The 112175-nt window shown below is 38.3% G+C and overlaps 2 protein-coding genes and 2 long non-coding RNA genes across 12 annotated transcripts in view; 3 read left to right on the forward strand and 1 right to left on the reverse strand.

Moving 5' to 3' along the window:
• WDR89 (WD repeat domain 89) overlaps positions 1 to 5359 on the forward strand; it is a 16035-nt gene extending 10676 nt beyond the window's left edge. For 3 of the 5 annotated variants that reach the window (XM_062577268.1, XM_062577266.1, XM_062577269.1), the window contains 2 exons: positions 3257 to 3354; positions 3711 to 5359. In XM_062577268.1, the coding sequence (XP_062433252.1) occupies positions 3751 to 4911 (1161 nt within the window). In that variant the 5' untranslated portion in view covers positions 3257 to 3354; positions 3711 to 3750 and the 3' untranslated portion in view covers positions 4912 to 5359. Of the gene's footprint in view, positions 1 to 2191; positions 2267 to 2925; positions 3355 to 3710 lie in introns of those variants that run through there. The other 2 variants (XM_062577267.1, XM_062577270.1) reach the window with 2 other exon arrangements.
• A 10005-nt stretch (positions 5360 to 15364) lies between these two features.
• Positions 15365 to 25312, forward strand: LOC134141217 (uncharacterized). The gene is made up of 3 exons (XR_009958562.1): positions 15365 to 15433; positions 24156 to 24331; positions 25045 to 25312. It is a non-coding gene; the product is annotated as an uncharacterized LOC134141217 (long non-coding RNA).
• A 1738-nt stretch (positions 25313 to 27050) lies between these two features.
• On the reverse strand, positions 27051 to 29896 carry LOC134141216 (uncharacterized). Of its 2 annotated transcripts, XR_009958561.1 has the most exons (3): positions 29809 to 29896; positions 28757 to 29077; positions 27051 to 27445 (listed from the first exon to the last, which is right to left on the reverse strand). It is a non-coding gene; the product is annotated as an uncharacterized LOC134141216 (long non-coding RNA). The 2 variants fall into 2 exon arrangements; XR_009958560.1 differs by lacking the exon at positions 29809 to 29896 and having other exon boundaries at positions 28757 to 29238.
• Positions 29897 to 30403: 507 nt separating this feature from the next.
• PPP2R5E (protein phosphatase 2 regulatory subunit B'epsilon) lies at positions 30404 to 103276 on the forward strand. Of its 4 annotated transcripts, none has more exons than XM_062577264.1 (14): positions 30404 to 30603; positions 33433 to 33596; positions 73304 to 73500; positions 85482 to 85583; positions 87628 to 87720; positions 92597 to 92727; positions 92811 to 92870; positions 93493 to 93601; positions 94623 to 94676; positions 94774 to 94824; positions 95580 to 95699; positions 96831 to 96958; positions 99153 to 99254; positions 101912 to 103276. In XM_062577264.1, the coding sequence occupies exons 2-14, from the start codon at positions 33440 to 33442 to the stop codon at positions 102009 to 102011; spliced, it is 1404 nt and encodes a 467-aa protein (XP_062433248.1). In that variant the 5' UTR covers positions 30404 to 30603; positions 33433 to 33439; the 3' UTR covers positions 102012 to 103276. The 4 variants fall into 4 exon arrangements, with proteins under 4 accessions (XP_062433248.1, XP_062433246.1, XP_062433247.1 ...); XM_062577262.1 differs by having other exon boundaries at positions 30525 to 30603; positions 33436 to 33596; XM_062577263.1 differs by having other exon boundaries at positions 30526 to 30603; positions 99153 to 99239.
• Positions 103277 to 112175: the final 8899 nt, after the last annotated feature.

Consider the following 112175-nt stretch of genomic DNA (forward strand, 5'->3'; position numbering starts at 1 on the left):
TTCAGGTTTAATTTATAAAAGATAGGTTTTATCTTGTTCAGTGGGTGCAAATGTAGATGGCAGACACATTTTTGCTAGCACGTTAACATCATCTGAATTTTTGTCTGTGTTGGACTCTACTCATGGGTTCAGGCCCTGCACCACTGTGAGCTGAAATAAATGAAGAACCTAAATTTGTGAATCAAAGCACCCTAACTAGAGTTGTTTAACTCTCCTAACTAACTCATGTCCTGAGCAAAGGAGATATCTTGGAGAAAGCATTGGCCAAAAACTCTATCTGTGGAATTTCTTCTGAGACTGGAACAGTTCAAGAGCAAGCTGTTCTCCCCCCACTCCCCAAAGTTTCTATCGAAGTGGCCTGAACAGTTTTCATCGTTGATCATTGAAATGGGCTGCAGCGATGCATGGAAATTGCCTCCGGTTTCAAAGATACTGTCAGCCAGAGGATTTTTGGGGGACCTTCACAAAATCGATAGCTGCGGTGGCTACGTTAAGGAGCGCTAAACTGGGAAGCGCTTCACTTCTGCGGCGCAGAGCACCATGTGCTTTGTAAGTGGCAGCAATCCAGGGCTTAGTTATCTTCCATTGTGTTTGGGAGATCATTGCTTCCTATTTGTCTCATAAATTTAACACAGATCCTATTCCTGCCATTTAAACTTTCCCATCAAAATACAACAGTGACTTCCCCTCCTGAAAAGGAAGGGCTGGCAGCTACACCCTGAAGTCTGAGCATGGATTGTTTATATAACCTTCGATCAGAGATTCATCATAGTTTGAAGACTTTTGCACTAGGGCAAACATTGTACTGAGGTTTTAGCAAGCCCTGGCTGCCATCAGTGCTGTGTTAAGGCTGCTTCGTCGTTGCAGTGGAAGTAGAGTTGAAGTCTGTACCCTTCAGCTTCCTGGTGATATAAATTACACGTCTAGCTGGAAAACATGAACAGCTCTTTCTGGTATTTCAAATAGCTGTAACTACGTCATTTGGGGGTAAAAGCTGAGGAACTATCTTGGGCTAATGTTATTTTCCAGAAAATATTATTAAATCTGAAGGAAGCATGTTTTTGCAGGCTCTGGCTTTTTGCAGCTTCTACATATTTGTAGAGTTCCCTTCCTTTCTCCTACCCCCAAAACAGTAAAAACTGTGACATGAAAGGTGAGTGTTGTAGAAAGTGCTTGTTGAATAAATTCTCTGACAAAGTTGGTAATATTTAAATAAACTGCAGCTTGCTTTCCAAATGGATGACACTTGTCAGGAATGTGTCTGCTTAGGTTTACGTGGCCTTTTGAGTACAAAAATGTCTGATTATTCTGAGCTTCAAATTCAGGTCACTCTGGAAAACCATCTTCCTCTTAAAGAAATTTACAGAGAGAACCCGATTTTTTGGTACTCATAGCAGTGCAGGTTAGCTGAGCTATAAAGCTGCTTTCTTCACGTCCAAGTATATGTTTGGAAATACCGTTTTAATGAAAGTTGCTGTTGTAATTCTTTGGCAGACTCGATTAAGCAAAAGCTGCCCCTTTTAGTACACAAATACTTTGTCACACAGCTACGCTGTGATTTTTTTCAAAAATGAAGTTTGGCAAGGCCAGGTAACGCTGAGCCTTGCTCTTGGTTGCGGCCTCCAGAGCAGTGTTCGAGAACAGTGCTCTTCAGCGTAACGGTCCTCCCAACAGCTTGGTCCCTTTGAGGACGTATCCAGAAAAGCACGTTAAGGAGCAAGCCCTGCAGGTAGGGTTAGGGTTGCACGCAAGCTCATGCCAGAAAGCATGTTGACTGCTCCTCAGAGGGGAAAGGAGTTTCCACAGGATGTCTGCATTTCGTGGCAAAAATTACTTGTAGATGTGCTCGGAAAGGTTGCTTTGATGTAGAAGATTAACCTGGGGACCTCATTGCCAGGATATTACTGAGGCAAATAGCTTAGCGAGATTATTTGAGACTTGGGAATTAAGCTTTTATGGGTATGTCGTCTTAAGCTGTTTTTAAAGATGTGCTCTTGTTTGTGACACGGTGTGCTGAGCACTTGCGCGTACCAGCCGGGAACAAAACCCAGATGCTGCAGGCAAACAAAAAGAGCAGAACGCAGCTTTGCCCTGGCAGCTTTTCCTTTTTGCTGATCCCTCGCGCTGACTTTTCACGTAACTAGCCTAAAATAAGTAACGCGCGGTACCTTCCTCGTTTCACCCCCAAAAGTCCAGCCTGAAGAATTTCAGAAAAAAATTATGGTGGGACAGCTGGAAAGATATGAAAATACTTCTTTATTGAACTGTGAGTCTGGCTCATTTTTCTTCAGTTTCTAGTCTAATCTCAGAAATAGTTGTTTTGTGCATGTGATTACTACTGCTGGGTGCTGGCCTAGTTCTTAAAAAAATAAATGGACTTTTGAGTATTCCTTTACCTTTGCGTGCAATAGCTGAAATATCCATACAAATGAGAAGTAACTGGAGAGAACTGACCCCCCCCACAAGAACCTACTATGATTTTTTCAAATATTTGAATTTTTCTTTTCCACACAGAAAAGTGGTCTAGTCTAAGCTAAAATTTTCACAGAAAGCATGCATGTGTTTGCCTATGTTCATTTTCCATACTGCAATTACATCTCTGACTCTTTTAGTCCTCTTTTTCTTTTAATGATCAAAGGCCATGAACTGACTAAAATTACTTATTGATTATGACAATAAATCATCTAATTTAAATGCTTAGATACTTTTTCTGACTGTAAATTGATGTAAACCTTTACTGTGATTGTAGAATTGAGTTCTGCTTTGTGCTACAGAAAAGAATATTTCTGTTTTTCAAGGCACACTATTCTGGAGAATGTTCTTTGTGTATGAGGATTGAGAAAATACTTTTTGTTCTGTTTTGCTTTGTAGTACTTGTATTTTAGACCTCTGCATGTCACTGAAATATTAGGGGTTTCTAGGAGAGTTCAGTAATGCCAGAGAAGAGTTGCTTCAAAAAATGAGATTTTTATCGCTTGCACTACGAGCCAGCTTTATGTAGATGTTTAGGAGCCTGAAGAAACAGTTAGGTTCTTAGGAGAATTGATGATAATAACGAAGATGCTTAATTCCAGTGAATTCTATCCATGTAATATAGCTGGTTTAGCTGCCCCATGGTACATTGATGGGTGTTTATGTGCGTCGCTGGGCACCTAAATACTTGGAAAACTTACTTAATCTGACTGTTTTAGGCTGTAGTTATGTACATAATTTTTTGTCTTGTTCTCTCCCTATCCTTCTTGCCTGCCCCCAGCAGAAAAGTTGATTTAAGAAGTCTCCTGCAGTTCTACTGATGCAACTATTTGTGGGCTGCGCTTTCCAGCAGCCTTTTGGATTATTCCTCAGCAGGCAGTGGTGAGAACTTCATTGTCTTTTCACTTGCGGAAAACTGTCTTTCCTACTTTATAAAAACAATAAAGCAAATTTAGCTAAATGACTTTCACAGGATTCAAAAACAGACTACTTAATCTTTTAAGGGGATTATATGATGTAGTGCTTGCAATCTCAGGGTACTGAACTCCTTAGCTCAGGAAGCACCTTTCCATTCCGTTTCTGTAAATGAAGTTGTAGTAGACAGAGCACTGGGCTAATTGAATTTTGACTTCATGTGCTAGCTCTCTGCAAGATGCTTTTTCATTTGTGTATTTGTAAAGCTAGCATTATTTCAGAATGATTTAATTAAAATGCATCTTGGATTTTCCTTGTTACAGATTTCTGACAGCTTAAGGTACAACATTCATTGTGACCGCAATGGAGAAGATTGAGGAGCAGTTTGGCAGTCTGCGCATTGCAAAACGTTCTATGCTAAGCGAAGAGCCTGCTTACTTGTTGGATGTAGATGTTTCAAAATCCACTCAATCTGAAAGCAGTCGCTTTGTGGCTGTTTCGTGTTCCAATAAGTCGATTAGGCTGTATAACAGAGAAACATTAAACTTCCTGCGGGAGTACAGTAGCTGTCCTGGGATACTTAATGGAGTCAGATTTGCACACACGTGTGACAGTACGGTGTTTTCAGCGTGCAGTGATGGTACAGTAAAATGTTGGGATATTCGTTTAGCAACACAGAAAGCTGTGCAGATATTCAGTGGCTATCCTTCAAATGTTTTCATCAGCTTTGATATTAATTGCAGTGATCTCATAATTTGTGCTGGAACAGAGAAAGTAGAAAAGGACACATTTCTGGTGTTTTGGGATGCAAGAGGCGATACGAGCTGTGCCAGCACAAGTAAAGAACCCTTGGGAGTCTATTCTGAAAGTCACAATGATGATATCACTAAAATTTGTTTCCATCCTATCAAACCCAGTTTGGTAGTTTCTGGGTCAACTGATGGGTTGGTTAATGTGTTTGACATCAACAAGGACAACGAGGATGATGCTTTGATATCAACTTGCAATTCAGATTCGTCGGTAAGTTTTATCGGATGGTCTGGGAAAGATTATAAACAGGTCTATTGCTTGACACATGATGAGGGGTTTTGTTGGTGGGACCTTGCTCATTTAGATACTGAAGAATCAATAACACTATTGCATATCCTGGATGTCCGAGAAGCAGTCTGCACTGAAAACAGCAGCTTAAATTACCTGGTAGGTGGCCTGTACCATGAAAAAGCGGACAAACTACTACTTATTGGAGGAACGTCAACGGGAAACATTCACCTCATAAACTGTGGCCTTGACGGACTGAGCCTTGTAGGGACCCTTCGCGGAGGACATGCTGCTGCCGTTCGCTCTTTCTGCTGGGACATGACGGATGAGTCGCTGTTGACTGGTGGAGAGGATGCACAACTGTTGCTGTGGAAACCGGGAGCTGCGGAAAAGTCCGTGGCAAAGAAAGCATCTCTGAAAATTGCTTCTTCTGTTCAGAAGAGAGTGAGAGTTCACAGCACCTCCCTCAAAAGCAAGAAAAAGTAAAATTCTGAGAATGAACAGCTCTGCTATGTAGGGCTTTTCTGTTTGTGTAATTTTCCAGGCAGGATCTGACTGTTGCTTTATTTGGAGGTGTTCTAGGGAAAGAACTATAATACTTAAAAATTCTACCTAGGAATGTACTTTAGTCATCAGATGAATACTTAATATATATAATAGATTTGATGACATTAATCTGGAAAGAGGAAATATTTGCTCTTGAACAATAGACCTTAAATCATTTTATATAAAAATGTTTTTATGGTTGTTTGATGTCTCGGCCAATGTTTTTAATGTGTAATATAGGCCTGTGGCTTGCATAGTTTGTTACTTTGCCACTGAAATTCCCTGGCACGTTTTAAAAGCTCTTGTGTTTCCAGCTGTATTTCTCTTGCTTTACAGAGAGCTTAATGAAATTGCTCAATATATTAAAAGATTTTCTGTCATTCCTTAACATCTGTGGGAATTACTTCTTGATGAAACAGAGAATAAGTACTGTTTTGCACTGTCATCTCATTGCTTATAACAAGCAGCAGTTCCTAGGAAAGAGATGAATGTATTCAACTAAGCAGGAATACATGATTCTAAGCAGGTGATCTCTGAAGCATGAGAAGTGTTAAACTGGCGTTATTTGGGGCATATTTCCTGCGTGAAAATAAACGAGAATCTTCTTTCCTGGTGAGGGTGTCTCAGTGGGTGCACCTGGAAGATTGTGGGTGCCCTTCAGTGGGTTAAAGAAACTGATGTGCGTGATTACGCCAGTGGTTATCATCTCTACTGTGTTTGACATAAGCGAGTATCACACGCTCAGTAGGGAGGATAAAAATGAACACCTCTTACTGAGAACTTAGTTAAGGAATAACAGACTGATAAAAGGAGGTTTTAAACAAAACCTTTTAGAGGTTTGTATCTGTCCTTTAGGAAGTGTCTCTCTCTGCAGAAGATCATGTGTGCTTAGATTACGCCCTAGGACTGCTGTGTTTTAGTATTCCATCCAATAGCTATTAAGTGGTGCAAAAATTGCACTATACTTCTGAAAAACTGTTCAGTTTTTAGGCTTGTTCTGCTCCGTTGGCAGGCTGCAACCTCTGTGCGTCTGGCTCTGCACAGACCATTACCCTCTGCCTTCTGAGTACCGTTGCTGTCAAACGCTGCTTGGTAGCCGCACTGTGTTGAACATATGTGGACTACAATTGAAAATAGCAGCAGAGTATTTAAGGATTGCTCTGTTCTCGAACAGTTGGCAAAGGAATTAAGAGTTTGATTTCACGTGAGGGTGGATAGGTGATTCTTTCAAAGCAGTTATGAACGTCAAGTTTGTAGAGGAATACGCTGGAATTTAAAACCCGTTTCCTAAGCGGAGAAGGTACTTACCTCTAACGTGTGGTTACAGCTATGCTAGGGATGGCCTGATCATCCCTGGAAATGAATCCTAGTCAAGCAGAGACCACGTGATGTATTTTACAACGTGTTAATGTCCTTCAGCACACGGCTGAAGCAAGTCCGTACTTGCTTTGGGCCCGTCTGTTGACAATAATTAAGACGTGATTCAGTTGCTTTTGTTACTGCTGGTTATTTACAGGTGCAACTTCAATTTAAAAATCGCATTTCTCTAAACCTGTTTTACCTGTGTTAAGTTTAAGTTACACCCAACATCTTTATAACTGAAAAACCACCCTCCTCCATACCCCCTCCACCGAGGTCTGTTGCTTTTCAAGTTACTTTGCGGTATTCTGCGATAACAAGGGCAGTGAGTGTCACAGTTATGATGTGCCTGCACCGAATGCTCTTTCACGTATTTCTTCTCTCGAGTTGCTGGTTATTGCCCATTTCCGTGGCGTTCTTGGTTTCCTGGCTGCGGGCCTCAGCCCCGGGTGCGTTCCCCGTGGTTCTCGCTGGCCTCATTTCCTTCAGGACCAGCGGCTAGAGACCTTTTGCATCTCAGATGTGGTGTATAACTTTTTTTAAAAATTTTATTTTATTTTTAGGTATTTACCCAATTTTTTTTCTGGGTTCCTGGGCACACTCAGCGAAGTAAGGTCATTGGGCCTTGGGAAGAGTTTGTTTCCTGAAGACTGTGTGTGTGATCGATGGAAACGCACAGTCTGCCGGAGGGAGCTGCTGGTTTTCAGTCGCCTCCGCTATCTTCCAGGGACAGATTCTGGATGTGTTTCACCAGCCGTCCGTGAATTCGAGCATCAGAGATGCGCTTTCTGGTTCTGAAGTGTTTGGAGTGTGCAACCTGTATCTTAATAATTTGCTTCAGGATTAGATTACTACGTATGCACATTCAGTATGTTTGCAGTCAGGCTTTTCCACAAAAAGTCGTTTTTTCTCTTTCTTATAGGTACCTTAGACAGCAACAGGAGGGAAAAAAAGATACGTACGTATATTAAACTGCAAAAACAGCCGTTGACAGGAGACTCGGGCTTGTGTTGCCCCTGAGAATATTTGATTCTTCTTTTTCTTTTGTGTTGACTTAATTTGAGGTTAATATCCACTAAAAAATGCAGATGGAAACCACATGTTGATGAGTAATTCATACTGTTTGCTTTTGTAAACTGAAAACACTGTTTCATAGACCACCGAGCACAGCAGAATATGTGTGTAATCATATAAGTAATAATAGGCTTGAAATCAGGCAGGTAAAGGTGTTTGACTATATTAATCTGTTTTGTTAGTTTTGATGTCTGTAAGTTGGCTTCAGTACTGTTAAGAAACATATTTGAACTGTTGGAGAACTTATTTAATTGAAATTATGTGCAAACATCAGGTGTTTGGAAATTTCCATTATACTAATTGTTTAACCCCAGGGGGAAGCTTTAATTTCAGAAACGGTATCATAGTTTTTCCAGTAAATGAAAATTAAAAATCCAGAGAGGTTACCTGAGTGCAGAAACGGTGCCCATCTTTATTCAGAGGTCATGGTAAACCCAGGGTACAAGGCTGTTAAGAGCTGCAGGAGAATATGAGGTAGTGAACATCCGAACCCAAGTTTCTTTGCATCAGGCACATTCTTAGGTTTCCTCTTTTCTCTGTGAGCAAAATCTAACACTTGCACATGTGCTGTTACTGCATTTGAGGCATGTTCCCATGGAAAATAAATTGCCACCTTTTCTTGAATTACTATCTCATTTTGTTTTTCTTTTGGACAAGAGGCTTAGATATCAGGATGAGATCTGATAGGCAGCAGGGAATTTCAGCAATAATTTCAGTAGGGTTTAGAATTTTGCCCACACTGTGGTGGGGGGGAAAAACTGACAAATGTAAAGTAAGTTGTGAATTTATTTATAGGCTGAATTTATTCAGCAAATTGCCAGTCGAGTGCTTTCGTGGCCCGATTGTATGCGGCGTATTTCCTATGTTTTTAGATGGAGATCGCTGCATATTTATATTTAAAATTTTAATTAAGAAAGATGGTAGAACGTTTTGAGGGCACAAAACGCAGGTTTGCCTGCTCAAGTGGCTTCATCTCGCGTTTCGCTGTAAGGCGCCGGCTCCGTCAGGATGGAGCCCCGCTGCGGAGCCGTGGGTCCGGCGGGGATGCAGTTAACTGCAGTATCGGTCACTGCGCGAGGCTTTTGTGCTCATGGTCGGGGGGGGGGGGGGAAGACTTTACCTTAAAAAATTCCTCTGTCTTCGTCAGTGTTGATTTGTAATGATTTCCCCTTCCGTAACTTGACTTCTTGGTCTCTTTTGGGCAGCAGTGAGTTGTGTTTAGACGTTTGCCTTTGGGGAGGGGGACAGAAGAGCCGTCCGCGGCCTTGATGGAAGTAAGATGGGGCCTTAACTGAATTATCCAAGGTGTAAAGACCCTCCAAGCGTGACAGCCAGTTCCTGTTTGTCTGCGGGATGAGCAATCTAGCAGTGACGCGTGTGGGAGAGGCAGACACTGTCTGCTCGCGAGCGTGCGATGTGGCTTCTTAACTTGGGCTTGCAGTGGGGAGAGCTGCTGCTCAGGCCAGCGCCGCCTCTGCGCCGCGGGACCCGAAGACCCGGGGATTTCACGTGCAGCGGGAAAAGAGAAGGCAAAGGCGGGTTGTGCAGGAGAACAGCTACAGGTAGAAATTCAGTCTCAGCCTCTAAGTGCCTCTTGCAGGATTCCTCCGTGCTTCGTGTCCTGGTTCCTAACCAAAATTATCGATGGGTAATTCAACCAAATTGTGAGGATCTTTGGTAACTTCTTGTTTTCCTTTTCCATGCCAGTTTATCATTTGCGGAGGTATGTTGGGTTGCAGGGAGCGGAGTGGGGTTCGTTTCCACTGCTGCCCACCAGCTGATCGGTCTCTGCTTGCCATCATGACACTCTGTCCTACTCTTACTTTAATCACATGCCTTTCTTCAGGTCTTTTGTGTTTTCACACCTTCAGATCCTTTGAATTCTGGACTTTGAAAACCGTCCCCACCTTTCTGGAAACTGAATTACAGAAAATATCATTCTGCATTTTGATTTTACGTACTCTCACTGCAATCTTGGCACCAATATCTTTATGGAAATACATTGCACTTCAATACCAATTTCAGTCTTGTCCTGTCATGTTCTGAATAAAAATTGGATGCTGCTAAAATCCCATAAAGGTACTTCTTGGACAGGCTTGTTGTCACAGGAGCTCAGAGCTGGCAATGAGAAATGCTAGGGGAATTCGGTGATAATTTAAGATGATCACTTGGGGAGGTCTAAGAAAAGTAAAAAAAAAAAAAAAAAAGTCCAGGGCCCTCAAAATACACAAAAATATTTCAGTCGATCACCAAAGGACAGTTGTATCCCAAATAGCAGACTTGGTAGTATCAATACAGAAAAGTATACTAGGCTAAAAAAAACTTAAGCACAGATGTAGAACCACAGTTCATTTTTCTGGATGTTTTTAATATAGAAATTTTTCATTACTGTCAATGTTGAGTATCTCTGAATATAATGTATGCTGATGCTCACTACTTCAGATCAAGACTAAAAAAAACCCTGAATACACACCTAAGAGGTAGAATAACTGGAAGTGCCTGTAACGGAACTTCTACTGGAACTTCTAGAGATTAATGGGCGGCTGTACCTGCAAATCACTACACTGGCTCTGAATTTTTCTTTGATTCCAGTATTAAGGGTGGATGCACAGGAGTCAGTCAATGAAGTTTCTGTGGCACTATCTTAAATTGTTAATATTCCTGCCACAAGTTGTTCCTTGTCAGTGGATGTAAAATTTGCCTGCAGAGTTCAGCGTTTCATGTATCTTCTCATAGAGAAAATGAGTTTCTTACTGCACATGCTTATGTTTCCGCTTACTGTGACAGTGTTGGGAAGCAAGGGAGGGAGAGGTTTGGGCTCTGGACTATAAATTCCAGTTCTCCTGACGTGGTGTCAGCGGCTGCCCGGCTGCATGGGCCTCCGAAGGATGCCGTGCATCTTTCTTTGAAGCTGGTAACGATTTAAGAGACTTGCTTGGCTGCGTCTCAGCGTCACCAAGCCCCGCCGGAGCGCCGGCGAGGATGCCGGCCGGTCTGTCGGCTCATCATGGGGACTTGGGAGAAACTGAGGCTGACAGGCTTTGAGGGCTGCAGCTCTTATCATTTACACATAGAGATCTTAAATGTTGCTGTAAAACTAGTTTGCTCAGACACCTAGGGACTACATAGCACATCATTTTCTAACAGTAATTTGGGATCCATTTAAAGCAGGAAACCTCTAGACTTCAATATAATCTTGGTGACCTTGGTGACTACTTATTTCAGGACTGACAGATGAGTGACAGGGAGAAATAAAGTGGGATGCGCCTTGCTATGAAGTACAATATTTTTTCCAAAAGTTTCTGTCTGTGCAGCTATAGATTTGCATTTTTTTAAAGTATACTTAGTATACTTGAATGCATAAATCTGAAAATTGTGTTACCAAAGGAGCACTTGTGAGATCTTTTTGACAAAACCTTGTGGTTATGCCAGCACCTCAGAGATAATACTGGTAGGGACAATAAGATATTGGATCAACAAGAACGGCATCTGTGCCTGATGGAAAAAATATCAAAATCTCACTGAGGCCAATACTACGCAACCTAATGTTTTATTGTAAATAAGCAAGAATTTTATAAAACAGTCTTGATCTGCTACATGGTGCGTAACATTGCATGGGGTCAGAAATCAAAGCAGGAAGGAGAGTGTTACCAATATAAAGATCTTGGTTAGTCTTCTATATGTATATAGCATTAGGCTGACGACAAGATTAAATGACTGTTGGAGTTAATTCTTACAGCTGAGCTGAATTTATTGACTCTTAACTATTGCAAGTAATAAAAAGTATTAAGGCAATAAAGGAATGTAATAGGAGCGTGCGGGCATTCTGCCACATGCCAAGGAATGAACGGTGACATTTTGTTAAAAACGTCTTCAGTAAAACAAGCCCAAACTCTTATTTGTTTTTACTAGTGTTATTATTTTAACATTTCTGTTGTGGTTTATTGCCAGGATGCCTAGACAGTGAGTGAACTGTAACTCTTGGTTGTTAGGAACTAGCTATGTGCAATGCGTGACTGCTTCTGCTCCCTCCTTCGTTCACCTGCCGCCTCGGACACTGGTGTTTCTCCATATCTACCTTACTTTTGTTCCAGATGTTCTAAGCTTGAACGTTTATTGTATCTCATTTAAATGTTTGCTCCTATCTATCCTCTGAACTATTAGAATATCCCAAGGTTACCTTCAGATGAGACATAACGAGTATTTGTGGTTTCTTACATGCTTGTGTGATATACTACATTCATTTGCCGATTGCTAGATTTATTAACGTGGTAAGGATGGCACATGGCAAACTACCTACTTATGCATCAATATGGCCATTTTAACTGTCTTATCACGTACTCCTCAAATCTACGAAAAAGAATCCTGAAACTCCAGTAAAGTTTGCAGTTTCTGTGTGTGTGTATGTGTTTAATGAGTTTGGTTTCTGAAACAGTATCAAAATGCTCCATAATATTTTTGTAAAGGAAAATCTAGTGTTTTCCAGATGGCTCCATAAATTAATTTAGTAGATTCAGAAATAAGTAAAGGTATTTCAAGAGCTCCAGATGTGATTTTGCACATATTGCTACGGTGAGCTAGCAGAGGAAATGAACTTCCTTTTGTTTGTGAAATATAAAAATCCTCAAGTTCTTAACATTTTTTCCACACTGCTCTGAGAGTTAAGCTACTGGGCGTGTTATTGTCGATCACAGGCATCCATACATAGCGTGTTTGTGAACCCTGCTATGAAATCTTCAAGCGGTGAGGCCACAGCTCCCTTCAGTCAGCCAAACTCTTGTAATAGACCATTCTGGTGGGTCAAAATCCAAGACAGAGGAAAATAAAGCACGTTCACATAGCTGACCTATAACAGAGAACATGGAGAACCATTACTGGTGTGTTTGGGTCATCTTCCCGTTCTTTCTCCTGTTTTTTAAAAACTAGTTTAACTTAACAATGCAATCCAGGGTCATTTTGCTACAAAAGAGAGTGTTACCAAGGTCTGGTCTGTCTTACGGACCTCGTATTTTCGTTCCCTGCCTCATTCTTCTTGATATCAAAGCCAAAGTACTGCTGTGTTTTAGGCAGAGGTGGTGAACTTCACAGTTACCGGGATGATTTCCAATTGACCAGCTTGCTAGTACAAGAACTTAGATAGCCCCCCCTCAAAAACACACACACACACACACACACACACACACGCTGTTCAACCCCACCCCCAGTTACAGAAATATGTTTTTTTTTAATCAACTAGCTGCAGGAATGCTATTAAGTGCCCTAAAAGCACTGTTTTGCTTGCGGATACCGAGTGGTCTTTATGTAGCATATTGAAAAAGGAACTGAAAGTGCAGAATGTGGCATCTTTGTACCTCGTTATGGGGCTGCGTGTGCTAAGGGATTTCATGTTTATGCACACCTTTTGGGGAGATCTGAAAAGCGCTTTGTATAATACAGTACATGAAGGAGCTTGCAATGTGCTCATATGTTTGAATGTGATCAGCTTTCAGAAGCAATTTAATACAGTTGATATTAAAATAACCATGTAAGTGGAATATTCTAAATATATGGCTGGAATAATAAACTATTGCTAATCTGTTGGAAGAAAACAGTGCTCTGTCATTCAAAGATTATTCTTCCCAGATTTTACACAGGATCTGAGCTTTTTTCTGTCTATCTACAGTATAACTAAAACAAACCACCTCATTTTTAAAGGTGTCTGTTACACGTTTATTCTCAAGGAGCTAAATTAAAACTTCTAACCTTTGGAACTCAAAAAGAACGTAAGTTGCTAAAAATGCAGCTTTTATTATGTTCCATATGCGTTCTGTTCAGTTAAGATGGCTTCATTACTGTTTCATGAGCAGAATGCTCTTAAGAAACAATATATACATTAGATTAGCTTTTAGTGAATGATATGACTTAATATCTTTACATTACATAAGAAATTCTTTACTGAGTGCAATTAACTGAGCTCTAACCTGTATCCCATATGTGCTCATTTTTATTAATTATGGCTGAAGGCACTAGTACCAGCAAGGCTTCGTGGTACAGGTCTAAGTGCTGTACGTAGCACAGCTGTATATAGTGCTGTACAGATGAACAGTGAATTGTCCTTTGTAATACACCTTATCATCTAAGTGTGTCAGAAAGTGGATGTTGTGTTTTTCATTTTACAGATGGAGAAACAAGGAAAAAAGCTCCCCAGTTGCACATAAGAAATCTGTGTCAGGACTGAATTGAAGCTGAAAATTCCTTTTTTTGTTGTTGTTGTTTTTGTTTGTTTGTTTGTTTTTTCCCCTCCAGTATGTTCACTGCAAGGTTACTGCTTCTTTTTCCTCTTCTGGAGTTGAGGAGAATATTGCTTGTGCGGGAACTGCAAAATTAGACTGCCTGGGCGGTGTCCTCCTTACAGGAGTAAGCAATTCGGTGATCCTGTTGAAAATGGGTAGCAAAGTGCATTTCCTTAAGGCAAAGTATGGACAGTTGGTTATAGCTCAATCTGATTACAATTAATACTGGCTTTCTAAAGTTTTGAAAATTCACCTTGCGTGTGCAGTTGTACCAGTCACTGTAATGTGCTTGCAGCACTTTCTGTTTTGAGAGTCCTACCCAGTAAGTGAGCATGTAATACTATTCGCAGAGAGTTTGTTTTGGTTTGTTCGTTCAGTGCCTTGAAGCGCCTGTCGAGGACTGGAACGCCAGAGGACAGAGATGCAGTCCCTGCCACAGGGAGCACACAGCCTAAGTGCCAGCGGGAATAAAGCGCACATCAACAGAAAGGGAAGGCTATATTGCAAAGCAAGGGCTTCTGCAGAGACGGCAAAGGCAGCCTGAGCTCACAGCACCCTCTCTTCCTAAAGCAGCAACGGCCGGAGAGATTGCACAACTCCAAAATGTGCTGGAGACATAGCAGTGCCTCTGCCAGGTTTGGCTTGGTGGGCTGGAACTACCAGAAGACCCTCTGCTTGTAGGTCAAGGAGCTTTGCTGATGCTGCAGCACCTTACTGCTGACCACTGATGGATGGTGATAACCACAAACCCTTGAAGGACGCAGGGAGAACGCATTTGGAGAGAAGGCAGGAAAAGTCAAGGTATTTGCAAGCAGCATGTTTTGGGGGAGAACAGCATAGCACTGCTAGTGCCAAAGGCAATTGGGTCAAGGAAGAGGAGGAAAGGGAGCTGTTTGGGAATGGGCTAAGATGTTGCCCAAGATATTTTATGATGGCGCACTGCAAAGTGATCTCTGTGTTTACATTTCAATAGATCCATTTAGCAAATATAGTGGTAGGGTTCCTGCCAGTTCTGTTCAACCAACTTTGTTTTTCTTTTTAATGAGAGCTAGTACGAGGCAAGCACAGACAAGCAATTGCTTGTGTAAGTCTGACAGGCAGTCGTTCTTAGGTAAGGGGGGAAATGGGGTCACTCAGGTATCTCCCTGCATAGGCATTTTTGGCAAGTTCTCCCCTCAGACCTCTTCATGCTCTGCAGCTATAGGCAAGTATCACACGACTGGAGTACAAATAATCCCACTACAACATCAAGGGGCTCTGTCCTGCTTGCTCTCCCACTGCCCCAACAACAGTACCCTTACACCCCGTCACAAATGTAACTAACATCATGTTTCAAATATCTTGCTCAGTTTAATGACTTACAGTTTGGCAACCTTAAAGTGGGATCTACTTGATTTAATCTCAGCCTTGTGGTTCATGAGACAATGTTCTGTCCATGTAACTGCTCCTGGATTACAAAAAGCCTAATTGCAGACTGTGGCTCAACAGTGTGTGATTTAATTTGAGTACAAGATGTAGAAACCTATTTAGAGAGAGTCTGAGTGGTGGAAAAATCCAGGCAGTGGCTGTAGGCAGCCCCAAGATAAGGGGGTAGTAGTTGAATGGAGGCTCTTTACCATGGCTGAAGCTGAAGTATGATTGTTGGGTTTTTATTTGTTTTCTTTGGTGTTTAAATAGCCAGAGGGGAGAGCATTAACAGCAAGTCTGAGGAACAGATACAGAGGAGCTGCCAAGAAGCGAGACACAGTGATGCACAGGTACTGTAATGACTCAACCAGTGATCTGGCTGCTGTATTCCTGAGTGTATTTTGTAAACAGGAATATCCCTTAGTACTACATACACTTGGGATCACAACATGAGATGTGTGACAGAGCTAAGGTTGTGCTTGGTCGTCTTTGTAGGTTATGTAAGAAGTAGAGATGATGAAACAAGTTCGTTTCATTTTGTTAAAGCTTGACAAATTCATGGAGTCTTCCTGCCAGGTCTGTGATTAATGGCAGTTTAATAGTGTTGTATTTAGTGCACTAAAGCCACTGATGACCCTTTAAAACCATTCTTCTTAGAAACCACAGGCTGGTCTTAAATGGCTTGTTCACAACCTCTATTAGGAGAAGGTTGAAGACTTTTTTCAGTACATTTAGGCATTCCCCAAGCCATGGAAAACACTTGGAAACACATGCAGCAAACCCTAATACCTTCTAAAAGCTCTCAACTCAGAAGCCATTGCCTCTGTCTCCCTTGTATTACTGGATAACGCATGGGAGGAAACCCTCCTTTAAAGGATAGACCTCAGCCCTCAAGATGCTTCACCTCAGGGTGGAGCGAGGGGAGCTGCTGCCCTTTCAGAAAGCTGTAAAAATGCTCTGGTGTAAGGCTGCTTCTGAATGCTTTGGAGTATTTGCTTGGGGTGTTTGGTGAGTATCAGATGAAGGAAGGTTGTCAGCGTAATTCCAAGGGCTTTGCTCACCATCATCAGTGCCAGTTTTGCATGGGTGTCCTTGCATGAGGCAGCTGTGCTGGTTGGTGAATCACCTGCAAGACAAGGTGGTGGTGGTGCCGTACCACTTGCACCAGGAACTGTGCTCGGGGAAATGGATCTCTTCAGTCCTGTGGTGTTGTAAATACCAAGTCTTTCCAGAACTCAAATGAGGTTCGTCAAGCAGGCAAGTGAGGCAAGAGTGCTGTTGATTCAAAAAATAACAGAAAATTATTGCGAAAATTATACTGTTGCTTAGAAGGCACTTGGGGTGTTTTGAGAGGGTGACACCAGTTGCTGAGAGTAACTGTAAAAAATTTTTTTTTGTCCAGGACTGTCAGTTTCCCAGTTTCTTCTTTAGTTTCCTTAGCCTGATGCAGTTTTAGCCTTAGCTCCATGAGATAGCTCATTCATGCATTTCAACATTGTCAAAATATTTGGAGTAAAAAAAAAAAAAAAATTTCAGTGTCCTCCCTTATATTTGTTTTAGCATTATTCATTCTTATTGAGGTTCTTGCGTTTATTGCCTCCTTCATTAGGAAGCAAATATCTGGTGCTAATATCATGGCATGCCTGCAAGTAGTAAATCTTTAGCTGGCTTGAGATGTGCACATAGCAACGTAGTCTGTATTAGTAACGTAGAAATATACACAACAAACTGAACTCTACAAGTAGTTGTCATGTTTCTAAGTTATGGTACTTCAGCTCCAGTATAATATATACAATATGCAATCTGTGTATCACTGAAATCTACTCATAGATAAAACAACTTCCAGCATTAAACATAGAAAACTCAGACTTCAGCAATTTTTAAAAATTTCTGTTAGAACAGAGACTAGCGTGACTATATTAGAGTTGTGGTAAAATTAATCAGCAATGAAAAATATATGATGCTCCCATGGGGAACTGGCTTCTTTGGCGTATCAGTGTTTTCAGGCACTGGTGACCCTCTGAGTGAGAAAAGGAAAGAGGCATGATAAGCCAGATTCTCAGACAGGCATGTGCAATTAAACGCATATTTGAATATGCCTTATTTATGCTTGTAAGGAGCTGTTTGTATTTCTCTCCTGAAGGATTCGAGCCTACTGTGACCTTTTTAACCGTTCCACAGGTTTCTGCCCTCTTAACGGGCTTGATTAGTTCGACCTTGCTTTGATCTTTTCTAATGGTAATGTAGCTCCTGACTATAAACCAGGTAGAACAGATTTGAGCCTGCTGTGGGGCAAGGCATGTGCACTAGTTAGAAGATAACGGGAGAAGTATCAAAGGTATCAGCTGGATGCTGAATACACATATCATGCAGGGTCTGTGTATGAGTATGGAGCAAGAAGGTGAGAAGCTGAGTGTGTTTACTAAAGGCTTTTGACAGCATGTATTTGAAGCTGTGACTGTGATTCACATCTTCATGCAAAGCTTCTCGCCCACTTAAAAGTCTTATGGTTGTAAAAATGGCCTATTGATTATTAATGTAATAAAAATCAATAGAAATGAAATATGCCCTAATGACTTGGCTTCATTATTTACACTTGAATCCTACTTCCTTGGTGGAGATAGCATATTTTGATGTCCCATGTGATCATTCATACCATTCGTGTTTTTATTCATGGACGCTTGTGCTGAAATCCTAATTTTATGTATAGGTGGAAAAAGTATTCTGGTTTTGTAGTACTTATGGTTGTACAGCTTCCCAGATGAAAAGGGAAGTTTACATTCATAAATGTGTGTCTTTGTGGTAGCCAAAATGATTCAGATATACTTTTGTTGAGTTAGAAAAAATCTGGGAAAAAGTCAGACGCGGCTGTCGTATAAAATTGCAAAATGAAGGCAAGAAGTAGATACAACTCTGTGGTTCACAGTTTGTTTAAAAATGAATGCAAGATTGTCAGTACAAACAGTCCTAAAATCTTTCATCTGGATTAAAGAACTACAAGAATTGGAATATTGCAATTAGCAGATTTATTAATCATTAGCAGAGCTCAATGAGTGCAAGTAGCCCTTCCTTTTCAGTACCTATCTTTCTGTGGCTCAGAAACATGATAAGATTAAGCAAATGGGCACTTTGCTATAAGTAATGGAAAATGTTGATAGAAAAAATAATCCAACCTGTCTGTAATATTAATTGATTTTTCAGAGTACAACCTTTTCTAATAAGCATCATCTCAGTAAACTCTTTGGCTGTGTACCCCAGCCAAGGACAGATTGTCTCATTAGTGGGAAAATGCATAAAACCACCTGGGGAGTTTCTTTACAAGGAAACATTGGAAAATAGGCTGACCGAGTCCCAACTGTTATTCAAACTAGTTAGAAGTTTTGACTAACAGTGTATTCTGTTTAACCACAGAAAGGCTGCTCCAATGGAGGCTCCCATGACTGGGAGTTATGTCAGAAATGTCACTGCTGTGGCTAGAACTCTGTAGAGACCTTTAAAATCTCTGCTGCCACAGTCCTTGTCTAGCTAGGTTGCTCTGAAATGACTGAATACTGAGCTGAAGCGCAAGACGGCTATGGATAAAAGTGATGCAGTGCAACAGACATGGTATAAAATATCTTAGATGCAGTGAAATCAGGCTTAACCATGATTAATTTCTTAATAAAACAATGAATTGTAAAGGAAACTGGAAGTGTAAATAACTCTGAGCTGGCAGTAAAAGAGTCTTGATGGCTATTGGAGCGTAGCCAGTCTACTGGATCCTTAATGGAACTATGCATTCTGGAATCAGTGGAGCTTTCTATGTTGGTGTGACGAAGGAAAATATCCCATCAGCCTGTTGCTTACTGGATTTTCATGAATCAAAGAGGTTCTGGCTGATGAAGGTGCACAAAGATAGCTAATGCAAGATTAGCTTGAACTCAGACATATTAGGAAGTGGTATCTTTAGAGAAGGACCACTAGGAATTTTGTAATTCTTCAGAATTATCTCCTAAATGGCTTAATTTTTAGGGTCTCTGAATGCAACAAGGAAGATACGTAGCCCATGGAACATCATCTGTGCAAAAGAGTAAATACACAGGTTATCAATGAATGCAAGGTGCTCTTTCCAGTGTTTTTCGATTTGGTGCTTACTACTCTAAAATGCAATGGAAAGTGGGCACAAGTTGCTGACAGCAAGCCTGTTGATTAGTGGAGAAAAGTTTTAATCCAGAGGAGATGAAGCCCATTCCCAAACTGGCTTTCCCTTGGGACAAAACAGCCTCAAGATTGTTTTTAAGACTTTACAGAGACTACTTGCCCAGACTTGCAGTGAAAGCAACTCCTGTTACCCATTTTCTTGGGGGGACAGGGGAGAAAAAAGAGATGGGAAGGGGCCCCTGAACACACACGCACGCACGCACATACACACACAGAGGCAGGGTTACCTCTCAGACCTGCATTGCGGCTAATTCACCCAGACAGCGAAGTGCCCTTGATTCCAGAGGCAGCAGGGTAAGCACAGACAGCTTCGGTGTTGTGATGCTGCAGGAAAACCAGGCTAAGCTCATGCCTGTGGGGTATGTCTCCTGAATGTTAGCCACGGCAGAGAAAAAGTACATCGCCTCCTGCAGATCCTGGCAGTATCCTGAGCAGGGTCTGGCTCTGAGTCGTAAGATGAATCCCAGTCATTCTAAGAATACTGTACATCTCCAATAAATCCTTATTCTCTGGGAAAAATTAAACATGTAAATATTCTAACAAGGACCTTTTGGCTTGATAATCAAGGACCTATATGTGGAGGTGTTACCAGTCCCCCTGCAGCTTTGGATGGATCGGAAAAGTAAGGTATGCCCCATGGTACATCTATTCCAAAAAGTCAGAGGACCCGAGCTACGATGAGTCATCACATAGGACATGGTCTCACTGATCTGTGGCTAGACCAGTGCTGCAACCTGCAAAAAGTATACCAGATTTGGATTCCAGAGTATGTCTGTTCCATGTGAAACGTGAACAATCTTATTCAGCAGTTTGTAAAAGTAGCAGCCATCTGTTGGGGTTTAGAGAAGGTTGAGAAGCACAGGGTGTTTACTTGTATTCAGATGTCCAGTGAATGTGCCTTCTATAAGCAGACTTGCTACAATACTACTAAAACAACTGGGACATTAAACTCAAGAGAAAAGCTCATTATATGTAGTGATTGTATACACTGAACTTGAGCAAGATATATTCATATGTACACATACACACAATCACTTAAGTAAAGGGTCATCAGAAAATAGGTCAGACAGAAATTTGGAATAAATAGGGTACTAACTTTGAGACTAAGTTGACTGTTTTCCTAGGTCCCTTATGGAAGTCACTCCTCAAAGAAATAATCAAGGAAAGGTAAGAAAAGGAAAGGTCTAATTTAAAAACAACTCTATGTGGTTAAATTATGACCTGGGGATAATTTGGATAAACTCCTAAAAGGGAAAAAAATTGAGGGGTCTCATTCTCTCAAATGAGAGTTTGTCATTACTGGCAAATCTGAAATATTGTTGGATACACAGCATATCGAGGACCTCTTAAGATAAGATAGAGGCATTCCTGTGTCACTGGGAAGTGAACACCAAGACCATGTAAGGCCCTTGAGAGGGACCCAGCTTCAGATGTCTTCAGTTTTACAAAGATGTCACCCACAATGTGAGTTAACTTCATCCTACTGTGCATGTTGAGCACCAAAGGGAAAAAATTGCCATGAGAGTTCAAAGGATGCAAACTGACTGCCACAAATGCTAGGACAAAGAATCCAAGAAATTTCCAAAGATGCAGATGGAGATGCTGGCAAACAGCATTAGCACCAGCTAAGGTTGTTTTTGCCAACAAAGGCAAAAGTATAGTAAATCAAGTAAAATTTAAGCATGTAGGAGTACTGGATGTCCTACTTTTTTTCTGCAAATCTGCTACCTTTCTTTTTCCTTTGAGAAGGTAATAAAGTATTATTGCAAACAGTTGAAAATTCTTTGAGAGCAGAATGCCTACTTATATTTCTGTCTAATGGGCTGAATAACAGGTAACATTTCAGATGGCAAATACTTTTGTAACTAAACTAAAAAAAAAATCTGCGTATACAGCATTCTGGTTGAAATATCCTGTAGATAGTCATCAGTAGAGCTGACAGTAATTAGATTATTTTTTTTTAAGAAACTGTTTCAATGGAATGACAGGCAGTAGTACCATATGAAAGCCTAGACGTGCACGTTTGTTGTAATTGTGTCAGTTCATTATAGAGTAGCAGACTGTGGGTAAAAAGAGGCAAGAGGTTGCTTATATGTATGTATTAAAAGAGTGTGTGCTATCTGCGATGACATCAAGAAGTATAAGGAACCTATATTCACTGGCTTGTGTTAGAACGGTAGTGTGTAACTTCATACAACATCCCAAAGAAACATAGCTGGATCATACTGGGAGAAGGACTGCCATGGACTCCAATGGATGTGGAATTATATTTGATGGGATTAGAACAGTTTGAATGTCAAGGAATGAAACTAAGCTATATGGATCAAAAAAGTGTACTTTGGAAATAAGTTCAGTAACTCAGAATGTTTTATGTAGATGAGAAAATTTATTTTTGTATTTTCCAGGATGTGGCTTATGTAACAGTTTAAGGACCAAAAGGAAGTTACAGTGAGTTTTAGAGAGGGGAACCTAAGACAGTAATATGAATTTGACCTAGATATCAGTGAAATCAGTGAAAAGAAAAACAGCATTTTAAGACAGGACTCAGACATTGAACAGTGTTGACCTTGGAGTATCTCACACTCAGACTATGAATGATAAACTTTCAAGAACTAAGTTCTACAAAGATTAGAGGACTAAAAATTATTTATGAATGAACCCCACTATGAAAAGTCAAGAATTTTAAGGCATAAGAATTAGTCTAAAGTAAGCTTGTAAGGAAGCCTGTTTGAGGGGCTTTCTCCTTCGCTATCTGTGTATTGCAATCTCCCTAAATTAGAATTTCATCATCCAATGTATTTTTGGTGGGATTTAAAATACATGCATCTGCTTACATGTAAGAACTCACCTAGAGAGAAAAACACATACCAGAACTAAATATGACTCAGAATTGTACAATTATGTTAAATACTTTATTTATTCAAGATGAGCAAACAGGCTATGTGATTTTTTTTTAATCTGTATTTGAGCTGATGTGGCTCAAGTGGGAGTCACTACTTCTTTGAATGTACTAAATATAGCTTAGAATGAATTTTCTAGAGGTGTCTGGTACCTCTTAGTTACAGCAAATCATATTTTCAACTCCTCCTTGCATTCTCTTAAGAAGGAAAAAATCTCTTTCATTTTTTTTGGTCTTCTCTCATTCAAGTCTGGCATTGACTCCTGCTATAAATCCTTCTGGAACCTGCCTGACATTGGGTAATGCTGGAAATTCTGTAAGTATGGGGACTAGATAGTATATAAAAGTAGCAACTCAATGACAATACCCTAAATCTTATCACACCCCAGATTTTGTGTTGGCTCAAATTCTTCTATAGTTATTGTAGTATCTCAGCTGTCTAGGCTTCTATGTAGAATAGATTTTTAAAGTCGATAGTGGCGCATTTTTATTCAGTGGCAAATGAAGTTTTAAACTTATGCATTGTATATGTAATGTTTTCCACAATTACGGTAGCTTGTTAAATAGCAAGGGCAATTTTATTCTCCTTGGTGTCCTTGGGCATATGGGCATCTTTTTTTTTGAACCTGTTTATACTTTCTGCCTCTGTAACAGGATGTGAAAGCGTGTAATATTTAATCTTGCCAGATAACACAAGAACGAATCATACAAAACAGTTTTGAAAAATAAATCACTCATTCACCGTCTCTATTCCAGCCAATATACTGACAGACCTCTATTAAATGGAGCCCCAAGTTTATTCTTCCAAGCTCAGGACTCCCAGTGTATTAATTCTCTCTCTATGTGGGAATTGTACCTAACCATCTTCTTTCTTGGCCTTCTCTATATTCCTTTTCTTAAATACAGTGTATACCAAATTGTACAGACTTAAATTATACATGCTGGACTTGTACAGTAGTATAATGATATTTTCCAGTTTATTCTGTATTTCTTTCTGAACATTCTAGTCTGTTTTTGTCAGCCATCAAGTATTGGGAGATGTGAATGCTCTTCCTTCTCAGTGTTTCTAAAAAATGAGTTCTATCAATATGCTCATTTAAAGTGAGATGTTTAGTGTCTTCAGCTAAGTTTTTAGACTTCTAGCACTTGCTCAGAACACCATTTTTGTTCTGGTTATCTATTTTTGTGTGGTCTGCTTAATCAGAGTATTGTTTTAGGCAGTTCTTCGTTATTTTCTAAATTAATCACTGTCTTCTTTTTTTGGTGGGATACACAGTGTTTCTTATTTCAGCTTCAGTACTTGTCTCCTCTGAAGACACACCCTTTCTTAGCTGTCATTAACATGGCATCTATAATTCCTGCTTGGTGCCATAAAAACCTAGAAGCCTCCCTATTCGTGTTGGTTTTTTAGTGGTGAAATTATCCTATTTCCTTTACCCTGACAGTGAATCATAGAATCAGGGAAGATTTCAGAAAAATGCTCTTATACCTCCCCCCCCCCCCCAATTTCTCCTATTTCAGCAGGATCCATACAGATTCCTCTCCAGTGTTTCCCTAAGGTTTTCCCCAGGGAATGAGCAGCAGCTTTGACTGGCTTTCATCCACACTGCTGATGGCCAGTTCCCGCTTAGAGGGAATGTACCTCGGAGGGGACTAGTCCGAGCACTGTGAAAGAGTCGAGGAATAGGCTAACACAACGTGGACGTTCACTAGTCCTCTCTCGCCCTTTTAATATAGCTATTCCCTGAGACTAGCACCATCCTTTTTTCAGATGTAGGAGTATCTTCACACCATCCTCATTGCTGTAATAAACTGGTGATCTCTATGTCCAACAGAAAGGCTTCTGCCCAGCCTTAGCATGATGTTTCCTCTCAGCTGAGATCACTGCTCTAAGGAAAACAGCCTCATTATAAATGGTATTTCTAACGAACAAAGGCATTTGCTCACTAGTTTTTTCTTTTTCCTTTCTCCAGGCTGATGCCCTGCTGAAATAATGCCTTCGTTTCCTTCAATCTGATCTCATCGCCAGTCTAACGTGTTGTTGCCAGTTGTTCCACATCTTGCTTTTCTACTCAAAGAAACCGCATTTTGTGGCCTCGACCACCAAGAATCCCTTAGGCTGCCCTCACCGCATGCAGCCCTCGGTGAAGTAAGCTCACTCTCTTGCTAGACTTCTCTCTCTTTTGCAGTTTAGTTGTAGCGTTCTCTACCGTCTCTGCTGTGATTTTTGTCTATTTTTCTCAAGGCTTTAGGCTGCAGAACACACCCCTCACTCTCAAAGTCTTTGTTTTGCTTAGTGTGAGGGCACTCGGGCTAATGCAGCAGACTCCCATGAGGATTTATGTTTATACCTGTGATTAACACACAGCTGCTTCTTGCCGACTAGTTTTGTTCCAGGTTTCTCTGAGTGTTCAAAAGCTCTGCGGAAGCACCGTAGACACCTGTACGGCCCCATCCTCGGACTGGCTTCACGTTGCACGTTTGGGAACCCATTAGCACTTGCATTTTAAATTTAGTTAACTGCTGTAAGGCTCCACCAAAGTTAAGTATTCCCTGTAACACCTAGCTGAGCTACAGAATATATAGGATCCCTTTAACTTGCTATCATTTGATAACTTTATATTGAAAGTATCCACTAGGTTAAAGCTGGGCTTTGAGATAAAAGAAGATAAAATAAACTGAATAAATAAAACAAGAATATATACTTGTTCTCTTTCACAAGAAAGCTCTTCTTACCTTAGTCTACTCTGTCCTCAGGGTCTCTGTACTTTGGGAAAAACCTCATGTGTATCAGCTGGTGCTATCATAGGTTATTACTGGCACACACATCTAAAATATTTACATGATGATAATACCCTACAGGCAGGCTTCACCTCCAAGCAAAGAGAATCAAAAAGACAGGAAAAGGTGAAAACCAAGAAAGATGTACCAAGCTTGGGAAGGAAACTGGTACGTATGTGGGAAGTACAACTGGATATCTTCGTGACCCACTGATATTTTATCCATTTTATTTGTTTGTTTTGGAGCATGATGAAGGAAGCATCTCACTTGAAGAGAATGATTTTATCTGAGATCATAACAATATATACATCTGTTTATAATGCATTAAATGCAAAAATACCTGAAATGAGGAGACTTTATTAAAAAAGCAAAAAAAAAAAAAAAGAAAGAAAGATTAAAGATGTCATGTTATTGTGGATTCAGGCACACCACAACAGTACAGCGGACAAGGTAATGCGTAGCACGACACTCTTTTACCACGTGTACTTTCGACCACCCTGCAGAACCTCATGACAAGAGAGAAAGGAAGCCCTGGAACCAGTAGGTTGGAGGCAGTTGGGTAACGGCAGCTGGAGAGGGGAGACAGCCTGCGGAAAACACAGCAAGACCTGAAGATGGCAGAGGTAACAGGCTGTTAAGAAAAGTTAACAAAAATTGGAAAACTATGCTAAAACGAGCTCCAGGGGCCAGATGGCAAGTTAAGAAGCTGGGGGAGGGGAAAGATTCAACAAAAGAAGAACAAAAAAGTGAACAGGGGAATAAGCAAAAGCAGCATTGTGTTAGGAGGAGGCAGCTAGCCAGCTGCAGAGGCGAGCAAGCTCTTAGTTTTCTTACGGTGTTGACTATAGAAACAGACTTGAAATGACGCAGTGTCTATAAACAGAGGGGAGGAATTAGTTCCCGTTCTGGTAGTTTTGTCTATGACCCTAAAAGCCTTGCAGCGCGCATGTGTCAGGAATTCAGTTCCTGAGGGTACTGATGGTGCTACTGCACAGCCGAGACTACTATGAGCAGTAGTAAAAAGTCCATATAATAAGCACTCGCTTACTACTGCAAAAATTTGGTACTGCAATTATAAGTGTTACTCATAAGTTTGATGCACCATTGCTCAAAACAAATGCAGAACATAAGAATCAAAAGTCACTTGCAGTGTAAACAAACTAAATAATTGTTTCTTCATCAGATACGAATCTGATTCAACAGATTTGTGTAAACAAAAAATTGCAGATTGTGCTGTTTCAATCAAACTGATGGAGCTGGACAGTTACTTTGATGCACTATTCCACTGTGTTCATTTTTGTTAAAAGATGTATCAGAAAAGCCTTGTTCACATGCTGATTTGCTTCTTCAAACAGCACTGCTGCTTCCTCCATAACATTTTTTCTTTCTGGTCTTTTCCCTGCTGGTCTGAGTAATTAGTTCTCTGGGGATATCAAGTCTTTTCTTGCTTACTAGCATTGGAATTGGGAATATCTGAACTAATCCCATGGTACCAACGATAATGCTTCTTTTGACATACAGGAGATCCTTTATGAAGCATTATATGACCCTCACTGTGGACAAACATATGTCAGATGTAGTATGTGAGGCATTTACAAGCTCCAGCTAAATCAATTTATGTTTATCACTCAGTAGAGGAGGACTTCCATAGTGCATCTATTTAGCAATCCTGTCTGATCAAAGTTTCTATGTAAAGAGTAGAATGAATGTCAATGTGGAAGCGAGCTCTATGCTTATGCCTGGGTGGCCATAACAGATGATCTATGATTTTGCAAGACTTCAGTCATAAAAATAATAACAGCAAAGCAGAATAAATCTGAGACTCACCAGGACAAAGAGTGTATTTTGGAGGACTTCTAACTGTTATTCTCGCTTTGTGGGTGCCAAAACAGGAAGTGAGTACCTAGCAAACATCTGGCCACGAAAATTCTTTTTTAAGCTATTTTTAAAAAATCCTTTCGAAGAATAGTAAGGCAGTGCAATTCTGAAAAGAATATTCTTGTCTTTTGTCAATGATCATCACATGAACATTGAACAGAAATACTAAAATGTGTTTAGTCCCACTTGGACTCATGACAGCACAGGAATAATAATCAAAACTTTTATTATCATCATTTCTAGACCTTCAGGAAGGGTTGCAAGTGTTGCATGCATGCACATTTATAGATAAGCCTACACACTTATTCATAAGATGTTGGTAACATGAATGTTGCCTGATGATAGCTACTCATATTAGTTTGCAAGAATAAAAGTTTATCTTCATTACATATTTTTATTTCTTCTCCATCACTGCTTGGGATTCATATAATCAAAATTTGGTAAAACAATAGTAAGTTTTACAAAATATAGATCAAACAGAGAGAAGGGCAAGTAGCTGTGTCCCTCTGAAATATTAGCAGTTTTACATTCAGATCTTCTGATTCAGTCTTTAATCTCCATATAGATGGAAGTGAAGTGACCAAAGTGCAAAAGAGAAAGCAACCTGGAAAAAAGGGAAAGCAATTGTGGAAAGACTGCTGGCCAAATGATAAAGTAAGATTTTTGCTTATTCACTGAAAAACCCTGTATTTTTCTTAAGTTGTGAATTACCATACAAACATCACCAGATATAAAACACATCATAAAAATGCTTCACACAGTCAAGACAGGGAAAAACATACTACATACAGCATTTTTCTTATAAGAAATACATAAGAAATACACTGAATGCATTATTTATTAATTTGATGGCATATATTGGAGAACAATTCTATGGCTATTTTACAAAAGCATAACGAAAAGTGAAAAAAAAGTGTGTATGCAGGATATACTGAATTTAGCCTGATTTTTCTCTCTTCTACCATGACAGTCATTTTAATGATAAATACCCAGATCACATGCTTCAGTTTTAAAGTGCTTTTTCAATGATGGATCTCATTTCACAGATGGGAAGACTGAAGCACAACCATTAAAAATAATACGCTTAACCTAAAAAGCCAGTCTGGCCATCACACTATGCTAGAACTTCCTTTTTATAGAGTACACTATTCTTGAGCTGCTCAATTCACTCTTCAGTCCAGATCAAAAGAAACACACAGGACAAATAATAAGACTGACTATTAGAGTAAGACATTGACAAACATAACTAAGCAGAATACATAACAAAATATATGGATCAGCAAGTTCAGTCTCCCATTGATAAAGGGCAAAAGGAAGTTACAGAGTTCTTGCCAAATTTTGTGTTTTATTATTATAAAAATAAACCACAAAACAAACAAACTAATCTACATTCTTTGGTGCATACCCTTGCTTGTACAGATGCATTTAGATTATTATAGTTGAACTTCTTTAAGAAGATTTAAATACATACAAATGTTTACTAATCTCTTAATTTAAGTTGCAAAATCATTCTGTAACTTTGGCATAGTTCAATCTCAGTTTTATTTTTTAAATTACAATTTTTCCAAGAAACGCAGCTGGTTTACACAGGATGACAAATGTAAGCTTTCTGACTTAAAGAATAATCTTGTGGAAGTTTATTTTAAAAGATGTTTTCAGTACTTGATTGTCCATCTTTCCAGTAATAACAATGAAGCCATTAGAGCTGTTTACTAAACAATTTCCCAAGTAGTACTGTCTACTTGAGAGGGAAATGACTGGCTTGGTAGATCCACAGAAACAGATGCTGGTGTAAAACAGATCAGCAATATTGTGAGAAGATCCCATTATCTCGAAAGTATTTAAAAGTGGCAAGTGTAAACAGGAATAGTTTGTGACAGGCGTGATGCAACAGATGCAGTTGCTGAGGCCTTACCTGTAGCACCGCGTCCAGTCTTGAGTGCTGCACTTCCAAGGAAAACGTGAACCATTTGCAGAACATGGAGAGGGAGAAATAAGCATGCAAGTGCAGCAAGTGCAACACAGAAGGACAGACTGAAAAGCAGCAGAATTGCTTAGCCTATTGACAGTAAAGTTTAGGGAAAATATGCACGAAGTGTACTGAAAGACGTGAGGTAAAACTGTTCTTCATGACCACTGCAGCTGTACTTCAGTAGTTGGGAGCTTTTATTTTAGTGAGCGATTCCCAGGTTCTTTTGATGGTCAAAACACGGGTTGGCCCAGAGAACCTACCTGGCTGAAAATTAATAATTTTCAAAGTAGTTTCATGCCCACTCCCACCTCCGCCGCGGTGCTCATGCACTGGAGCGCTGAGCCGAGTCAAGAAGCTGAGCTGGCTAAAAGCTAGAGACCTTTTTGCAGGATTAGTGGTTTTCAGAGGGTTCACGCATGCCAGCGCCTGCACAAAATGCGGGGGGAAATGACTGACCCATCGAAGTAACCAGCTCTCAGACTGCCCTGATCGAATTCACTTAAAAAAAAAAAAAAAAAAAAAAAGGAAAAAAACACGGTACAGGAGGGTTTGTGCCCTGTCACAGGGGCGCTGCAGCTCAGACGCTGTTTTTTGTTCTGCCAGAATTACAAGCACATCAGCAGTTGATATTTTTAAGCACAACCCTCACACTAACTTCTTTAGTTGCATTTTTTTGGGGGAAAAAAACACCCACGAACAACAGAAGGAAACGACAAGCCGTCGCTCAAGCAAATAAAAAAGGGAGCTTAGGCTGTCTCTCATTTACGAGGACTCGTTCTGCAGACCGCTGTCACGAGAAAATTCAGCCAAGGACGGGGAGGAAGGGGGCGGCGGTGAGCTGCCCCCGGGGTCCCGGCCGGGGCGAGAGGCCGAGGCCGAGCCGCCCTCTTCGCTCTCGCTACGAGAGGAGCGAACCGAGCGACGCTGCCGGGGGCGCCGCGGAGGCTCGGCCGGGCCGGGAGGGGTCCGGGGGGGCGGCGGGACGCGCACTTTACCTCAGCACTGCCGCGCTTTTCCCTCCGGGCGATGGCGGGGCGCTGCCCGGCGGCCGCGGCGGCGGCGGTAGCGGCGGCTCCGGCCGCGCTTCGGCGGCGCCACTGAGGCGGCGCGGCGGTGGGCGGCGCCGGGGGCGGGCCGCGGGCCGGCAGCACGCTCGGTTGTGAGCGAGCGAGGGAGGGAGGACGGGAGCGTGTGTGTGTGCGAGCGAGCGAGCTTGTGCCATGGCCGGAGCCCGCTGAGAGCGACAATAGGAGCGAGCCGGAGCGCGACCCCGCCGCCCACCGCCGCCCCCGCGCTCACCTGAGGCAGCCGCCGGCGCCAGAGGCCGCCTCCCGGCTCGCAGCACCGCCGCGCCGCCCGCCCGGCCTGCCCCCCGCGCCCGCCCGCACCGCGCCCGCCGCTCCCCCTCGCCTCGGCTCCCCCCGCGCCCCCCCCGCCGCCGCCGCCGCCGCCGCCTCAGGGCCCCTCCGCAGGGCTCCGCCGGGAATGTGAGTGAGGCAGCAGCCATCGCAGGCAGGGGGCCGCGCCGAGTGCATGGGACTGAGCGGAGCCCGAGCAGCCTGAACCCGCCGCCAACGCCGCCCTGCGCCGGGGAGGCCGCCAACGCCGCCGAGGCCTACAGGCTCCTGCGCCGCCGCCGCCGCCGCCGCGGCAGGGACCGAGCCCGAGCCCGAGCCCGGCGCCTACCACCCTCGGGCCGCCGCCGCCGCCAGGCATCGGCCGCGCTCCGCCAAGCCCGGCTCCCGCCGCCGCCTGCCCCCGTCTCCGGCTTCTCAACCAGGAGGGTCAAGGTAACTCCATCCCGGCCCGGCCCGGCCCGGCCCGGCCCGGCAGGGCGGCGGCGCGGGCGGGCCGCCGGGGCCGGGCGGCGGCGGGGGGCTGCGGGAGCAGCAGCAGCAGCAGGAGGAGGAGGAGGAGGGAGGACATGTTCCAGCTGCGGCGCTCCGCGTCCCCCCGCGGGCCCTGACAGCCGCCGCCGCCGCCCCCCGGGCGCCCCGCCAGCCCCTCGCCCCTGCCGTGGCCGCCTCCGTCGGCATTTTCACATCCACTCGCGTTTCCATGTATTATCCCCCCTCCCCCGCCAGGGACGAGCGTATCTAATTAATATCTAATGTGCGCGGCTTCGTATTTACCAAAATACTTCGGGGATAAAATAAGATCTCTTGTTTCAAGCAACGCTCGCCTCGGAGAGGAGCGGCGCCGGGTTCTGCAGCTTTCCCGCTTGCACCGCACACAATAAATAACCTCAGTCCCTTTTATTTATTTTTATGTATTTATTTATTTATTTATCTATTTTCGGCCCATTGAAAAGAATGCCTTTCACAGTTACGTATTCAGGGAGAGATGAGGGGGAGAAAAAAAAAAGATCAGTGTTTACTGTAAGGTTGTTAGGCTCGATGTAGTCTTGTTGAATTAGAATTAGATTTTAATAATTTATAAAGCAGGTTAGAGAAACTGTTACTAAATTTACAGCAGAGAAGTGTCAGTAAAGCTTCTTGCTGACACAATGATCCTGCAGTTTAAGTGATCTACTTTAGTCCCTGTCCATGTGTTTTTTTTTTTTTTTTTTTTTTTGGTAATTTAATTTTGAGCGAGCACAAACATTTCTGCAGAAATGGTTACACTTTAATGACGCACGTGATGAGGAGATGAAGAATCTTTCTGAGGAGATGAAACAGGGCTGACAAATTCAGGTTTTAAGTATATATTTTTGCTGTTATTTCCAGAATTTGGCTTATGTAACAGGTAACTTTGTTTTTATATGCTTTCTGGAGGACTGTTGAAATCTTAGAAGCGGGTTGCTAAAGTACAGGCCATTCTATTTCAGTTTTTCTGACTTTTTTTATTTATTAATCTTGGCTGGGGCCTGAATTCCCTCATGATGGTGACATTTCTTTCAGTGGATTAATAAGACCTGTTTAAGTTAAAGGAACGTTTTGCTGATAATATATTAAATTTGAAAGTGTGAGTTGATAGTGAAGTAGTACCTCAGAAAAATCAAAAAAGATGTAATGACTTTTTTTTTATTATGGTAATGCCAGCTGCATAGTTCAGCATCTGGGGGCTGCACATGATTCCTTGAAGGAGCTATGGAGCTGATGCTTCCATTTTCTGGATAGATTTAGTGCGCGTTTGTATAATTTAGCATTAAACAGTTTTTATTTTGCTAAACTTGTTTACACTCTTGCAATAAACTGTACTTTTAAAGCTTTTCTCACAAAATATCAATCTAAATAATGTCTGTTTCAATATGTTTAATAATTTATGAGGCATATCAGTAACCAAATATTTTAATAAAATAAGTACTGGAAAATGTTCTCTATCTTGTGGAATCAACTCCTTTTAGCACTCTGGTCACTTTGGTAATTGAAGTCAACAGACACTGAGGATGAGTAATGCTTTCCAAGGACATTTTCTAAGACCCTGATCCTGCAAATGCTTATGCCAATGCTTAAGTTTGCATGAGTGTACAGCCCTACTGAAATCAACAGAACTGCTCTTGCTAATAATATTCATGTTATTAATGTGAATAGCTCTGTTGCTTTTAGCAGAGGCACGCATGCCGGTAAAGTTAACTGTGTACAAGCTGCTTGAAATAGGTAGGCCGAAATCCCTCCTGTTGTCTTTTCCTTTAGTATTATTCATGTGTTTCACTGAGATGTTGTAGGCCTTAGGACAGACAGGGCAAAAGACAGGTAAATACAATTGCTTGATGAAGGAATTCACTGTTTAAATGTTTCAGTATTTCATAATAGTATGAAATCAGCTATAGAAGCTATTTATATTATCAAGGCAAGTTTTGTGGGGAGAAGCAATACTTACTTCTTAGACCAGCTGATAGAGTTAGGAAACAAACTTTTCCTTGCAGAAACCCTTTTTGGCTCCCTGCCTCTCCCTGCAGACCCTGTCTCCCTTACACCCTTAGACTATTACAGCTACCACACTGCTATTATTACAGAAATGTTAGAATGTGGAAAGACTACGTGTAGAGACCCACAGTACAAAAACAGAGTATTTCTAAAATGGAGAATAAAGAAGTAGTATGTGAAATCTGTCAATGTTAGTGAAATTTTGAAGCATAGCATTTTTTTTTGCTATACTTTATTTCTATAAAATCTTATATATTGGTGTGGCAAATAAACATTTTTTTAATTCTATATTCATGTATGTCTTATATTGATGATTTTAATGCCAAAAATTATTCATATGTTTTGAGCACCAATTATTTAGCACTTACAGTGCCCTATAGAATAACTTAGTTATTTTGTCCCTCAAAATGTATAGTTCAAAGCTTCATTTGTGGGTCCAGATCTCGTGTGTATTGAGTCCTTATTGACACAATCATGTTAGCAGTAAGTCTGAATTTATACTGTTGCAGGGTTTTTGGTGAGTGAGAGACACATAGAACAAGTGAGAGAAAGGAAGTAATATGATGGTATTGTTCCGTTAGGTTTATTTCATAAAGCCTGTATATATGTTGGTAGGTTATCTCTTTTAACGCTCTGTCTAGGTGAGTTGTTAGAAGGAGAATGATGAAGAAAGAGGAAGGCTTTTGGAAAATTTAATATTTACCTGTTTCATCCATTGAGAATGTGTTTGTAATACTTGTTTTCTTTCAGTAGGGATATGTCCTCAGCACCAACTACTCCTCCATCAGTGGATAAAGTAGACGGATTTTCTCGGAAGTCCGTCAGAAAAGCCAGACAGAAGAGGTCACAAAGCTCCTCCCAGTTTAGGTCTCAGGGCAAGCCTATTGAGTTAACTCCCCTGCCTCTGCTAAAAGGTAAGATCAAAAATATTTTTTAATAAAGAATTTTTACTTTACAGCTGACTGCTGAACTCAAAGTATTTTATTGCAAGAAGTTGCAGAGAAATTTTGCCAGTAATGAGAAATATTTCATGCCAGAAATGTATGTATTTAAGCTCTGCAAAATATTTTATCTGTCACTTGAGGGTGTGGTAATTGTTTGCAATACTTGTGGAAGTTTTAAGTGCTAATGTTAACCCATACCATGGCTTGAATTATCAAGGCACACGAGCTCCGTGTAAATATTTTCATTTGTGAATCCTCTTCAGTTGACCGAAACGAGCAGTAATTTTACTAAGGGTAAATTGATTTGTGACCAGAAGAAAACTGCATCATTTTTAAGATCTTACCTTGTAATGTGTGGGTCTGCAGCCTGTGACACTGGTGCCTAATGTGAGCCACAGGAGTATCTTGAATGACCTATAGCAAAGCATTGCTGACCAGGGAGCTGGAGCCCCTTTCTTTACGTTTGTGACTGCGTAACTCCTAGTTTTGGTTTCTGGTAGGTTTTGAAATCCAAAGGTCCCCTGAGCATCAACCTCTCAAGAGAAAAGATGCTGCCAGTAAGGTGTTAGGCAAGCCGCTGCTGATTTGGGAGAGTGCATCTCCCAGCGCTCACTGAGTTTCTGCTGGCAGATTTAAACCTTTTCTCTTTAATTTGGGAAAGAAAATTGTGATACGGGATACTACTCTTGAAAGGATGCCAGTCTCTCTGTAATATCTTGAATGCTTCCCCTAAATCCTAATTGTCGCTGAATTTTAGTACAAATCTAGGGGCCAGCAGCATCTCTCAGAATTATATCTGTCAGCTGGAGAAGAGTTGTTCACCTTCCAGAAGTGTTTCTTTTAACACTGAATTCAGAAGAGTTTTGTGTAGTTATGTGAAAAATTTTCAGTATTGTTCTTCGCTGTCACAAGTAAGGAAAGCAAGCACAGTTAATGTTGATATCGATGCTGATAATTCTGAAAAATATTAGGATTAATGGGTTTAGTATTAGGCTTGCCCCATACTTGCTTTGTAGATGTGTATATTTCTCACATCCTCTTTACTCTACCTGTTTGTCACATTTGGTAATCGGAGAATGGAAATACATAATAAATATGTAATTGCACTTTGGTTAATTTCTTTACCTTGCTTCTTCATAAGAATAGAGTGGTTACAAAGAAGAACGTGTGCCTTAATGTGTGTTTTTTAATTTAAATAAAATGAGGATTCTGGGATTTGTTCTAGTGGAATTGTGATTAAAAGATTTTAGGCTTCTTTCTGAGACATTCTTCTAAGATTGTAGAAGTGGCCACACTGGGTCAAGAGGAAGGTCTGTCTAGGCCTAGTGTCTTGTCCCTGGCAGTGTCTGACTTTGGAAGTACCCAGGGGAGTAAGAGAGCAGAGTAGGCCTGCAACGATGCTGCATCAAAACACTTTCCCCACCTGCAGCCTTTTTTGAACTTAAGGTTTGCCAGAGCCAGTGGAGTTGACTTTCTGGTCCGCAATGAACTTTCTTTTTATAAATCTTCCTATTTGTTTTGTGAAGATGTGATAAAGAAGCAAATGCTCTTTTACAATCATTTTAAAGCTCAGTTTTATACTTTTGCAGGTAACTTTCAGTAGTTTCTATTTACCTTCTGAAACAGAGCCTTCAATATTTTGAAAGAAGTTCGACCTTTGGCTTAAATGGCTAAATTACTGAAAAACATGTAGATTTATATTTGTATAAATGAACAAATGGATGTTAAATTATTTCATCTATTGTAGCTCCATTCAAGGAATAAACTAGGCATGTGCACAAGTGTAAAATGTGGGCCCTATCCGCCTGGTCTTGCAGAAAAATAAGTATATGCAGGTGTTTAATTTGAGTACTGCAGCTGGTTCCATGGATTGGTATATAAAACTATAATAAGATAAAACAAACAGATGGGAGGGCAGAGTGTTGATGAGACATTTATGATTAGTGTCATAATGAGTTACAGTGGTCCAGCTTCAAATTAAGAATCTGACCCGTGCACGTTAGTTTTTCCTCTTGGACTTAATGCGGATTCCCACAGGCACAGGATCTACCTGTGCAGATTAATTTGCAGGATTTAGGCTGAATAACCTATCTGAAGCAGCAGAGCAATTGAAAGCACACTGACGGTTAAAAATCGTGCTACTGTTCAGAAGTAATCTTGACCTACATTGATACTTCTAACATTTAGATGATTAAACCTGAAAGAAGTGAGAAAACACTTCTGCATTTGTCATGCTTTTATTGGACAGTTGCTTGAAAGGCCTAATCTTTTAAACTCGTAGGTTAACACTTATCTTCAAACAAGTGACTAGTCCTATTATTTCAGTCCAGCTACCACATGATATACAATTTTATCCTTATTATTTGGGTCTTTCAAATCAAAAAGAGAAGGGATTTTAGCAAAATGTGGCTTTAAAGTGCCTGAAAAATAAGATCACCTTGGATATCTAGAGTTGCTAAGTTTGTTAAACTTACCGTCTTGGCTAAATTCAAGTTTAATTGTACCTCTTTTGAAATATTCTAGTACTGGTAATCTTTAGAGGACAGGTTTTAAATTCAACCTTAAAGATGTTTTATATTCATGAGTGAGGGACTTTGCAAACAAAAACATATGTACTGTGCTCCTTTCTGTTTTTCTCTCCAGTGTATCGAATATTGACATTTACAGGCTATTTCTTCTCTCAGAGTAGATTCTTACGAACTTTGGTATCTTCTCTGATTACAAGAATAAAGTATGCAGAAAATCAGATAAATGTGTAGTCCATTCTTTGCAAGTTTTTATACTATGCTTGTCACCATAATGATTCGAGCACCTTCCAGTAGTGTATTAAGTGATGTGCCTACACATCTGTCACATCTTATCTGTTCTCATTCCTTTCCCAAGAGGCAGAGTCATATACAGTGACTATACAGGCTTGTTTTGGTAGGGTTTGAGTGCAATCTGTTGCTTTTTGTGAACATACATGCACACATTGCAAAAACAAACAGATAAGTCAGAGTTGCTAGTGTTCGTTTAGTAATAATAATGTTTCTGTGGGGGGGGGGGAAAGGAAGAGACAAGACCTGTTTTAATGTTATGGACAAGTCTGAGTAATAAATGTGATATCCTAAATCTAATGATGTTCTCATTAGATTTAGAAATCTAATGAGAACAACTGTGGGGATTTCAGTATTGTTTATTCTACTAAAAAAGTATAGAAGAATGAAGTTGTTACTGTCTTTCTTTAATTAGCTGAAGTGTGTGTATTGCTTAGCTTCTTGTAAATAAACATTTTATGTATGTATAAAATCTGATATGCCTTCTGAGGCTCCATTGGGCTGAGTTAAGACTTTCAAAAACAAGCCAAAAAGCTTCTCTGTTCTCCTACTTTAAAAGCTTAACTTTTCTGATAATTTAATTATATTGCTTTGTAACTAAATATATTTTGGTATTATCTGACTTTTTTATATCACTAATGCTGAGTATAATGATTAAAAAGCAGCTTTTTCTTCTGTGGTTTAAGTGCAGAGGAATGAAACAAGAAAAAATTTACATGGGAATTTGTACAATACAGTAGTCCTGCATTTTCAATATGTGCACTATTAAATACATCTCTATCTGACATTTATTTATGTTTGTATGCTCTTACCTGGTGTGTCTTAACACTGCATTATGGCTTTGATGTTGACTTTACTTTTAAAGAGGCTGTTGTGTCATCAGAGGTGGCAGGTCCCCTAGATATCTGGTTTGTGGCCGAGCACTCGTCTTAAGGGGCCTTTCTCTGGGAATGAATACCTGCAACTTGGTCTCCAACCGAGTTCGTGGCGTGCCTCAAATCGTACTTGTTCTAGATGTGAGGTTAGTGTTCTGTGTGCATTGCATGCTGGTCTTACTTATTGGAGGTTTATTTTGCTTTCATTTTTGTATAGATACTCTTTTTACTCAGAAGTCTGTAGAGGTAGATCAGTAAGGATGCAATGTAGGAAAGTAATTGATTGGGAAGAAAAAAAAAATCTGTATTTTAATACTAGACATCTGAAAATGGACCAATTTCAGTACTACCTGTGAAAGAGGAAGAGGGAATTTATTCGTTTTTTCTGCCAGGATTTGTAATGGTAGAGGAGTGTCCGAGGATGAAGATATGCATGCACATGATTCATAAGGCATGTGATCTTTTCAAGCATGTTTAGCATCTTGAGAAATTGGACAGAAGTCTAACATGTAATTCACAATATGTCCCCCCAGCCATTAAAAATACATATGTTAGATTACTTAAACCATCCAAAAATAAGATTGGTTAAATTTTAAATGCATGTATCCCATTCTTGTAATTTCAAGTTATGTGCCTCTTGCCTCCTATCATTCTTGCACCTTCTTCAGGGACCTAATAAAATTAGTTTACTTTACTTCCAGGTTTTCTAAAACTTGTATATATTTAGGTTGAAAACAGACTTCAGTTCAAAGTATAATTTTTATTTTTAGACAGAGAATTTCTGTTATAAGTACCTATTTTAAGGAAGAAAAACTATCTACAATAACAATTTACTTTGCTACCTGAATTTTATGAAATTTATTGAGCTTCTAATACGTTTATCAGATAGTTTCCATGGCATTAAAGAGTTACTATAGTGGCAACAAAAGAGCGCACTGCCTAGTCAAAAAGGGGAGATCTCTTTGCACTTTGTGTTTGCTTTTGCCTGTTATCTTATTTCCCTACAGGTGAGATTTTTTTATTTTAATCTGTTCTTATGGATCTTATCTTTAGGTCAAATGCCAAAGTTCCTAAATAGTCAAAAATCCTATCAACTTCAAAACACTTTTGCCTAAATGAGAGCTGCAAGACGTTAGCTTTCTCTTTCAGAACCAGCTACATTTGATCTTTTTTTTAATCTTCCTTCTCACAAGATTTTTTTTTTTTTAAAATCTGTATTATTTTTTCAGAATTATGAGTACAACCTTCAGAATTGCACTTATAGGAAATAGTTATTATTTTCTGAATAGCAGCAGAAGAAAGACATAACCTGTATTTACTCTTGACTTCTGTGGGGATTGACTACTTGTAATATCTGTGCTATTATTCACTTGCAAAATTGGACTTAAAATTTGGAAAGCTTTGCAAATACCAGTAAACTATTAATAAAATACCTAAGCTTAAATACTTTCTCCTAATTTATAAATAGGAATGTAGGAAAATGATAGAGAACTTTCCAAAACTGAATTTTGTTGTATTTCCATAACTGAAAATAGAACCCAGGACTCTTGGTTTATTGACTAGAAGATACCCTGGGATTTGGTTTGTGCTGTACGTAATCAGTGGTGAATCAGACATCAATCCTGGAAGTAGGTTTAATAATTTTGCACTTCCGGTTGAAGTAAGTGTGGACAGGATGGGCTGTCACTGTGTAAAGACTTCAGAATAGGGCCACAGTCCCAGAAGGGTGAAGGAATTATCCCATTACATAATATATTTCTTAAGCTGTGCGGAGTTCTTGTCATACGTGATATTTTTTACTTGTGCTCTTAGCGTTGTTTTTTGAATAGATGTCTAGCTTTCTTTTTTTTAAAAAAAAATCTGATGGTTATACAATTAATTTTTCTATAATCTTAAAGATTTCTGGCAATTTCTGAACGGTATTTGTTTGATAGGACTTTAGAAAAGGCCATATACAAATTCTATCTTTTTGAAACTTTCTATGTTAAATACTGCCTCCCACATTTAGAATGTGGTTTGGTAGAATTAGAATTCTTGTACAGTAGTTGAAATGCTGATTTGAGCTTAAGATTATAGTAAAGGAATACCTTTTATGTTAGCTGTATATTAATGAATTTACAATTGGTGAGAAGTTCTGTGTACTTAGACCTGTTCTTCTAATGATTTCTTTTTACATTCATTTATCTTTATTTATTTATCTATCTGTAAGTCTATTTAGGGTGGGAGGTTTTTCTACAGACTATCTAGACTTTAACATGACCAAACCCATGTGGTTTTAGTCATTATTTGTACAGTATGTCTCTATAAGATGCTTCCTAGTGTATTTATTTTCCTAATAATATTAGAGTTTTCTTTTCTGTGTCCAAGTGTAAGCCTTTGGGTCTGTAATAGACCCTTATGTTTCTGTAATAAGGACTTCTTCTATATGCCTTCTGCAGAGTAGCTTTGATGAATGTAAATTCTGTTTTAGCCACGCAGTTACTTCTTTAGAGTACACTTGGTTCTTGGATGTATAGTACTACTTTGATTATGATGTTGAACTTTACCGTTGTGAAAAGTACATTTTTCCATATCTCTGAGAAGTATCTGTTTGCGGTTATTAAATATGTATGTGTAGAATGTGTGTAATACATACAAAACATATATATATATCATATATATATATATATTCACATTATATATAAATCTAGTTTTTGAGTTGACTTGTTTTCTGTCAGTTTTTCAATATTTAATAGTTAATGATGAGATACTATTTTTCTTTGTTGGTAAAGCTTTATGTTTAGGAGGCAATCCCTTAGTGTTCATCCATTTTAAACAAGTGCCTTCCTTAAAGAGAGTACAATAATTTGTGCTCCCTGTAGTGGGAGGAAGACAATGTTCATATACAACATCATATACAACGTTTTCCCCTATATTTTTTTCATTCAATCTAATGTGGTTTATTTGGCTCAGTTTTGCCAAAGATGCTTAGATGTAACGTGTGAGAGGATTCCTTGAGTTCAGTGGGATTTTGTAGGCTTGGACATTTATGTTTAGTATGGAACTTCGTAATCTTGATAGCTACCTAGCTCTCGAATGTCATCAAATGAACACACTTTATTTCATAAAAGGTTAAGGAAAATCTGTTGAATACTATGAGCCTCGTGTCAGAAGACAGATATGGCAGGGCTTATCTTAGTTCGAACCCTTAGTGATTATAAATGTCAGTCTTTGTTGCAGATGCAGTTACATGAGGTTCTTTTTCTTGTGGCAAAGCTTGCTTGAGAAGTTCCCGAGCTTGCACCACAGTTCACTGCCTCTCGTTTATTCTGGGACAAGTATTTATGAGGCCACAGTGTAAACCAGATCATTAAAACCAGAGTTGCACGTCTTCCCATTCTTTCTCTCTCTCTCTCTCTTTTTTTTTTTTTAATCTTCATAATTTCATGGATATGCTTCATCCCAGTGTCTTCTCAAAGAGTTAAATTGTCAGAACTGAAATGGTGGCGAACTTCTACATAGGGTTGCTAGCTTCTCTACATGTGGCTTTCTGTTTTTTTAAAAAAAGAAAAGAGCATCTGTAACAAGCATTCTCAAAGACTAAGACAGCAGCCCAAGGAACTGGTGTAAAAAAAAAAAATTTAGCTTAGTAGTGGCACTTTGAAAAACCGCCTGTTTTGAGGGATGAATAGTTTTGATCAGAAGTAATAATGGTTTATAGTAGTAGCTTGTTGTAGGTCTTTGACCAGTAGATTTTTCTAGTTGATAGTTATGTGTCCATAATTTTGAAAATGTATGTGGTGTTAGATTTATTTTGTATAGTAATGTATTTTTCAACCTTCTACAGAAAGTTTATTCTTCAAGTCACGGTATGTCAGATGCTGATTAGTTCTCCATTATGCTCTCCACTTGAAAACAAACTATATGAGAATTTAATTTTTTAAAACACTTCAACATTTTGATTTTTTCGTTAATACATTTTTATATAATAGGATCATTTTGTTACGTATATGTCATTTATTCATTTTTGCCATTGTTTTTTCCTTTCTGATCCATGTGACAGGTCCTTACCATGGTAGTTTTCCTAGAATATCAAGTGTGTGGCACTTTCCCTAGCATCTGCAAGAGTTTATGGCAGAGAAGGAACACAGTCTAACAGAGTTGATATTCCTGGATAAATAGGTAGAAGGTGAGGAAGAGATAGAGATCCTTTTTAGGGAATCTGGTGAAAGGGGAAAAAAAAGAAAAGCAGATTGCTGTGAAGCCTGTTGAACATTGCTGTGCATACTGATAACTGTGTTGTAACAGTGGCTTCAAGGTATCCCCTGATCTGAAGAGCTTGTTTTAATAATTTAATCTTGGATGTTGCAGCTGACCACGTTATAATTGAGGTGGAGGTAAGCAGTAATTTTGATTATAAAAAGTTTGTGCATAATTTGATATTTTTCAGTCATTAAATGTTGAAGATTTTATGAATTTTAAAGATAACATCTTGCTATAGATCATCAATCACAGCTACAGTCATCTTTAGTTGATGGGTATTTTTGCAGAACTTGATGTAAATCATCAGTAGTATCTCAGGGATGATGAATAAATGCAGGTAACTCTGTGTGTTCCTAGAAGTATTCATTTTTAGGACTTGACACCCAGTTGGAGATAACGGTTAAGCAGTCAGATATAGTAATTTTATCAGAAAAATCTAGTACCCTCGTGAAGACAGACGTTAAGCTGAAATTGTAGGTTGGCTAGAGAAGTACTGTACTGTCAGATTTTGATCAAAACGATGAAATAAATAAAACCTATGTACTTACCCATTTTGCACTGTTCATTGTGAATAGTGGGGAGATATAAATGGAATTTGTTATCTGGTGGTTGAGAAACATTTCTTTAGTTATCCTTTTATCATATGGTTAAGAAGATCTATCTTCAGAATTGCTACTTTTTAATGAGTTTGCAACTCTTCTTTTTTTAAGAAGAATGAATAAAATGATTAATGTTATGAAGAAGAAATAACTGTTTTGTGTTGATTGTGATCTTTGGCATTACTCAAAGATTTTCAGGAAGTCTTGGAGATACTTTGAGATTTTCCATTACTCTTTTCATCATGCTTTTGTGGTATTCAGTTGATTTGAGCCACCTTTATGTTGTCTGAGATTTCTGTGCATCTCTGCTGTGCTGTGGGTCTCACTTCATACTCCCCTGACTTTTGTTGCTTGCTTATTCTGTTTGCTTGTACCAAGCTTGTATTTCCAAGATTTAAAATGCAGGTTGCAGTCAAGTTGTGTGTTGCTGCTTTCCAGATTTTGAACATACTAATGAGTCGTCTTCATTTACAATGTAATCTATATAAGTCAAATTTAAAATACTGCAAATTGATATTGGAGGTATTCAGAAACTGATGAAAGGATGATTCAAGATTAGGATAATTATATAGTTTTATTTTTCTTTTATGTCAATCAGGAGGATATAATGAGAATGCATAAACTTCCATTAATGTATTGTGCACTTTAAAATTCCCACAGTGGGGTATAAATGTTGTATGCAGCCTCCCCCCCCTTTTTTTTTCTTTCTTTTAAGAAAGTCGATCTATTAAGTGACTTCAGTTTTGAACAGTTAACTTGGGTGTTTATAGAGAACATTTTTTTTTTCCACCGATGTGGAAAGGAAGCTGCAAAGGATGATGATTACAGCCGAGATAAAACTTTAATTGAGGTGGTGAAGATAACAAGCTGCCAAATTTACTCTCTTTTGGTAACATTCACAATATTCAACAAGTAAGTTATCTTCGGCATTTTCAAATAGTATTTTGGGGATACAATTTGAAGACTTGTACTGAGGTGATACTTTTTCATTTCTTTTTCTTTGTTTTTTATCACTGTCTTCACTTCTCTTTCTACTTCCTTCAGTAACCTCTGAGGGATATCATATGCTTACTTTTCCACAAGAGGGTGATAAAACTCACTCACACATGTGAAAACAAGCATTCCGTGTGGAGTGGATAGCAGAGGTTATTGAAGTTCTTAATACAATAAAATTAGCTGTATTTATAAAGCAAAACAATATTCATCTTAAAATCCATCAGCCTGTTAGAGTGGTTGTTTGTGTGCACATTTGGAGACAAGACGAGACCTGCCAGGACAGAGATCCACCCTGTGAAGAGCATGCCAGCTCCATCCTGCCTCTGTTGCAGTAATCAGACCTCGCTGCAGGAGAGTCTCTTCCCTTTCTTCTACTCATGCAGTAATTTACCTTGGCCTTCCTTCTTTTCTGTTCATTATCAGAAGAGACAGAGGCACTCTTTGACCCAACCTTGACGCTAACAAACCGCAATGGCTAAAATTTCTATTTACCTTTTAATAGAAAATTTTACCTTTTAAAAAATGCAAAAAAGGTGGAACAAGCAAGAGGGAAAGATAGAGGAAATACCTACCACTCTCATTTGTTTTCTAGTAGATAGTCTTAGTGAAAACCTGCTTTTGACAAAAGCTAGACCTTAACAGACATTTGAGTCAAGATTAAAATCTATTCCAGTTTCCCTTAGGATTAGAGAGACCCTACTGGCTATGGATGCATTGGAGAGGGGTGGTTATCAGCTCTTCTGAGATGAGTAGCACCAGAAATGTCTGTTTTAAGTGATGGAGATGGTGGCTAAGTTTTTGAGACATGGGCTTGGATCTCAGAACTAAGTTACTAGCTGATACGCTGCATGGCAAAGGTACAGGTTTCTGTTAGCCTGTGCTTTGGATGCCTTAAACTCAGTGTCCGCTGTTGTAAACTGGTTCAGAATATCTGAGCTGCCAGATTAAATCTTGTTAACCACAGGTAATAAGGGATTTCACTTCAGTTCTTTACTGTTAGAAATGGGATATATACTTTGGGGTAGACATAAGCTAAGCAGCAAAAAGGCTTCTGGAAAAATTCTCGACACTTGATTATGATTAGTCAAAAGGAAACCTGGCAAGGAAGGAGAAAGCAACAAAAAGTGCCTATGGTTATGTTTACTCCATCCTTCCATTAGTGTATCACAGAGTGAATATTCAGGTCACAGAGAGAAATTTCTCGCTCTTCCTCGTTTTAAGGAATTAAAAACTGATGCCCCAAATAAGCGAAAAAGATGCAGAGTCTTGTCTGACTGTCTCTTAAGAAGACAAACACGAAGCTAGTGATCTCTTTGAATATCTCAATATTTGTCTGCCCTTTGTAATAGGAATTTCCAAAGGCTGGAGAAATCTGTCAGATTTACTAGGACAAGTCTATTCCTCTTCATCTTTTTCCATATCCTGTTCTCCCTACCCTACCAAGTGCATGATGAGCACAGTCCAGTTCAAGAAACAGTATGTGGAGCACCTTGCTTCCTGGCTGAGAAGTTTAAGCTTTGATTCAGGTGTCTCCAAGTCTCTATCTTTCAGTTAGGACAGGTCCATTCAGTTGCAACACTTTAGGGGGGATATCTCCCTTCCCCAAGTGACCTCTCTACAAAAAACAAATCCAAATCATTTTTACAGTGTCTGCATATGGTTCTGAGTTGGTTCTGGAAGAGTGTAAGGGAATTAGTGTGTGTGGGGGAATTAAGAGTGTGATTCTAATCTACATTAAGCAGTGCAAAAGTATTTTTCTTAAATTTTCAGGATATTCCCCTAAGTAATATACCCGGAATATCTGTAAACAGAGGTAACTAAGTGGCTAGAAACAGGTTTTAAAGTGTCTATCAGTTTATCTCTGAGTGAGTAGCCTCTACTCTTTCCTGCTTGGTAAGGAACAGCCATTCCTGTCGCAGAAACTTCCTTAATCAAGGATTCTGCAGAGAGGAGAGTTGACGTGCCCTTCAGAGTAAATTCTGAAGTGACCTCATTTGACACGAGTATGTTGTTGGTCTTCCCTTGTTTTGCACACTTGATTCTAGCATGAACAGGCATCTAATCACAGCACAAATTCATTTGAGAAGTTACTTCACTAGTGGTGAAATGTGCCAAAACTTCATGATCAATAAGAAGCAAAATGTGGAGAAGTGAGCATGTTTTCATGTTTATTTGTTTTTGGATAAATATTACTGTTACAGATTTTTTTTTTAAAAAAAAACCCTGATATTTCAATTAAAATTAATGGCAAAGCTTTATGGTAATAAGTAATATAGAGTAATAAAGCTCAGACTTTTTTTCACTGCAGTTGTACTTCCTAGGTGAAGCATTCAATACTTAATAAAATTTGCCCATGTGTTTTTGAATGTCTTGAGCAATGGGACCTGTCTCACTTCCAGAGCTGCTGCAGAGAGAGTTGAATAGGGTTCCCACCTGTGCCCGGTGCGTTTTGGGAGAAGAGTCGAATGGGTGAAAGGGAAGTAGTTCAGCCTCCCCCCGTTACTAGATGCAGTGGTTAGGTGGACAGTGCCTTCCCCCTCTTTTGAACTTGGGCTGCATTTATGGTTAATGCTGTTTTTCTGCATCGTTATTTCCCAGGTTTCTTGTGCCTATTGAATATCTTTATTTGGGATTATTTTTCCCAGATGTATTAGTTGGTGTTTTGCCAAACTGAATTTCACTTTATCTTCCAGCCATGTAAGGAAATTGCTTAGTTTCTTCTCTATTATTTCTGACTTTACTGCTACTGAAAGTTCCCTATCTAATGTCATCAGAAGATGTTATCTATATGCCTTATAAATCATTAAGGAAGATATTAATGCCTGGACTAAATTGATTCTTATGTCTCACTGGCGTTGCTTTCCAGTTGGGTACTTTGATGTTTTTATCCTTTTATTTTCAGGCTTCTAGGCAGCGTTCACTTTCTCTGCCTCTCCTATCCCCCAAAAATTGAATCAGTTTTAAATGTAGAACTTAAGGGGAAAACAGAAGTGTGATTTTGTTTCTCATGTTGGAATAGGGCAAACTGGGTAGATCCGATTAGAACTGAAATTGAAGCTATATTATAATCATTGCCTGTATACTTTGCATTGATTTCAATATGCTATCTTCATACTTTAATTTGTATAGTAGTAGTTCTTAAATGATAAATTACTAAGGAAATATTTTCCTAGTGGAATGTGCTTTCTATTTTTGTATATCGTCTTGAGAACAGAATGTGATTCCTTTCTGTAGGGTCAGCTATTTGAAATACATGCCTATGTTTTTTTTCTAACTGCATAATCTATAATCCTCAATATGTCTTTAATCCACTTTAGCTCTTACAGAACTACATCTTCAGAGTAGAGAATAATATAGTATGCTGGATAGAATTTAGGTTTATAAAGTTTGGAAAGATTAATTTGATTTTTGAAGTCAGTATTGATAGACTTTGACAAATACCAAATATAAGAAATTACTAGTTAAATTAAATACTCATATTTCTTATGGAATGATCAAAATGAAATAAGTTTTCTAGTATTTCATATCTGGAAATGTGCTAAAATGAAAGATGGAATTTACAATCTGGCTAATCTTAATATCTTCGATAGACTTGAAGGAAAGGAATTTGATTTATTTTATTTTGATTCTTTATGGTTATTGTCTGAAGTAGAATTGAACTTAATGTTTACGTTTTTAAACATGATGAAGGTAGAAAATAAGCTGGATTTCTTAGCATTTCTTAGCATTGGCCACTTGCAATGGAGCGAATGCATTAATTTGAAACAAATTTAGCCCTGGATTCAAGTGTGTGTGTGTGTGTGTGTGTGTGTGTGTGTGTGTGATTAGAAGCCTGTCTTTAGGACAGTGAGTGCATTCTGGTATTGGTTAGTGTTTTTTGACTATTTGGTGTGTTGGTTTTGTCAATGATTGCACAGAGAGCTTCTGCTCTGGTTACTTCATTAGCAACCTTTGAAAAAATTGTCTGCGGCCTACATACGCTACCAGGCAAAACATTACCCTTACTAATGCTACTAAAGGGGTATATTTTGAGTGACTTGATTAAACTAAGCATTTTTCAAGTCTAAGAGAAAGGGATGATCAGTGATAATTAACTATCAAAAATTCAGAATTCTTTTTTAACACAAAAATTTTTATTTGAAACTACTTTTTGTGTGTAAATTTCAAGTACAGTACTTTTTAAGGTGAGGATTGATTTCTAAAAGCATTAGAAACAAATTTATTCTATTTATTCAAGTGCTGCTGCTGTTGCTGTTTGTTTTGGTACTTGACAGCGGTTGAAAATTGTTAGAGTAAGTAATCAGAAATCAAGTTTCTATGATTGTCTAGTACTAGATATTAGGTACCATTTTTCAGGGCACAACAAATTTCTCATTTTGCCTAGCGATAAATAAATTGATGTTAAAAAGTCTTCGGGTTTTTCAGGGGATGGTGGGGGAATAGTGATGATTTTAAGCTACAAACATACACAGCAGAGATCTTTGTTAATGAAGGCAAACGACAGCAGGCAGGGCTTCGAGTATCACCAGTGCTTCTCCAGTTCTTTTATTATATAGTCGATCATAAACACAAATTTTCTTGGTTTCATATTATAGAAAAAGATCAGAAAGCCTGTTACAGCAGTCCTGATATTTGTTATTTTTACAAATGGCTGGGAACATGTATATCATTAAAAAATCCACATGCTTATAGTACTAAACAGGAGGAAAAGTTACTGTGGAATTTCAAGACTGCAGGTGTATAAAACTTCTCAGAATTGATGAGATACATATTACAGGGAAGATTTATTTGCAGGAGCAGAGATTTTCTTTTTTTTTTTTTTTCTTTTTTCTTTTCTTTAAATAAAGTAAAGCAGCACGATCCTTCTACTTGTCCTTAAAAATGATTCTGTCTAATCCTTTCCCTGGAAGTAATGGGAACTAATGGGAACTGGCTAACAGGGCAGGATGTGAGTCTGAAGAGCTGAACATCTTCGGTTGCATCTTTATACGCCATTGCTACCCCGTGTGGCTGTAGAGAGGGAGGGACTGCAGCACTGGCTTCTAGTGCTAATAGAACTTTATTTTTCCCAGTGAGGAAATCAGTGGGAATTAGCATTTTTTCCTTTTAGATGACTAGAAATTGTCTTCTATGGCATTAGCTTCACTGCTTAGATTTATATTGTGCTTTCTGTCTTGCCATACTATTCTCAGTAAAAGAGCAGTTGCATGGAGACAAAGAGACTGCTGATTTAAGACTCTATAGAAGAGTCTGCTAGGCTTCAATTGTGGGAGGATACTAAATGTAGCTAAGAGGTTGGCAGATGCTACCTGGACCAAAACAGCTCAGAAATATTAAGCAGCTGTTTAAGTTTCCCTAAAAACCTTTTGATGGCTAGAAGAATTACTGGGAAAAATAAAGCGGATAGTTTTGGTTTAAAAACATATTTATTGTCTGGATGTAATTTGCTGTTCATGTTGAATTAAAAAAAATATAGAACTCGGCTTCAAATAGTCTGCTAGAGATTTGGAAAGGAAAAAACAAAAAGAGAAGAAACCGAAACCACCCCAAATCGAGCCCGTCTTCCTCTTCTCACCTCTCTTAGAGTTTTTTGGTGAATTGTACTAGCTTATGCAACATTTTGGCTTTGATTTTTATAAAGGAGTAATTCTGAAAAGCAATGTAGTGTTGTCTTCTGAAGTTTGCAGAAAGCTCAGTCTGTTTGCTGATACTAATGTGCTTTCTCAGCTGTGAAAATTCAAAGTGTGAAAATTTACCTAAAGGGTTTGTTTTGCATGCCTACATTTTGAGACCACGATACAGAGCGGAAGAGGGAGGTGATGGGACTGTTCGTTATGAAGCGGCTGGGCCTGAGTTTCTTCTGTGGACATGCTGAGCTGTGTGCAAGGCCCACGGAGGGGAACGCTCCTCGCTGGCATCTTCCTCGTCCCTGGAGTGGCTTCTACGAGCTTCATAGTCTTGGGAGCTGGACCCTAATTTCTCCCCTTGTTTCTGTTGTGCAAAGTTACTATACAGCATGGCTAAGTGTAGCGAAGAGGCCAAAGGAAGCCATTGCTCAGAACCACGGTAGTTAATTTAAGCAGAAAGCATGAACTTCTAATTAATTTCCAAGTGTAATTCCCTTTATGACCTGTTCCATTGGTAGAGTTGATTACAGGATCTCTGTGCTGGGTTATTAAGTAGTTAAAATTAATTGAGATATTTATGCTTCAGAAGGCCATGCGTGGGTTTAAGCATCTCTAGTAGAAGATGGTTGATGCTTTTCACCCCTCTTGACATTTTCAGGTTATTAATGTTTTGTACCTTTGGAATATATTTAATTTTGAATACTTACAGCTTCCGGTAGGTGTTTTAGAAATGAGGTGTTAGGGGGAATCTTTTTCAACATGTCCTGTCCATGCTTCACATAGAACCACAAAATAACATTCAGATCAACAAGAATCTCTTGATTGAATCTATCTGAAAAGTCAGATTTCATAAAAATACTCTTCTTATTTAATTACTGTTTTGTTACATATTATTTCAGTTAGATTTTTCTATACACAGTTTTATAAATTCTGGAATTTTAAAACTTCAAAAAGTTTATTTCTGAAAGAGTAGATAAGGAAAAAAAAGCACTTGCCCATTTTAAATATTCACTATAAAACATTTTAGGATTACCTTGCAAATTATCAGAGGCGGTTTTTGTGATTTGGATGAGCCTTTTGATTTGCCCCTGAATATCTATCTGGTTTTGGCAGAATTTTGAGCCTGTGGAAAACTGTCTTGTAACAGCTAGATAGGGATATCATAATTAAGAATGATCAAGCATTTAGCATCTGTTATGAACCAGAGTATGCGTGCGTCATCCTCACAGAGTAAATGAGTATGATTTGCTTCCTCTGAGCTGCGACAGAGGGGATGGTGTTTTTTCTGCAGGTGGCACTGGTGAGATCCATACGGGGATACACTGTAGAGTTCAGGAGTTTGCATACTGAACGGGCTGTAGGAGGAGGTGAGAGATGCAGGCCCATGAAATGATTGGAGAACTGGAGGAAGTGCCTTAACACAATGTATAGAAGATTTTGTGTTGAATTTTTATCAAAATGTTGGAGAAGGGGCTTTGATCATAGGGTTTTATGGGGAGAAGATGCTGGTTAAGTACGAGAACTAATGCTTTTGGCTAAAGCTACAAGCTAGGCATGCATTTTTAACGTGGAAAACATCTGGATGCTGGCAGAAGTTTCTCGAAGAGATTTTAGATCCTCTCTGTTCTTCTGAATCAAGAGCCACCGCTTTTTATAAAAGTTGTGTTTTAGCCAGAACTAGTTACTGGGTTTAATACAAGGAGGGTTACTTTGTTGTGGGCTGTTACGGTCTGTTTTGCTGAGATGACTGGGCTGTGCGGTCTGGTGGTCCCTTTCAGCTTTCCGTTCTCCAAATCCACGTACAACCCCAGCCTTATTTCTTCCGGGAGCTTTGAAGGTTTGTGGGAAACACAGTAATAGACTTATGAAGAAAAGGGAGGCTGTCGTGAGTTAGAATAGTTGGGTATTTCCTGGAGGGATTAAAGTCGGCCCTTTCTTCCACTTTGGATACCTTGGGTGATACTCTGCTAACTGTTGAAAACCACTTGTGCTTTTTGCTGCACAGCCTGAATCACTGGGTCTTGATTTACGGAATGAGAGACCACTCAAAATGCAAATGAAATTGCTGGGAACTAGCCCTGTATACTGTGTAGTGGTAAATAACATTCAGAAAAGTCAGGATACCTAAAATTGGGTGTTGAAACTTAATGGATGCTTTTATCTGAATCTTTTTATTCTTCATTTTTAAATTAGTATCTTGTGAGTAATATAACATAAAACGTCAGTCTTCAGAAATGTTATTCATGTTTTGGTTTGAGATAAACAGGAAAAAATTAAATACGTCATTATGTGAACTCTGCTTTTATTACAGCTAAATGACTAGAAGATTCATCTAGTGTTATTTTAATAGAAATAAATATGATAGAATTATTTGTGTTTTTCTTTTAAGAATCAGAGACTAACTGCTGCAAAAGTTCTTCAAAGGTCTTGTTTAAAGGTAATGGTGGAGCATAGTGAAGCTCAGGTGTGATCCAGAATGCTACTGCCTTTTTGGCAGCCCTGCTGCTGCTTTCGTTCATTTATAGTGTGAAGTCCTTTCCTTCCCGATCTTTTTTTTTTTTTTTTTTTTTTTTTTAGTAGTAAAACCTTTAAAATCATTATTATGTTTTTAATTCATTATTTTAATTCATTATTTTATTATGCAAAATTCATTTTTCCTTCCTAAGAGTAGTATACTCTTTTGATTGTTTTTTCTGAAATCTATAATTCAGTTTTATTACTTCATCAAATCCAGTTATTTTCGGTAGCACGTTTTATTGAGCCTCACTCTGCCTTATTAAAGTAGGTGTGTTGCTAAAGATGTAAAATAATTGGAAACTGGGATCCTGCTTAAGCTGTTCTTTATTCTCTCAGTTCCTCCTGCCTGACCCGAGTGCAACTGCCTTTGTTACCCTTTCTCTCATCTTTCTTTACCGCTAATGACAACACTGAAACCATGTGCATATGTGACCTTCATTTTCAATTAAAAACAGTTCAGCAGCAATTGCCCAGTACGCTTATATTCCCTTCTTTGGGTCAAAATCTTGAAGTATTGAACAACTTATTTTCTTAAAACTGTGAAGTGGCATTTTTACAGAGCAAAAGTAGTCCGTGAGGACAGACCAGTACTTTTCTGTATCGTGCTTTTTCCACTAATTCTGTGGTCTAAGATTTAGTAATTCATTGTGATGTGTTACATGCCCTTACGTTAATTTCTGCTGCTCTTGGACGTTTGCCTCCCCGTTTCTAAACAATTGTCTTAAAACTAGTCAAGCAGATGCTACAAAATAAAAGAGAATGGCTACCCTCGCAGAAATGAGTGAGACCTCCGAGATGCTGATAGGATGACAAATAAGTGTGTCACAGCTGTTTTATAGAAACACTCTACAACTTATTTTTGATTTATTCGTTTTGTAAATTTGGAGAGATGAAACACAATGTGTTGATGAATCTTAAATTTTTGGAGGTTTAAAAAAAACTGAAATACAAGCAGTGAATTGCAGAAATATTTGGTATGTCTTGTTCAGTAACAACTGGAGAGTTGTGATTCAAGCCTGTCCCTTTAAAAGAAGGGTTTCCTCCAAAGTTGTTTTAAGGTAGAGTCTGAAAAAGGAAGTAATTTGTAAAATGTTGAAGTGTAGTTCACTGCCAAAGCACAGGGAGAATACTCAAATAGTTGCTCTTATTTTGAAAGTGTGTCGACACGTAGAGCTTTGCATGTAGTTGCCATTGGCTGCACAACCCCCTCATTTCTGCAGCTAATGATAGCCAGGACTATTAATAATAAACTCATGCCTTGTCATATTTTACTGCTTAATCATCTTGTTTGGCACTCCCCCATTTGTGTTCTGGGTGGACATAATTCAGGAGTGGAAGCTCACCTGGGCGCTGGTATTACAGCACAGCAATCAAACAGGCCAGGATTATGCAGATAATGAAAGGACTCCGGCGAGCGTGTGTTTACATACGAAAACTTGAGTGAAGCTGGGGACGGTAAGCAGGCGCCGTGCCACGGAGCAGCCTCTGCAGGACCATGGCAGCGCTTCCTACGTCACGACCTGCTTGAAGAGTCGGGGTGGGTAGGCAGAAATGCAGAGCACTGGCACGTTCGGCATCCTGTCGGCAGGGCTGCTTTAAACTTCCGTCGTGAAGAGCTTGTCTCTGTACAAGTCTTTAGTGACGTGGTCTTGCTTTTACGCGCTGTTGCTGCTTTGAAAATGTGGTCTTCCAAGGGCACTGCTAAACTTTTATTGGGAAAAATGTAATTTGTAAGTGAAGAGCTTCCTGGAAATCGTCATAAATTAAAAGGTGAAGAGGGGCTATAGCATGGATTTGAATGAAAATAAAATGGGAAAAAGTCATTTTTTGTGTTTTTCTTAATTTACTTTTAATAAGTGTCATTACAGTTTTAGAATCTAAACTTGAACGCTTTCTTAAATGCTAGCACTGAATGAAGCTTGCGATTCAGCTCAAAGCATTGCTGTCTTTTTCTGGATGATGATATTTGTTTTGGAGTAGAAAGCAATTGCTTGACTTGATTTTGAGGTTGGTTGTAGTTGAGGGACACTTAGTAACAGCTAAAACGATGCAAGAATAAAAAGTTTCTAAAAATACGAAAGGAGGAAATAAATTTTATTTCCTCAAAGAAGCTCTTCCTTCTCTCTGTTCATAAATGGTGTTTCGTCTTTAAGTAGAATAGGTTCTTCCAAGATATGGATGACTTTTTTGTGAAGTACTTTTCATGCTCTTGTTAATGCGTGAATAGCAAATAATAAAATGGGTGGGGAGGAAGTTGAGTCTAGTGTGACTTAAAAGCATGAATGTTTTGATTTCAATGATTGGCTATTTGAAAAGAATGATTTGCTGTACTGTTTGTAGGAGTGTTGTTTAGTGTTAATCACCATTCAGTTATGAATGTAATTCACTAGGTCGAATGATGTTCCACTATTAAACATACCTCCTGTAAGTACTCACGGTAAACGGAGGTATGTTCTTTATAGCGATACGTTAATGGAAAGGAACAATGTTAGTCCCGTGGACATTATTATGAAGGTAAGGTTCTTTTAAGTTGAAGAAATCTGAAAAAATAAGATGTATTTTTTTTTAATGATGATTTCTTTCTTAAAAAATGGATTTCCTGAGATACTGTTGGAGTACTTATGAAATTTCATGCATAATCGAAAGGTAACTTTTCTTTGTTATGGCTTGCTTTCTCTATACTGCTTATAGTTTAGATTTGTCCTGAATTTTGAGTATAATTTTTTGTTTTGGTTTCTAAGTGGGATTCTTCTTTAGCAGCAGTAAACTTTTGTTGACAAGTATCATTTAAAAATACTCTCTCAACACATAGTGTAGCAAAGCATTGAATTTTGAAGAAAGTTGATCTTTATTTTTTCTATAGTATACTCTTATTGCTTTCTATTTGCATATATGCAATGGGCTTTGTAATAGAGAGTGGGGATTAAATCAACTTGCCTGAGCCTATATTCAGAGTTCTCCTGGCCTTGACAGTCTGGAGATCTATAGACGTGTAGGATCAGTGTCTTGTGTTGTAACAGGTATTCCTAGGCTTTAGAATTAAGGTCTGTTTTTGTGTTATTCAGAATCAAATATAATTTGATTAAGTTAGCGCTTTTGCCTGTTCCAGGGTTGCTGAATGGGCTCTAAATTTTAGCGGTAGGCCAGTAAAAGGAGATGTGTGTTAATGTCTGTGTTACTCTGGCCAGTTGTTACGTGGTAATACTGAAAGGCAAGGGCTGAGCTCAGTGTGTTCAGTGATGTCAAGAGGGACTGTAGTGTAACATTGAAGAAGTTTGAATTTAACTGTTTATGTGGGAGGATTTTGATATCATATGGATATATTTGTATTTTAATTCAAAAGTGAGATGGCAGTATGTATTTTTTCACACAACTTTTTACTTCGATTAAGACCAGTTTTGCACTTGTCATTGGACATGCTAGGACTCAAGTTGGTTTTCCTTAGTTAGAGGTAGAGGATTATATGCAGAATAAAGGCAGAATTGACTTTTAAAGACAAGGGAGAACTCCAGTTTTCCGAGTTTTTATGTGAAGGTTATTAATCCAAACACTTTCTTGCCAGTCATATCCCTTTAAATACTTCCATAGGAAAAAAGGAAAAAAAATATTTCTGTTTATGTTAAAAATGGACACCAACGTTGTTTATTATGTGTAATAAAAAACCCCATAATGCATAAAGCTTAATTTTAAAATACCAATCCAGTAGAAATTTTGTACACCATCTATCAGCCTGCATAGTCTACCCCTTGGACGTTCAGAAAATGTTAGAAGTTTTAATTTATTATAATTTAAACATTTCTTCAAGTTCTCAGGTTTTGGTATTGGTTTTTACTCATTTTCAAGTAGTTCTAAAATTCCTCTTCCTACAGATTTCTTCTTAAGTAGTTGTAAGAAAAGGTAGGATGATCCCTGAAGGGGGGAAATGAAGAGGAAGCTGTTGCTCACATGTAGAATCAGGAAGTAAAGAGGAACTAGAAAGACCTGTTTTAAAAAAAGAGATAGGTTATATCTGTTGCAGCGCAACGTAGAGGTGTTGGAGCTTGCTCGATACTGGAAACAGTCGAGTACAGAAGAACAGAGCTCTGCTTTAGCTAATTTATCCTGCAAATGAGGAGGAGGGAAATGCTACTAAAGATAAACTGTTTCCGATACCTGAACTTGCTCTCTTATCTAAGCTGCTTTTTCTCAACCATTTTAACTCAAGGGACCTCCTAATTCTTAATAATATGAAAAAAGAAATCAGATATTATGGGGATCAGGGACTACTGAGTGTCCTATTGCTTGGTGAAGAAATGATGATAAATTTGTGAACGGAATTTTGTTTGTGAAATACTTTATTTTACAAAAATAGGTATTTTAGTCTTTTTTTTTTTAACCTTACAAATACTTCATTGAAAAATACTGACTTGTAAACTTGTTTACAATCTGAATGGGTTAAATTTTCAAGTTTGTGAACAGTAAATGGCAAGTGGGTTTGAAGGCAGTCCCTGTTGCCATATCGGCGTTAGCATTTCTGCGTGGTCTCATCTAGATGAAGAGTCCTTCTCAAATTGCTCTTTGCAGGTGATCGCAGGAATTGGAGGGAGGGCTCGGAATAAATGCTTGCACCATGAGTGCCCTAAGGTGGGACTGACGCTACAAGGGAGGATTCTCAGTGGGAAGAGTAGTGCCCAGGGCCTAACAAATTGCTGTTTTCCCCTTCTTCATTTTACAAGCAGCCTTTTTTCATTCCTTCTGCCTTGCTGTTTTCTGTCTTACATTTGAACAGTGGAAAGCTGTCTGCCTGCTGGTGCTTCTGGCAGGACTATGTGGAGGAAGAGGGGACAAACTGGGCGCTGCTCTGCAGCAGCTCGGAGTGAGAAAACTCAGGACAGCTCATCTATCTCCGGTAGGCAGGTCTGGCTGCGTGCAGCAATTGACACTGCCTTGGCAAAAAGAAAAAAAGCCTCCTGGGCAGTAGGGACCTGTCAGTCCAAGGCCAGGAGAGGTGCCGAGTGGATACATTCCTCATAAGATCAGTGTTGAATCCGGCTCCCTGCATGAGGCCGAGCCCAGGCCGGGGCGCTAGGGCTGGCTGGAGCTGAGCTTCAGCTCAGTCCGTCAGTCCCATGAGGAATGTGAACTGGGAATAACCTTATCTTCCTATTCCATCACAGTTGTGTCCACAGCTAGCAGCTCTGCTGTGTTTTCCCTAATACCAGGATCAGCAAGGGCCTTGAGGTTTGGTAGTTGGAGATTGAGGGAGAGGCAGGGGCTTGGGCTTGCCTCGAGGGCCTGGGTTGCACGGAGCTGTGGGACAGGCCTGTGACAGGCTCTGCTTGCCATCCAGGGTCTTACTGTCCCCCTGCGTGCTCCTCACTCTGTTCGTAGCACGGTATCCTGAGGAAGCCAGAATTCCTTACCATACATTTGAACCCAGGATAAGGAGGGGAGAAAAAAAAAAGTTTTGTATAACATAATTTATTTGAGTTTTTCTTTGCCTTATTACTTGTGACCTCAGTCTGGACTGCAGTTGTACACAGCTGTACAGAACTGTTTGTTTAAACAAATAAGTAAATTTTTTCTTCTAATTTTGGAAGGAGAAGTAGGGCTTTGCAGTGGTACAGATTGATGTGGTGGTTTGCTGGGGAAGTGTTGCAGGCTGCTCTAAGACTTGGTCCGTGCTTTTTAGCAGTATCATATTTAAGGCAGATCCTTTTGCTTTTATTTCTAGTGAAAAGAAGTTCCTTTGTCAAAGATGTAGCAAAACAACCCATCATAGAAACATCCAGCATCTTATTTGCAGAATAAAGGATTTCGAATTCTCTTTGGTCCTCGTGTAAAAAGTACAAGACCGTCTTACCAGATGATGTGTTCTCCAAAACATCCTTTTTTATTTTTATTTTATTTTTTATTTCTTAAGTGATGGCTTTTCATGATTCACAGCTGAAGGCCCTTCCCTTTGCTCCTGGCAGCTCATACGGTCTTCGTGGGGTGGAACAGGATCTTTTATTTATTTATTTATTTATTTATGGTCCCAGTGAAGAGTTTTAATCCTACCAGTATTTAACTGAATCCAGGATTACTACTTTGTCAAAAGCTCTGCTTTTTAATTCGTACAGATGATATTTTGTACTTCTTATAGTTGCATTCATGTTGTCAAAAATGCTTGATATGTTTGTCCATGGTAACTTCAGAGTTTTTAGAAGAGATTCATTATATCTTCTGATCTTCATTAGTAAAAATGATTCACTTTCTGAAATGCTAATTTTCTCATTTATTTTCTATACTTCTGAATTAATGTTTTCTAAATACTCAGCATTTGATTTTACCTTTTTAATGAAGTATTACAATGACTGTAAAGTGAGATGCTTATTTGAATTAGATCGCTTAGTTGTTTAGTTTTCCCTTTGTTTTCCTAATAAAAGCTGGTTGACGAGGCTTGCTTTCTTAAGATCCATTTTTTCTGTTTCTGCTAATGTGGTCATTGAGTACACAGAAACAGAATAGTTGTTAAAGTGTTTTAGAATTTCTTCCCTTTTCATTGGTAAAATGATGAAGAAGCAAAGAGGACATCTAGTTGTCCGAAACATTACTTTGTAACTTCTATGGGCTTTGCTAATATTGTAAAGCCGCCTGTCTTAGTCATGTATATAAGAAAGAAATCTGTGGAAAAACTTGTTTCGGAATTAGTTGCTTGTATTTCTGATTTCCTGTGAGTTTGTTTCACTTCTAAAAATTTCATTTAACGAGGATCTTCTGTCATTTCTTTTGAGTAGCTCTTTTATAGGAGCCTATATCAGTTTACCTGTCTGTCTAGATAATACATGCCAAAAATGCCTGGTGAATAAACAGAGAATGGTTCATACTTAGTGCTATAGTTGTCTACTCTTTTAAGTAGTACTTTCGCACAGGCTTTTAGAACTTCAGCTATGTAAAACTCTAGTGCAGGAAGGTTATTACTTTAAATAGTGTGTGAAGTTGCTATAGAATATTGAAATTTGGTTTGAAACTTGGTTCTAAGTTGGAAACTTTGGCTGAAACTTGGTTAACTTATATAGAACTCCAGGCTTCATATTGTGTGTGAACAAATTCACTGGAAGTTTCCTCATTTGGATGAAGTGCAAGTATGAGGCATACAGATCCCCCAGTGCAGCAGCTCAGAAAGAGTTACTCAGCTAGGTTACTTTCCAGTTGTGACTAAGGGGCCAATTAGCAGCATCCGGAATAAGACTGCAGCCTAGGTAAAAATAGATGGTATTTGGAGAAGCTGGTGGCTGTTTGGAGAAGGTCTTCAGCTACAGACCGAGAGAAACAACGCAAAAGAGGCAAGCTTCCAAAAGGAGCATTACAGACATGAGTGTGAGAGACTCTACAACGGGCAAAAGGTACGAGCAGTCTAAAAATGCCAGGAGTTAATACAAAATCTGACCTTCAAACTGCAGAGTTTCTGGGTTACTGCAGAAGGAACGTCCGAGATGGGTTCTTCCCTCCTTGCTAACGAGAAGGGTAATGCTGAAACATCCTCTAAAATGGCAAGGAGTGAGTATAAAGCTCACTAGATTCTTGAGTCTTATATTTGGGACTGATACTTCAGTGCTTTTGCCAAAGAAAAGAGTAATGCACACGGAAGTGCTGCTTCAGTAGGTTTGCTGGAAGGTGATGAGTTGACTTCTGCCGGAGTCTCTGAGACCAAATAACTGAGTAGCGTGCCAGCGACAGGGAGGTGAACTTGATAGCATGAGATTTTATTTTGCAGTTACAATTTTGTCCTGTGACAGCAACAGTTTCCACAGTCCCTTTTTTGTCATTTCTGTAGGATGTTGAAGCTGCTAGGTTGGTATAGTTTAAAACTCTTTTGTTCTTTGCTGACCTACTTTGACTGCACATTGACTATTGGATTGGGAAAGGGCCATCTGTATATGTGCCCACTGATACAGCCTGAATGTAGTGTTAAGAGGATGCAGAATGCTGTCTGTGCCTTCTGTTGATAAGCTTCAGTCCAATGGAGGTAATTACTTAAAATACTAATTTTTAATTGTAAATGGCATGTTCTATTGGTAGTATCAAAATCACTAATACATTATTAAATAATATTTCATAAAAATATTAAAGGCAAGAAAGTCATTAACATCTAGTTAAAAGTGGAGAATATTTTTTTCCTTTTTTTGATATGCAGGGGATGTGTGTAAGCTAAGAGTTCTTCTTGCTGCTCTGATAATGAACCTGCTACTTCCCAAAATGTATGGGCAAGCTAGAGAGTGTGTGATATCTGTCTTCATGTGGTCAGATAAAAATCATGTTTGCTATACTATACATGCTTTTTTGATCAGTGCCCTGTAGCTGCAAAGACACTATAAAATGCCTTTTAAAAAAGTGGTAATTCACCAGCAGTGTATTTGGATACCCCTTCGTAAGTGAGGTTACTTTCAGACTTGTACCTCTAACATGGGTAAGCCTGAAAAATACCCACTTTCCTGCTGAGTTTCTTCTCCATTAATTTTTAGTGGAATATATAACTGCTGAGATTGTTCTTCCTTTTCGAGATTAGTAAGCAGTGAGCTTTCTGCCAATTAGTGCAGTGGTGAAATCTCAGTTCCAATAAACTTGTGTAACACTCCGTTGACTTCAGTAAGGACAGTGTGTTAACTGAAGATGACATTTGCAATGACAGTATAGCTAAGGGTGAATACTACTGATAATCTAGTTTCCAGCTGATCATCTTCAATATAAAATAACCTAACTAATGAGTAGTTTGGAAGGAGGTAAGCAGTTGAAGAGCAATGTTTAGAACCGCAGACAAAAAAAATAATTAATTGTATTTAATGCCCAAGCAACTGCCTCATTAATATCTCATTGATATTTATAACAATCTAAACTAATAAAGTTTTGCAAAGTGACTCTTGATGTGCACCAAAGTTCTGTCTTTGGTTTTATTAGTTGTGTGACATCCTTATCTGTGTAGTTTTCAGTTGTCCTGAACTTGCTTATGGGTCTTAACAATTTATTGCAAAGCTTTTTGTTTGTACTGGGTCAGTTATTTGTTTTTAAAGATACTACACAGTTATAGACTGATGGTCATATTGTAGAGGAGCTAAATAATCTCTAGTGAAATTCACTTCAGATGCCAGGGCCCGGTGATTGTCAGATATATTTGTGTGGGTGATATTAGCATTTCTGAGGGACAAAAAATGCAATGATTGACTTGCATGCATGCAGGTGAATGGTGTTCTGCAGAAAGAAACTGTTGTCTTGTGTCCCCGTCCCCACTCCTTTCCCCTGCCCAGTGTTTAGCATTTTCTGGAGAGGTCAGAGGTAAATATATTATGGAAAAGCTTCCATATGCATTATGGTAATGCAAGGCTATGATAAGGGATGTTTTTCAGACAGATGCAGATATTCATAAATGAGGTCTTTGCTCTCTAGAAGTTTGTGTTGGGGAGATAAAATATCTAGTCCATTTAATATTCAGATAGAAAAAATGTTGCTCTTTAAAAGATAGAAAAGTGGTGTAATATTCTAATTCAAATTAGAATTTAAATTTTACAAAACTTTAGCAAAAATACCATACTTAGGTATAACAGAGCAATGAATTCTAAATGTGAATTTTAATTACTGGTAAATGAGTCTCTCATGTACATGGCTTTAAAATGGGTAACTAGAGAGGCGCCATTCACTGATGGAGAAGATAAGTTCAGTTTTTAAAGAGATAGTTGATATTTTGCATAGAAATATTTAATGATAATGCCAGTAACATAAATTACCCAGCACAATGCAGGTTGACAGATTATTGGGGAATATTGCATAACAGCAAAGATGATAAATGCTGTGTTTTCCTTTTATTGTGGAATTGCTCCAGATCCTCAATAACCTAAACGGCATTGCTGTAGCAATGATCAGTGTGGGGATATATTTTTCTGTACCAGTGGATGTGGAGAACTCTACAATAATTGCAATGCAAAATGAAATACTAAAGGAGATTTGTTTTTGTCATTCAGACTGATCTACTAGGCTTGGCAATATGTGAAAGGGCATTCCCTTAATTAACAGCTTGACTAATTTGAATTATTACTATGAGGTATTGAATCACATAGTCTGGGCTTTAGAGCTGACCATATCTGAAGAGTAGCTGGTTGAGCCTGAATACTAGAAAGCCTTATGCAAGGAAAACAGCTTGAAGAGGGAATGGTGTGGCAACCTCCTTTCTTGAAAAGTAGGCTATGTGGTTTGCATGTGGATGCGAAGTCCTCACAGAGCACCTTTGAGTACTGCTTTCTAGCTTCCCTGTTGGCAAGGAGATGTGATCCCCGTGTATAGATCGGGATGTGCCTTTGGGTTTTGCTAGGTTTTGCCGCAACTCCGCTGGGATGCGGCAAGGCTTACGTTGTCAGCGCCTAGGAAATGCGATCGGTAGTCAATGCCATAGCCAGTGTTCCCAAGGAACCGCAGAAGCATCTCCTCCCAGCTCACACCCCGGCTTGTGTTTGCTGTAACACTGGACCTAGCCTGAGATTTCCAATCTCAGAGGAGCTCAGTGGGCTAAACCTATAGTATTTAAAAAACTAAAGGAATAATAAAGTCCCAAACCAAGAATTTTGCTGTCACGCTGGAACTTGTGCAGGAAGAGGAAACCTGTGTCAGCAAAGGAGCTTTCCGAGGGATCCTTTTGGAGACTGCAGGATGCACTCTCTCAGCTTGCTTCCCAATTTTCCATCATAATATCAAAGTATGTTTATTAAATCTTGCCCTTTTTCTTACAAGAAATGACATCTTGTATTGTGTATGTAGTTCCAAAAAAATCTTGTTCCATTACAGACATTTCTCCCTCTGTGGAGGGAATAAGAAAGCAAACACATGATGGACAGTCAAATTGCTTAGTGTGTTCCTGGAAAGTATTGAGAGACTATTTTGATAAATTAGCATGAATAGAATATGTTCTTGACTAAAGATAGATCACTGTGCTACCAAATGAGAAGAGAATAGGCACTATGTATTTCAGGGTTCAATTAAACTGTTCTAAACTGTTCTTTATATAAGTTCATGTGTGTTTATATTATTTGGGTTAATAAGTGTAAATATTTTTTAATACTGGCCTCAGCTCTTGAACAGTGGGTTTTATATATAAAATAGTTCTTATTTAATTACTTCTATTCATTGGCAAATGAAGTACTCCACTGACTTTTGGAATAAATGAGTGGGTCAGTATAAAGCAGAGTAGCACTCCTAGTGCTTGTTCTGAACCCATTTGGTTGAGAGTTGTGTTTGGGTTTCCAGTGCTATCAGTTCAATTCTTTGCAGGCATCTAAGTGTTTTTGAATAAATTTCATAGGACAACTCTACAGTCCTCTAGTATGAACAAAACGAATATTGCGTATTTTTATTTGGGCTCGCAGCAATTTCAGAACATTTGAGAAGCAAAGTATAATTTTTGCACTCTTACAGGAAGCATATACAGCTATATGATTTTATCATGACTTCATTATGTGCTTGATGTACCAAACAAATTCAAATACAAGTCCTGAATTGCCTTTTGACCACAGTTGTGGTGAATGCTAACTCTAACATTGCAGTGATATGTTTGTATTCTTATGTTTGATAGTCATTGTAGAACAAAACATTCTCATGTCATGTAGTAAAAGGAAACATTTTTGTGATCTGATAAGAATCTTACCAAAAAAAGAGGATAATACTCTTAAAGATTCTTCTATCTTAGATCAACAGGCCATAGTGTTTTTTCCATGGAGGTGATTCCTGATAGTCTGGAACTTGCAAACATTTTTCTTTCTTTTTTCTTTTTTCTTCTTTTTCTTTTTCTTTTTTTTCTTTCTTTTTTTTTTTTTTTTTTTTTTTTTTTTTTTTTTTTTTGCCATCTAAGGACCTGGTGGTCATGAAATGTTCATAATGAATTGCTGATCTTGCCATTTTCTGATAAATTTCTTTGAATTACAACACAAAGAAAATTTACACACTGTGTAGCAAGATAAAGTTGTAGTGCAATCCATGATCCTCTATAGAATTACTGGACACAAAGTACAAGGTAAAAATGGTTGGAGAATGGCATTACAGTGTTGAAATAATGAGCTGAGACCTGTATCTGCACTGACATTTGGAATACCAGCACTCTGCTGAAAACTTGGGAATGGATAGAGGAGGACAGTGATCCTAGAGACTAGCTAGACAGTTAAAAATACACATTGGAAAGAAGCCTGAAGAACTGTTAGTGATTTTAATGGAAAGAAAGACGAAAGGAGTAGGCTGGTGCAGTGGGACATGAAGTTACTGATTGTGTACCCTTGTTTGACTTTAATAATTGGAGAAATCACTTGAAAGATTAGGTGTCTCTGTCTGCATGGTGTTCCTGGCTCTGGTATTTGTACTGTGTTTTAGGGCAGAGGAGCTGAGCAAGTAGAAAGGAATTTGATTGTTGAGTTCAGCTTATTTTGCTTCTATTCTGCTTGTAGCTTTTGCTTTTTAAGCGTACTGAAAAACCTGAGTTTAATTCTGACTAAATATATCTTTTCCTTGTTTTTGCTATTGAATCTATTTGATGTTGGGCATAAAATGACTCCAGTAATTATCAAGCAGTCAATCTGGATAAATAAATGTAAAGTAACATGTGAAGGTGTCCCACAAGACCAACTTTTAGTTATTTGCCTCAGGAAGCTAGGACTGGGAAATGTTATTGGAGGACATAGGAGGGAACAATGTTGTCAGCCAGAAAATATTTGGAAAGAATCATTTTTTAGGCATAAACATGTTTTCTTCTTTTAAAGTGATTCCTAAAGCATCAAAGTATAGTAATATTTCAAAGCAAAGCAAAGATGGCAGGGCAAAATTTGATATTGTAATCTCAGTTGTTAGAAGACCTAGAACAGCAGTCATTTAGAATATGCTTATTTGGTAGAGACCAAACCCATGGAGTGACACAAACTAATGTGATACCAGAAGCAATATAGTCACATTAAGGTGGTACTTTGCCGCAGCAACTACAGAACAAACTGCCCCAGTGGAGATGCCCGTGGTTACGTAGCCGGAGCTAACTTGAGTTGAATGAAGGCAGAAGGCCATCTTCTTAGCTACTAATGTTGGAGTGTCAAGAAGCTGAAGGGCAAAGACTTTTTCCTTAGACTCTTGTAGTGGAGAGACTTTTGAGAATTTGGAGAGCTTTGGATTTGTGGGTGTTTTGATTGTGAATCTAAGGACACAGCTCAGGGATCTCCAAAGTTTAAGATGGGCATACCAGATTTTAGCGTTGTCTCCTGGCAAACTATTGGGTATTTTTTACATGCCTAGCTAAATTAACAGGCCTCTGCCTAAGAAGAAGAAAAACCCCTGTCAGTGGATATATGCTGGTGTTTATATAAATTTAGAAAATAAAAATGAGCAGTTTTGGGGTTTCTTAAGAACATTTAAAATAATCCATACCCTATTTTTTTTTCTTGCCATTTGAGAACACCTTGACAAGGAACAGTTGCTATGTCTTTTCTAACAGGGGGAGGTTACCCAGAAGGTGTGTGGCAAATGTGTCCTGAGGTTTTCTTCAGTACTTCAGTTCAGTGTCCTCAAGTGACAGGACAGTTACGGGCAGCACCTCTCTGGTGACAGTTCAGCAAACCTGGTGACTTTGACTCATCTGAACGGAGGTTTGCTTGTACTTGGAAAGTACAATTCTGTAATAACCTACTTAATACAGCTAGCATAAACTTTCTGAGCCAGTGTAAAAGAAGCTTGAGTCAGTTCAGAAAAATTGGCCACAATAATTTTCAGTGCTTCAGCAAAGTATTTTTGTCTTATGTGAGGATCTTATGCCACGTATTCCATTTAGGAAATTGAAATAACATTTATGTGTATATTTGCCAGCTTTTTGCCTCTACTTAAAAAAAAAAAAAAAAAAGTCCCTAATCATTGTTTTTGAAATATTAGTGAAAAAGGTGGGAAGAAAAAAGAGGTAAGCAAAAAAATCTATGATCAACTTGGGGCTAAAAAATAAATTCCATGTCCAGGTAGAAATCATCCTAAATATTGTAACAAGATATATTAAAGATGCCACAGTGTGCCAGAAATCCCCAAATACGTGGTAGCTTGATCAAATCCAACCCCTAGCTCTCCTAACCACTAATTCATTCATTCTTGTTTTCCTTAAACACTTGGAGCTCCTGTTATTTCCTTTTTAAAACATTCCCTTCTTTCGTTAGGTTACCTTCTCCCCAGACGGTTTCTCCCCTCTGCCTTTTCCAAGTCTGCTTATGCTCTGCATCATTCTGTTTCTCTCTTAAGCTAATGCTTTTTGTTTGCTTTTGCTCTGTCTTCCTTGCCTTCCCACTCTCTTCCTTTCTTCTTACAATATTCACAGCTGCTTTCCATTTCTTCCACCTCTTCTGAATTTTTTTTTGGCACACTCATCCACTTGGTTTTCCTTGCTCCCATCGCTTTTTTAAACTGAAATTCCTGTGTCATTTTTTATCCTTTTCCATCCCTTCTCTGCTCTTTCCTTTAGCTTGTGTCATTTTTGACTCGTAGATAGAGCTTTGACTGTCTTAGATTATTTCATTTAGTCCAAACTCTCCTTCTCATTCATTGCAAAACTGAAAAGTAACAACGAGGGAATGAAAAGAGTTGTCAGCTTTCTTAGGTTAGAAGGCATTGCTGCTCCATTATGAAAAGACACAGCTGCTACTGAGTAGTAATTTTTAGTACTAGCTGAGCAGTGTGAGGGACGCTGTACGTTACTAAATATATTGTGACTCTATATTTTGGCAGGACCTAGAACAGAACTTGGTATACTCGTGTACGGCAGTAATCCCACGTTCCATTTGGTGTCCACAAGTTCTGAGCATCCTCTGTATCATCCCTGGATTGCTTGTTCTTAGCTGAGGTGTTCAACAGGTTGATGCAACTTTGTTTCGTGGTGGATTCATCTGGTTATGTTAGGGATCGAGAACAGTGCCCCAGACTCATAAAACCTGGCATACATTGGGAGTTCTCTGCTCACTGGAAGGTGCCACGTCCACAGTGCTATTTTGCATTAACGCAAAGCTTTTGCAGGTTGCAGTAGTGTTTCAGTATGGCTTATCAGTAGCTTTGACAAATGAGCATGTGGTTTTGGTCCGTGTCCAGAATGAAAGATGACCACGTCGCAGGTGCTGTTGGCATAGCCAGTGATGTCATGGGCAGGTGTTGGTCGTAGACTGACCAAAGCACAGCCTGAAGGAGCCTTTTCCTCTCTGTACCTGGCAGCCATGCATCTGGATTGAGGGGTGTTTGTGCATGGAGGAGGCCTAAATTATAGCCCGTGCCATGCCTAATGTGCAAGTTGGCAGGAAGTTCAGTGGAAGTTTCATAAACTTAAAAAATTTAAAAGTATAGTTCTAAAAACACTCTGTATTGAAATTCTTTAGTCTCATTTTGCTTTTATTCTTGGTCTTTTGCTGAAGGAAATAGCAGCCCTTCATCAATGTATTCTATTAAGAGACCGAAGTCTGTGTATGAGTAACGAAAGAATTGGTTTAATATTTTCTGAAAGTGTAACCGTGCTGTGAAAATGTGGCACTGTACATGCCTAACTACATCTGATAGACATGTCTTCTGTTACTTGTAATTTTGTTCCAGGCACACTTGAATCAAATGCAGCATCTACACTGCTTTCACGCTACTTGTCTCAGACTGGCAAAATGATGCTTGTGGAAGAGCTCTGTGAAAAGGGCCAGGGGTTTGGGGGGGGTCATGCTTTGTGGTTGGAGGGAAAATTCTGAATTTTGTGATAGATTGTCTGGAGAGACCCTGATTATCAGGAAAAGTGTTGAGGCACATCCTGTGCTACACTGCTAACTATGGATTTTGAAACGTGCTAAAAACATTAATATGCAAGTGCTGTGCCTTTTTTTTTTTTTTTGATGTATGTGTTCACTCATGAAAGCGTGAGTTTGCCCCACTGTATTTATTGCTGTGTGAATAATGTCAGTACTTTACATATTTGGAACACAGTGCCTAAATGCTGTGCTGCCTGTATAATTATTAAGCATAAGAAACGAGTTGGTGAAACAGCTTTAAAAAAAAGCACCTAGTATACGTGAATGATTACTGACTCCACAATGCATTCATAGTATTGACAGCCAGTCATGAAAATTAAATGAATGTAATCAGGACAGTGATTATATTTCTGAAGAAGTGTGCTTAAGAAAGTGAGGGAAAACATTTGTACTTCTTGGCGTCTTAAGACTAATACTCTGCTGTGAAAAGTGTAGCTTGTTGTGTGATGGAGTATGTGTGACAGGCCTTGAATTAACTAAAGTTTTGAGCTGGATTTGGGTAAACTTCCTCTTGAAGTGAGCATCTCGGAGAGGACCGAAAGGCTTTTTAATTCAAGTTTTCAAATTTTATCCGAATAAAAACTAAAAAGTTAGCTTCTTATAGATGGAAACTTTATAGTGACCTGTGAGGACAGATGTAGAAATAGAGGGATTAATGCACAACTCTGCCTGCTTAGTCTATGCAGGTAGGACCTTGCTTCCATAGCTGATTGTATTTAACTTGGTGGCTTTGCGAGTGACAGCAAAATTAATCCATTCCCAGCGGTCACCAGAAAATTCTTTCAGACAACTCATTTCTCCAGATGGATTCCACCTGACCAGTTCTCCTTACAGGAACGCAACACGTAACTGAGAACGTGCACAGATTAAATCCTTCATAGCATGTTTCTCTAGACATGTGCCGAGTGAGAGTATTCCAGATTTTGTTCCTTTCTGTACGTCAGTGGTAATTTTTGGCAGAAACAACATTGCAGATGTGTACAAGGCATACAAAATACATGTGAACTGGCAATAGAGAAAAAAGTGGAAAAAAAAAAGAAAAAAGACAACTTTCAGATCCTTATACGGTGGAAAATTAGCAAAAAAAAATACCTTTTGATGTGCAACCTGAGTCCATTGGATCTGAAGACTGCTGACAAATGAATTCTGTGATGCCAGTGTAGTCACTATTTGGCTGTCCAGTGATAATTTTAGTGCTCTGTGTAGTATGTTTGGTCATCAGTGTGCATATCTGCACTTTTGGAGAAGAAAAGGCACAGGGAAAGTGGCCTGTTCTCTCTAAATTGCATTCCGTCTGACCACTGCTAGAGGCAAAATACTGGCTTGATGAACCCTGGATTTAACTCAGCAGGACATTGCTGGTTTTGGGGAGGTTTCCCTTTTTTGTTGTTGTTATTATTACTTTAGAGCTTTTTAGGCACAAGGAGATTTTGCTTAAGTAGTGATACCATAATCCCAGATCTATAAAATATCTGGAAGGTGATGAAATTGAAGCAGAATTGGGGAATTAATACCTCATTAAGTTAATAGGGAAACAGTAGAGGAAGCAATCTTAGTTGATGCAGAAGTGAGTAATACGGAGTTTTCTGATGTCTGGAAATTACAGACAAGTTCCTAAAACTAGTGCAAGTAAAAAAAAGAGAAACGATCTCTGTCCTCCCGTTTGGACACACTATTTTGATTTTAGTACATGTTTATATTTTTCGTGTTTAACCAAGTGCTGCCTGTTTTTGCTAAAATGCAAGATGATGCTAGTTTTTTATGCGGAACTTTGTCTTCCAGCTAATTAATAACAGTAATTTATGTACTAGAAACAATAGTTACTCTAACAGCATTTTGGTAACAAATTTGTTATTAATAAACATTCTGAAAGCATGCATTTGGGTGAAGGGTACAATGGGTGGGCATATCATGTTTTCACTTAACATTTTATTTGTAGTCTGCAACATATTGTGCTTTATTCTTATTCTAGGCCCTTTTCTCTCTTATGTCTACAGTCGCATGACTTTTTCTTGCAGCTGCAGTGCTGGCTTAAGCAGCTGAATCCCTCTGCAATCTTCACTCCTTGGCATTATACCCTTCACTGCAAACCTGCAGGATGAAGTGGATCAGGGAACTGATCCCAGGGTTCAGTGCCTCCCCCTCCTCCATTTTTCAGTACCATTCAGAGAAATATGTTTGGAAGCACACCTCAGTTCTCTAGATGTCATTCTGCTAGTCTGATGCATAGTTTTGCATTTCCACCTGATCCATAATCAGTTACTTTTAAATTACTTCCCCTTTTAAATTAAAGTGTAAAGTATATAGCTTGTAAGTTCATATAAAGGTTAAAGCTTAAGCAGTATAAAGTTTGTATAGTGTGAGCATGAGTATTTTCTACATATGTTCTTAATCAGAATGGTGTAGTACGCTCTCAGATTTTGATTTCTTCAGTTGACCGAGGCTGCAGAAGGCAGAGGTTGCAGAGATGATTGAGGAGAAGGGATGGGCTGGTTGGATTAGGATTATTTTGGAAAAAAGGTATTAAGAGAGAAAACGAAATGCTTTGGCAATTTTAGAATTAGTATTTTGGCAGTTGTAGTGACAATTGTTGATCTGTATGCTTAAAAATTATAATTTATCTTGATTTTTTTTTCTGATCACTTTTTAAACTTAATTTTGTTAATGTCTGTGATATTTGCTTTCAATGAGCTCTCCTTTGTATATTCTGAGCATATCAAAAACTTTGTACTGTATTTTAAATGGGCAGAGGGAAAACTGAGAATTTTTTTAGCCTGAAAATTCCCACAGTCATCCAGACAGAAGACTACCTTTCTTTTAAATTTAGTTTTTAATAATGTGTTCCCTCATGTGCTTTGGACATAATCCACATGTCACTTAGTTATGCCATTTAGATTTTATTTGTATAGATTATTGAAGTATTCTCAATATTTACTTTACACAGATTTATTATAGCAGTTGCACAACTTTCTCTTCTTTTAAATGAGAGCAAATACAATGGTAATATCGAGGATTACTAAATTTTGGGGCCTAAATGTTTGGCTGCTTGTTAATACAAGAGTAAAATACTGCAGAATTCATTGAAAGCTCTGAGCATCCATCTGCCAAGAACACAGTTGTTTGTTGTTTTTCATCAGCTAATTGTGAACATCTGTAATGAGTTGGGCACCACTTGTATTATTGGGTTTCTACACCTGTGAAAGAGGGGTTAGAGAAATAAGGAAAATGCCAGACCTGCCCCCACCAATTACTTGGTCTTTGTGGGAAGACTGGGAACATGGAAAATTGATTTTATTCATTTCTGCTACCCTCTTTCCATGCTGTGCATATCCTGCCCCTGCCTCCCCTGCAAAAGTTTATCCTTGGAGACTTTTCCTGTTGGCAAGCAGGAAAAAAATGATGCTTTAGGTGTTACCCATTCCCAAGACACCTCCTGCTTCCCAAGAACAATTAAAAATATTATTATATGGAACTTCTTGCAAAAATAGCAATTTGCTTCATAAAGAAAAGCAGATATGACGAGAACAATATTTTGTTGTTGTTTGTTCATTTAGTGCTTGTAGCTTGCTGATGTGGTTAGACTGGCATGAAATTCATATCATGCTCATATAGTAGCTTCTCCTGAGAAAAATATAATTATATTTTTTTTCTTTCACTCTATACACCCTTAGCTTTCTAACAGAGAGAAGCCTTAGGGTTTTATGAGTTATTTTAATGCTTTAATTATTTTGTATTTAATGATGATGCAATCTTAAAATGAGCATAAACTTGAGCTATTTTATTCTGTTGTAACTTGCTTTGAATTGAATCTCAGTGGATTTCCATTTGATTTTTGCTTGCATTTTTCTTTGACAAAGCTTTGTGTAGTACATTCTTGGATGTACTTACCTTAGCAGCCAAAGCAAAAGTATGCAAGCTATAGAAGACTGCAAACAAAAAATCGTGCATACATAACATCATAGATTTTATTGATACTATTTACATGTTGTAAAGTTATATGGTGGATTACAGATAGTGTGAGAAAGAGTGCAGGTTATAATTAAATGTAATACTCTTCTTGAAAAGTAAGCAATTGCACTTGTAGATCTTTTCCAGTTTGTATTTACAGTATGTCTTTTGGAGGAAATTGTTAATTGTTAATTCTGTAAAAGAGTCAGCTTCAGGCTTTTTTTTTTTTTTTTTCTTAATTTTTATTTATTATTATTTTGCATTTGGGGGAAGATAGTGAAGAAACAGGGAACATGACCACTTGACCCTTCATAAATGCTTTGCTGCTTCAGGCCTGTGATCTCCTGTAAGGCTTCAGACTGGTTCTTGTCTTAGACAGGACACTCTCGGAAGCGGCCTTTTTTTGCATTGAGTGAGGGTTAATGACTTTCTCTTACCCCTAGACTTGCAAAATGTCTTTAGGATAACTGGGCTTTGTTACCTGCTGTTTTCCCAAAGGGAATTTGTCTCCTTTGGAGCTCTGCAGGACCACGTTCCTGTCATCTTCTGTGCCATAGATGAATAAAGCCTCTGGGAATGTGGGATGGACAATTAAAAGGATGATATGAAGTGTGGTGTCATTGCCATATATTTTTTTTTTTTTTGGACACAGCTGTTACAAAGCTTAGCCTAATGAATATGAAATTAGGGCACGCTGCCTCTACTGTCCATTAAACTTAGCCAAGATCATGTTTGTTCTGTGTTGGAAACAGTTTGATAACCTATTGAATCCTATAACTGCTGCAGTGCTGTAAGCAAAGAAGGTTAAATAGACTGTTGTGCTTTACCATGTCAGATCAAAAACCACATAGAATATTTATTTGTACTGCAATCCATATTTATTCATTTCAGTGATTAAGCAATGCAGAGAGTGGATGTGAAGTGTCTCGGGGTCCTCACATCTCTATCAGTAATTTTTAAAATCACATTTTTAATATGATGACCTTGTAATATTTCACAGATCTTTCGAACTTGAAATTAGTAACTGTTTTGTATGTGATTTTAATTAAAACAGGTTGAGTCCTTTGTCCATAAAACTGCTGAAAATTGAGCAGCTTCTTTGTTTACCAAGTATTCCCTAACTTGACAAACTCAGTATTTGAAAGATAAGAACAAACCTATCTCTGACTGGCCTTTATGCTAGCATGTAAAAGTCTTGAGAAATACAAACTTCAAAATATTATTTATTTGTTTATTTATTTTCAAAATATGAAAATTTTCTAGTTGAAATGAAAACACAAATTTTCACTTGTGTGTTGCATTATTGCTTCGAAGATCCTTTGCTGGGTTTTTGTGTTGGCAGAGCTGTTGTGCCTTAAAGAAATAGAATCAGTTTGAGAACATATTTCAAAATAAAAATGTGTATTTACTTTCTACAGCTTTTTTGTTAGCATCAGCCTCTTGTGTACATGAGCATTAGATAAACTAAGCTTTCTGTGCATTTTTTTGAAACATTTGGTAGACTAGCAAACCAGTAAGAAAAAAATTATCATTCCATTTATTATTTTCAGTCTCTTATCTGCTAAGAATTTAGAAAACAGAGCAAAAAAAAGCAAGCAATACCTTCTGGTTATGATGTTGGCCAAGCACATACTGTTTTGTGAGAGAATTTTGCTATTAATACGTATTGCATTTATGTAATATAGCAGGAAGTCCTTATTGTCTCGTGGTAAAATAACAGTTGATTCTGCTATAGAAACTCTCAACATGGGGATAAGGGTTGAGACTGAAAATTTGTTTGCAGGACTATATTTTAAATGTATGTATTCATATAGCATTGTAAGTAATGCAATATTTTTGGAAATACAAATCAATACAGCTTGATATGTCTGACAGGTCTTTCTTCCTTCTCTAGGGTATAAGCTAACAACCGCTATTATCCTGAGTGGAAGCTGATGAGTGTCAGCTTGCAGTGAAATTAGTGGTGTTTTGTAGAATTAAGTCTTAAATATGATTGTATTTATATTCTTCACTTAAGCTTCGCCTTTTTTGGTGAACCTTATTTTCTTAAGACCAAATATATAAATTACTGCTATGACATGATAATCAAAATCTCATACAGTAAATAGCAATATGGTTCTTATACAGGGGTTCGTTTGTTGCTCTGAGTTCTGTTTTACAAAAATTGTATGAATGCTGATTTCCTTTGAAACTGATCTTCAAAAAGAATTCCTGTTTTATATAATAAAAGAGATGCCAGACTCACAAAGATTTCTTTCTTGTTCCATAGACGTTCCATCTTCAGAGCAGCCTGAACTGTTCCTAAAGAAACTTCAACAGTGCTGTGTCATTTTTGACTTCATGGACACGCTTTCAGACCTTAAAATGAAAGAATACAAGCGCTCCACTCTTAATGAACTGGTGGACTACATTACAATAAGCAGAGGCTGTTTGACAGAGCAGACTTACCCTGAAGTAGTTAGAATGGTGAGTTTCTTCTTTCTCATGGTCTCTTTAAATCCACTTGCAATTCCAATTATGCGTTGTGAGCCAAATTGAAAGCTGGAGTAGGTGGATTAAATGAGGCCTTTGGTTTGTATTTTCTGCTAGACATCACTTGGGGATAATTCTCCGAAGACAAAAATACTATTTTTTATATATACTTAATTAAAATCAAATAGGTGATGGATATTGTAGTGTCAGAAATGTGTGAAAGCAAACCTGGATTGTTTCCTCATAGAGAAAGCCAGCAGCCACAAAATCTGAGATATATATATATATATATATTTTTTTTTTCATTCCTCCAAGTATAAACAATGGAATAATTTCTTGAAATTTCCTTTTTGTTTCTTTGGACTTTAGCCAAGCTTTTGAGTGTTTATTAAGGCTCTTAAGCCTCTTATTAAGGCTGAAAGTATGTACGGATGATTATTTTAAAATAATAAATGGTAAAAATATTGTGCAAGTCTGAAAATTTCATGGTTGTATTTTGTTGATTGATAGCAGCTGCAGTTAAAAAGTTGGAAAGATTAGTCAATAATAATGCATTTTTTTGTATTTATAAATTGTCAAATAATAATGTTTTCAGTGTAAAAATGAACCCAGCACCATATGCGATGTTGTAAAGACTATTCATTATGATCTGCAAGATAAACCACTGCTGTAAAATGTTTATACTACCATATGGCAGTATAACAGGTATAACCTGTTACCTGAATCAGAAGACAATGAGATAAATTTATATTTGATAATGTTGGTTTTCTAATGGTACTGTATGGTCATGGAATCTGCTGTGTGCTGCAAGAGAAACATGCATATTTTTCAGTAGATTGCACCGCGTTATGTGTGCTCCTTATTTCTTTTCTGACACACGGATACACGATGTGTTGCTTGTCTGTAATATTTAAAAATAGCTGAAAACTGTGACAGAATACTCAAGAAGCTAACAGTGAAGAAAAACAGAGTTAAGGATGTATGGAAAAAATCTTACTATGGCTTCTTACTGTGTATGCGTTCTCATAAAACCTATAATTACGTGATCGGATTCTTCCTCCTTTTCCATCTTCCTCCCTCCTTCTTCCCCCTCCCGTACTGGACTGATCTTCTGAATGAACCGCTCTTTGTCTATTGTATTATTTGTTCAGCGTGTGGTCGAATGCACCGCTCACACATTGGCCTGAGAGTACGGATTTTCTAGTATGCTGCTGAACTCTTCTGCTGGTGGTGCACTGTGGCGTCTAAATGCTCTGCAAATGTTATTTTCATCTTCCTTATCCCCCTTGAGAGGAGCAAATGACAGACCGCTTGGTTAGACAGGACACTGATGCACGCGTAACTTCATCAAAACTGGTTGCTTTGTTTTTTGTGTCCCACCTTTTGGGAGATTGAGCGTTGCAGCTAGTCAGGTCACAGTCTAACTTTGGTTGTAGTTGCTTACTGTAGCAACGCCTGTACGTTCAAGGCTCTGCAGATTAGTACTGTCTTAAGTTGTGCTCCCAGAAATAAGGAACATTTGATTTGTAACTGCTTGTGAAGATTGATTTGAATCATGAATCATAACCTGTGAATCTTCTCGTGAACTATGAGACAGAAACCCCTTTTGCTGGCATGTTCTACTGTCCCTGCAGCCGCAGATGTTCACGCACAGGAGTGTTTTTATCTTAAGGACATGAAGCATTGCCTGAATTGTTTGAATAGGAATAGTGGTATAAATTTACTTAAAATAGGTTTGTAACTGCAATATGGAGCAGTTGTTGGACATGAAGAGACAGCATGAGTTTTTTCTGGTGGATTTTACAGGTATTTGCTAGTAGAGAATCAGGAATTTTTGGTTTCAGCCCCCTTCATTTGTGGTAGGAAAGTGGTCTATCTTGTTTTCTCCTGTTTTCCCCTGACCTTTTCCTTGCATCAGTCCTTCTTCACCCTTCTTCTGCCTTGTATTTGAGCTCCAATGCTGAACTCTATCTACAGTTTCTCTTCACTGTGAGGGTACTTAAGCAGGTGAAGACTGAGAATACTCTTAAATCCCTTATCTAGCTGTTCGGTAGCCTATGACTGTCAAGAGAAGCAATTTCAGGGAAAATCATGGCCGAAGTCGTGTGTGTGTGTGTGTGTCATTGGAAAGGACCATGTTAGAGCTAATGTCCTGGCCAAATTTGCATGGATTCTCATGAAGTGCTTCTTTGATTCCTCTGATAAATCTGAGTCCCTTTCTCAAAGTTGAAGGTGTTTTAGAGTTTTCTGCAAAACAGAATTTTTACAAATAAAAAGGTATATAAGTAATTAGGGAAGTGGACATATATTTTTCTAAGGAATTTCCTGAAAAATTACTGAATTGCTTCTTTTTTAGTTTTCTAAAAAGCTGTAGCCTGCAACAAATACCTCTGTTTTGATAAATGTGTAAGCTATTGAAAAAAATCTTTTAAAAGGAGAGAAGCTAGAGTACTGTAATTGTGCATATTGCAACCTGTGTTGTTTTTAATGTACATGCTCTTGCAAAAACACTTCGGTTGTATTCTATGTGAGCAGGATGCTGTGCTCTACTATTGAATTCACGTGGGTGAATCCATGGTTAATGCATGAATGATTTCTGTCAGTTGTCCCAGTGAATGCTAATACAGTATTTATGCTAATCTACATCATCAGGGATTTTTATGTGTTGCAGGTATTTTGTATTTTACAGGTAGACTTATCAGATAAAAGTGCTATTTTTCTTTCCCCCCCCCCCTTTTTTTTTTGTCTAAAAACCAAGAGTTTTCTAATACCTTTGAGTGCAGTTAATACAGGAGGGAAAGGTGGAATTCCCAATGTTATATTAAAAAGAGCTTTTATCCTATATTGCCTGGCCAGTATAAAGCTTTTGTCTGCTTTGGGGGTAGCCAGTCACTGCTGCTGGAGAAAAAACATGGTATTAGGTTTGGTGCAACTTGTTCTTTGCAGTAAGTGTGTGTTCTTGTTTAAAGCTGACAAGGGTTCATATTCTTAAACTGAGATAGACTTAACTGTACACAATTGACTCCTAAGCCTAAGATCAGCTCTCTTCTGCAACTGCCACCGTTATCTGCTTTTGAGGATTTTCTTTTAGGTCTCCAACTGTGTTCACAAATGACCTGTCAAGTTGACAAGCTCTGACCTGTCACGACAGAGAAGAAAATGGCAGAATTTATATTCTTACCAAATTAGTGTCTGTGGACTGCCTGCCACCGTTGCTCTAGGGAGTGTTTTGTTTGAAAGACCAGTATCTTAAAACTTATCAAAATGAAGCACAAATGCTCTTTATCCCTTTGGGAAGGTCTCCTCTCTGATATGTTTAGCACCTGCTTCTCATCCTAGGTTGGGACATAGGAATCCAGGAGTTAGTATTTCCTCCTTGGCTCTTCTGTTTGGGTGATTGCAATTTGGGAGTGAAGGGAGAAAAGGGGAGAAAGAAGGAAGCTGTTCTGCAAGCTGTGACATCTTTTCAGAGCACAGAAAATGCATACCAGGCTGAAGCTGAAATTTAAGTTACTAGTATTTATAAAGAAGGATTAATGGCTAAAGTACTTTCTTATCTTTAATTATCTAAAATGTCAAAAAAAGATGTTCATAGAACAGCCTTCCTTATTAAAAAGTTTTCTGAAGTGCATGCCAACTTTTCTGTATATGAGGTTTGGCTTGCAGATACTAGAATAGAAGAGGGTTGCCTATAAATTTCTTCAGAAACTGACATTTTACATTATTTTTAAATGTTGTGGTGTTATGATATAATGATTTGAAAAGCACTGATTTGGGGTAACCAGCTCCTGGATCTTTTTACTAGTATTCATCCTAAATTTGTGCCATTAGAACTTTAATCTTTATTCATAGTACTAAGAATATTATGTGGTTTCATCTTGTTTATGTGTCCGTACGATGATATTGTGTTTAGCTAAACGTGAAGTCGCTAAGTTATTTGTCAGTCTGTGTGGGTGTGTGGTGGATTTTATCTGCTTCTTTCAAATCACTCTTTTTAGCTTGATATATATAGAAACATAAGTGTTTTGCATGTTATTGGTTATTAAAAAAAAAAAATCGGATTTACTAATGGCCACCAAAGCAAGCTTACTGTGGCCTCGTCAGTATTATCAATATCACTTGATGGGAAGAGTGGCTGGGATTTGTGTTAATGGACATAAACTGGGCACTTTTATTCAGAAGGGTATTGCACAGTGTGCTTCCCTGCAGTTTTGAGATGGTGTTTGGAAGGGCATGTGATATTCTTTGGAATTAGGCTAGTGTTAGAAAAAATGTCCTTGCCAATTAAAACCCACTCTGCTTAGAAGAAAATGCCAGTAATATGACTTTACGAGCAAATAATTGGACACTTAATGTAAAATTTGCCGCTGTCTGAGCAAAATGTGGATGCTTAAACTAATGATGCTGATTTTGCTGGTAGATTAAGCTCTGGTTGTTGAAAGAAATAAATGTTTGCTATTATCTGCAGTATCCTACAGGGTGTATGTAGTAGAGCTTTTTGTGCTTTCTGGGGATTAAGACATAGATTGAGGAAACTGGTTTCTTTTATTTAAAAGATCAAATGGATGAGGATGTGGAAAAATTGGCAGGCTGTTAAACTGAAACCTGAGTGAATTTCTTTGTTGGTGAGCATCATTTCAGCTCCCCCACTTGCTCCGTCTGAAACTGTAAACCTAACCCCAGATATTGTGTTTATGCTGCATCCAAGGGTGGTTGCCGGCTCGTAAGAGATTGCTGATGAAATGTTTTTGAAATACGCCTTTTAGAGTGGGAATATTACTTTGCTTTCCTCTCCTTCAAGTGCAGAAATGTCTATAGCTGCTTATAGTCTTTTCTTTTTCCTAATGAAGAATCAAGTAAAATAAAACTGAAATCTCTATAGCCAAAATAAAACATCATATTAGATATCTTGTGTCTCAGAAGCTGTGTTGAGCAACAGAGGCAGAAAAAATCTTGGTGTGAATGAATGCCCAAATAAACATCCCAGATTTCTTTTGAAAGATCAGATTCAGATTTCTTTTCTGACTTAAGTCTAGAGAGATTGCATTCTTTTTACTACAGGTTTGTCTCGAGAGATAAAAGTCTAAATCCTGATACGGAATTTGTGACCGACCTGTTAAACACAAAAAATACCTTACTAAGCTGTTAATTTTTTAGCATGTTATGGGACATTTTTTAGGCTGTATGCTAGTTGTTAGACTTTGTGGGCATTATGAATTTATTTCCTATAGCTTTGCTTATGACTCAGGTATGACACCATATTTGCTAAATGTTTGTGTTGTTTGAGGTTTTTCATGTTAAAATGTTCTTGAAAAGACATTTTAATGCAGATCTTCCTGTATTCAGCCTTACCTGTTTCTGTTCAAAAATGAATGTTGCATATGTCCCTGTTGACTCAAATCCTAAATTTAAAAATACAGTGAGGAATGTCATTTTAAATAAAATAAATAAAAACATATGTTCTTCTAAGAATTGACAAGTAATGACTTTTCTCCTAATGAAAAATTTAAATAATTTCAACTATTCTATAAAATATGATGAATTAGTCTTAAAATCAACTTGAATTAAGAGAAGCTGGAAAGATTGTTTTGAAGCCATCTAAAATGCTGAAATGAAAATGCAGGGTCCTTTGATCTAAAAAATAGGCTTATGTTTAAAATCTTTACATTGATGCAGCCATCGTGCTGCTGAAGCATGCTGAAGTGTGCAAACACAGATTGAAGTTACTTCAAATTTTAAATTCTCTTCTCTATTTTTCTTAGAGAGGGTCACAAGACCTGTAGAAGCAGAACAAGAATCTAACTTCTTTAATTTCTTTTTTGCAGTACTTCCAAATTCTTGTGTTAGATTCTCTATATTGTTCACGTACTACCTTTCTGCATTGCTCCTGTATACAAATGCAAATCTTTGGTGGGGGAGGATATTTTCTTGGCTTTCTGAATTCTTCTGTTTTGGTCTTCAGTTTGGAGTTTGAGACACTTTTTAGTTTTGTAATACTGTCTAGAGTTCGTCAAATTCACGTATTGGCAGGCTTTCATTGAACTGATGCCTGCTCTAGAAGTGGGGGGCTCTTTCCGTCGGTACTGTGCCCTTTGATGTGTCCAAGACATTTGAGTTATTGCTATATGGTAACTTGATTTTTAAAATTGTGTTGTATAGAATTAGCTGGGCACACATTAGATAAATTACTGGTTCAGTGACCATCAAAATGTAGTTATGTGGAGATATTGAGGAATGGCGTTGTTGCTTGTGGTTACCCTTGGGTTCAGGTCTACGGGAGCAGGAGTAGAATTTCAGAGCTCTGATTTCCTGCAGCAAAAGCACGTACGAATGCTGCCTACAGATGTGTCTGCACCAGCACTTCTAATTCAGATTGTGAGCGTGCTTTTAAAGGGGATTCTTACTGCATGTTAGTGCATGTCACAGGGAAGTCACATGGAGTTGGACTAGATGATCTCCAGAGGTCCCTTCCAACCTCAAAGCTTTTGTGATTCAATGCTTCTGTGAAGTCCTGACGTTTGCGAATTAGATTCCTTTTGGATAAATTGTCTACTTGAGGAGCATCCCTAATACTCTCCTGCTGCAAGCAGGCTCCAATCCACGGGATCATCAGGAAGTAGCTCCTCCCTTTAAGTATATATAGCGTGGGTGTTCAGCACCTGAGCACCAGCTGTTTTGTTCTATAAATTTGCTCCTCTTGCACGGCACTGTTCACTGGTGGAGCCGTAACTTTGGATCTCAATTTAACCTCTTGTGCATCTGTGGGTGAGGAAGGTGCTGCCACTGCCAAGTGGGTCATGGTAAGTTAACAAGTTTAGGAGCCCCTGATCTAGAGCTAAATTCTTGCAGATTTTTGATCAAAATTGTAGATGACATAAAGGTCAAGAAAAGATGAAGACTGTTTTCTGTTTTAGTGACCTGAATTATTAACTGTGTTCTCAGCCTAACGTAAGTTGAAAGTAATGCTGAAAGGGGAAGAATAAGACACACAATATTAAACCATGAAAGACTATATTCTGACACGCAGTTGTGTAGAGAAGGACTTAGACATAGTGAATAACAGTCTTAACATAAGCTTCTGATGCAGTGCGCTGATCAAAGAAGCTAATGTTGATAAATACAAAAAGTAATATCCAGAAAAAGAAGGGAAGTGGCCTGTCTTTTTATCTGTACCCAAATACGTTTGGGGTGCATACTCCCTCGTATGTGGGAACTTGAAGCTAGCAAAAATAATTACAGAATTAAACAGCAGCAAAAAAAACCCAAAAATTCTGCCTGGGAGTAAGAGCTATTTTTCCATTTAGCAACAAAGAGGTTGAGAGGTGTCGGGAGAGAGTGAGTGAGTGTGTGTGTGTGTGTGTATAAAAAAACATGTATATGTATGCAGACTCTGTATGCATTTATATGTATATATTATATATAGAAAGGGACCTTATAGATTAGCAAGAACCAATGGAAATTAGGCAAGTTCAACCTTGAAGTCAGAAGCAGTGTCCTGCTCAAACTGGTAGTTAAACTTTCGGACAGGGGAGATGGTGGAATCATTTATAATCTTTAAGATAAAGTTAGTTTTCTTGCAAGATGTACTTTAGTCAGTCTTCTGGGAGCAATATAATGGGATTGGGGGAGAGATTAGAGTTGAGTGACCGCAGTAATCACTTTAGGCTCTAAAATATGCAAATCCATGAACAATATTAAAAAAAAAAAAAAAAACACATGAAGATGCATTTCAGAAGTACAAGTGCAGTGTCTGTCTCACCTGGCATTGTTGTCCCAGCTTGTTAGAATGGCTTCAGATATACTCCAATTACTTTATATTGTTGCTACATGTTCTTAAAATAGTTGAAATATTGCATGTGCATAGATACTCAGTTTCATACATTTGAGGGATTTATTTGAACATTTCCAGGTACTGGTAATGGAGGAACAGGTGCTCCCTGTGAACTATTTGGGATTCATTTATGCTGTTTTTATTTAGACTTAAGCTTCCTTGTGTATATGTTTATTTTCATTCCAGACTCCATTCAGGAAAACTGCTGCTGATTAGAATCTTGCTTCAAACAGCATGGAATAGGAGCACTGAGCTGCAATTGGATTTGGGAAGTGTTTCTGTTAGAGCTTTGTGGGGGTTTTTTTATTGAGCTTCAGTGAGGGACACTTCTGACAAGACTTCTCAAAAGAAGAAAAAAAAAGTCCTAATTTCAGATTTAAGCCTCTTAGCACTTACTTTCTAAACATGATAAAATCAGAATTTTATTAAAGCTTGTTAATTTTAAGTGTATGTTCATAGTTTCATGGTCCTGGATTGGTGGGTGCCTGTTGCCAGATCTATTCAGATCTTATAGTTAGTTCGTTCCTTGTGGTGGTTTCAGAGCAGCTCCCCCTCTTTTTCTCCCTCCCCTAATTTCTTTATTTTTGAGGAATTGTCACTGATTATTGAGTACCATTTTCTTTGTAATTTTCTAGAAAAAGTTTTTGCCTTGCCTGTTGTCAGAGAAGTTGTGCCTGGCTATGTGGCGTGACAAACCGGTGTTGAGCCGGGAGATTTCTGGGCATTTCCAATTTAAAAGACACTGTTTTGCCATTTCCCACTTGATCTGGGAAATTTTAGATTTGATGCTGATGGGCAGATTTTGTCGATTTGTTAAATCAGGTTCGGGCACCTGGATCTTCACGCCCAGGCTGGCCTGCCCTCCTGATAGGGACAGTCGCGGAGGATATTGGGCAGATGTCTCTGAGGGTGTAACCGGGAAGATCTGTCACGATACTACTTTCTAGAATGCTAGAGTTCTGGTGGTCATTACAAAAACCTCACCTGGGCTTGGAGATGTTCCTGGTCAGCGGGAGATGGAAGCCGGGCTCTTTCCGTAGTGATTTATGTTGGCTGCGGGAGAGGAGCAGTCAAGGTCTGTACGCAAGCGGGCAGGGAAGTCCTGTAGCTTGATGATCCAACCGAGGTCAGAAGACAAATGATTCAGCCGTCCGGCTGAAGGAATTTTGGCAGGCTGTTTGGGCTTAGGGATAAATACCAGATAACTACCTTGTGCCTACTTGAGAAAAATGATCCTTTCCAGATCTGGTGCAGCATGTCATTCCCCCCCACCACCATGGTTGTGTGGTGGCTGCTGGAGTCTCTGACATGCAGCTGGGCACTTCATGCATGGGAGAACTTGTTGCCTTTAGCTCTCCTTTAGAGGCGTATAAACATTAGCCACCCAGAGGCTACTGATTTAGCTAAGCATGCTATAAATTGACAGCACATGTAAATGAGCTCTTTGGCTGTGCTGTGGTGATTAATGTAACTGTAATGGCACACATTATTTATTAAAATTATGATTACCTTGGGGTATCTCTTAAAGATAACTTGTTCTGTCTGTTCTCCGTAGGAGAAAATCTGTAATTTTGGCTCCATAGAACTTCTCTTTACTTCTAATACAGAAAAGGGAAATTAAAGGGAAAAAAAAATGTGTACCAGGACCATACTTTAACTTGCTCTACGTTTATTTCTCTGTGCTTATCAACAAACTGCTTTTCAGTTACTTTGAGTTGCGTTGAGACTGGCCTTTTCTTTATGTGTACTCTTGAGAAATCATACTGGTTTTGTTATGAAATTAAGATTCATTTGTCAGTGCTGGCACTTAACTAATTGTTGCTGAAACCTTTATTGTTCTGCCTTGCTGCATCATGCTGTTAAGGCCCAGGCACTAACTGCATGAAACTTGGATTGACTTAATTTGAATCTTGAAGGAATTAATCTTCATTTAGCTTTTTGTTCTGAAAGCATGCACTTACCCTTTCAGGTTTTGTTTGTGCCATGCTTCACCTTTGGTATTTGTTCTGGGAGTTTTAAAACATTTAAAATGATGAGTACTTACGTCTTCTCAGATGTTTTGGTACAGATTTCATTAACTGGCATATGGTTAAATTTACAGAAGAATTTCTTCCTTATTTCAAATTAAGTTTAAAGCAGAAAAAAATAGCTGCAGATTGCTTTTGTTTCCGTTAGTTCTCTATTTTGGTCTACATTTGCAGAAAGCCAGAACTTTTGAATGTGAAGCTTTAAGCAAAAATGCTTAAGTAAGTATTGCAGTATCCCAGATGCTCAGATCCATGGCACCATCAAATTTCCCCCTTTTTATTATGGAGTTCTTTGGGCTTTATTCCTTCTAAGCAATTCTGAGGTTCTTAAAACTGGTCTTGTTAAATCTGATTGCCTTCCTCTTCTCCCGGGTTTTTAAGATAAGGTACAAGAGAAGAGAAGTTTGGAAATCTTTGTGGAGAAGTAAGCTATATTGTGTATACCTTCCTGGAACATAAGTTTATCTTATTCTGATGATACTGGAAATATCTTCTCATGGAAGGACTTTTGAAAGAAGTAAATGAATATAGAGGGGGAAAAAGTTGGAGAAGCAGGAAGGAGAACATCTCTTGGTAAATACTAGCAATCACTTGGCAAGTGATAGGCCAAAAAAAATCAGTATCTATTAGTACATGCTGTGAAGTGATGTATCTATCAGGGTTGAAAACCATGTGACTTGAAAACAAGATTTACATATACAGTGAGGGCTTCTGTAAAAGCAGGTTTTGTGGTAACTGTGCAGTGAAATACACCCTCTTGTGGCAAGAAGAAGAAAGTCCAAGCAGAAGCCTACCTGACCTCTTTTTTCCACACTCACCAGTTTACCTCATTTATTCTTCATTGAGCTAATTCTTCTGTCTTTTTCCTGTGTTCAGGGAATATTCCTCACTGTTATGCACCACATGTACTTTCGTACTTTTTTTCATTGTGTGCGGCATCTGAATCTCTTGTTTGTCTTGAAACTTCTGCAAATTCACTCTCTCAACCTGGTTTCATAAGTATTTGAATTGTATTTAAAGTGTTGACTTTAAAATGGTCTTTTATATTAAGCTGCCAATACATTGAAAACGTGCCCTACAGATTAAGTTTAACACATTCACAGGAATAAAAGCCTAGATAAAGAAATAAAAATGTTGAACACCATACTAACTTTCTTAATTACTTCAGTTTATCTAAACTTCTGTGAAGAAAGCAATACGGGTCAGGTATAGACTGGATTAGGAAGTAGCATGCTGCTTTTCCCACCGGTTTGATTAAGTAGCTTAGAGATGGGTCAAACACAGTAGCAGAGTGCAACGAAGACACAACATCACCTTCAAAGTGCAGAAGAAGTCCTACAGCATGTTTGATATTTATCGTATTTGCTGCATAATAAACTGTACCCTCTGTTTAGCGTATAGTTAACCCAGGAAAGCACTTCAGTTCAGCCTTCATTGATAGCACCAGCCTCACGATGCCAAGCAGTCTTCACAAAGTACCTCTAAATAAGATTAAGCAAAGCCAACCAACCATGAAATAAAATACGGGATAAGGAGCAAGCAAATACTATTTATTACTTACATTTAATACCAAGTTTTGTAGTTGGCACGAAGTATTCAGGCACATAATGTGTGAATAGTACTGGAAAGTGTAGCATAGGCTGATAGATGAGACCTTAAGCAGATGCCTTTAGTGTTTTCCATGTGCAGAGGAAAATAACTGTTACATGCAAACATTTGTAGTGTTTATGTCTTCATGGTGTTTTCTGTATCTCCAAAATGGCCATGCCTATCAGCTTGCAGACATGATGATGGCCCTTGAGACCCAGTGATGTCAGTGGGCTCATCTGAGAAGTGGTGGAGAAAAATGATGGCAGCCTGGGCTGTGCTGAGATACCACTAAAAAAGAAGCACAAAGACCTGGAGAAGGGAAAGCTGAGGGAGGAGGCAGGTTTGTTAAGGTGATAGGTTCCTTAGACCTATACCATTTCAAAGAGCTTTGTCTGCCAGTAAGCAAAAGCAATATTCATTAAGTAACATTGATAGAGGACACACAGAGTAGATATAGACGTAAAGTGTCCTGATACGTTTGACTATTTCAAAAAAACTAATCTCAGTGTTCTTTTTCTACTTTTTAGGTATCTTGCAATATATTCAGAACTCTCCCACCTAGTGACAGCAATGAATTTGATCCAGAAGAAGATGAGCCCACCTTGGAGGCATCGTGGCCACATTTACAGGTTTTCAATAATTTGCCTGAGAAGTAGTCCATGTTGTTGCTTAATATGTTTAATATTTTTCTACAACTTTTGCTCACTTCTGAATCAGAACTGGTTTATGAGATACACTAACGGAATTCTGTTTTTTCTCTTATTAATACTGTTTTTGGCTAAAAAAAAAAAAGTACTGAAAAAGACAAGAGAGTACTTGAAATTTGCACGATGTTAGAGCTTATTTTCAAGATTGGATTGATGGTATTCTTCATGTTCTTGCTCTCCTTCATTGACTTAAAAATTAATTCGCTTCCCAAACTGATCTGATGCACGTGTTTTTCAGCAACGTCAGCAAGAGCAGTGTGGGGATGATCTTGCTGGCAGTTTTGTTTTACTGAGGTTGGCTAATTTTCATACAAAAACACACAGGTGTTGGCTGCTGAGTAGAAAAACGAATGAGAATTTACATATTAGTGTTTTTCCATTCCCTTTACTCTCCCCCAGACCAGGTTTGCTTTCAGGTGTTCATGGCAGGGTGTACACTCACTGCTGTATATCATCTGTCCCTTTTGTATCTCAAGTGTCTATGCAAGATACTTTGAACAAAGAACATAAAGTAATTTTGGAGAAAGTCGGCGGCATTGCAGCTAGTGCAGAAGTCCCATCTGCATTAGACAGGACTATGACTTATACCCCACAGGTAAATTTAGAAATTTGCCTGAGTAACAGTTTGTGGAGTCTGGGAATTTCTGTGAGCAAAGGAGCTTAACTGATCTCAACTTAAAATAAGGGTTTTATTTGACAGCTGTATGTAAAATCCTTGCCTGTGAGAAGTTTATTTCACTCCTTTATTCTCTCAAAATTTAGAATCTGTCGAAATGCAGGTTTCTTCCCTCATTTATATTTAAATCTCACAAAAATAAGAAACTGCAAGGAAGCTCTGAACAGCTTTGCCAGCCTCGAGACAGCACAGGCTGTTCAGTCTGTTCGTCTTATGTTCATTCACACTAGTGCTGTAGTTTTAAAAGTCATATTTAAAAGCAAATGAGGAATTTCTAAGCCAGCGGATGATTTGCCATTGTAAGAATGAAAGCTACCTAAGTATTTGTCAGGAGCGGATGGAATTGATTTCCTGCTGAATTAATGTTAGTTATGTAAGTTCTTTTCCATAATGTATTTCTAAGACTCTCCTGCCCTTTTTTAATTTCCCATTGTTTCATTTTAGAAGTCAGAGAACACCGATATATAGCAGTAGCAATGTTGCAGTAAATTGATGTTTACATGGAAAAGCTTAAAACTGTTTTAATGTAATTTGTAGTGTTCTTCCTTCTCTCAGTACCAGTATGTATACCTACAAAAGCCGGGTGGGAAAATGCTTCATTATGGCTACTCTTCCTGAAAATTTTCAGTAGCAAGAATTAATAGCTGGCTAGCTCCTCTGATCAGCCACAGGTCAGAGTTGCTGTCTTAGGAAGCCTGAGTAGTCTCTATTTCATTTAACTTCCTTTCTGCATGATATATACAGTTTTCTTGTTATATATTGGTTTAGGCAGACAGAGAGTCACTTGAGGGCAAGCAATAGGCTCTGCAGCCTTGAAGCTAACCTTTGCAGTAAGTTAGGAACTCCTGATTAAAATCTTGTTTTGTATTCATCTTTTCTGTTTCAAGTTGTTGTAGAATGCTACCTTAAGCAGTTTCTAATTTAAAATAAGTATTTCCAACTGTTTCACCAACCCGTTCAGAATCACAATTTCTGTATTTCATGTGACGTCAGCAGTTCAGAGGGCAGTCAAAATGTGCTTGCCAGTTATTCTAGTAAACTTTACAAGATGATAACAAACACTATAAAGAGGCACTGTCTGTTAGTAATGACATTTCTCTGACTGAAGTTAAATAGGTAAAACTAACTTACAAAGATCATAGAATCCTAGCTTTTAGGTAGGAATTTGATAAAACAGAAGAATCTTTTACATGTGCTCCTGGGAAAAATAAGTATTTTATTTTCTAGAGAAAGAATTTAGAGAAACATTTAAAATACATCATAAACTAAACCATTTATTTTCTTTTGTAGCTTGTATATGAGTTTTTCATACGATTTTTGGAAAGCCAAGAATTCCAGCCCAGCATTGCCAAAAAGTACATAGATCAGAAATTTGTATTGCAGGTAAGTTGATCTGTTTTCTCTCAGGCTTTACTTTGCTTTTAATGTTTGAAAGATTGCGTTTGAAATTTGAAGCTGTAACTTCATTTGCAACAGCGAAAGGCTAAACAAGCATTTATGATTAAAAATTTTCAAATTGTGGAGATACATCTCTGTGTTGCTGTAGATACATACAGTGCTTGGTTTGGCTCCAGTTTTAACTCATTAATCAAAATATTTGACTTACTGGTTATGAGAGCAAGTTGATCCTATAGGTATTGAAAAAAGAAGGATTTACTATGAAGTAGTCTAAAAATGCTGCCACCAAGAGAGACTACTTAAACCCCAGTTTTAATGGGGCTTAGTATTATTACAATATTTCTGTTGGAAGGGGAGAGTATTTCCTTTTCCTATCTCAGCTGGATACTGGTGAAAGGGGCAGAGGTTCGTTAACAACTCTGTTCCCAGAGTAGCACTGGGAAGTAGCTTTTATACAAGCTATGTTTCTTGTATGCTTCATTATTCACTTGAAACTGTGATAGTTAGTATTTGCTATTGAAAAAACTTTCTTCCAGATCTCAACAGGGGCTTCTAACAGAGATGACTGAAGGCATATGTTTTCTGCAGTGAGCCAGGAAACCTCACAGATAGTCCTTTGCCTTTTTTCTTCATCTTTCAGCAATAGGCTTGTCGTATGTTTCTCAATACTGTTGTGAGTTTTTGTGGATCCCGAGAGTCAGAAAGAACTTTGTGTTTAGTGCACTCCATGGCTTGCTTTTGAAATCAGGGAAGTTTCTTAAGATTCCTACTTAGTTAGGCAAGGGAATTTCCTGGGCATTGAGACTTGAATAAAAGCTAAACTAGAAGTGGCAGGAGATGCTCAGCATTTCTGAAAACCTTTCTCTCACCTTTTCATCATGGGGGTTTTATTTTTCCCTGTGTCCCCTAGGGTATAAAAGCAGTGCTTTTGCTGTCCTTGTACATTAATCACGTAAAGAATACCTGAGAAATGCTCCCGAGAGCGCCATTTCTATCCTTAAATTCAAAGATACTAAGAAGGGACTTCACTTTCCTTCTGAATATCACAAGATGCTGTTCACTCTAGGAGTGTAAAATACTCTGTTCTTATTTTTATTTCTCTTCTAAAGAAAACGAGCATTTCTTTTTCTGCAGCAAACTTCTATGATGGACCAATTTGATCTTCTAGGAGCTAGTGGAGATCTAAGAATATGTTGAGGAGAAATCACTGATGGCAGGTTTCCTCAGACTAATTTTGTTTGCTTTAGGGTGTAGCAGGATTGCTTTAGAAAGGATGCTTGTGTTTTGCTTCCAAATCTTAGAAAAATACCCTTGCTAAATGTTCCTGGTATGAGCTGCTGGACTTGGTCATAGGTGGAAGTATCCTCCATACTTAAGTCTTTTGAAGGCGTTCATCCCTGTTAGAATTTGGCCAAGGAGAATGGTCTAAAACAAGGGACTTTTTTTTTTTGATCCTGTTAGCCTGTAATGATCCATTAAATGAAAGAATGGTATCTACTGCAAGAGAGAATTACAAGACTTCAAAGGCTACTTATCTGAAACTGTATGATACAACATATTAGAGTTCAAAAGAATTTCAAGAATTCAAAAGTTCTTGCTGTATTGTTAGGTGAAACATTTTTATATATTGCTGTGCACCGCGCGTCAGTTTAGTATTAAAACACGTATTTTTAAAAATAAATTACGAAGTTTTGACCATTATGTGCACATACAAGTAGATACAGTTGTATGTGTTTAAATTTGTGCATTTGGCCTGTTGGAACTTGGGTGTCCTTGCACTTTTTATTACATTTTCACATTTGTCTAGAATAACTCTTAAGTATCTGTGATTAAGACCGATCACTTGCACTGGAAACCAGGTTGAAACTTAGTAACATTGAGAATGTTTGGTGGATCCTCTTTCATAATACTGACAATACAACTGTGACAGTCTTTAAAATCAACTTTTTCTGTAACTTGTTTTTAAAATTTGAGAAATTTTAATGTTTCTTAGCAGTGACTATGCCTGTATGCAAAAATGAGACTTTTTTAAAAAATGAGCATTTTTCAAAGAGTTCTTCTGTTTGCGTTTTCTTTTCTTCTGCTCTTTTTAAGTATGGATGTCTCACTGGCATTCAGCTTTTGTCATTTCTGAAAGCTGCCCATATACGGTCTGCAATGGTTGGCAATGGTCACTAAGAGATATACTGTTCAAATACTCCACAAGTATATGTGTTACTACAGGGTGCCTTTTTGGAATTTTATTTTGCATTTCTAGTACATTTAGTGTCAAAATAGTAACACATATTACAGAAATATTACAGCCTGTCTGTTAAAATAAAGCTTTGTGGATGAAACCTGTTAACACATTGGACATATCAAAATATGTGCCTGTTTAATCAAACAGAGACCAAGTCTGCGTTGAGCAGCGTTTCCATAGAGGATCTGTATAACAGAACTGGAAATGTAAATATTTTGTTCCTAAAACCAATTCAATGAGAAAATTAAAAACCTAAGTGTTTCCAGCTGTTTGTTGTCTTTGGGTGAAATTTGTTATTTGGGGAAGGATGAGGTGGCTGTTTGTTTATTAAACTGTAGAGCTGATTGAACAAAGCCATGTGTTTATAACCTCTGGAGGGCACTTGAGATACCTCATAATTTCCTCATGAAATTGCCACCACAGATCCTTCCTGCAAGGAGGAGAGAGCGTGATCTCATTGCAGGCTACAGAAACATCCCAAACGATGAAGGAGAATACATACATCCATCCTGAACCTGGATATTAGAAAGCAAAATCCCAGACAACTTACCAATTTTTAACTGTCTTTTGCTTTCTTCCCCCCCCCAACTCCTCCAAGCTGTGTAGCAGTTTGAGAGATCAGCTGTATCCATGTGCTGACAAAGTGTTAGACTGAATTCTAAAAGTATGTGCCATACAAAATTATGATTGCATTACTTGGCATAATGCCACTTAGCGGTGGTCAGTTGTTGCAGAAATATAGTAAGAATACTTAAAGTAGTAATTAAGGTAAAAATACTGTGAAAGCAAGAATATGGGGAGGTAAAGTAACCATAGTGACCACGTATTTAAAAAGGGGAGGGACATGATGTGTATTTTTATCGTCTGTAGTAGCTCTACATTTCTGAGAGTGTAGGCCTAACTGTCTAGATATCAGGCATATTGGTTCAGCATTTCTTTTTTTCTGATAGACTGTGATTTTGGAAGTCTCAGGTTGCTTTGATTTTTGCAATTTATGCCATCGTTTTTAAGTTTTTGTTTTTTGCATTAGAATTATCACCTCTATAGGAAGTGTCCTACAACAAGCGTGTAGAATCTTTTTTTCTTCATACAAATACTTCAGAACAAGTATGTAAGTTAGGGATTGGAGGCAAACCTGAAGATAATGATGTATTTGCATGCACAAGAGCTGTTGATGGTTGAATATACCTAATTCCAATATTCTAATTAACTTGGAAGCTATTAGTCATTCCTGCTGAAAGTACCTGTTTCCCAGAGCTGTTCAGTAAGGCATTGCTGACTGATCACTGTGAAGTAGTTCAAGTTCTGTACAAGCACCGAGCTTGAACGTAAGTCATTTGTTTTGATGTAGAGATTAAATTAAAACTTCCTTGAGTAACTAGAGAGAAAGAGAAAGTAAATTGGTTACTCAGTGTATTTATGATAGACATTTATAATTTATTTGTTTGTAAGTCTAAGATTAATTTTGTTTCCTACCATTCCTGTAGTATTTTTTTCTGTGCCAGTATCTCCAGTATCTTTATGCAATCATAAGACTGCTTTGGCAAACTGCCTTTGTTTTACTTGCAGGGTGGGTACTGGTTGCCAATTGCTTTGTTTTTCGTGCAAGATAGGTTCTAGTTACCTGTGATTATTACCTTAAATTTCTTTTTTATTTTTCCCATATACTTCCTGATTCCTTCCCCCTCCCCCCCCCCAATGTCTTCCAGCATAACCCATGCTGTTGTGTCAAAAGAGATGGGGTAGAAAGGGAGGGAGAAAGATTTATTTATTTATTTATTGTAGAGGATTCAAGCCAAATAGGATAGAGATCCTATAGGTGATATTTCTGCTGCTCATTTAATGGCTTGAGTCTCAGAAACAACTTCAGATTTGTGTGTTACAGGATATATTTTGTACAAGACACTGGATGGTATTCTATTTTGACTGAGAAGTGCATAATAATTTTTAAGTCCCTTTTTGCTGTTTTAAGATCTTATATTAGCTAACATTTTGTTCCACCTGCAAGATTAATCCTCCCTAATTCTTTGATTCATCTAGTGTGGTGGAGATCCTGTGACAGCAGATCCATTGCTGGCATAGACTTTAGTGTGAAGTCTCTTTGCAACGTGAAGCTGTGCAGTTACTTGGAAGGCTTAAGAGCTCGCAATATAAATTACAAGCAATTAGAAAAATGTGACCTTGATGCAAAGTTTTGCGGGCAAATTATTAGAGCAAATGAGGATTTGTATTTCTGCAGAGCGAGAGAATGATGGAGTTGTAATAGGGAATTTGTGTTATTTCTGTTGTGTGATGGCCCCTAATTATTTTTTTGTTTTCATTTTAATTTTTGTGGAGAAGAAAGGCAAAATTTTAGTGCTGATTAATCTAAAGTACATTGGTTGTTTGAAGGCTGCCAAAGATTTGTTATATTTGAAACAGAGATTAATAAGCTGAGCTGCGTGATGTTGTGCTGAGGTTATATCAAATATTAAATACTGTATTTATACATCTTTGATAATGTAGATATCATATCCATACAGGTATATGCTTGCGTGAATATAACTTTTATCTAGAGGTCTGTATGAAATGCTTGTCAAATATAAAGTCAAGCCACTGATTCATTTCTTTATCTTTAAACAGCTGTTGGAGCTGTTTGACAGTGAAGACCCTCGAGAACGAGACTACCTAAAAACAGTCTTGCACAGAATTTATGGCAAGTTTCTGGGTCTTAGAGCATTTATCCGAAAACAGATAAATAATATTTTTCTACGGTAAGTTGGGGAGAAGATACTTTTCTCTTATGAACATTTAAGGGAACTGATATATTACTTATATTTAACTTTCCTCTTTTTAGATTTGTTTATGAAACTGAACACTTCAATGGCGTAGCTGAACTGTTGGAAATTTTAGGAAGGTAAATGAGTCCTTGTTTATTACCTATCTCAAACTTTCCATCTGGACACTTCAAAATAGCATCAGATTCAGAAAAAGTATTATTTAAAGACCTGCTTCTGAAAAAAGAAGTGTGCATGTGCTTGTCTGTAAGCCCATGTGCAAATCTCTCTCAGGTCCTTGCCAGAAATATCTATCTGGATGCATTTTACAGCATGAAGTGGTGGGTTATTTTTTTTTCCTGTGTACTACTTCATCCTTATGTTCTGCAGGATTTTTTTTTTTTTTTAAGCACACTGAACAGTGTGAATATCTCAAGCGAATCTAGTTACGGTAAGTTCAGTTGTTAATTACCAAAGAACATGTTGTATGCATGAAGTTACTGACCACATAGGCAAAGTCCTGTCTGTTTGGCAACGGGTTTGTGCAGCTGTTTACATAATTATTCTTAGGTCAGAGCTGAATTGCTACCTAGACATATACTGCGTTGCTAATATCAAACAGGACAGAAGTTGGCACTTATTTACAAATAGCATGAGCTTGTCTTGTTGAATAATGATTTTAATCTAGAAACTATTTGTTCAGACCTCAGATATGTTTTCTGTGATGATAACACTAACAAATATTTCTCTTCTAATTTCTAGTATTATCAATGGTTTTGCTTTACCTCTTAAGGCAGAGCATAAACAGTTTCTGGTGAAGGTGCTGATTCCTTTACATACTGTCAGGAGTTTATCACTCTTCCATGCACAGGTAGAAATTATAAAAATATATTCTGTTCAGTTAGAATGATATGATATTTTAGTTGCTTTGGAAGTTTAATTGCTTAATACAAAAAAGGTGGGGGAAAAGTTTTGTCCTGTGGAAAAATGCAGTAGGTATTTTTTATTCATTTAATGTGTTTTGTATTAATGTCTTGCTTCTATTCTGGTTAGATAATTAAAAATGAAAATTTACATAACCTCTATCTGTAAGATTTGGGTTTTTTTTGTTAGTAGTTAACCTCTTTCTTTAGATTTTATTCTCTACTTCTTTCTGAAGGCTGCCTTCCCCGTTCCATTCAGCCCCTTTCCCTGTCCCAAGAGAATATCTGTATTTCTTAGTCTTAAGTTGCCTAGGGTTGTCTTCATTCTAACAACTTTCTCAATACTAACACCCTCATTTTTTTGCTTAGTCTTCAATGTCTTCCCTCACATACGCACATTGTTCTTCTAAACGTTCTGTTTTCATCGCTTTTTTTTACCTCTGATAAGTGATACCTGTTGCCTTTCTCTCTGATCTCACATAGTGGAGTCTGTCTTAATGTGATGCAGCCTTGCTTGCTGGTTAGGTTGGGTTAGGTATTGGCTGTGCGAGCTTATCCTGTGAGAGTTTTCATGGTTTTGCCAATATACAAAAAGTGTAAAAGAAGCAGTTTCAACCTTCAAAATATGATTTATATTTTATGTTATGTATATATAGCTTATATTGTGTGTATGTTTATATATATTGTTTATAATTGTACATAGAATTCCAAATTCCTCTGATTTTTAAATTGTATATACTACTTTGTTGCCTTATGTTTTTTGTAGTATGTTATCTGTTGTGTGCTATAAACTGGACTGTGAGTGAATTTGCACAGTCCTTTGCATCTCAGTTTAAACTGAGATGCAATTTGAAAAAGCTGTATAGCATCTTGCCTTGAGTCTCTGGTTTTTTAATGTCTGTTTGTGCATTTTTTATTTTTAAAAAAATGTTCTAACTCAATTTTTTAAAAATCTTTACCCTTTCACAGTTGGCATATTGCATAGTACAGTTTCTGGAGAAAGACCCCTCACTCACAGAACCAGTAAATATTTCTTTCAAATTTTTTTGTATCTTAAAAATCTGGTTTACCCTCTAATGAGGAAAAGCAAAAATATAAATACTTTTTTCTTCTAACTTAGGTCATTAGAGGTTTAATGAAATTCTGGCCAAAAACCTGCAGTCAGAAAGAGGTAAGCAGTATGTCAATGTTAACAAAAAGTAGTAGGGAGTTTGGTAACTCTACAAAACAATATGCAAGGAATTTCTAGATATTTCCAGGTAGATTAAACGTGCTGTGGTGCATCTTGTTATTAATTCATGTAAGTGATTGTCTGTGCTTGAATCCTCCTTTCTGGATGGAAGAGAAAAGCTTCTGATAGCAATAGTTTCTGTTAGCAAAATAAGCACCAGTTCTTCCGCAAAGAGAAGAGTATCTTTGTGTTTTAAAAAGCAGAAAATAAATATAGTGAGGATAGATTGGAAAATTCTGTTAGATTTGGAACCCTTTGTAGTTGAGGATTGTATTTTTACAGAGATGATAAAAGGATGTTTCGTTATCTGGCATTTACCTATTAAACATGTAAAGGATATAGTTAGACCTTTACACTTTTGTTTCATGTTCTTTGTGCAAATCTGAGTTTCTGTAATGGACAGCAGAACTGTTATTTTGAATGTTGCTTCCAAAAAGGAGATAAAATTAAGTGACTATCCTTGATTAATAGAGCTGAAGCCTTGATGAATCAAAGTCTCTGTCTCTATAAGCATAGGTATGCTAGTGCAATTTTGAATTTTGTTTTAGAAGATTATTAATTAAATTTAAATACAGCATTTGCCCACACTTGTCCCTCCTGTCTGTAAGAGATCAGATCCAGAAATTGCAAAAGCTGAACTGATCAAACTGATTGCCTTTTTGTTTTGAATTCAACACTTTATTCTTTGTCTTCAGGTCATGTTCCTAGGGGAGTTGGAGGAAATCTTGGATGTGATCGAACCTTCACAATTTGTCAAAATCCAGGAACCCTTGTTTAAACAAATTGCCAAGTGTGTTTCTAGCCCTCATTTTCAGGTCAGTGTAGCAGAGGTTATTGTTTGGTTATTGTCCATAGGAATGTATAGTCTCATTTTCAAACATAAAAGCTCTGGAAATGTAAATGTTGTTTTATGTTATGTGATTTTAAATAATTGTCTTTTGGCTTTCCGTGGAAGGGTAAGTTGTAGTAAAAGTTCCTTTCCTGAACTGCTCTGAGTTCAGTTCACAGCTCCATGAATGACAGGTTAGATTCATTTTGGGCTACAGCATAGAATTTGCAGTTCTGAGCCACTAAGGGCTTAAACTGTTCAAGCAGACGTTGAGCCCTCCTGGCTGGAGATGATAGGTACTTCCTACATAGCCTTTGGGCTGGTAGGCCCAGTAGGACGTATTTGCTCCCCTTTTCGGCATAGCATGGTACAGCATTCTTGTTTTCCAACTTCCTTCTCTAAGGTTGTCTGGTTGGAGGTGACAGTAATGCAAGATTTTGTTTAATTAAGATTGGGAAAGTGTTCTGGGATCCCACAGTCTTTTTTCACGCAGACCCAATTACATGACAGAAAGAAGAGGGGTGAATAGGAATGAAGTTTCATCATATATAAAGAGAGGGGATTCATGGCCTGTAGTGCATCTGTGTTAGGCTCTGTGTCCTACTCTGGCACATAGGCTGGTGTGATGCTTTTAGGCTGTTTCTTGGACTATGTCTGTTTTCAGCATAATTTCGATCACTGGTTCCTTTTTTCCTCTCTTCCCCCTAATTCAGCCCAACTACTAGGCCTTTCTTTCCATGTCTCCTTCCTTTGATTCCCCCCTGTGCTGCTGTCTTCCTTCCAGCTCTGAAGTTACACGGTTGAGGCAATGGAGAGGCGTGAAGTCTTTCCTTTTCCCTTCCCCTCTAAAGCTGCAGCAGTATTTCAGTGTCTCTCAGTGAGAGATAACATAGTGTTCAGGAGAAAGAGGGGAGTGGGTGCTGTTGGGATTATATATACTGAATATATATATATTATACTGGATTACAGTATAAAAAGTTAATTCTGTTAATCCATGTTATACTACTAATTAAGATAGTTTTAATTCCAAAGCTAATGATTCAATGCTGTGATTTGTTTTTACTTCAGAATATTACAAAAATTATTCCTGTTAATATTTTATTCCTCTAACTCAAAGGTGGCTGAAAGAGCACTGTATTATTGGAATAATGAATACATCATGAGTTTGATAGAGGAGAATTCAAACGTTATACTTCCCATCATGTTTTCCAGTCTTTATAGGATTTCTAAAGAACACTGGAATCCGTAAGTTTTGTCATTAAATTTTTATCTTGCCACTTGTCAAACAACTAATCAACTTAGGAAGATGTTCTGCTAAAGAACATCTTAATGGGAATGATCGGATTTCAAAGCTGGCACAAGCAGGTGCAGCTCTATTAATGCCAATGGAAATTAGACAATGCTCTAGCTTGGCTCAAAATGTTGTAAGTGATCTGATATGTGCACAAAAATGTGTACTTTCTGGGATAAAAATAAACCTTCTCGTAAGCTGGAAAAAACAGAAATTAGACATTACATAGTTATTGAAGAAAGCGTTGCTCATCAAGCATTTATCCAACGCAGGTTTTTACGAACTGGGTTACATTATAAGCCTGACCATAAATTGTTTAGATGAGTATCACTTTACGTTAATAAGTCTTTGCGGCTATATCATGGGTGATGCTGATACCTCTGGTACTACGTTTTTCTAAACATTTATGAGGCTTGTATTTCAGTGTGTTCTTAGGTTGGGTTGTTCTTTTTTAAATTTATTTAAATACAGCTGTTCTCCTTTAAGCACAGTATTACTCAGAAGTTGTTTCATATTGAAATCCTGTTAATTTGGCTTTTTATTTCTTATTTATTTATTTATTGGTAACTAAGTGATCCAATAGACAGCTTTTAATAAAAAATTCTATTACAGTTTGAGGTCACATACATTTCTGTACTTAGGTTGAAGAATATTTCTGAGCTAAAATGGTTACCATTTAGTAAACCCAGTATTTCAAATGAACTGTGCTGCATTCAGGTCCTAGTTGCTTTGTTAAGGACTTAACATAAAGCATTTGTAAAATATTTCATCTTTTAAAATGTTCATCTTTTGTTCTGTCTCTCTTCAAACTCTCAAGTTTCTGTGCTTTTACCAAATATCTTACAAACATAAGCCAGTTTCAGATACATGTAAAATAAAGAAGATATTTATAAGAATATATGCATTTATAAGAATGTATTTAAATGCAGGCAACACAACAGAAACTATATAGAAAGAAGCAATTAATGGGGATATGAGGATAGCAAACATGCATGTTTGTGTGCTGTCTAGATTAGCTCCATATGTTCCTATCACCTCTAAGGTTCGTTCACCACCTCCTGGTTGAAGACCCACTTATTAAGCAGTCTCATGTCTGAATATAACAACTATAGTAGAAGATCAGGAATTTGGGGAACTATTGATTTATAATCTGTACCAACTTCTCTGTATACTGTTCATACCCAGTTCTTCCCTCCTCTCCTTTTAGTTGTTTTAATTTTTTCTTTTATTTTCAACACAGCCAGAAGGAAATTTTGACCTCTAGATAATATGAGTATTGGCAGACCCATCTGTTTTTTGGAAATTCCAGTGGGTTTAGTTATCCAGTCAGAGGAGTTAGAAGAGAAAAATGATTGCATCTGTTTTTGAGCCTTTGTGAGACAGAATGCCTTTGAATCCTTCTAAAAATTAGTATTATACACCTTCTGTTCTTACATGACCAGATCATGCCTGTCATTTTTATGCAGGTAAACAACTTTAATGTGAGCTCTGGTTTATTGGCTCTTACTTGAGATCAGGAACAACTATGAGCAAAGTAGGCAGCAGTTTTAAGTAGATACTGTATATAATACACTGCTTTATATAGATACTGCAATATCTCACCCAAATGATTTGTATTTTTTAAAGGTTGTTTTGTTTTCAGTGTACCAAAGTACAAATGATTATGAAATATATGAAAACAAAGAAGTCAATCTTGAAATCCAGAGTTGTATTTTGCATAGATGCACTGAATGTTCAGCTTCATCAAAAAAATCTTAAAGAAATATGAATTATTCCTATTTCATATGTGAATTCTATTACTTATGCCAACATTGATTTTTATCCTTGGAGTTGCATTCAGAGTTGCTACACAGCATGAGGGAAGAGTCTGCAGTTTTATGTAATAGCTTTCTGTTGTTATCTTTTGCCCTGGAGTTCTGGGTTGCTCCATTTAAGTAATCAGTAGAGAAATGAAATTTAATTCCTACCTTTAAAACATTTTAATCGAGAGTAGTTTCACTGAAATTGAAGGATTTGCATTATCATACTTGCAAGAACAGAATCAGTCCCAGAAATGCTGGTAAGAGAAGATAGGGTTTTTTTCCTCATTTGATTTCAGCTAAAACTAATAGACTCCTCTTTTCTTTCTTCTCTTTTAACGTTTCACAGGGCTATTGTGGCTTTAGTCTACAATGTGTTGAAGGCATTTATGGAAATGAACAGCACCATGTTTGACGAGCTGACAGCCACTTACAAGTCAGATCGTCAGCGGTAACTTTTTAAAGCTTTTTTTTTTTTGTCGGCTGTGCATAAGGCCTGCTGTGTAGTTTTTCCCTTACACCAGCTGTAATTGCATAATCTCACAGAATTGACACAATACCTCATTTTTTCTTTGCATGCTCTTTAGCCGCCTTCTTGTAAGATGTAAGGTAATACCATGTATAGGTAGTTCTTTATCCCTTATGAAATACAGTACCCATTGCATAGTTTGTGCATCTGCGTTCCCTGTGGAATTTGTTTTGGCTGTGCATTCCAGAAGACTTAAACATTTCAAGATCTTCAGTAATAAAAGAAAAACAAGGATTTAAGGATACCGCTTTGCTTAAAGACTTCAAGAGTCATGTTGAGGTTAGGAAAGAGACGTGAGAGAAAGTCCTAAGATTATGATTTTCCAAAATATGGTTCTTAGGCTAGATGTGCTCTTAAAGCAAAGAGGCACCTCTCAGTTTTTTGTATTCAAATTCAGAGGTCTTGCTGTATATGAGTCTTTTAGCATGCAGGATCTGCTAGATCTGTACCACTCATACAATCATTAGTTACACTCTAGTACAATGTTTTTTTTGTCTATTCTCCTTGATCTTCATTTTCCTATTATAGAGTGTCATCTTTTGTCTAAAATTTCAGCTTATCCAAAGCAGCAGGGGAAAATAATGAGGAAACTCTGGGGAGTTTGCAGCTTCATTTAAATTGTGGCTTTTGTGTGACTTGGGGTTCCCACAAGCAAAGCGAAGGGTACTGTGTGTCATCAGATCTTGTTAGGTTAGTATAGCCTCTAAAGTCTCTTGGAGGCCATGATATTTTTTATTGTGTGACTGGAGTCACGCCTGTCCTTCCCCCTCCCCCCCCCCCCTTTTTCTTCTTTTTGAAGACGTTTTATCCAGGAAAAATCTACAATTATTAGATTAGTTTGTTAATACAGTACTTTACTTTTAGAGACCTAGATATATATGTGAGCTAAGTTGCAGATGATTTCTAAATAGGCCTTGGTGAGTACAGCTCAGTTTGTTAAAGCAGCTGAGATTGCATTGTATGGTTTTCTAGAGGAAAAGGTAGAAAATATTAGGCCAGGGCATCTAATCCACCCAGGTACTGAGGAGCATCAGCTGCAACTTAAATCAATGGATGCTGCACTTACCCTGCACTTCAGATGAGGTGCTCTGCATTTAACAGAATCTAATGTTACTGTAGCATGTCCTGTGTATAGGTAATAGGTGAAGTTTATTGATTGAACTATGTAAAGAAAAAAAAATTCTAGCACCTACTGACATTTTGTATTCTGTAAAGACTGGTATTGACCATTTCACCATTCTTATTTACTAATTATTTTAAAATGTATAAGTATCTGAATGTATAAAATATTTATCTTAATGCATACAGTAAGCCTTGGGTGTCTCAGTAAAACAGCATTTACAAGGTGTAGCTTTTGTACTATTTAAAGCCTGTAGATAAGTACATTCAATATTAATGACTATAATAGGTCAAATAGGTAAGATAAGAGGATGAGGTTGTTATCCTCTGACAGTCTTCTAGCACACACATAGGTGATAATGTTTAGATGGTAAATACCTGGTAAGTAGCCTGCAAATGTTGGGCCATTTCATTTATTCTTCTTTACATTTAATTTTGGATACTCTTTAGTAGTAGTGGATTCTGTTTTTTAAACTGTTCCTGCAGGGATTTATTTGTGAGTTGTTTGTAATTTTTTTTTTATGTTTAAAATACTCATGGGAAATTAAAATTTCAAATCAGTCTGTCAGCACTATGAGCAAATCAAGATGTGTAGATGCAAAGTTTCTATTCTACTGAAATATTTTCAGAAAATCTATAGTGTGACAAGGTGAGAATCTGTATATCTATAATTGTTAGGTTTGCATTTGACCTGAACCTGCAAAGTGATTTAGTAGAAATGGAATGCATTTTTTTTTTAACTTGCAGTATCAGGAATATTAATTTTAAGTAAGCTATGGCAAAGACAGGAAATTAGAAAGCAAATAATGAAGGTAAAGCAACTGTTAGGTTTGCTGTTATCCAGTCAGCCAATAAAGCCTGATGGTAAAGCAAGTGCTACACAGATTTTGTTGTGGGAACTTCTTAATGAAAAAGAGTAAAGCAGTGATCAAAAGACATTTTGTAACTAAACTTTCCTTTGGCTGATGCCTGAGCTTATATGAAAGTGCCCAAAATCAGTGTAAGTGGTTCTAAGCAATAAGGGAACACTCATTCTAGAAAGTAGCTGTCATTTATAAGATGATAAAAACTAGCTTTTTAAAATAAACCTGAAAATAATGTAATGCAGGTTAGTCCTGGAGATGTTAGTTTTTAACTAATCTTGATATATTTGATCCATAATAAAATTGCACTGCATTTTTCTTCTGTGTTGCAAAGTATTAACTATAGACACTGTTGTGTTTTTTTCAGATGACATGTATATTCTTCTCCTCCTACTTTGTTTAGCAGTATTCATCTAGGTAGCGAAAAGCGAAGTTATAAGCAAAAATGATTTATAAAAATTAAAAGTACATTAGGAGAATTGCCGATGTACTGAACAAAATTAGTTCTGCTAATTAATTTCAACTACTTTTTTGTTACCTAAATAACCTTTATAAGTCTTCTCTCTTCCTAACTCTTCATTTTATTTCATCTGTCAGTGAGAAGAAGAAAGAGAAAGAGCGTGAAGAACTGTGGAAAAAACTGGAGGATTTGGAATTAAAGAGAGGTCTTAGACGTGATGGAATAATCCCAACTTAACGAAAAAACAAAACAGCATTATTAACCTGTGGAGTCACACATTTATGTAGTAGAAGATGGAGCAACAGTTTTCTGTATTGTGCAACTTTACAGTAGATTTCACATTTGTTTCATTATTACAACAGCACTGTATATACCTGTCTCTAAGTAAAGGAAAAAAATAAGGACTTTAATCCAAAGTTTGGACAGCAGATGGACTTCTCAGAACTTTGCAAACATAATCATTGTTTTAACCCTTCTTTAAAACCAGTCTTCAAAGATCTGTTGATGAAAATTGCGATGTCAAATTCCATTGTCAGGACCTGTTCCTTATTTATCGTTAGCAGAGAGTATAATACAACTTTCAAATGTGAACAATCTTAAAATTTAGCTTGTCTTTCTGCTAAACTGTTAAGTGTATTTATAGTAAAAGAGAAAAAAGACTGTCATTTCCTTATGAGTTTGTGTAACATCCTCCTTCTCTGGATAACTTTACTGTAATTTGACTTTTTTTCCTTTTGCACATCTTCATAAGTTGAATGTCCATTCAAATCAGGGCCATGAAAATTGTAGGTCCTGAATAAAGTTTTGTTTACTGGTGTGAGCATTTTTAGTACCAGACTGTCTCTGGTGCTTCTTTAATTTGAACATTAGGAGTTAAGAAACCAATAGGTCATAAACATAGTAGGAAAGGGAGCCTTGGATTCATGCACCTATTTATTGCAAATCCAAATTAGTGTCCACAATCCTTTAAAAATGGGCAGTGGTAACACCCAAGATTACCTAACCAGTATTAGTGAAATGGCATTGGACGTGCATACCAGAGTTGTTTTAGAAATACTAATTGCTAAATTATTAGTATGTTTTTATTGGACCATTTTGAAAGAATAAAGACAAACGCTAAACAGTGCAAGCATGAAATTGATCTCCAGTGGGCATGGATCTAGTTGGAAATTGAGGTGAGCGAGCAGTTTGGACTGTTTGGAGTTGTTGCCTTACTTTTTAATATGTATTTATAAAGTGTTCCAGCAAAAGAGGATGTAGCCTCTGAGAAACATACTATAGTGTTTTTGTGGTTCTAGTACTATTACTCATCACAGCACCAGCCCTATGGTCTTAGCTGGAAAGGATTCTGGATAATATACTTCTGCATTCTCATCTGGATGCTCATTCCTAACTACTGTATTTGTTACCAAAAGTGGTTCTACAAATGCTACTGAAAAAAATTCTGGAAATCCTAATGTTCTGAGTATTAATAATAAAGTTTAAAATGCTTTTATATCAAAGGTGCATTGTGACCAAATTGTTTGAAACAAAAGAAAAAAAAAAACAGAGGAGGGCTGTATTATAAGTATACATTATTGGCTATCTGCTTTGTATTTGAAAGTGGAATCTTACATCTTTGGTAGGTTAAAATGCTGATAAGACTTATGTACAGTATATATTTAGCTAATGCAGTTGCATTATTATATACCGAAAGGTATGTGTTTCAGGATTTTTCTCCAGGATGCTTTTGAACTGTTATAGACATGACAGCAGTGAATTGATAATCCTAAACCATCGATCCAATGGTATTTACAGTATAAAACTGACTTGGTGTTCATGAGTCTTTGTGATAGTTGCAAACATGAATTTATGACCTGTTGCCATTGATAGAAATACAATATAAATACAAGCTTGTATATTTTTCTTCCTGGCATTTAAATATACAGTAGGATTTGAAGCCTTTCTTGTTTCCAGGCACAGAAAAGAGGAAAGAAAGAATTCCCTCCTAGACTACTGACTGTTTCGGGATTATCAGGTCACAGTTTATACTCCTGGGTCTGCGCACACAAATGTTGTAAAGTCAACAATTTTGTAAAAACTTGACACTGTTAATTCTGGGAAAAAAAGTGGAACTAGCCGTATGCAACACCAAACACAACATGGTTTAATGGGATTAATATGAGCTTCTTCTAAGAACACTGACTGGGACGCAATGTAAATTAGGCAGTTACTGTCATAGTTGAAACATTTTATTTTAAAGTGCTGAAGCAAAGGTGCAAGCTGAAATACTGAAGATTAAATAAATTTATAACAAATCATGTCCCTTAGCCCATTGATTTTGACAGTCTTTTATTTCTGTTACAAAAAATATTTGCTAGTGTAATTTTTTTTGTGTGAAATGATCATGCTTTATAAGAGAGTGGACTTAAACTCATGCTTAAAGACTGTTGAATTGTCAAATACTGAGATATAATGGAGGAAAAAAAAATAGTATTTCCCACTTGGTGGAGTAAAACACAACAATGTGACATTAGAAAAAGCACCTTGTCCTGTACTTAGAGTTTAGGTGAGTGTTGTTTGTTCATAACTACTTTTGTTTTTGACATGATGTTCTGGTATTGATCATACAAAGCTGATGAGAACCTGATGGGTTGCAATATTTTGTTACCTCTGATGTTACCTCTAATGTGGGGATAGTGGGGAGTATCTAAAGTTTATAGATAATTTATCACTTCCAAGAAGGAATGTTTCTTTGAACTGAATGAGACTGTGATATTAGTCATGAGACTCTAAAAGGCTGACGTGACATTAGGTTGCACTGTGTGATGTATGTGAAGAAGCACTTGCCCCAGAACATGACTGTACCCCTGGGATCCACTGTCTGCCGCAACCCGAATGCAATATTCCGCCGCGGTTGCGCGTACAGAGCTCCCATTGGTACCGACAGGCGTTTCAGGCAAAGGAGGAGGCAGCATATGGGCCCAAGTGTGATCAGTGCATCTATTTAATTATGCTTCCACTTTGCTTCATGAATTCCCGAAACTACCTTTATTTGTGTAAATGTGTTTATTGCCTGCTCTTACAGCAGCTGTTGTGTGGGCACATGTGTCCTGTACCATATTGGTTTCAGGAGAAAGGACTGAATACTGTTTGGTAAAAGGAAAGAGTTACATTTTCAATACTAGGGCATTACATCAGGTCATGGGGATATAACAACTGTAAAAGTTCCTCTCATATACTTTAAATTAAGCACACGTTGCTTGCTTTATCTTGCAAGTCTCCCTTATTGTTTTTCTTTCGTTGCTTTTGAGTATTTTTTGTCTCTCTTCCAAACGTTGGAATGCTTTAAATAAGAGTGTTCTAATGCCGTTGGAGCGTTCACTTGCAAGGTTACAGTAAATTTAATCTTGATTTTGTTAGCATAAATAAAATGATTTTTTTTTTTTTTATCTCCTCCTATATATGGAAAAATCCAGGCTGTTAGAACCAAGAATTGTTTGAGCAGGAACTGTAGCAGCTGTACTTCTATTATACATGTGTAAGTGTAGCCTCGGGCTCTCTTACACTGTGGAAAGAAAAATTACTAGGAGCTTTTAAAACCTCTTTATAGTTTTGTGAGAAGAGGGAAAGAATGGAATATATTCCTCTCCCCCCCGCCAAATAAAACCCAAATAATTTGGTTTTAGATCTGTCTTAGAAAACAGAGATGCTCTTTCTCATAATTGTGTAACAATACCATTACAGAGCAATTTCCCTAAAAACAAGATAAAGGTGACAGTGTGTAACACTGAAGAATGTTTTATTTACATGTAATTGTTTTCCCCTATTTTGGCTCACCTGTTTCACTTAGCTATACAGTGAGCCACAATTAGTTTTTCTAGTTGGTATCTGCAGCAGATTTTCTATTCTCTAGTTTTTCATTTTTCAAAGTGTATGAAACAGGATCTTGAAGCAGATGAAACTAATTTTGATTCAAAACTTCTGTCCAAGTGTTGCTTTTTATCCACAGAAGTACACACCTTTTATCGTGACCTCTCTGAATACGAGTTTTCATTATTTGGATCACTTGTAAATATGTTGTATTCATAACCTCATGTGATGATGAGGAGTTTTCAAATATAAATAGTACCAATACATTTCTTCTTGTTGTCCTATTTTTGATTGTAGTATAGTGAATGATCTGTCATGCTTTTTGTTTAACGGTTAGCGTTAGATTCATAGATCTCTTAATATTTTAGCATTTCATTGTTGAAGCAGGAGAGGGCAGCAAAAGTTCATTTTTCCCCATAGGAATGCTCTGGTTCATTATTGTTTTTAAACTCTAGATGCATTTAACTATCTGTGGGTAGGGGGAAAAAATGAAACATTTTTTTATATATATTAAAAGGTGCATATGAAAATATATAGACTGGTCTAAGCAGACTGTGAAAAATGTCTTCTACTCTACATCAAAGTAATAATAAAAATATCTTCCACCTTTGGATAAAGTGCAAGCAGGTCTTTAACCTCTTGGATTCAAATGTCATTCTTTGGAAATAGCTTACTTTCTTAAAAATGGTATCAAAGAAACTCAAACTCAATGGTGCTCCCAGCTATAAATGTGTAATCTTCCTCTTTTGCACATGCTCAGGAGGTTCTGTACTGTGGGTGCATCTAAATAAAGAAGCAATGAAGTGTTTTCCAGGTGCTTGGCTTTTTTTTCCACCTCCTCCCATCTAAACTCCGTGTACCTTCTCAGCAGTGAACTTCCAGCTGTCAGCTAGCTGCCCTTCTGTATTAAATGAAAGGATGCTCGTGTGAGGAAAACGACCCAAACCATTAAAAGTTTCTGCCAGAATTGCCGTTGTTGACTTCCAGTTTTCATTCAGGTTTTTTTTGAGAGGCCCATCCTAGGATGATGAGCAGCCTCCTGCCGCGTGCAGCCGCACCGGTGGGGGAAGTGAGGAGCAGTGGATAGAGCAGAACAGGCAGTAGGTGCGCCGCATCTTCTCTGAACTCTTTGAGCCTTATCCTTTGCAGCTGGTAAAGGAACAACACTCAACGCGAGATGCCCGAGACGGTCGCTTCCGTGGGAAACACCCTCTGGAGAGAACTGCAGGGAGAGGCTGGTAAGGGATAGTGTTCATGCGCAGCTTTAACAGGCGCGCGATAGACACGGATGCTGCAATAAAACTGGAGACCATGTCTGTTAAACAGCTACTTCCGCTTTCAAAATGCCGGTTTTCTACGTGAATTATTCCAATAACCTATTTCTTAAACATTCTTTCCATTCTGAATTTTGCCAAATTGATTTTTCAGCAAGTGGATCTTGCATGCCTTTGTTACAAGAGCTCATTATCAGAAATCTCTTTAATACTTGTAAGACAGTATTCAGATCACTTTTTAATACCCTCATGTATAAACCAGTTTCTTTAGTTTGTTATTGCAAGGCAAGTATTTTCCAATGAAGCTGTTTAAAAACAATTAAAATTAGAACTTAAGCTAAGTTGGCCTTCAGGCCAACAATTTAGGATTTGTCTTCCATTCTTGGAAAACAGAGAACAACCTTTAAAGGACTGGAATTAAAAACTTAAAAAGCAATTTTCTATTTTTTGTAATGATAATTGCTTTGCTAATTTTTTGTCTGTGTGTATTCCTTGGAAGGAAATTTTGGTTTCTCATGTTACAGCAGAGCTTCTGGTTTTATCTTAACAGAGTTTGGGCCCCAGATCAGAGGTCCGTGGCCTGCAAAGGCTGGGGTTTTTATGCAGATAAAAGCTGTTCCCAGGGCTATATCCAATTACCACTTCAATATACAGTAAAGCAGTACTTTGGGTATTAAACTAGAAAGAGATATAAGGTCTTGCATTATGAATTCAAAGCTATCTGTGTATTTAAAGATTAAATGCTGAAGCTGAGGCAAATACACTGGGTTTGCTAATAAATACCTTGCAGGGAAACGTACTGAACCATTGCATGCCTCCTTGGAAGTTCCTGCCACATGAAAAATGTTTTACTGACAGTTACATATATATTTTCTTTGTTCCTATATATTTTTTCCTCATTAATTTAGTCCATTCAGTACCTTTTTCCCATAAATGGCAGATGGCATAAGGGATTAGGGATCACTTAAGGAGAACGAAAAGCTTATGATATATGGAAAAAAAAATATGTTACTAGACAGTGGCTCATGCCCCTGATACCCATTTGAAAATGTCTGGGAACTTCTTTTGCATTATTCCTGAATCTGGGGAGGTCTGAAGAGAGCATGAGAAAGGCAGTATGGCTAAGATATTCCATACAGCTTCTGAATCCTGTCATAAAAATGAAGCAAGTTTTTGATCGTGTCTGAAGACTCTGCACTTCACCTGCGGAGAAAGCAGCAACCCAAGATGGCAAAGTTCATAGAAAGCATCTGGACGGTGGCTGGCGCACTGAGGATAGATACGCCAACCTGCCTGCTGAAGCAAAAAGATGTTCAAACACAAAACTGGCCTGAGATTGACCAAGGAAAGATGTTGCATTGGTACAAGGACGTGTGCAAACTTCTGGCAACAAAAGGCAGCAGTTACCATCAAAGTCTTTTTGGATACAAAAGGCTCTGGTCAATTTTGGGAAAAATCTCTCATTTCTTGTAATTGCCTCATGCTCTTGTGTTTTTCCCCAGCAGTCACGCAGCCGTTCTGGACCCTTGCAGTAGTAGGAAGAAATTTCTTCTGACAGTTAGTTTTGCCTGTTAGATATTCAACCATTTAGGTTGAAATTTTGCATTTGTCCTAGTACTTCTCGTCAAGCAGATATGGTTTATCTGTGTGAGCAAAACTGGTCAAACAGTCCGGCACAGGTTTGGATATCTCTTACTATTAATTCTGTGAAATGTACTGAGTACGACTAGAGTTTGTGATCATCTAATGCCCGTAAGGCTGTGAGATGGCTTCTACACGTTTTCCAGCAATCTCTTTGACTGTGCGGATAAGGTGCATAAGAGGAAAATAGATGTATAACTTAAATATCAATACCAGCACATTTTTTTTTTCTTGGGTGATGGTGGCTTGGTTGTTTTTGTTTTTTAAACAAGGATGGGCTTCTGCTTTATACACTCTTTGTTTCAGGTATCTTAGTCGGTAGGCTAAAGTCTGCTGTCGATGCATCTCAAAGCAGACTGAAATTTGGCAGAATGAGCTCGGTGCTTTGCTGGAGCAAGGAAAGGTGGAATTCAGACGGTGGTAACTAGTTACTAGTCCAAAGGCCATTTCACAAGCACGAAAGGATATTATTGCTGCTTGCTGTACACGACGCTGCTCGGACAGTGATCGTTAGCGTGGTTAGTGATCGCACCGCGGATTCCAAATGTCCGTTCTGACCTGATTGAAAAAGCTCCTAGGACTATACAGGAAGCAACGTTGTCTTCTGTAACACAGTAAGCTTTGCTGCCCTCCCTTTAATGTTGCGCTGTTAAGAGCTGCCAACCTCTTGCAATAAGGCTCCTCAAACGCGAGCACGAAGGCCTACAATGACTTTCACAAGTTCAGCAAAATTTGTTGTTCTATTCAAACACCTCAGAAGGGGGCCAGGGTTGTTGGCCATGGAAGAATGGGTATTTTGGCCTTATCTAAGCAAACGGTTTCCCATATGATACAACTATGTTGGTCTTGGCTAAAGATCTGAGAGGCTGCGAGTGGCTCTTTGAAGCTTTGTTCTAACTGGACCTCCTAACTCTTACTGCTTTAGGAGAAACTGGGATGGAGTTTTCCAGTTGAAATGCTGTTTCTGTAATGACCTCCAGTCTACTAACTCCCTCTGAAGTTATCAGCTTGAATTGTTAAAAGGCCCATCACCTGCTTCAGATCTCATTGCTATCTGTTTGGCTATTCAGGCCAGTGCAAAATGGGGGCTTGAGAGAAAATTTGTTGGTAACGTACTTTGAAAATGCTCTATGCTATTTGCACGAATGCTCTATGAATTTAGAAATGCTGCTTCAACAAATGCTACAGATCAGCTAAAGTTATAGAGGATAAGAGACTTGATTTGACAGCTTGATATAAGATTACAAGGGGAATGTTTTTTTTTCCTTTCCCCTCCTCTTTTTCTCCCCCCACCCCCAACCTATTTCTGTTTTTTCTTGTTCTAGAGATAATTCTGCTCATGGTAAATTTGAGTATGTGCAACATGGAAACCAAGTGAGAGAAAAAAGTAGCTGCTTTCAGTGAAGGTTCACGTAAGTTCCCCTTACAGCAACATCCTTAGCGCTGCTCCCTTGTGCCCCACTCTTTGCTCATAAGTTGATGTCCAGATATCCCCCAAATCTCCCAGAAATACCATGCCTTAACTTAGGGGTGTGGGGGATCATTATCAGCAGAGGTCAGATCCTTGTAGGGTCCCTGAGCCTTTTGGATCCTAGTTCGCTCCTGCTAACAGTCTAAACAGGAAGCAACTGCAAAAATTCTTGCTGGTTTTGTACTTTTTTTGCAGAACATGGGAGAGCAGAGGTGGCCGCCTGTGGCTGGCGACATTTTAGTCCATCAGCTTTTTCCCACAGGTGTACGTTTATCTGAATTTTGATCTGGTTTTATCGCAAAGGGCAAGTGTTACTAACTTCCTCCAAGGCAATCCAGCTAACAGAAGCTGGGTGTCCGGCGTCCCTCTCCGGTACGGCTTCTCAGTACACCTTGCAGGAGCAACGTCCGAGGCGGCGACTCTGACGTACGGAAGAGCTTGACCAGTGCAGAAACCGTGGAGGGGAGAGGAGAACTGCAAGCAGGTAAGTACGCATGGCATGCCAGAGGCTTTGTTTCCGTAGGAAACTTCATGGTAAAGGGATAATGGGCTACTTTCCTGGATTCTGAGAAGTGCTATTACAACAGCAACTCCCCTGATTTATATCAAGTGCTTTGGACTTGTTTGACTCAACCAGAGGAGGCCCAAGCATTTAACCACAGAAGCATGATGTCTTGCAGAAGGTGCTCAGGTATGTTCAGAGTCTACTTCTTAGCTCGCAAATTCACCCTCTAGGAAAAGAGATTAACTAAATTAGATAGATTGAGAAACTCCTCTTTTTTTTCCTGTTAATTGAGCACAATTTATATCCCTATTAAATCCACTGCCATTAAACAGCTTTCTTTTTCTCTTTTCCTATTCTAAATTACCAAACCAGTCTCAAATCCTTGGCAATTAAATGTATATAGAGCATAACTTAATGGAACAGCAGTCAACCTATTACTGCAATTTGAAATCTAATAATTAAATGTAAATGCTTGGCTTCATTGTCTAGGAAAACAGAACCTATAAATAAGCTATTTAAAGTCATACTGATAATTTCTTTTGATCAGGCTTCGATTAGTCCTTGATGAAGGATATCCTCTTTTGGTTGCATCATTAATGCAGCAGGGAGTGTTAGCAAGAAATCACATCTTGCAGGAATAAATGACAGCTCAGATTTCAATACTTAAGTTGTCTTTTTCACACAAGCTTGATTTCGTGTGCTGCTTGTCCAAGCTTCATATGTTATGGTAGGGTGATTCCAAAGCAGAACTGGGAAAAGCATTATGTTTGGATGCTTTATTGAACAAAAAAAACAGATGAAACCTAAGCATTGCCGTTACTCTTTCCAGTCCCAAGGATGTGCAAAGCACAGGTAAGGTGCAGGGGCAGTGGTTTAAAGCTTGTTGTGGAAATACTGGAAACCAGTTTAAATTGTATGACCTTACTTCCACGCTGACTTTTCTCCCTCTGTGCTGCCTGACTTGGCAGTGTTGAAGTCCCCGAAACACAGCTTTGAAATGTATTTTCCCTTTCTGTAATCTTGATGTGTGTTCACGTGCTGTCCGGTCCCTCCATTATCCATGCTGATTTATTCACAGTCATATATTTGCCAAGTAACTTCTTATTGTCTGAAAATGTTTCTTCAGCAGTCTGCAGGGTTGGAGCAGTTGTATTTTTGCCTGGAAAAAAAGAGGATGGGGCAGACGTGGGGAGGAGAAGGGTGTCGAGCAGCCCTGTGCCCGTGGGGAAGGGAAGGGGGCAGCTGTGTTGTCCTTCCATGTCCCATCCCAGGATCCCAAAGCAGCAATCCTGCCCAGCCCCAGTGCCCCAGGTCTCACTGTGCCCCTCCCAGAATGCTTCCCAGAGCTCTTTGGTCACCTCCTGATCCTTCCTTGCCCCCAACTTGGCATGCAGCTTTCTCATTCACTGCTTTCTCTTATCAGAGAGCATCTTTAATTCACTCTACTCCAATTTTTCTCCCTTCCCTCAAGAGGCAACTGTTGCTCCCCATTGCCAAATCCACTGCAGCCCCAAACTGTGTGCCTCTAACTTGGAGCCCCTGGACCTGTTAGCTGTAGTTGCCTCATTTCTGAGGCTGCTCCTCCTGCCTTTCAGAGCTTGTATCCTCATGAGCCACCGTGCTGTTGGACCCCGGCAGGTCAAGTCACCCCTCTTGCC

The sequence above is a fragment of the Rhea pennata genome, chromosome 5 (genome assembly GCF_028389875.1).
Source record: "Rhea pennata isolate bPtePen1 chromosome 5, bPtePen1.pri, whole genome shotgun sequence".
Lineage (NCBI taxonomy): Eukaryota > Metazoa > Chordata > Aves > Rheiformes > Rheidae > Rhea > Rhea pennata.

Bases quoted from the DNA above. Each gene is read 5' to 3' on its own strand.
- PPP2R5E (XM_062577264.1), top strand. From the start codon at position 33,440: ATGTCCTCAGCACCAACTACTCCTCCATCAGTGGATAAAGTAGACGGA. The intron at 87,721-92,596 runs GTAAGTTGATCT...ATCTTTAAACAG, and splicing joins ATCAGAAATTTGTATTGCAG to CTGTTGGAGCTGTTTGACAG. The intron at 99,255-101,911 runs GTAACTTTTTAA...TTCATCTGTCAG, and splicing joins TACAAGTCAGATCGTCAGCG to TGAGAAGAAGAAAGAGAAAG.